At 46.8% G+C, this 136,939-nt stretch overlaps 3 protein-coding genes across 5 annotated transcripts; all 3 read right to left on the bottom strand.

Annotated features, from left to right (window-relative positions):
* Positions 1-3,600: 3,600 nt before the first annotated feature.
* Positions 3,601-14,536, bottom strand: IP6K2 (inositol hexakisphosphate kinase 2; the record flags this gene model as incomplete). Its single annotated transcript, XM_080695857.1, is given in 7 exon segments — positions 3,601-4,101; positions 5,488-5,663; positions 10,993-11,168; positions 12,289-12,511; positions 12,603-12,612; positions 12,614-12,672; positions 14,335-14,536. Coding segments are annotated over 7 exon segments (1,347 nt in total).
* Positions 14,537-40,400: 25,864 nt separating this feature from the next.
* Positions 40,401-80,567, bottom strand: PRKAR2A (protein kinase cAMP-dependent type II regulatory subunit alpha; the record flags this gene model as incomplete). 3 transcript variants are annotated; one of them, XM_080696419.1, is made up of 11 exons in its annotated part: positions 40,401-40,534; positions 41,419-41,560; positions 44,492-44,557; positions 50,052-50,126; positions 51,177-51,278; positions 52,673-52,826; positions 55,083-55,189; positions 58,074-58,157; positions 61,610-61,662; positions 67,064-67,099; positions 80,312-80,567. In XM_080696419.1, 11 exons carry the CDS (start codon positions 80,565-80,567, stop codon positions 40,401-40,403), a joined length of 1,209 nt encoding a protein of 402 aa, XP_080552545.1. The 3 variants fall into 3 exon arrangements, with proteins under 3 accessions (XP_080552545.1, XP_080552546.1, XP_080552547.1); XM_080696420.1 differs by lacking the exon at positions 44,492-44,557; XM_080696421.1 differs by lacking the exon at positions 58,074-58,157.
* Positions 80,568-96,964: 16,397 nt separating this feature from the next.
* Positions 96,965-123,809, bottom strand: SLC25A20 (solute carrier family 25 member 20; the record flags this gene model as incomplete). Its single annotated transcript, XM_080695559.1, has 9 exons — positions 96,965-97,027; positions 97,431-97,555; positions 97,691-97,800; positions 98,131-98,203; positions 99,348-99,465; positions 105,439-105,529; positions 110,593-110,720; positions 115,296-115,388; positions 123,705-123,809. 9 exons carry the CDS (start codon positions 123,807-123,809, stop codon positions 96,965-96,967), a joined length of 906 nt encoding a protein of 301 aa, XP_080551685.1.
* Between the last annotated feature and the right edge of the window lie 13,130 nt (positions 123,810-136,939).

Here is a 136,939-nt window from a genome sequence, read left to right as displayed (position 1 = left end):
AAACCCTACGTTATCTTATTTCTGAAGATCCCTTCTGAGAACAGCCAGGAGCAGGAGGGCTCGCAGAGGGCAGAGCGCAAGGCCATGTAGTTATGACCATACCAGGGTGCTCGACCTCCGAGCAGTACCCCAGCCTTTTTTTTTTTTTTTTTTTTTGGGTGCTGTGGGCGGAACCCAGGGACTTTTCTACCTCCTCCAGGCTACACTCCCAGACCTATTTTATATTTTATTTGGAAACATGGTCTCGCTAAGTTGCTGAGAGGCTAAGTAGCTGAGGCTGGCTTCGAACCCGTGCGATCCTCCTGTCTCAGCCACCCAAGCACGGGGATTACAAGCCTGCACCACCACGCCCGGCTACTTTTGATTCTTTATTTTGAAGCAGCGTCTCACTGAGTTGCAGAGTGCCTAAGTAGCTGAGGCTGTGTCTCAGCCTCCCAAATGCTGGGATTACAAGTGTGCGCCACCACGCCTGGTTCCCCCAGCTCATTAAAAAAAATTTTTTCATTTATTTAGCAGTACCAGGGGTTGAACCCAGTGGCATTCTTCTACCTTCAATCTCCACCTCCAGCACAATTTTTCCCCCCCAGTACTGGGGATGCAACCCAGGAGCATTCTATCTCCGAGTAACACATACTGAAACAGGGTCTCACTGAGTTGGGAAGGTCCTCACTAAGTAGCTGAGGCTGGCCCCGAACCACAATCCTGTCTCAGCCTCCTGAATCTGATTTTTTATTTTGAAACAGGGTCTCAGTAAGATGTGGAGGGCCTACGTAGTTGAGGCTGTCCCAGAACCTGTGACCCTCCTGTCTCAGCCTCTCAGGTACTGGGATTACCAGCGTGCACCAGGTTGCCTGACTCCCAGCCCTATTTCTAGTTCTTCTTCTTCATTATCATTATTTTGGGTGGTACTGGGGGTGGAACCCAGGGGCCTTCTACTTCCAGGCTACACTCCCAGACCTATTTTATGTTTTATTTGGAAACAGGGTCTCTTAAACCAGCTGAGCAATCCTCCTGTCTCAGCCTCCCAAGCCGGGGATTACAAGCATGTGCCACCACGCCTGGCTTCTTCTCCTTCTCATCTTTATTATTATTTGCAGGTCTGGAGATGAAACCCAGGGGCATTTGACCTGAGCTCCACCCCCTGCCCAATTTTTATTCTTTATTTTTAAACAGGGTCTCACTGAGTTGCAGAGGGCCTAAGTAGCTGAGGCTGTCCGTGAACTATGATCATCCGGTCTCAGCTTCCCGAATGCTGGGATTACAAGTGTGCGCCACCACGCCCGGCTTATTTTTTATTATTTTGAAACAAGGTCTAAGTTGTGAAGGCCTCACTAAGTAGCTGAGGCTGCCCACAAAAGTGAGATCCTCCTGTCTCAGACTGCCAAGTACTAAGATTACAAGCACGCACCACCATAACTGGTCTACATCCCCCGACCGTTCCCCCCCCCTGCCCTTTTAATTTTTTTTTTTTTTGGCAGTACTGGAGATTGAGACCAGGGGCATTCTATCTCTGAGCTACACCTCCAGCCCTTTTTTTAAATTTTTATTTTGAAACAGGGTCTCACTAGGTTAATGAGAATGTCACTATTTGCTGAGGTTGTTCTCAAACTTTATGAGCACTTTTTTTCTTGCGGTACCGGGGATGGAACAACCTAGGGGCATTCAACCTGCAAGCTACACCCCAGCCCTATTTTTATTTTTATTTTTTGGTACTGGGGGTGGAACCCAGGGGCTTTTCTACCTCCGGGCTATACTCCCAGACCTATTTTATATTTTATTTGAAAACAGGATCTCACTAAGTTGCTGAGAGCCTAAGTAGCTGAGGCTGGCTTCGAACCTGTGCAATCCTCCTGTCTCAGCCTCCCAAGCGCTGGGAATACAAGCGTGCGCCACCACACCCAGTTTATTCTTTATTTTGAAACTGGGTCTCACTGAGTTGCAGAGGGCCTAAGTAGCTGAGGATGTTCAGTAACTGTGATCCTCCTCTCAGCCTCCCAGTAAAAGTGTGCGCCGCCACGCCTGGCTATGAGCATGTTTTGTTTTGGTTTTGTTTTTTGGTGGTACTGGGGGTGGAACCCAGGGGCCTCCTACCTCTGGGCTACACTCCCAGACCTATTTTTTATATTTTTATTTGGAAACAGGGTCTCTTAAACCAGAGCAGCTGGCTTCGAACCTGCGTGATCCTCCTGTCTCCGCTTTCCAAGTGCGGGGATTATAAATGTGCGCCACCGCGCCCAGTTTATGAGCATGTTTTGATGCTAGTTTGTTACAGGGGATTGAACACAGGGCATTCTACTTTCAAACTACACCTCCCAACCCTTTTTATTTTCATAGAACTGGGGGTCGAACCCAGGGGTGTTCTACTTCCCAGCTATACCCCCAACCTTATTTTATTTTGAAACATGATCTAAGCCAGGTGTGGTGGCGCACACTTGTAATCCCGTACTTGGGAAGCAGAGACAGGAGGATTGCGTAGGTTCGAAGCCAGCCCCGTTGGCTTAAGAGACCCTGTTTCAAAAAAACAAATTATATATATATGTATTAGTATATATTAGGTCTGGGAGTATAGCCCGGCAGTAGAAGGGTTTCCAGGAACCCCAGTACCACAAAAAAAAAAAAAAAAAAAAAAAAAAAAAAAAAAAAGATCTTCATGATCTAATTTGCTGAAGGCCCAAGTTGCTGGGCTCATGGCTGCCAGTGGACTAGAGTCTGGTGGCAGGCAACTACAGACCCCGTATTGGCTCTGGGATATCTGACATCACAATGTTCAGCCAATTAACTGCTGCCAGTGGTACAGGAGGGATCAAAAGAGCCTCAGCCAGACGTGGTGGCGCACGCTTGTAATCCCCACACTTGGGAGGCGGAGATAGGAGGATCAGGAAGCCAGCCATGCTGGCTTAAGAGACCCTGTTTCAAAATAAAATATAAAATAGGTCTGGGAGTGTAGCCCGGAGGTAGAAGGGTTCCATCCCCAGTACCACCAAAAAAAAAAAAAAGATAATCTCAAAGTCTAGAGCACCTGCCACATAACTATTTGGGGTAAGCTGCTGTGTAGAGCCATGAGAAGGCCTGTTTCAAAGTGCGGTTTGGGCTGGACTCCTGCTGAGCCAATACACACCACAGAGTGGCGTGGCTAAGGTGTGTGTATAGTTTTGTTGTTGTTGACTTCAGGGTAACAGAGGTTGGGGTAATGATGACCACACCAAAACACTGCGGTGATCCACAGGGTGGGGGCACTAGCCAACGTACGTGGGTCACAGCACATGGCAAGCTTCTGAGCGTCAGGAGGGAGCTGTCCACCCAGGGAAGAACAGCAGCAGCAAGGCATACAATAAACAAAAAGATCTGTATTAGACATTTACACTCAGGGAAGAAAGAGGTATCTGCATCATCAGATGTGGAATGTTGAAGAAACAGTTAATAATAAATAAAGACTCCGAGCTGGGCAGCAGCTGGGCCGACTCAGGCTGGGGCTCACTGAGGCCACTGCGCACCAGCTCCAGGCTGCAGGGCCACCACCTGGCCATACTGGCCTCTGCCCGACACAGCACAGCTGTGCCTGGGACACGAGTCTCTCCAGAACTCGAGCAACCAGCAAGTTCACTCCCCACTCTCCTCACTTATCTCTGTGACAATGTCTATGAGGCTCTGGAGCCCAAAGATATAGCCAGCATCCTGGCCCTCGTGCACCACACTGTCCTCGCCATACAGCCTGCAGGTGGTGTGGGCGAAGTCGATCATGCGCACGTCCACGCAACTGGCGCCCACGGGCTTGTAGGCATAGGCTCCGGCAGACTCATCGGCGGACTCCTCTGACAGGTCCTCCAAGTCCTCAGCGTCTGAGTCCAGAGCCACTTCGGGCCACTCTTTGCCATCGTAGATAAGCAGCAGAGAGCTGGAGTAGAAGCGGTAGGATTCCTGTCGTTCCAACACCGCCTTGAGCTCGGCCAGCTTCTTGAGCACAGGGCCTAGCAGTTCTCGGCGCAGGCAGCGCCCATTGTGGAAGAACTGGAAAAGTGCCTCCTTAAAGCCCTGCACCGACAGCTTCCGCCCGTGGTACTTGTTCATGAACATGAGCTGCCCGGTAGCTGCCTGGTACACCTGGGGGAAGAGACCAGCAGGTCAAGGGATAGATCTTGGGGCAAGGGGGTGGGAGTGTTGGCCATGTGAGCACACCTGATGCTAGCTCCTTCTGCAGTGCTGGACTGAACCTGGGGCCTCACACATGCCAGGAAAATGCCCGGCCCTTTGTAAAAGTTTTTATCTTGGCCCAGTGTGCTTGCACACGCCTGCAATCTCAGTAACTGGGAGGCTGAAGAAAGGAAGATCACATGTTGGAGCCCACTTCAGCAACTCAGTGAAGCTCGCATCACTTAGCAAGACCCTGTTTCTTTTTTTTTTGGTAGGTCTGGGGATGGAAGCCAGAGGTGTTTGACATCCAAGCTACACCCCCCGCCCAATTTTTTTTCTTTCTTTTTTTTTTTGGTGGTACTGGGGTTCCTGGAAACCCTTCTACCTCCAGGCTATACTCCCAGATCCATTTTATATTTTTTATTTGGAAACAGGGTCTCTTAAGCCAGCATGGCTGGCTTCGAACTTGCGCGATCCTCGTCTCCGCCTCTCAAGCGCGGGGATCACAAGTGTGCGCCGCCACGCCTGGCTATTCTTTATTTTGAAACAGGGTCTGAGTTGCAAAGAGCCTCACTAAGTAGCTGAGGCTGTCGGCGAACCAGGATACTCCTGACTCAGCTTCCCAAATGATGGGACTACAAACGTGCGCCACCACAGCCGGCTAAGACCCTGTTTCCAAATAAAAAATAAAATAGGACTGGGACTGTAGCATAGAGGTAGAACACCCCTGGGTTCAATCCCCAGCATGGCAAAAATAAATAAATAAATAAATAAATAAATAAATAAATAAATAAATAAATAAATAAATAAATATCAATCTTGAGATGGGCCTAGCTGAGGCCCATGGTGGGCTCCAACTTGCAATCCTCCTGCCTTGGCTTCCCGGGTGGTTGGGATTTCAGGTGTGCAGCACTGCGGGGGCTGGACTTGACTCTGTGAAAGGGCACATCAGTCACATGGAGCTGCTGTCTTCTCACCACTGCCTACCTGCGATGCAGCAAGCGGACCTGGTTCAGTCACTGTCACAGCCCCACCTTGCACCTGGACCACTGGAGATACAAACCCTCTTGGGTCCTCTCCACTCCTGCCACAGGCTCTGGACAGAGCTAGCAAAGCCAGTCTCTGCAGGAGCCATGCCTTCGTATTTCACCAGATAGCCATAGCACCACTGAGGGCCAAACGGGGCAACAACACGTGATCAGGTGGCAGCCAGTGGCTGACCTACACAGCCCTGCTCTTACAGCAACACACCCACCTGCATCTGCACGCGCACGCCAGCCCTAGTCTTGCACCAGCACACACCACTCGCACGCCACACGCACACGCCAGCCCTGGTCTTGCAACGGCACACCGCACCTGCATGCCGCACACGCGCACGCCAATGACGGCAGACGTGCTCTGCTGGCACTTGCGGATCTGGTTGGCCGCTTTCTCCTCTGAAGCATCATCGCCGTGCTGGCGCGTACCCATCTTGAGGTCCAAGACACAGGGGAACTCATATCGAGAAGTCAGGTTCTCCAGTAGGATAAATTCTGAGTGGTTAAGGACCAGACCGCTAAGAGGAAGTGCTGCTGCCCAGGCCCTGACCGCTAAGGGCACAGTCAGTGCACACCCACAGGTACTCCGCTGGCCAGGCGAGCCCCCCGAGGGAGCACCTTTACTCCTTGTCAGGGAAGGGCACGAGCCGCCAGGGTCTAGACAACCCAGGACTCTGTCGCCGCCATCCAGTCTGGGAGACACATACCACTTCCTGAATTTAGCTGTGTGGGACCAACCCCAACACCACACTGGCCTCGACGACAAATGGAATGGGGTTGTAAGCATAGTAACGCTTACCCTTGAGCGTGAACTAGAGATGCTAGCATCAATTCACAAAAATATTTTTCTTTTTAAGTAAGTCACAGCTGGGCGTGGTAATGCACACTTGTAATCCCAGTACTTGGGAGGCTGAGACAGGAGAATCTGGGTGCACAGACAGCCTTACTCAGATACTTAGTGAGGCCCTTTGCAACTCAGTGAGACCCTGTTTCAAAATAAATAAAAAATAGGGCTGGGGGTGTAGCTTGAAGGTAGAATGCTCCTGGGTTCCATCCTCAGTACCCCAAAAATAAATAAATAAATAAATAAATAAATAAATAAATAAGTCAGTCTAAGCCGGATGTGATGGTATACACGTGTAACCCCAGCACTTGGCTGAGACAGGAGGATTGCACAGTTTCAAAGCCAGCCTCAGCTACTTAGTGAGGTTCTCAGCAACTTAACGAGACCCTGTTTCCAAATAAAGTATAAAATAGGTCTGGGAGTGTAGACCAGAGGTATAGAGCCCCTGGGTTTGAAACAGGCCTTCCCATGTAACACAAAAAATAAATAAATGAATGAATGAATAAAGTGAGTCTAAGCTGACGTTGGTGGTGCACACTGCGATCCCAGTACGTGGATGCTGAGACAGGAGGCTCTCAAGTTTTTGGACAGCCTCAGCAACTTAGTGAGACCTTGTTTCAAAATAAAAAATTAATTCAGGCTGGTGGTATAGCTCAGAGGTAGAATGGCACTGGATTCAACACCCAGTACCACATAAAATAAACAAGTCTAACTAGGCATGGTGGTGCTCACCTATAATCCCTTTACTTGGGAGACCAAGACAGAGATTGCAGGTTCAAAACCAGCCTCAACTACTTAAGACTCTCAGCAACCTAGTGAGACCCTGTTTCTTTTTTTTTTTCCTTTTTCGTTTTTTTTTTTTTTTGGTGGTACTGGGGTGGAACCCAGAGGCTTTCTACCTCCAGGCTATACTCCCAGACCTATTTTATACTTTATTTGGAAACAGGGTCTCACTAAGTTGCTGAGAGCCTTACTGAGTAGCTGAGGCTGGCTTTGAACCTGTGTGATCCTCCTGTCTCAGCCTCCCAAGCGTGGGGATTACAAGCGTGCGCCACCACGCCCGGCTTTGAGACCCTGTTTCAAAACAAAAACTAAGCCAGTCTTGGTGGCGCACGCTTGTAATCCCAGCATTCAGGAGGCTGAGACCAGAGGATCATGGTTCGCGTATAGCCTCAGCTACTTAGTGAGGCCCTCCGCAACTTAGTGAGACCCTGTTTAAAAAATAAAGAATAAAAAACAGGGCAGGGGGTCTAGCTCAGAGGTCAAATGCCCCAGGGTTCTATCCTCAGGCCCTCAAACAAACAGACAGACAGACAGACAAACAAAACAAAAACTAAGCTGAACATGGTGGTGCATGCTTATAACTCCAGGACTTGGAAGACCGAGACAGGAAGATCACAGGTTTGTGGCCAGCTTCAGCTACTTAGGCCCTCTATAATGACAACCTGTTTCAAAATAAAAAATAGAACTAGGCATGTAGATTAGAGGAACACCCTTGGGCTCAATTCTCAGTACCACCACCACCAAAAAAGTGTCTCATTAAAGTACTAAGGGCCTCACTATATTACTGAAGTTGTCTTTAAACCTGCAATCCTCGGCCTTCCCAATACCAAGTTACAGGTGTGTACCACACCCAGCTCCCTCAGCCCTTATTTTAAAATAGGTTCTTACTAGGTTGCTCAGAACCTCTCTAAGCTGCTGAAGCTATCCTCGAACCTGTGATCTTTCTATCTCAGCCTCCCAGATACTAGGATTACAGGCATGTGCCATCACACATGGTTTACTATGCAATTTTTTCCCCTGGTACTGGAGATTGAATCCAATGGCATTCTGCTCTAAACTACACCACCAGCCCTATTTTATTTTTTGTGGTATGGTACTGGGATTAGACCCAAGAGTATTCTACCTCTGAGCTATACCCCTCATCTATTTTGTGTGTGTGTGTGTGTGTGTGGTACTTGGAATTCAACCCAGGATGAACATTCCTCCTCCAAGTTCACCCCCACACCCACCAGCCCTGAATTCTTTCTTCTGAAACAGGGTCTAAGTTGCAGAGGGCGTGACTATATAGCTGAGACTGGCCACACACTTCTGATTCTTCTCTCGGCCTCCCAAGTACTGCATTACAAGTGAGTGCCACCACACCTGGCTCCCAGTGCAATTCCCCCTCCCCCCAAGTACTGGGGATAGAACTCGGGCATCCTACCTCTGAGTGACACCCCCAGCCCTATTTTTTATTCTTTTTTTGCAGGTCTGGGGATGGAACCCAGGGGCATTTAACCTCCGAGCTACATCCCCTCCCCTATTTTTTATTCTTTATTTTGAAACGGGGTCTCAATAAGTTGTGGAGGGCCTCACTAACTAGCTGAGGCTGTTTGAGAACAGCGATCCTCTGGTTTCAGCCTTCCAAATGCTGAGATTACAAGCGTGCGCCACCACGCCGGCTCCTATTTTTTATTCTTGAAACAGGACTAAGTTTCAGAGGGCCTCACTAAGCAGGTGAGGCTGTCTGTGAACGCAGATCCTTTTGTCTCAGCTGCTTAAGTACTAGGATTATAAAATGCACCACCACAGCTGGCTTCTGAGTCCAATTTTTTATTTATTTTGAAACAGTCTATATTGCAGAAGGTCTCAATAAGTTGCCAAGGTTAGCTTTGAACCTGCGATGCTTCTGTCTTAGACTCCCAAGTACTGGGATTACAAGCTTGCTGTATCATTCCCAAATTATTTTTTATTTTGAAATAGGATCTGACTGAGTTGCTAAGGATGGTGGTCTCCAACCTGTAATTCTCCTGTCTCAAGCTTTCCAAGTACTGGGATCACAGACGTATGCCACCATGCTTGGCTCTATGCAATTTGGGGGGGAATGGGGTGCTGGGATTGAATTCAGAGGCTTTTTACCTCCAAGTTACACCCTCAACCTGATTTTACTTCTTTTTTTTGTGGTGCTGGGGATTGAACATAGGGGCATTCTACCACCGAGCTACACCTCCAGCTCTATTTTTTTATTCTTTATTTTGAAAAAGGGTCTCACTAAGGTGTGGAAGGCCTCACTAAGCAGCTGAGGTTGAACGCAAACCCAGATCCTCCTGTCTCAGCCTCCCAAGTACTGGGATTATAAGCATGCGCCACCATGCTCCGCTCTGATTTTACTTATTTAGAAACATGTCTCACTAGGTTGCCGAGAGCCTCTAAAACTGCCCAAAACAGCTTTGAACCTGAGATCTTCCTGTCTCAATCTCCCATTTACTAGGATTACAAGCGTGTGCCACCACACCTGGTTTTAAAAATGATGTTAATGTTTTATTCATTTATTCATGATTACATGATTACAAGCCTGCGCCACCACACCTGGCCCTATTTTTTTTTTTTCTGTTCTGGGGGTTGAACCCAGGAGCACTCTACTTCCGAGCAACGTTCCCAGCCCTATTTTTTCTTTATTTTGAAACAGGGTCTCACTGAGTTGTAAAGGGCTTCACTAAGTAGCTGAGGCTGTCCATGAACCGCGCTCCTCCTGTCTCAGCCTCCCAAATGCTGGAATTATAACATGTGCCACCACGCCCAGCTTGGCTATATTTTTATTCATTTTTGTGGTACTGGGGATGGAACCCAGAGGTCTTCTACCTCTGGGCTACACTCCCAGACCTATTTTATATTTTTATTGGAAACAGGGTCTCACTAAGTAGCTGAGGCCGGCTTCAAATCTGCATGATCCTCCTGCCTCAGCCTCCCAAGTACTAAAATTGCAAGCGTATGCCACCACGCCCAGCTTTATTCTTTCTTCTCTCTCTTTCTTTTTCGGTGGTACTGGGGTTCCTGGAAGCCCAGACCTATTTTTAAAATATTTTTATTTGGAAACAGGGTCTCTTAAGCCAGCGCAGCTGGCTTCGAACCTGCGCGATCCTCCTGTCTCCGCCTCCCAAGCGCGGGGATTACAAGTGTGTGTCACCACACCTGGCCAGCTTTATTTTTTATTTTAAAAGACAGTCTCATTAAGTAGCTGAGGCTGGCCACGAACCTGCAATCCTCCTGTCTCACCCTCCCCAGTACTAAAATTACAAGCATGCGCCACCATACCCAGCTGGTCTTGTTTTACCTTTTTACTAATTTATGGCACTAGAGATTGAACTCAGAGGCATTCTACCTCTGAGCTAGAAAACCTATTTTGAAACAAGTTCTTCCTAAATTGCTGAGGCTGGCCACAAGCCTGCGGTCCTCCTGACTCCGCCTCCCAAGTGCGGGGATTACAAGCGCGCGCCACCATGCCCGGCTCCGGCTTATTTTTAAAACATGTTTTCCCTAATAAGCCTTATAAATAAATGAAACAGCTTCGACTTTCAGAAATTTCAACCCATGAGATTAAAAAAATATAAACAACTGCTGGCGCACGTTTATAATCCCAATACTTGGGAGGCTGAGACAGGAGAATCGAGGGCTCACAGCCAGCCTCAGCTACTTATGAGGCCCTCCAAAACTTAATGAGACTGTTTCAAAATAAAGAATAAAAAATAGGGCTGGGGGTAGAGCTCGGAGGTGGAATGCTCTTCGGCTCAATCTCTAGTATTGCAGAAAACAAACAAACAAAAACTAGGGGCAAAAAGGGGGATTTTTTAAAAAACGAACAAACCCTGGTTCTTTCTTCATCACAGCTCAACGCCAGGCTGGTGAGCCAGGATTGAAAGGCCCACCCTCCACCAACTCGGCAACACTGCACCTATGCGGTCTGGGGACTTTCTGGAGAGTATAAAAACCAGGACCAGCCCTTTGCCGTCTCCCCTAGGATACCGAGGCTAAAGTCCACTGATGTAAGGTGGCCCCTTCACTCCCAGAGCCCCACAATCTCCCACCCCACCACCGCCGCTCGGGAGGCCAGCCCGTCCTGGGAGGTGGCATCTCAAGGAGGAAGCTCAAGGAGGACAAAGGCAGCCTCTCGCTGCGCCCGCCCCAGCCCCCACGCAGGGCACCGTGAACAAAGGATACTGTGCTGGTTCCGATGCTTCGCGTTCTCCTTCATTCTCTGTAACTGCTGCTGGTGGCACTTCATGCTCCAAGGGTTACAGTGTTTGAGCTGAGAACTGATATTCCCTTTCTTTTCTACGCTGTAGTACAAGACTTCAGATTTCTTTAGCCACTCAAATTCTTCTTCTAGTTTATGGCTATAAAGAGAAATGGTGCTAATAAATCCAACGTCATCAAAATTCAGTGTCAAGAAATATTCTGGGGTGATAAAAGGCTATTATTTTTTTTTGGGGGGGGGGGAGTACTGGTGATAGAACCCAAGGGCATTCATTCTACCTCCAAGCCATACCCCAACCTATTTTTTATTCTTTATCTGAAACAGGGTCTAAGTTGCAGAGGGCTTCACTAAGTAGCTGAGGCTGTCCTCGATCTCTGATCCCCCGTCTCAGCCTCCCGAATGCTGGGACTGCAAGCGAGGGGCACCACAACCGGCTAGGAACACTGAATAAAACAGTCTTCATTTCGCTGTCCCCCTCGGTGCACTGGGCACTAGTGATAAGCTGAGCTGCCTGGCTGAGGACCTCTCCCCGCCCCACCTGTCAAGGCACACCAAGGCACTGAGGGGCCGGGAGGAGGCAGGAGGCAGGGTGGACCAACTGCTGGACTCAGGCTCCCCAGTACTGGGGTTACAAGAGTACGTGCCCCATCCCACAGGCTAAAGCTACATATTCTGATGTGGTGGTTTCAATGTATGCATCTGCTCAAACTCATCTAATGCTCAAATTAGAGTGCTCTTCTCCTATGTATGTTACACCTCGTGACGGGCCAGCCCACCACTACTTTCTCCAGCAGGTAGAGCCTGTGTGCAAGAGGGGCCTCTGCTCCCAGCTGCCCAAGACCACCTCCTGGCTTCGGCACGCAGGTTCCGAAATCTGCGAGACGGGAAAACCCAAATTGATATTCCACAGGATTAAGGCCATCTCCAGATTGTACATCTTTACTTTTCACAAGGTCTGCTAAGGCTTTATGCTTGGCAGGCCCTACCCACCGGACCCTCAAGTTTCAAAGATGCCCATCTGACCATTTTGCCTCCCACTCTTGGTGAGCAGCTGAGGTAAATGGGTAGTTCCTGACATCCACAGGACATCTATAGCAGTCCCTTTTATTACAGCTGCCACTTCAGCTGTTTACCAAAAACGGCAAGACCTAACCCAGAGTCACCCAGACGCTGGAGTGCCACGCAGGAGCCACCTCGGCTCTGAGAACCGAGGACCCAGCTCCCCTCCTCCGGAAGCAGGGCTCCTCCTGGTCACTCACCTCTTCACTTTCTCCTCTTTCCGGTGCTGTCGCGCCCACTCCTTGGGGGTCTTTTCCGTTTCGAGCACATGGTGTTTTTTGTTTGTCCACCTTAGGAGTTTACTTTTTGGTTCACAGTCTGAATTGTCGACAATGTCCACAGTTCCATGGTCCCCCTTTAATGGATAAGCTATTAAACACAAGTTCCTGTCTTCATCTTCTTCAAAGCTTACAGATACCACACCTGGAAGGGGGGTGAGGAGCAAAAAGGACTTTTAATTCCAGAGGAGAAGCTTTCTAAATAACATGATTGTAACATTTGTGTTTTTTCTTACCCTGTTCCTTAAGTCTCTATGTTGCCAGAGGCCCCAAACTCATCTGCAAACCTAACAAATATCAAAACAGCTAGAAAAAATGACACCACACGAGACAAGCGATTAGGGAGCAAACATGGCGGAGAGTCTTTCTCTCTGATGCATTCAACAAGGCCAGAGCCAAAGAATTACAAGACACATTTTTCCATCATTGAAAATGTTTATTAATTTTAATGTAACTCTTCTAAACCTGAGAGACGCACACACATGGCTTTTTATATCTTGTGGGACTGTTTAATGCCCTGAGCAGAAGCTCCAGCGGCCTGGCAGCTCGCTTTAAAGCACAGCTGTACGCAGGGGAGACAGGCTCGCCTCGGGCAAGCGGCATCTGAGGTAAGGAGGGGTGAGCAAAGCGAAATAAAGGCGCAAACAAAACAAAGCACACAGCGCGACAGACCCCCGGCAGAGGCTCCCGCAGCCCACTCTGGGGGCGCCCGGGCCTTTGTCCTCGGGTTTGCTTTATTAGTCTTTGCAGTTTCATCTCACAAAAGAACAGAATGAGTACAAGGCAGACAGGGCGGGGGTGCGGACACATGGCGGCCTTGACAGCAGCTCCCCTGAGTCTCTAGAACCTGCCATGTGGACTTAGGAGTCTTTGAGGAGGGACTGTAGGTGGGAGCGTTTCAGCAGTGCCGACGAGCGCCTTCTAACCGACTGGCTGAACACCTCTCCTCCCAGGCCTCTCTGCACTCAATCTGCTCAGTCCTCGCTGCCCGCCCGCTTGCCGCGGGGAAATGCGGAAATGCGTGCTCAGAGAGATGAGACTTCTGAGGTGGCCCCGGCTCTGGGTGCAGAGGAGCCGGGGTGGGGAATTCAGGGGACCACACTTCCCTGTCGCCGTGGGGAAAAGAACCAGGGGGAAAAAAGGGCAGGGGTGGCCAGCTAACAAGGGAACTCGGGCTTTGTCCTGGAAAAAACAACAGAGAAGGACCAAGTGAGGGCCCCCAACTCCCCCATCCCACCATAAAACACAAGTATCTCCGAGTACAGAGTACATTCTGTCTGTAAAGAACGTCACTTTCACAGGCTCAGAAGAAACTAAATTGATCCAGTCTTTTGTACTGTATAAGGAGGAATGCACATTTAAAACTAATTTTTTAATGGGTTTTCCTTTTAAAAAGGACCCCCCCCCAAAGCCCACACCAGGCTGGTGGCTGCTGATGTTCCCCCCAAAATGCAATATAAAACAGGAGAAAAAGGGGATCAAAGGACTGCCTTCACAGGGCAATTCTGGGGACAGTCTGTAACAGCAAAGGGCTTCGGCTAATTAGCACAGTCCTCCCACTCCTGCATTCCATCTGACTCAGCCCTGCTCCCAGCCTACCTATCACCAGGGCTTCTGGTTTCCTGGAGGACAAAAAGCAGGCAGCTAGAGTTCTCGGTAAAATCCTCCCACAGTCTCCCCGCTGCCCCCACGGGACTATGGTTACAGTGATCAAGACACCCGAACACAAAACACAACTATACTTCTACCAAAAATAACTCAAAACAGATCCATGAAACAAACAATTGGGCAATCTTACCAGGGCTTGAAAACTGAGGGTGTGAGGTGCTGGGCTGAGGGCCAAGAGGAGGAGGAGGAAGAGGAGGAGGGGGAAATACAGAGTGAGTGGAGGGAGGGTGAGGGCTCCCGGGAGAGCTGCCTTCCATGGCCAAGACCCTCGCGTCCCCTCACCACATGGCGACCCCTCACCTTTGTACTGGGGAGTGAATCTGCGCATCTCAGCAGGGAGGGTCTCGTAGAACTGATGCTCCCTCGGGACCAAGGGCTTGCACAAGGTCGTCTCGTTGAAGCGAAGCACACACGAATGCCCCCCGACCTGGTGGACAAAGGGCTCCAACAGGATGCCCTTGGTGCGGGGCTCCACGTCCATGGCCCTGAAGGCTGGGCTCATCCTCTGGACCCAGGCGGCAGGGAGAAAGGGGAGGGGAGGCGGCGGGGCTCACGGCCGCAGTCCTCCGTTGGGCGCCTGTACGCAGTGCGTCTGCTTGGTCTCCACTCCTAGGACTCTGCAGGCCCGGACACTGCCGGAAGCAAACACAGCGATGACGTGAGGCTGGAAACCTGGGAGCCGCCTTCCACTGGCCCTCCTCCAGCACAAACAGCCTGAGCTCACGCAAGCCCTGCCCAGGCAGCCCTCCCTCTTCCCCCTCACAGCACAAAGACAAACACGGGCTGGGGTGAAGAGGAGGACAGACTGGGCTGGGGCCCTAACGAGCCAGGGACCCCACTACATCATTACAAAGCAAAACACAAAGCCACAATGGTAAAAATCAAACTTCAAACAACATTCAGATTAAATATTATCATTTTCAGCCAGGCGTGGTGCCGCTCGCTTGGAATCCCCGTACTTGGGAGGCTGAGACATGAGGACAGCACAGGTTCGAAGCCAGCCTCAGCTACTTAGTGAGGCTCTCAGCAACTTAGTGAGCCCCCAGAGGTAGAAAAGCCCCTGGGCTCTACCCCCAGTACCACACACACACACACACACAAAAATAATAATAAATAAAATATAATTTTCTAATACAATTATCTAACTTAGGGCGAATGGTGCTCAAGTCTCTCCACTTATACTTTTATAAAATGCATTTGAATACAGGGAAACTCAACACGTACATCATTTAACAGGACGAACCCGCCAAGGTGAACACAGGCGCTGCCCCGTCCAAGGCCAAAGACAAGCCCCATTAACCTTATTAGCAATGGAGCTCGGCCCAGCTCTAATGATTAACGTCTGTATCTAAAAACAACCGATCAAGGCTGGCTAACTCCATTTAAAAAGATACACCGTGTTCTAGGTCACCACCTATTTTTATCAGTTCTATCCTGACCAAAAGCTGGGGAACACCTTTAAACCAAAGCTGTGCTCCTGGAGCAATCGTTCCTCTCTCTGCCTAGGGTCCCCGGGCTTAAACCTCATGATGCATGCAGAGCCACACATCTGGACCTCAGGAAGGCACGCCTCTGGACACAAGTGCTAACTGTCTCAGGGCATGTCGAGCTAGTCCTGGTTCTGCCTACAGCTTACAGACTGACGCAGTTTCTACCAGGACTACTTACTTACTGGGCTTGAACTAGATTTCAGCACCTGTCTAGGCATCACACTAGGAACCCCTCCATGCCCCTTGACTCCATCTGAGATGTGGGTGGTGAGGAAGGGTCGGCTAGTGACGTGCCCTCTGTCCTCTAGTGGGAAAGCACATACGCTGTACCGGGCTCTTCACAGGAACGCAGCCCACAGTCCCCCCGATACTTCCTATCCTGCAAACAGCGCTGATCTGGGGAGAAGAGAAAACACACCCAGGGCCAGAGCCATCAAGTCACACCTCCAGGTGAACCCAAGGCTGCTGGATGCCCCATACAACTGTGTCCAGGGCCCCGGTCTCTGGTACTCTGCCACCATGTACACGGGGTGCTCAGCTACTTCCCTAAGAATGCTTCTACCGCAGTTTATACTTACTTATAGTAGCCTAGTGTGTGTGTGTGGCACTAGGGACTGAACTCACAGGCATTCTACCCACAGCCTTATTATTTTTTTATTTCAAAACAGGGTCTTCTAGGTTAATGCGTCTCACTATTTGCTGAGGCCGTCCTTGAATCTGCAATCCTCATGTCTCAGCCTCCCAAGTACTGGGATTAGCATGTCCCACCATGCCCAGCTTTTAAAGACATTAAATTAGTGCTAATCTGTTCCCTTCAGAGAATGTGACTGTGGACTCCAATTGGCTCAACAATTAGGAGCCAACAAACCTTCCTATATGCAACAGAGACCCAAAGACTGATTTTTACCTGACACTAGCTTCTCATCACAGATGCCCTCAGGAGGGCTCGTACGGAGTCCCCAAACCAGAGGCACAACTAGCTGTAAGGATGAACCAGCTGCAGCCGTTCCTCTCTCTCCAGAAGACAGGACACTGCGAAGGCTGGTCACGGCCCTAGGCTAAGCTCTAGGGTCTGTTCAGACTAGTTGACTGAAAAGAATTTTCTTTTTCTTTCTTTCTTTTTTTTTTTTTTTTTTTTTTGCGGTACTGGGGATTGAACCCAGAGGAATTCCACCTCCAAGCTACACCCCATCCCTATTTTATTCTTTATTTTGAAACAAAGTCTCACTAAGTTGTAGAGGGCCTCATTAAGTAGCTTGGGCTGGCTATAAACCTGTGACCCTCCAGTCTCAGCCTCCAAAGTAAGGGGGTTACAAGCCTGCACCACCACTCTGGCTTTGAAAAGATCTCTTAGGTAACTAATATCAAAGGAAACCTACCCACTCGTAATCAGATTACCAGCACCAAACATAGGTCAGTTGTCACAATTATTACACCCAGAAAGAACAAGATGCCCCTTTAGAAACATAACCCACAGGCTTCCTAATGGTGTAAAACTGCTTTGCTATAAGCAGTGCTAACAAAGATCCCTTTCTAATTCAGCTTAAGATCCCATAAATATGTTCCCAGAAAAATATTTTATTACAGGCATCTCTTTATGGCATCTCTCGAGTACGGTTCATGGGTACAGATGGAGGCCAGAAGGCCCAGCAGGAGGCCCTTCACCCCCTTCTCCCAGGCCCCTCAGGATGTTCATTAGCTGCTAGACATGATATGGCTGGCATCTTGCCACCCTCCAGCCAACTCTGGCAGTCCCAGAAAAATCATCATCACCTTAGGTAGAAGTAGGGGAAAAAAAGCTAACTCTTCTTTTTGAGCACCTGGGATTGATCCAGAAGGCATTCTACCTCTCCAAGCCACACCCCCAATACCCCCCCCCCCCATATTTTGAAGTACTGGGGATGGAACTCAGGAGCATTTTACCTCTGAGTTACATCCCCAACTTTTTGTGTGTGTGTGCTACTGAGGGTGGAACCCAGGGGGTTTTCTACCTCTGGGCTACACTCCCAGACCTATTTTATACTTTATTTGGAAACAGGGTCTCACTAAGTTGCCGAGAGCCTCACTCAGTAGCTGAGGCTGGCTTTGAACCTGTGCGATCCTCCTGTCTCAGCCTCCCAAGCGCGGGGATTATAATCGTGCACCACCATGCCCGACTCCCAGCAGAGGCTGTCCACGAACCACAATCACCCTGTCTCAGCCTCTCAAATGCTGGGATTACAAGTGTGTGCCACCATGCCCGGCTTCCTTTTTATTTTTGGTACCCAATGGTATTCTACCTCCAAACTACACTCCCAGCCCGCTTGCTTGCTTGCTTTTTTGTTTTTGGTGGTACTGGGGTTCCTGGAAACCCTTCTACCTCCGAGCTACACTCCCAGACCTATATTTTTATATTTTTATTGGGAAACAGGGTGTCTTAAGCCAGCGCGGCTGGCTTCTAACCTGTGCCGATCCTCCTGTCTCTGCCTCCCAAGCCCGGGGATTACAAGCATGTGCCACCACGTCAGGCTTCTTTCTTAATTTTTGAAATAGAGTTTCACTAGGTTGCTGCAGATCTCTCTTAACTTGTTGAGGCTGGCCTTGAACCTGCAATCCTCCTGTTTCCACCTCTCAAATACTGGGATTATAGGCATGTACCACTAGGCAGGTACTGATTCTTTAATCGTTTTTTGTTGCTTTTTTTGGTGTGTGTGGTGCTAGGGATTGAATCCAGGACATTCTACCTCCAAGCTACATCCTCTGATTTTATTCATTCATTCTTTATTTTATTTTATTTTGCGGGTCTGGGGATGGAACCTAGGGGGACACTACCTCCGAGCTACACTCCCTGCCCTATTTTTGATTCTTTAAAACCGGGTCTCACTGAGTTGCAGAGGGCCTCACTAAGTAGCTGAGGCTGTCTGCGAACCACGATCCTCCGGTCTCAGCCTCCCGAATGCTGGGATTACAAGCGTGCGCCACCACGCCCGGCTTATTCTTTATTTTGAAACAGGATCTCCCTAAGATGGAGGGAGGCCTCACTACCTTTAATAGTTTTTTTGTTTGTTTGTTTTGTGGGTCTGGGGATGGAACCCAGGGGCATTTGACCTCCGAGCTACACTCTCTGCCCTATTTTTTATTCTTTATTTTGAAACAGGGTCTCACTAAGTTGCAGAGGGCCTCACTAAGTAGCTGAGGCTGTATGCGAACTGCGATCCTCCAGTTTCAGCCTCCCGAATGCTGGGATTACAAGCATGCGCCACCATGCCAGGCTTCCCACCTTTAATAGTTTTTAAACATTTAAAGATAGCCAGGCATGGTGGCGCACACCTGTAATCACAGTACTTAGGAGGCTGAGACAGAAGGATCACAGGTTCATGGCCAGCCTCAGCTACTTAGTGAGGCCCTCTGCAACTTAGTGAGACCCTGTTTCAAATTAAATAATAAAAAATAGGGCAGGGGGTGTAGCTCGGAGGTTGAATGCCCTGGGTTCCATCCTCAGACCCACAAAAAAAAAAAAGGAAGAGCCGGGTGTGGTGGCACAAGCTTGTAATCCCAGCATTCGGGAGGCTGAGACTGTAGGATCATTGTTCACTGACTGTCTCAGTTACTTAGTGAGGCCCTTCGCAACTCAGTGAGACCCTGTTTCAACAATAAAAAGACTAAAAAGTAGGGCTGGGAGTGTACTTCGGAGGTAGACTGCCCCTGGGTTCCATTCCCAGTACTGTAATAAATAAATAAGTAAATAAATAGATAAATATGGTATAATTCAAAGGTAGAATGCCCCTGGGTTCAATTCCCAGAAACTCACATTATTCATTCTTCCTCTCTTACACACACACACACACACACACAGCAGGGGGCGGGGGTAGAGCTTGGAGGTAAAATGCCCATGTTCAATCTCTAGTACCAAAAAAAAAAAAAAAAAAAAAAGATACACTAGGTGTGCATACATATAATCCCAGCACTACTTGAGAAGAAAGAACAGGAGAGGAGGGTCACAGGTTGAAAGCCAGTCTCAGCAACATAGTGAGACCCTTAGCACCTTAGCAAATTAGTGAGACTGTTTCAAAATAAAAAATAAAATAGGAAGCCAGGTGTGGTGGCAACACCTATAATCCCAATACTTGAGAGGCTGAGACAGGAGGATCATAGGTTCCTGGCCAGCCTCAGCAACTTCCTGAGGCCCTTGTTTCAAAAATTTAAAAACAAGCAAAAATATAGCGCTGGGGGTATAACTCGGAGGTAGAATGTCCCTGAGTTCAATCTCCAGTACCATACATACACAAAGAATAAGGTCCAGCTTCCTACTTCTGGATTATTAATGGTTAAAGTCCATGCAGTATGTGGATGGACTATGTACTCGGGGAGACTGAGAATAATTACAAAATGCTGGCTTCAGATTTAGCATCTATTTTAGCTTTTCCCATTGCTTCACAGTTATCCATGAAACTGTCAACATGTAAGGAACAAAGCCAAACCACAGGACAGGAAACAGTTTTACCCAGGGTCCATGGCCAAGACTGCTTTAACTAAACATCTGCTAGAAACAATGCCTCAATATTAGCATTAATGCTAAGTACTGCAAACAATACAGCCACGACTCCCGAGAGTCCCTGCCTTAGCTTCATTCATCCAGAATCTAGCTAATGGGACTACAAATGGGTCTACTGGAGACACTTACTCTGCTTCAAAAAAACTCAGGGCCAGGCAGTCACAGGTGACGGCATAAGGAGTCCCTCGCGGCTGGCGCTCAAACCTCCTTCCCGATGAGTCTCAGAATCACTGCCCAACACACACGCGTGCATACCCCACCCAAGACTACCCACTAAGGTCAGTCACTGGATCATACGATACTGACAGAAATGCAAAAAGGCCGTCAGGCGTGATGGCACGTGCCTGTGATCCCAGTACATAGGAGGCTGAAACTGGAGGATCTCAGGCTCAAGGCCAGCCTCAGCAACTTAGTGAGACTCTCAGGAACCCAGTGAGACCCTGTTTCAAAGCAAATAGATATAAAAGGGGTAAGGATGTAGCTGGGGGTAAAATGCCCCTGGGTTCGATCTCTAGTACTACAAACACAAACAAACAAAAACCACAACTCTTCATCAACAGGCCTGCCACGCCAGCCTTAAACAATGTCTCGGCAAGATGATGCTAAAGGGAAACCTCCCCCTCACCAGACTTCCCAGAAAGCTAGGCAGCAAATAGGGCACAAGTCTTGGTGACAAAATGAGTACACAGGAGTTGGGTTTTTTTGGTGGTATTTGGGAATTGAACCCAGGGGCATTCTACCTCTACACCACACCCCACTCCTATTTTATTTTTATTTCGAAACAGGGTCTCTCTAGGTTGATAAAAGTCAAAGTAGCCATCTTTGAAACTGCAATCCTTCTCTCCCTGCCTCCCCCAAATTGGAATTACATATATGTGCCAGCACAACTGGTTTTTTTTGTTGTTTGTTTTTTGCGGGTCTGGGGATGGAACCCAGAGGTATTAGACCTCCAAGCTACACCCCTGCCCTATTTTTTGAAACAGGGTCTCACTGAGTTGCAGAGGGCCTCACTAAGTAGCTGAGGCTGTCTGCGAACCGCGATCCTCCTGTCTCAGCCTCCCGAATGCTGGGATGACAACTGTGCGAAACCGCGTCCAGCTTACAATGGGCTTACAATTATTTTTATTTTATTGGTTTTTAATTTTTTTTGCAGTACTGGTGATTGAACCCAGAGGTATTCTATCTCTGACCTATACCCCCAGCCCAATTATGTATTATTTATTTCAAAACATGGTCTCACTAAATTGCAGAGAGCTTTACTAAGTAGCTGAGGCTGGCTATGAACTTGAGATCCTCCTGTCTCAGCCTCCCATGTACTAAATTACAAGTGAATGCCACCGTGCCTGGCATTTATTTATTTATTTATTTATTTATCTATCTATCTACCGGTATTAAGGATGGAACCCAGGGGCAGTCTACCTCTGAGCTAGACTTCCAGCCCTGTTTGTTTGTTTGTTTGTTTGAGGTCTGCACAACCTGTGCTCTATTTTTTATTCTTTCTTTTTATATTTATTTATTTATTTATTTATTTATTTATTTATTTATTTTGGTGGTGCTGGGGGCGGAACCCAGGGGCTTTCTACCTCCAGGCTATACTCCCAGACCTATTTTTATATTTTATTTGGAAACAAGGTCTCACTAAGTTGCTGAGAGCCTCACTCAGTAGCTGAGGCTGGCTTTGAACCTGTGCGATCCTCCTGTCTCAGCCTCCCAAGCTGATTACAAGCGTGCGCCACTACGCCTGGCTTTTATTCTTTATTTTGAAATAGGGTCTAAGTTGCGGAGGGCCTAACAGACTAGCTGAGGCTGTACGCGAACCAGGATCCTCTAGTCTCAGCCTCCTGAATGCTGGGATTACAAGCATGCGCCACCACACCTGGCTTTATTCTTTATTTTGAAACAGGGTCTCACAAAGTTGCAAAGGGCCTCACTAAGTAGCTGAGGCTGTCCACAAATTGTGACCCTCGTGTCTCAGCCTCCCAAATGCTGGGATTACAAACGTGCGCCACCACGCCCGGCTCCCAGCCCTATTTTTTATTTTATTTTTTTGTGGTACTGGGGGTGAAATCCAACGGCTTCCTACCTCCCAGCTACACTCCCAGCCCTATTTTTATTCTTTATTTTGAAACAGGTCTCATCACTGAGTTGCAGAGGGCCTAAGTAGCTGAAGCTGGCTTCAAACCACAATACTCCCGTCTCTGCCTCCCAAATGCTAGAATCACAAGCGTGCCACCACACAGCTGGCTTTTTTTGCGGGTCTGGGGATGGAACCCAGGGGCACTGGACCTCCGAGCTACCCCCTCGCCCTATTTTTATTCTTTATTTTGAAAGAGGGTCGCACTAAGTAGCTGAGGCTATCTGCAAACCGCCATCCTCCGGTCTCAACCTCCCAAATGCTGGGATTATAAGCGTGCGCCACCACGCCCGGCTTATTTTAGTTTTTTTTTTTTGGTGCTACTAAAGGAGGAACCCAGGGGCTTTCCACCTCCGGGCTATACTTCCAGACCTATTGTATATGGAAACCGGGTCTCACTAAGTTGCTGATAGCCTAAGTAGCTGAGGCTGGCTTTGAACCTGTGAGATCCTCCTGTTTCAGCCTCCCAAGCGCAGGGATTACAAGTGTTCACCACCACTCCTGATAATTTTTGTTTTTGAAACAGGGTCTGACTAGGTTGATGAGTCTCACCACTTGATGAGGCTGTCTTCAAACCAGTTACCCTCCTGGGAAAAAAAAAAAAAAACTTTATAAATTAATTAATTAAAAATGCTTTCCTCACCCCTGAGGCCCCCCAGGATGGAAATTTAAGACAAAATGGGTCTCCTCTACCTTTCTTGAAGCTGGTTTTTACTTTTTTTTTTTTTTTAGTCCTGGGGGTGGAACCCAGAGGCTTTCTACCTCTGGGCTATACTCCCAGACCTAGTTTATATTTTATTTGGAAACAGGGTCTCACTAAGTTTCTGAGAGCCTCACTAAGTAGCTGCGGCTGGCTTCGAACCTGCACAATCCTCCTGTCTCAGCCTCCCAAACGTGGGAATTTGAAGCTGGTTTTTTTGTTTGTTTGTTTGTTTGTTTGGCGGGTCTGGGGATGGAACTCAGGGGCATTCTACCTCCGAGCTACACCCCCTGCCCTATTTTTTATTCTTTATTTTGAAACCGGGTCTCACTGAGTTGCAGAGGGCCTCACTACGTAGCTGAGGCTGTCTGCGAACCGCGATCCTCCAGTCTCAGCCTCCCGAATGCTGGGATTACAAGCGTGCACCACCACGCCCGGCTCTGAAGCTGGTTTTAAATAAACCAATTTTCCTTGTCAACCCAACTCCTGAATTTTTGTTTTTGTTTTGTGGTACAAGGGACAGAACCCAGGGGCATTCTACTTCTGAGCTATACCCCAGCCCTATTTTCTTTTGCATTTTTTTTTTGTTGTTGTTGTTGCTGAAGATTTAAAGAAGTTTATTAGAAAGATAGAAATACAGAAAATAGAAATACAGCTCCATACCACACTGGCATGGAGGGGTGACTCTAAATGAATACACCCTTTTGCATTATATTTATTTGGGGAATGATTATATAATTTTCAGTACCACACATACATACACACATAAAAAAGCTAAAATTCATCAAATTATACTTAAAATTTTGAATCTCACTGTATATTCTACTTCTAGAAAGGATTTTTTTTTTTTGGCAGTACTAGGTAGGGGTGGAACCCAGAGGCTTTCTACCTCTGGGCTACACTCCCAGACCTATTTTATACTTTATTTGGAAACAGGGTCCCACTAAGTTGCTGAGAGCCTCACTAAGTAGCTGAGGCTGGCTTTGAACCTGTGCGATCCTCCTGTCTCAGCCTCCCAAGCTAATTTTTTTTTGGCAGTACTAGAGATAGAACTCAGGGGCATTCTACCTCTGAGCTACACTCCCAGCCGTGTGTGTGTGTGTGTGTGTGTGTGTGTGTGTGTGTGTTTTGCAAGTCTGGGGATGGAACCCAGGGACTTTTGACCTCTACCCCCCTGCCCTATTCTTTATTCTTTATTTTGAAACAGGGTCCACTAAGTTGCGGAGGACCTCACTATGTAGCTGAGGTTGTCTGCGAACCGCGATCCTCCAGTCTCAACCTCCCAAATGCCGGGATTACAAGTATGTGCCACCACACCCAACTGTAACACATTATTAAAGTCATGAAATTTTCAGTATGTATTAATAGTTAGATCATATATATTCACTCATGAATGGGTTCTACATGCAAACTCACTGGCTAAATCCCCTTCCCACCCCTGCTACCTGGGCTTGCTTGAGCATCTTCGGCCACTCAGCCAAAACTCAGCCTCAGCGCTGTCTTGGTCAAAATAAGGGCTTCAGCTGGGCATGGTGGCGCACGCTTGTAATCCCAGCACTTGGGAGGCTGGGACAGAAGTATGGCACAGGTTTGGCCAACCTCAGCTACTGAGTGAGGCTCTCAGCAACATAGTGAGACTGCTTCCAAATAAAATATAAAGTATGTCTAGGAGTGTAGCCCAGAGGTAAAGGCCTCTTGGTTCCATCCTCAGCACCACATACAAAAGAAAAGAGCTTCCTCTGACTTCGCTCAAAGTGCTTCCTGATGGTAGAGGCTTTTAAGGAGATCTACAGTTTCCCTCAGAAACTTGCGAAACCAACTGCTTTAGGACAGCAACACATCCTAAAGCAAACTGCTCACTTTGAAAGCTTCGTTGTTAGTCAGCGTGTGCCACCATACCTGCTCCCAGGCCTAGTTTATCTCTATTTAAAAACAGGGTGTCAGGCGGACGTGGTGGCGCACGCTTGTAATCCCAGCATTCGGGAGCCTGAGACCAGAGGATCACAGTTCGCGGACTGCATAAGTTGCTTCGATCTTCCTATTCCTCTCTCTCCCAAATGCTGGGATTACAAGTGTGCGCCACCATGCTCAGGTCCAAGTACTTTTGATTATAGGCATGTGTCATTATGCCCAGTTGTAGGGAACTGATTAATAAATAAAGATGTGACGGGTTCCATTGGCGCACAGATACACGCGGAAATTCATTATAGGCAGTATGGATGCCTTTATTCGTGGGGAGCCGGCCGCCAGCCCCGTGGGCCGTGGGGTCTAGTGGGGAGAGCGGCCTCTCTGTCTCTTTCTGTGTGTGTCTATCGGGCTTCTCTCCTTGAGGTAGCACAGGCTCCCTTAAATCGAGGGGCGTGGTCTCCTCTGGGAATCACAGGGCCCCGCCCCCTGCGGGGCAGGGGCTCAAACCTTTCAGGAACCTTTTTTGTATGTGTGTGGTATTGGGGATGGAACCCGGGGGCATTCTACCTCTGAGCTATATCCCCAGCCCTATTCTTTATTTTGAAACAGAGTCTCACTAAGTAGCTGAGGTTATCTGGGAACCTCAATCCTCCTGTCTCAGCCTCCCAAATGCTAGGATTACAAACTTGTGTCCCCACACCCGGATTTAGGGACCTTTTAATGATTAAAGTTTTATCTGTCCTTTACAAAGGTGAGGTGACAGATACCCTGTTTCAAACTAAAAAATAATATAGGGCTGGTGGTGTGGCTTGCAGGTAAAATGCCCCTGGATTAAATCTCCAGTTCTTCCCACCTCCAAAAAGAAAAAGAAAAAACAGAAATGTTGTCGCAGATTGGGTGGGATGGCATACACCTGTAATTCCAGTATTTGGGAGGCTGAAACAGGATCACAGGTTTGAAGTCAGTCTCAGCAACTTAGCAAGACCCTGTTTTAAAAAAAGAAAAAATTAGCCAGGTGTGGTGGCGCAGGCTTGTAATCCCTGCGCTTGGGAGGCAGAGACAGGAGGACCGCGCAGGTTCGAAGCCAGCCACGTGCGCTGGCTTAGGAGACCCTGTTTCCAAATGTAAAAATAGGTAAAAAAAAAAAAAATAGGTTAAAAAAAAATGTAAAAATAGGTCTGGGAGTGTAGCCCGGAGGTAGAAGGGCTTCCAGGAACCCCAGTACCACCAAAATAATAATAATAATAATAATAATAATAATAATAATAATAATATAAAATATAATATATATAATAATATATAATATATAAAATATAATATATAATAATAATATAAAATACAATTCGGGGTGTAGCTTGGAGGTAGAATGCCCCTGAGTTCAAACCCCACTACTGTAAACAAAAAAAAAAAAAAAAAAAAAACAGGATGGAGGACAGAGATAAATATAAACCAACTACACATCATCTTGGCAGACTATCTTTATCTTCAAACTCTGACCTGAACTCTAAATTCAATTTTTCAGGGAAAGGGATGTTTCTTTATCATCAGTTTTTTGTTTTTGCGGGTTTGGGGATGGAACCCAGGGACATTCAACCTCCAAGCTACATCCCCTGCCTTATTTATTCTTTATTTTGAAACAGGATCTAAGTTGCAGAGGGCCTCACTAAGTAGCTGAGGCTGTCCGTGAACCATGATCTTCCAGTCTCAGCTTCCCAAATTACAAGCGTGCACCACCATGCCCGGCTTAGTTTTTAATTGTTGTTGTTGCTGTTGTTTGGGGTTTTTTTTTTTTTTTTTTTTTTTTTTTGGTGGGCATTCTACCTCCGACTATACCCTCAGCCCGATTTTTCAATTTTTTATTCTTTACTCCAAAACAAGGTCTCACTAAGTTTCAGAAAGCCTCAGTAAGTAGCTGAGGTCGGCAGAGAACCTGGAGCCTCCTGTCTCAGCCTCTCAAGTATTGGGATTACAATCTTGCACCAACACGCCCGGCTTTTATCATCAGAATAGACTGCAAAACACTACTTTGATTGCACAGCATGCAGAGGCAAAAACATAATCTAATGATGTGAGAATAATCATCTGCTTATGTTGTTTGTTCCAAAAACTTAATTCAATTGGTTTAAGTCATTTCACTTTTTTTTGGGGGGGTGGGTGGAACTAAGGGCATTCTACCTCCAAGCTACACCCCCAGCCCTCTTTTTTATTCTTTATATTTGAAACAGGGTCTTGCTAAGTTGTGGACGGCCTTGCTAAGTAGCTGAGACTGGCCTCAAACTCAGGATCCTCCCATCTCAATCGCCCAAGTACTGGATTACAAACTTGTGCCTCCACACTTGGGAAAATTCTTTTCGGACAAGGTGGCACAGGGCACAGCCTGTCATCTTAGTACTTGGGTGTCTGAGACAGGAGGATTGCCAGCCTCAGAAACTTAGTGAGGCCCTCCACACTTTAGTGAGACCCTATTTCAAAATAAAAATAAAATAGGGCTGGGGAGGTGTAGTTTAGAGGTAAAACGCCCCCTGGGTTCCATCTCCCTCCCTCCCCCCTCCCTCCCTCCCTCCCTCCCTCTCTTCCCCAAGGCCCAAGGTATCCTGCTTATGAGCTAAACAATGGAAAATTTCCACTACAGCAAGCTGGCCTCCAGGAGGCTCATGCTCATCCCTGTTGCTTAGATACAAGTGACATCCCAGGAGCTTACAGAAGGCTCCCGCATCCCTCTGCAAGGGAGGCTGGCTAAGGTTCATCAGTCATTCTTTTGGCACATCACATTGCTCAGCCAGATACAAGGCTGGTATACAATGTTCTGATCCCTCATCTAGGAAGCCTCAAAGCACAAAAGAAGACTGTTACATCTGCTAACCTGGTTTCTACAATTTCAATTCCAGTCCTAGCTCTTAGCACTTCATTTTTTTTTTTTAATTTTTTTGGTGAAAGCTGGGCGTGGTGGCACACGCTTGTAATCCCTGTGCTTGGGAGGCTGAGACAGGAGGATCACACAGGTTTGAAGCCAGCCTCAGCTACTTAGTGAGGCTCTCAGCAACTTAGTGAGACCCTGTTTCCAAATAAAAATATAAAAAATAGGTCTGGGAGTATAGCCCAGAGGTAGAAGGCCTCTGGGTTCCACCCCCAGTACCACCACCAAAAAAAAAAAAAAGTCATAATGCAGGTAAACCAAGCTGAATGACAGTTAACAGATGAACTGGCAATCAACTGGTCAATTAATATCAGTCATAATGAACTATTCATTTTGCCATTTCAAATTCTGGTAGTGAAGCTGGGCGTGGTGGCACATGATTGTAAGCCCAGCATTTGGGAGGCTGAGACAAGAGGATCCCACAGGTTCAAAGTCAGCCTCAGCTACTTCGTGAGGCCCTTTGTAACTCTGTGAGACCCTGTTTCAAAATAAAGAAAAAATAGGGCAAGGGGTGTGGCTCAGAGGTAGAATGGTCCTAGACTCCAACAAAAAAATTCTGATGGTGGAGCCGGGGATGGTGGTGCACACTTGTACTCCCAGTGCTTGGGAGGCTGAGACAGGAGGGCTGCAGGTTTTTGCCCAGCCTCAACTACTAAGGGAGGGTCTTGGAAAATTAGTGCAACCGTGTTTCCAAATAAAAAATAAAAACAGAGCCAGGATGGTGGCACATGCTTGTAATCCCAGCATTCCAAAGGCTTAGACTGGAGGATCAAGGTTCGTGGACAGCCTCAGCTACTTAGTGAGGCCCTCTGCAACTTAGACTCTGTTTCAAAAAAAAAAAAGAAAAGAAAAGAAAGAATAAAAAACAGGACAGGGGGTGTATCTTGGAGGTTGAACACCCTGGGTTCCACCCCCAGGCCTGCAAAAACAAACAAACAAACAAACAAACAAACAGGGCTAGTAGTGTAGCTTGGAGGTAAAATGCTCCTGGGTTCAATCTCCAGCACCATCATAAATTCTGATGGTGTCTAAAATTAAAATGCCCTGAAGTTTCTCTTTAAATACTTAACATCAAGTTACAGGATGCAATTATATAAACCCCACAGAAACAACCTATGCAAATAAGCACCTTAGTTCACTTAAAATGTTTTTTCACTAAAAATGCAAGTTCAGCAAACGTCAGAAATACTAGAATGCAACAAAATTACTCTAATCATACTCCTTTATTTAGAAAAAAATCCCAAATCTGGTAACTGAAATATTTAACTCTGCTAAAGTTTTGCAATTTTTTATTATAACTAATCTTCCAGATGATTTCTTTCTTGTCCTATGTACATTTTGCTAACAAAATATTTAATTCTAAGAAGTGACTAACTCTATTTACCTTAGTATTCACTAGATTTTACTGGTTTCTACACTTTTTGTGTGGTGTGTGTGTGTGTATGTGTGTTACTGGGGATTGAACGCAGAGGATTTCTAACTCTTTAGTTACCCCCAGCCTTATTATTTATTTTTTATATTTTTGGAAACAAGGTCTCCTAGGCTGCTGAGCCTGGCTACATTGCTGAGGCTGTCCTTGAACCTACAATCCTCCTGTCTCAGCTTCCCAAGTACTGGGATTACAGGTGTGTGCCACCAACACCTCCCAGTTTCTACATTTTATTTCCACTCATTTTTCTGCTAGTACACCTTTCTTGATATTTGAGAGCTAATAGAATCCGAAAATGAAACAAGTCATTAGGATGCAAAAGGCAACAGCAGTCTGTAACCAAAGAAACGAAAGCTCCACGCGCGGCGGAAACGTCAGCACGAAGGTCTCCTGATCCATTTGAAGACGTCTTTCAAAATACTCTGCGTGCGCAGATTCCCCCATCACACACGACGACGGCCCCGCGGGCGTTCGGCCCCCGCCAGAGACGAGGAGTACCCTACCTCCAGGCCGGGTGGGCCCCACTCCCAAAGCTGGGGCTGCTGGAGAGCCTGGAGAGCACCCCGCCTCCAGAAGGGCGCCCTCCAGTCCTGAGGCGGGGCCGGCCGCGCCCCACGGCGGGCGGCTCTCCCCAGTAACCTGGAGGCGCCAGGCTCCTCGCAAATCGCCATCGCGCCACGAAGACCCGAACCTACCCCACAGTGACAGCGACGGCTCCGTCCCCATCAGCGCGAGGACCCCGTCCCCGCAGCCTGGCCAGACGCTTCTCTCTCGCTCCGCCACGGGCGCCGGCGCCGAGGGGCTCTACCCGCCGCCCCGGCCCGACCCGCGGCGCTTCCGTCCTATTGTTTCTCTTTCGCCAAGATGGCGGCGGCCGGCGGGGCCCCGCCCCCACGCCTCGCTCCCGAGGCCGCTCGCTATTGGTTGGTGCCGAACCCCGGGCAGGCGTACTGGAAGGCGCTGTTGCTAGGGTGCCAGGATTCGCGGCGGCGGCTTCCGGAGTGGGCGGGGCCTGGGGCGGGGCCAATGAGGAGGCCCAGTAGGATGGGAGAGGGAGGGAGTGGTCAGGAGTAGCTTGGGCAGAATGGAACCGTGCTCGGGCCGAAGAGTGACTTAGACAGTGGACCAAGGAATGGTCGTCTGGACAGACGGACAAAGGAGAGGGTAGAGTCCTCTGTGCACTGATGGATGGCCCGGTGCCTGACCCGACCAAGCTTCACAGGGCCTGTCTAAGGCCCCTTTGTTCAGGGCAATCGTTGCCAGAAAGGAATCCGCCGAGTGAGCAGGAGAGCCTCCAATATGAGCTCTGGCCTTTAGGCCAGAAGGGCCTGGTGGGGAACGCTTGTAATCCAGTACTTGGGAGGCTAAGAAGGAAGGATTCTGGTTCGTGGACAGCCTCAGGGACTTAGTGAGGCCCTCTGAAACTTAGTGAGACCCTGTCTCCAAATAAAGAATAAAAAATAGGGCTGGGGGTGTAGCTCGGAGGTAGAATGCCCCTGGGTTCCATCCACAGTACCGCAAAAAAAAAAAAAAAAAAAAAAAAATTTAGGGTCAGGGGCCATAGCTCAAAGTAGAGCACTTGTTTAGAATGCACAAGGCCCTAGGTTCCATCCCCAACACACAAACAAAAATTAATAAATAAATATAAGCCAGGTGTGGTGGCACATCCTTGTAATCCCAGTACGTGGGAGGCTGAGAAAGAGGATTGCAAATTTGAGTACAACCTTGACAACATAGTGAGACTCAGCAACCTAGTGGGACCCTCTTTCAAACTAAAATATAAAATAGGGCTGGGGTTGTAGAACTCCCATTGATTCCATCCCCACTACCACAAAAAATAAAAATAAGAATAAAGGACTGGGATTGTCCCAATCAATATTCTTTTTGTGTGTGTGGGGGGGGGTCTGGGGATGGAACCCAGGGTATCCTACATCCGAGCTACACCCCCTGCCCTGCTTTTTATTCGTTATTTTGAAACCGGGTCTCACTGAGTTGGAGAGGGCCTCACTAAGTATCTGAGGCTGTCCGCAAACCGCAATCCTCCTGTCTCAGCCTCCCCAATGCTGGGATTACAAGCGTGCGTCAACATGCTCAGCTCAGTCAATATTCTAATTGATAGAAACCAAAATATCTGACCATATAACTTAGGATGGAGGGTTTGCTTTTGTGTGTGTGTGGTACTAGGGATGGAACCCAGGCGCATTCTACCTCCAAGCTACATCTACAGCCTGATTTTTTAGTTTTTATTTATTTTTAATTTTTGCCATATTGGGGATGGAACCCAGGGGCATTCTACCTCTGAGCTATACCCCACCCCAAGTTTTTTTTTTTTTTTTTTTTTTAGTCTTTTTTTTTTTTGGAAACAGTGTCTTACTGAGTTGCAAAGGGCCTAAGTAACTGAGATTGGCCACGAACTACGAACTGTGATCCTCCTGTCTCAGCCTCTCACATGCTGGGATTACAAGTGTGCACCGCCACACCGGGCTTATTCTGTTTTTCTTTTTTGTTTTTGCTTATTTATTATTTATTATTTATTTATTTATTGGTGGTACTGGCGGTGAAACCCAGGGGTTTTTCTATCTCCGGGCTATACTCCCAGACCTATTTTATATTTTATTTGGAAACAGGGTCTCACTAAGTTGCTGAGAGCCTCACTAAGTAGCTGAGGCTGGCTTCGAACATGTGTGATCCTCCTGTCTCAGCCTCCCAAACACGGGGATTACAAATGTGCACCACCATGCCCGGACTTTTTATTTATTTATTTTCATTTTATCTTTTTATTTATTTATTTATTTATTTATTTATTTATTTGTGGTGCTGGGGGTGGAACCCAGGGGCTTTTCTACCTCCAGGCTATACTCCCAGACCTATTTTATACTTTATTTGGAAACAGGGGCTCACTAAGTTGCTGAGAGCCTCCCAGACGCTGGGATTACAAGCATGAGCCACTGTGCCCGGCTTATTTACTTATTATTTGGGGAGATTTCAGAATTCAGTCCAGGAGGCCAGGTCTGCAGAGATGGTAGGGCAGGAAGCAGAGAGGGGGCAAGGGCTCTGCTGTCCGAATCTTACACTGATACAATTGATCCATGTCTATAGCAACGCAGTTCACAGTTGCCAAATTATGGGACCAGCCTAGGTGTCCATCAACAGATGAATGGATTGCAAAAGTATGGGGCAAAGCCGGGCGTGGTGGCGCACGTTTGTGATCCCAGCATGCCTGGGGCAGGTCTGTTTTCATGATTATACATGCAAGGAGAAAAATAGAGAACTTGTATCTTGTAAACATGGGTTGCAGTGACTGATGGAGAACAAGGGAGAGGACTAAAGAAAAAAGAAAAAGGAAAATTAGCTAAAAACAGCAGTTAGTATGGGTTCTTCCTCATTTGCTTAGTTATAGGAGCATATTTATGATTTACTTATTTTGTGGAGGGGGCACTGGGGATTGAATCCAGGGGCATTCTACCTCTGAACTACACCTCCAGCCCTATTTTATTTCTAATTCAAAACAGGGTCTTGCTAGATTGATGAGTGCCTCACTCCCTGCTGAGGCTGTCCTTGAATCTGCGATCCTCCTGTTTCAGCCTCCCAAGTACAGGGTTTGCCACCATGCCTGCCACGTGTGTGTGTGTGTGTGTGTGTGTGTGTGTGTGTGTGTGTGTGTTACTGCAGACTGAACCCAGAGGCATTCTATTTCTGAGCTACTCCCCCAGTCCTATTTTTTATTATTTTTTTTTGTGTGTGGTTTTGTTTTGTTTTGTTTTTATGGGTCTGGGGCTGGAACCCAGGGGCATTCAACCTCCGAGCTACACCCCCTACCCTATTTTTTATTCTTTATTTTGAAACCAGGTCTCACTGAGTTGCAGAGGGCCTAAGTACCTGAGGCTGTCCACGAACCGCAATCCTCCGGTCTCAGCCTCCCGAATATTGGGATAACAAGCATGTGCCACCATGCCTGGCTTATTTATTTATTTATTTATTTATTTATTTATTTATTTATTTATTTATTTGTACTGGGGATAAAACCCAGGGGCCTTCTACCTCTGGGCTACACTCCCAGACTTATTTTTTTATTTGGAAACAAGATCTCACTAAGTAGCTGAGGCTGGCTTTGAACCTGGGCAATCCTCCTGTCTCAGCCTCCCAAGTACTGGGATTACAACCGTGTGCCACCATATCTGGCTATTCTTTATTTTAAAACAGGCTCTCAGCCAGGCGTGGTGGGGCACACTTGTAATCCCAGCATTCGGGAGGCTGAGACAGGAGGATTGTGCGAGTTTGAAGCCAGCGTCAAAGGACTTAGGGAAGTCCTTTGCAACTCAGTGAGACCCTGTTTCAAAATAAAGAATAAAAAATAGGGCTGGGAGTGTCACTTGGAGGTAGAATTAGTACTGCAGTAAATAAATAAATTAATTAAAATAATGGAGGGGTATTCTACCTCTGAACTACACTCCCAGCCTTATTTTATTTTTTAATTTTGAGAAGCCAGGTGTAGTAGAGCACACTTCTAATTCTAGTACTTCGGAGACTAAGACCAGAAGATCCCATGTTCAAGCATAGCCTCAACAAGTGGTGAGATTTCATCAATCTAGCAAGACCCTCTTTCAAAATAAAAATAAAGTGGTGGCCCACACTTGTAATCCCAGCATTCAGGAGGCTCAGACAGGAGGATCGCGGTTCACGGAGAGCCTTGGCTACTTAGGCCCTTTGCAACTCAGTGAGACCCTGTTTCAAAATAAAGAAAAAAAATAGGACTGGGGATGTAGCTTGGAGGTAGAATGCCCTGGGTTCTACCCTTAGTACAGAAAAAAAAAAAAAAAAAGTAAGGCTGGGAGAGTAGTTTGGAGGAAGAATGGCCCTGGATTCAGTCTCCAGCACCACACACACACACACACACACACACACACACACACACACACACACAAAGCACAATTCTGAAACTGTCCCAGTAGGTTGCTGAGAGTCGCACTACATGCTGAGACTTGATAAGTCGGGTCCCTCCTCCACACGATCTCAGAGCAGAACAGGAAGCAGAAGCCAGAAGCAGAGATATCTAGAGACTCCAGGTGCCTGGAGACTCCAAACATCCCGATGCTACACATGTTGTGCCTCTGATCTGCCACGTGACTCCGCCAGCCCATCAGGACTATGTGCAACTCTCCAGACAGCGGAGCCCGTCGGTCCCTTTCCCCGGCTGGCTGACTCTCCGGAGGGCACTAGGGTTGGGGCCCAATAAAACAACGGTCTCTGATAACCTGGTTGGTGTTTTTACCTCCCTCCTAAACCCCGAACTCCATTTTCAACTATTCAAGACTGACCTCAAACCCAGCCCTCCACAACTTAGTGAGACCTTGTTTCAAAATAAAACAATAGGACTGGGGGTGTAGCTCAGAGATCGAATGCCCTGGGATCTATCCCCAGCACTATACACACACACACACACACACACACACACACACACACACACCCGCACACGAGCAGAACCACGGGGCAGGAGCTGGAGGAGGGGGGCTGGGATCTATCCCCAGCACTATACACACACACACACACACACACACACACACACACACACACACACACACACACCCGCACACGAGCAGAACCACGGGGCAGGAGCTGGAGGAGGGGGGCGGGCACTCAGGGAGAGCTGGCTCCTGCCTTCCTGCTTCTGTCTTTTCCCTAGAAAGAAGATGAGATCATTCAGTGCTGGGGCCAGGGCGTGCGTGCGTGCGTGCGTGCGTGCGTGCGTGCGTGCGTGCGTGCGTGCGTGCGTGAGGCCGGGCGGCCTGGGAATCCAGGCCAGGCAGGAGCACTGCAGCGCCTGGAGTGCAGTGTCTGGAGAGAAGAGGAGAGCTGGAGAGAAGGCCCGGGCCGCGCCTGGCTGCTGCTCCCCGCCTTCTCCAGTCCTGGCCGTGGACTGGGGGTGCATTCCTCTTTTATCCCGGCCTGCCTGGGAGCAGACCTCTGTCTGAACCCCCTTGCCTGGCGCTCTTTAACTGGCTGGTTCTTCTCCATCCCCCTAAGTCCGCTGGCCCTAAATCCTCCCAAGGCCCCGGGGCCTGAGGATTAGACAGTGGAACCAAGCTTGGAACACACTGTCCCTTCAGGCAAGGGGTGGGACTCAGGTCTCCCTGTCTGCACCCACAGCCCCAGGACCCAGGCCATGGGGGAGGGCTGGCAGAAAATCATCCTAAGATGATTTCCCAGAGCGGAAGGCAGGAAAGTTGGCAAGAAAAGGATCCCACAGAGCCAGGGTGGAGGCGGTTCCCAGCATGTCCTGAACACGTACACCCTGTCCCAGTGGTCTCACCCGCAGAGCCGAGGGGGGCCAGCTGGGAAATTCCCAATGTTCTGCAAGACTACCCGGTCTCAGGGGCCCCATGCTTGCACTTTTTTTGATACTGGGGATTGAGCCCTACCACACCCCCAGCTGATTTTTTGAGACAGGATCTCATTGAATTGCAAAGGGCCTAAGTAGTTGAGGATGTTCCCAAACCTGTATTCTACTGTCTCAGCCTCCTAATTGCTGGGATTATTAGCATGCACCACCACGCTTGGTAAGATCTTGATTTTGGGTATTTTTAAAAATGCAACTGGGGGTTGTACCTCTGAACCCCTCCCTTTTTTGTGGTACTGGGAATGAGCCTGGGTGCATTCTACCTCTTACACCCCCCACCCCTATTTTTTATTCTTTTTTTGGTGTGTGTATGTGGTACTAGGGATTGAACCCAGAGGTATTCTATCTCAGAATTCCAACCCCAGCCAGCCGTACTTCATTCTTTTTTCTTTTTTTTCTTTTTCTTTTTTCGGTTCTGAAAATGGAACCCAGGGGCATTGTACTTCTGAGCTATACCTCCAGTCCTATTTTTTAGTATTTTTAATCTTTGTTTATTTTGTGGCACTGGGTATGGAACCCAGGGGCATTATGCCTCTGAGCTACACCCCCATCCCTATTTCTTTCTTTTTTGTGTGTGTGTGGGTCTGGGGATGGAACCCAGGGGCATTCAACCTCCGAGCTACACCCCCGAACACCCCCGTCACATTTTTTATCCTTTATTTTGAAACCGGGTCTCACTGAGTTGCAAGGGGCCTCACTAAGTAGCTGAGGCTGTCTGCAAACCACAATCCTGGTCTCAGCCTCCCGAATGCTGGAATTACAAGTGTGAGCCACTACACTTGCTGAGACCCTGTTTAAAAAAATAAAGAATACAAAAATAGGATTTGGGGTATAGCTTAGAGGTAGAATACCCCTGGGTTCAATCCTCTGTATTGCAATACATAAATAAATAATAGGGCTGGAAATGTAGCTTGGTGGGAGAATGCCCCATGGTTTGAGTCCCTGTACTGAAGAGAGGAAGAGAGCCGCACGCTTGTCATCCCCGCACTTGGGAGGCAGAGACACGAGGATCACGCAGGTTCGAAGCCAGCCGTGCTAGTTTAAGAGACCCTGTTTCTAAATTAATAAAATATATATAAAAGAGGTCTAGGAGTGTAGCCCAGAGGTAGAAGAACTTCCAGGAACCCCAGTACCACCAAAAAAAAGATAAATAAATAGAAAAGAGGAAGAGGGCCCCGCGTGGAGGCGCACGCTTGTAATCCCAGCATTTGGGAGCTGAGACAGGAGGATCACAGTTCACGGACAGCCTCAGCTACTTAGTGAGGCCCTTTGCAACTCAGTGAGACCCTGTTTCAAAATAAAGAATAAAAAACAGGGCAGGGGGTGTAGCTCAGAGGTCGAATGTCCCTGGGTTCCATCCCCAGACCCGCAAAAAAAAAAAAAAAAAAAGAGGGAGAGGGTATAACACTGCACCAGACATGATTTGTCAGCCTTTATTAACCAAGAGTAAAGCCAAGCCCTAGAGTTTCCTTTTAAAAAACTCAACTTGTTTATGGCAAACAATGATTTAATTTTTAATGACTTTCAATTATATGTCCAATACTACAGAGCAAGAACTGATTGCTTTCTAATCACTTATTCTTCTGAGATTAAAATTCAGTGTAAAAGAGGTTAAAATAAGATTCACCCCAATGACTTACACATAAATTCCAACTGAAAGACATTTCAAACACCATGTATAGAACTCAGGATCAAAAGATGACTTTAAACCATTTTTACCTTTGAGGTAGCACTATAATGCTGAATTAGATTTATTATAATGAGCTTAAAAAAAAAAGAGGAATCTATCCTTTGCTCAAGGTGGGCTAAATGGTTTTCTGCAAGTCCCCCCTAAGTTTAGTGACAGTTTTTGTCTCCTTTTAAGTATAAAGATAGCCCTGCAGTGTGTGAAAGGAAACCCACGGGAAGGCTGCTTCCCATGAAACAGACATCAAGACCACTGAGGAACGTCAGCAGGTGAGACAGGAGGAACGAGAGGTAACTAGTGCAGAATCCAACAACGCGTATCTCGGCAAGACTGTTTACAAGTGCACATCGCAGACAGAATTCCAGCACGAGCCAGCTGGAAATGCAAGATGACAGTCACGGTCCTTTCCTTTTCATCTGCGAAGCGTTCCCACTTTCCTGAGAGAGAAGGCTGTCTGCACAGGGTGGCGTGACGGGGGCTGGGTCCGGGCTGCTGCTGGCGCGGCACCTCTCACTGGCTGCTCCGCCATGGTGAGCAGAAAGGCTGGGCAGCCGGAGGATGGACACAACCTCTTCTGCTTGGAAAACTACTTCTTGCCACTTTGCTGCTGAATTCGCTCATTAAACTGCCCAAAGAAAAGCTCTGATTTCCCAGAGAACCTATAGCAATTATATGTAACACAACTGTATATGAAAACTGAACTGGAGGACAAGAGTGCGTGAACCCTCCCTTCAGAGAATTTGACCGAGAGAAGAGAGAGTGGGGTAAAAGTTTGGGGGTGAAAAGGAAGGCCAATACTGAACGTTGAATCTCCAGCTCTCACAAGTATTTTCTGCCATCCATAATCAACAGGGAAAAAAAAAAAAGAGGGTTTGCTGCTCTGACCCTCAGAAGAGGACACAACTTACCCAAGGGACCTCTTCCCAGAACATGATGTCCCATGAGGGCTGGCCTGACACAGCAGAGACACCTCGGCCCCGAGTCACAGCTGGCCTGGCGCACTCGGCTCCCCAGGCTGCGGGGATCTGAACACTGAGAGTCCTGGCTCTGTGGTAAACGGCTCTGTCCTTTTGCGCTCAGCCTCGTCCCTCAGTTTCCCCAGGGCCCATGTGCAGTGAGGTCTGGACTCAGATCTCTATGTCAATCAGTGGTTGGAACAAGAGGAGGACTGGAACCTGACGAATTCTACTCTGTAAGACAAGAACCACCAGTGAGCCAGGTGGTCAAAGAAAGCTCTGAAGAGAGACTAGACTGGGACGTGCGAGAGGGCAGGAGAAGCCCTGTCCCCAGCAGCCCGTGGGCAGAGCAGCTCTGGCCAGAGCCAGTGTGGAGGTGGGGGGTGCATCTAACCAGCGTTCAGAGCCCTGTCCAGGGCTAGGGCCGGGCCGGCTTCAGTGCCACCCTGCAGGCAACGTACCTGTATCTTTGGAAGTGCAAGAACCACTTTACCCATTTGTTTAACAGAGTAACACTACATAAAAGAGCATCAGAAGCGAAGGGACTACCACACAGCTTCCCAGTGCTGGCTGCCCGGAGCACTGGAGGCCACCTCTCAGCATCCTGAGCTGCAAGGTCAGCTACCTAAGGCAGTCTGCAAAGAACCCATCTGCTTTCACCTCATGGGCACAAGAAGAAAAGGAGAAATACCCAGAAGGAAAAATAATCATATTGGAAAGAGCCTCTCCAGTTAACAAAAATTTGGCTATAATACTTAAACTTGTCTTTATGCAAATTATACACTGCTCCTAGGATCCCTGGTCAGGTCTGATATGTTTTAAGTATAAGCTAAATTATTTTCTTTGGGGATTTAACAATTAGAACCTCAACTATCCCAACATTTTAATTAGAAAGGCCTTCACAGTTATTCTATGAAATTGTAAAAGATGTAATTTTTGTATGTGTGCATGGTGTTTGAGAGTAAACTCAGGGCCTTGCACACGCTAGGCAAGCACTCTACCCTGAGCTATCCTTAACCCTTACTACTTCTGGGGATGTCAATTTTTGGAAACAGAGAGTTGATCTTTACAATGAATGCCTGAGGCAGCTGACAAACTCCAGAAAATATATCTGTATCACCAAAGGGAATTCCCTAAATAGAGAAATACTTTTCTCTAGTTAAAAAATAGCTGCTTCTTCTTTAAAGAGTTTAAAAACTGCTGTGGCTCTGGAGCAGAAGGAAAGGGTTCCCTGTGCGGCACAACCTCTTGTCAGCACACTGCCATCAGCTGGTGGCAGCAGCTGAGAAAGAGAAATGGCAGGAGCTGCCCAGGGAAGTGTCTGGGTGAGATAAAGCAAGGGCACCTCCAGACGCTGGCTCCCGATATTAGTACCAGCTCTGACCAGTGGGGCTAAGCTGGCCACCCAGGCTCCTTAGAAATGGATGGCAAACTGCATGGGGGTTAAGAACAAACCTACTAAAAAGTAATAAAATAAAACCCTAGCCCAGAAATCCTTTCCTTGGCTCTCTACTACTGGTAAATGTGGAGAACACAAGTTTTCTACTCTACATGAATCCCACCGGCCTATCAGTCACTCTGGAGCGCGGACCGGCTGGCCCTTGCAGGGCCTTTCCCAGCATCACCGTGGGCTTGGCGACAGCCGCCAGAGACAATGCAACGCCACTGGACCACAGACCTCCATTACATCTGCTGTCGTTTTCCACGGTAAAACCCAAAACAGCAACTGTGAGTACACTGTGAACTTCTAAAAAGACAAAGGAGACTGAAGGCTGCAACATTTCCTCCCCTGAAGAAGACTGAGGAGGGTGTCTACAGTCACACCACAGGTTTCTGCAGACCTTAAGGTAACTCCCCAAAGCAGGAATAGCAGCAAGAGAGGAAAGGAGGGTGTTTACACTTTGGGCTTCGTATCAGGCACTTAAATTGTTGGAGAGACATGCCATTTGAACCAAAGACGTGAAGACTGGGCTGGAGTAATCATGACAAGTGTTATAATAATGGGCTTTCAGAAGCAAAGTGGAGACGAGGGTCAAATCTCTGCCCATACTTTAGTGCTGGCTTTCGAGTTGTTTAAATGCCCATGACCACCACAGAGATGGCAGCGGCGGTGGCAACAGCAGGAGTGGTTCCGTCGTGTCTGTTTTCTGTGTGTTCTGTGGCTGACCGGAAGGTTTTGGTGTCACACTGAGAAGGCTCTGGGATGTGGCACGTCTATTGCCCGGGGTCGATCAGATCCAGGCTGGAGCCAAACATCTTCACCAGCTGCTCCTCATAGTGAGAGATATTCCTCTTCATGATATCCATGCAGGGCCCCAGAAGCCTCTCAAAGGCTTGAACATCCATAACTGCATTGTCAAAGAGGGAAGGGACAGGATGAATTCTCCAGAGTACAATTTAAGTCATCTCCCTTGTGTAAACCTTTGCCTAATTATACCCACTCATGTGATAGGAGATTAAGCTCTGGAATTCTGGGTACTTGGAAAATGGGCTATTTCTATGAGCTAGTAGCAGGACTGGGCAGGCTAGGGTTAAGACGTTCAAGGCCCAGCAGCACCTGCCTGCCCTGCTCCCCACAGCCTTGTCTACCTGCCCCAAAGGCTGTAATCTATAATCAGAAATGTTTGGTAGGGTGCTAGGTGTGGAGCTCAGTGGTAGTGCATGTGGTTAATTAGCATGTGCAAGGCCCTGGCTACAACACCAGCACTGCCTACAAAAACAGCTTGTGGAAAGAATATATTCAGCTGTCTCCAGCTGGTCACACAACTGCAGGCCCAGATGTTAGTGACAGCACTGGACTAAGTCAAGGCTTGCTGATGGGGAAAGTACTGCATATCAGAAATAGTTTTAAGCTGGGCGTGGCCGCCCATGCTACTTAGTGAGACATCTGCAATGTGGTGAGGCCCTGTTTCAATAAACAAACAAAAAAATAGGGCTTGGGGTATAGCTTGTAGGTAAAATGCCTCTGGGTTCAATCCCCAGTACTAAGAAGAAAAAAAAGTATTAATGCTGAAAGAACTTTTTTTGTTTTTTTGGTGGTGCTGGGGTTCGGAAGCCCTTCTACCTCCGGGCTATACTCCCAGACCTATTTTTACATTTTTATTTGGAAACGGTCTCCTAAGCCAGCGCGCGCGGCTGGCTTCGAACCTGCGCGATCCTCCTGTCTCTGCCTCCCAAGCGCGGGGATGACAAGCGTGCGCCACCACGCCCGGCCTGAAAGAACTTTTCATACCTAAGCATTTGACATCTCCAACTGCGTAGGCTGATGCAGCTCTGGGCTTGTTGGTAACCAGCGCGAGCTCTCCGAAGTACTGTCCCTTACGGCAGCGAGCAATCTCCACCTCCTGGTTCGCCCCTTCCTTGTTGGTTTTCGTCTACGGCAGGCAGAGAAAATGACCTGGGCTGACTACATTACGGCTGGGCACACGTTCACGTCACACACATATTCCCTTCTTGGCACACTCAACACAATTACTGAGGAAGTCACTTTGCAGAAAGTCTAACTGTAACTGTAAGCCCCATGGACCAGTCTCAGTGTCTGGTTTAATCAGAGGAGCTGGTTTTGCCTTGAGGTGCCATCTAAATCCTAACATCTTTCTTTTTTTGCAGGTCTGGGGATGAAACCCAGAGTTATTTAACCTCTGAGCTACACCCTCTGCCCTATTTTTTAATTCTTTTTTTATTTTGAAACAAGGTCTCACTAAGTTGCGGAGGGCCTCACTAAGTAGCTGAGGCTGGCTTCGAACCTGCGCAATCCTCTTGTCTCAGCCTCCCAAGCGCGGGGATTACAAGAGTGTGCCACCATGCCTGGCTATTCCTGTTTTATTCTGATACAGGGTCTCGCTAAGTTGCTGAGGGCCTCACTAAATTGCTGAGGCTAACTTCAAACCTGTGATATTCCTGTATTACCCTCCTAATTACTGGGATTACAGATGTGTGCCACTAAGCTTGGATACCTCTACCCTTCCCATTTTTAAGAAGAGTTAAGCCAAGTGTGGTAGTACATACTCGTGCTTGTGAAGCTGAGACAGGAGGATCACAGGTTCAAAGCCAGCCTCAGCAACTTAGCAGGCTCACGGCAACCTAGTAAGACCGTTTCCAAATAAGAAATAAAAAGCCAGATGTGGTGGCGCATGCTTGTAATCCCAGCATTTGGGAGGTTGAGATAGGAGGATCGTGATTCGTAGACAGCCTCAGCTACTTAGTGAGGCCCAAGTACTGGAATTACAGGTGTGTGCCCCTAGCCAGGCTTAGATCTATTTTATCTTTACCTTTTGTGGTACTGGGATTGAATCCAGGTGTACTCTACCTCCAAACTACACTCCCGGGCCGTTTTTTTTAAAATCGTGGCACTGTGGATTGAACCCAGGGCCAGTCTACCTCTGAGCTACACCCACAGCCGTATTTTATTTTTATTTGGAAACAGGGTCTCCCTGTGTTGATGAGAGTCTCACTACTTGCTGAGGTTGTGGACCTTCAATCCTCCTGTCTCAGCCTCCCAGATACTGGATTACAAACATGTGCCACCACGCCCAGCTACATTTCTGTTTTGAAACAAGGTCTTGGAGTTTGCTGAGAGTCTATCTTCCTGAAGCTGGTCTCCAACCTACGATCCTCCTGTCTCAGCCCTCCAAGTACTGGGATTACAGGCTTGCACCATCGCACCTGGCTTCTCCATACTTATTAACCTTTACTAAATGTATTCTTTTATTTCTTTATTATTATTATTTTTTGAGGGTCTGGAAATGGAACCCAGGGGTATTTGACCTCTGAGCTACACACCCTGCCCTATTCTTTGTTTTGTGTGTGTGTGGTACTGGGGATGGAACCCAGGGACCTTCTTTTTTTTTTTTTTTTTTTTTTTTGGTGGTGGTACTGGGGGTGGAACCCAGAGGCCTTCTACCTCTGGGCTATACTCCCAGACCTATTTTATATTTTTATTTGGAAACAGGGTCTCACTAGGTTGCTGAGAGCCTCACTAAGTAGCTGAGGCTGGCTTCGAACCTGTGTGATCCTCCTGTTTCAGCCTCCCGAGCGCGAGGATTACAAGCATGCACCACCACGCCCGGCTGAACCCAGAGACCTTCTACCTCCAGGCTACACTCCCAGACCTATTTTATATTTTATTTGGAAACAGGAGCTCACTAAGTTGCTGAGAGCCTCACTAAGTAGCTGAGGCTGGCTTTGAACCTGTGAGATCCTCCTGTCTCAGACTCCCAAGTACTGGGATTACAAGTGTGAGCCACCATACCTGGCTTCCTTCTTTTCTTCTCCCTCTCCCTCTCCCTCTCCCTCTCCCTCTCCCTCTCCCTCCCTCTCTCTCTCTCTTTCAGGTCTGGGGATGGAACTCAGGGGCATTCGACCACCAAGCTATACCCCCTGCCCTATTTTTATTCTTTGTTTTGAAACAGCATCTCACTAAGTTGCAGAGGGCCACACTAAGTAGCTGAGGCTGTCTACAAACTGTGATCCTCCAGTCTCAATCTCCTGAATGCTGAGATTACAAACATGTGCCACCATGCTAAGGGTAGAGAGTGTGTAATTATAAATCATATATATATATAATTTTTTTTTTTGTGGTACTGGGGGTAGAATCCAGGAACTTTTCTACCTCTGGGCTATCCTCCTAGACCTATTTTTATACTTTATTTGGAAACAGGGTGTCACTAAGTTGCTGAGAACCTCACTAAGTAGCTAAGACTGGCTTCAAACCTATGCAATCCTCCTGTCTCAGTCTCCTAAGCGCTGGGATTACAAGTGTGCACCACCATGACCGGCTTTATTCTTTACTTTGAAACAGAGTCTCACTAAGTTTCGAAGGGCCTCACTAAATAGCTGAGGCTGTCCGTGAACCACGATCCTTCGGTCTCAGCTTCCCAAATGCTGGGATTAAGCGTGCACCTCCACGCCCGGGTACTAAATTTATTTCTTTTGCAGTAGGCTTTATACTAGGTGAGTAATATGCACAGCTCACTATTTTAACAAACCCTGTTTCCAAAAAATAAAAACAAATAGAAAGGAAAAAAGAGAAGGCAATCAGGCGGTAGTGACTGGAGCAGTCAGTCGCTCTTCCTTCAGGGCCATGGCCCAGGCCTCCCACCCATCAGGTGGCCAGCATGGCCACACCCTGGGGCCTCCCCCGGCAGGGGAGGCTTCTTCAAAGTCACCCCATATGTGCTACATTTCTAATACCTATTTCTTATTTATTTTCTTCACATTTGTTTCTTTTCCTTAGTCCTATCATTGTCCCTTCCAGTAGCCCGTGTCCAGGGGCGCCGCGTCTTCCCACCCCACTGCAAGCTCACCTTGCTCTTGATCAGGATGCGCACTTCTCCGGATTCTACGATGTAAAAGCTGTCAGCCTTTTCACCCTGAAAGAGAGGGGCTGGGTCTGAGCCACACACAGCATGAGAGGAACAGGTGGTTTCTTGCTGTGTGAGCTCTCATCCGTATTTATGCTAAACTCTACAAAGGTATCAATGCTAACAAATTCAAAATAAGTCCCCAAGTCTGGGGACGGGGACATTAAGCAAAGATGGCTGATACTTCTTTGATAAACGGTCATTTATCAACACAAACATGGCCAGGTGCCACTGCAGTGTGCAGCTGCTAAGTGCTCAGGTCAATCAGCTACTGAAGCCCACGACAGGGCCAGGAAGCAAGACAGCTGTGAACCCAGGACTTTCGACCTCTGAACTACGCCCCCAGTCCTATTTTATTCTTTCATTTTGAAACCAGGTCTCACTGAATTGCAAAGGGCCTCACTAAATTGCTGAGGCTGGCCTTGAGCCTGAGATCTTCCTGTCTCAGGCTCCCAAGTATCCAAGCCTCCAGAAATAATCTTTTATTTATTTATTTTTTGGTATTTGGGATTAGATCCTGAACTCTCTACCTCTGAGCTTTTTTTTTTAATTTTTTTTTTATTTTTTGGTGGTACTGGGGTTCCTGGAAGCCCTTCTACCTCTGGGCTACACTCCCAGACCTATTTTTACATTTTCATTTTGGAAACAGGGTCTCCTATGCCAGCGCGCGCGGCTGGCTTCGAACCTGCGCGATCCTCCTGTCTCTGCCTCCCAAACGCGGGGATTACAAGCGTGTGCCACCACGCCCGGCTCTACCTCTGAGCTTTAACCCAGCCCTATTTTTTATTTTGAAACACAGTCTTACTAAGTTGGTGAGACTGGTCTCAAACCTGAGACCTTCTTGTCTCAGCCTCCCAAGTACTAGGATTATAGGCAAGTGCCTGGCCCAGGGATAATCCTGATCATAAGCAGGCCTGAAGAAGACAGTAAATCTGGAAGGTGCTGTCTTGGTGAAAGAGATGCTCCGATGCCACCCTTAGAAGCCTCAGGCTTGAGGTGGTACATGCTTGGAATCCGAGACAGGAGGATCGCAGGTTCATGGCCAGCCTCAGCAACTTAGTGAGACCTTGTTTCCAATAACACACCAAAATAAATAAATAAATAAATAAATAGCCTCAGTCTTTTATTTGGCTTGTGTTTTTTTTGTGTGTGTGGTACTGGGAATTGTACTCAAGAGCATTCCACCTCCAAGCTAAACCCTTAGCCCTTTTTATCTTTTGTTTAGAAACAGGGTCTTAGGCCGGGCGCGGTGGCGCACGCTTGTAATCCCCGCACTTGGGAGGCAGAGACAGGAGGATCGCGCAGGTTCGAAGCCAGCCGTGCGCGCTGGCTTAGGAGACCCTGTTTCCAAATTTAAAAAAATGTAAAAATAGGTCTGGGAGTGTAGCCCGGAGGTAGAAGGGCTTCCAGGAACCCCAGTACCACCAAAAAAAAAGAAAAAAAGAAAAGAAACAGGGTCTTGCTAGGTTGCTGAGAGTCATGCTATTTTCTGTGGCTGGCCTTGAACTTGTGATCCTTCGTCTCAGCCTCCTCAGTATTGGGATTAGCAGCATGCACCACCACACTCAGCTTCAAGTGTGTGTGTGTGTGTGTGTGTGTGTGTGTGTGTGTGTGTGTGTGACTAATGATTGAACCTAGAAACATTCTGCCTCTAGGCTATATCCCCAGCCTTTTTAATTTTTTAATTAAATTTAATTAATTTATTTTTTTCAGTACTGGGGATGGAACCCAGGGGCATTCTACCTGGGAGCTGCATCCCCAGCCCTATTTTTTATTCTTTCTTTCTTTCTTTTTTTATGGTACTAGTAATGGAACCCAGGGGCATTCTACTTCCAAGCTACACCCTCAGCAATAATTCTTTTATTTTTTAAATTTTTGAATTTTTATTTTTTGGTGGTACTGGGGGTGGAACCCAGGGGCATTCTAACTCCGGGCTATACTCCCAAATCTATTTTATATTTTATTTGGAAACAGGGTCTCACTAAGTAGCTGAGGCTGGCTTCAAACTTGTGCGATCCTCCTGTCTCAGCCTTCCAAGCACTGGGATTGCAAGCGTGCGCCACCACGCCCAGCTTATTTTTTTCTTTTGAAACAGTCTCCCTAGGATGTCCTTGAAACTGAGATCCTCCTGTCTCTGCCTCTGTTTGTTTTGAAACAGGGTCTCACTGAGTTGCAGAGGGCCTCACTAAGTAGCTGAGGCTGTCCACAAATCATGATCCTCTGGTCTCAGCCTCCCAAATGCTGGAATTATAAGTGTTTGCCACCATGCTCAGCATTTCAGTCTTTTAAAAATTTCTTTCTTTCTTTCTTTCTTTCTTTCTTTCTTTCTTTCTTTCTTTCTTTCTTTCTTTTTTGGTGGTACTGGGGATGGAACCCTTCTACCTCTGGGCTACACTCCCAGACCTATTTTATATATTTTTTTATTTGGAAACAGGGTCTCTTAAACCAGCGAGGCTGGGTTCGAACCTGCGCAACCCTCCTGTCTCCACCTCTCAAGCTCGGGGATTTCAAGCATGTGCCACCACGCCTGGCTTATTTTTTTTCTTTTGAAACAGTCTCCCTAGGATGTCCTTGAAACTGAGATCCTCCTGTCTCTGCCTCCCAAGTACTGGGGTTACAGACATGCACCATCATGCCTGGTTTGAAAAAAATTTTTTTTTCCCCGATACTGGGGAGGGAACCCAGGGACATTCTACCTCCGAGCTACACTGCCATCCCTATATTTTAGTGTTTTTATTTTGAAACAGGGTCTCACTGAGTTTCAAAGGGCACTAAGTAGCTGAGGCTGTCTGCAAACCGCGATCTTCCCGTCTCAGCTTCCCAAATGCTAGGATTACAAGCGTGCACCACCACACCTGGCTAAAAATTTTTTTTGTTATTTATTTATTTGCTGTGAGTGGTGGTGTGTGCTTGTAATCTCAGTACTTGGGAAGGCTGAGACAGGAGGATCACAGTTTCAAGGCTAGCCTCAGCTACTTAGTGAGGCTCTCTGCAATTTATTGAGACTCTGTTTTAAAAATAAATAATAGCCGGCGTGGTGGCACACGCTTGTAATCTCTGCTCTTGGGAGGCTGAGACAGCAGGATCACACAGGTTCAAAGCCAACTGAGGCTCTCAGCAACTTAGTGAGACCCTGTTTCCAAATAAAATAGAAAAATAGGTCCGGGAGTATAGCCTGGAGGTAGAAAGCTCCTGGGTTCCACCCCAGTACCACAAAAAAAAAAAAAAAAAAAAAAAAAAAAAAAAAAAAAAAAAAAAAAAAACAAAGCTGGGCATGTTGCACACAGTTGTCACCCCAGCATTTGGGAGGCTGAGACTGGAGGATCGTGTTTCGTGGACAGCCTTTTTCTTTGCAACTTGGTGAGACCCTGTTTATTTATTTCCAAATAAAATAGAAAATGGGTCTGGGAGTGTGGTCCAATGGTAGAAAGCCTCTGAGTTCTATCCCAAGCAAAAAGAGAGATAGATAGATATATAGATAGATAGATAAAGATTTGGGCATGGTGGTGCATGCTTGTAATCCCAGCATTTGGGAGGCAGAGACAGGAGGATCCGAACAGTCTTAGCTACTTAGTGAGGCCCTTTGCAATTCAGTGAGACCCTGTTTCAAAATAAATAAAAAAATAGGGCTGGGGGTGCAGCTCAGAGGTGAATGCCCCTGGGTTCCATCCCCAGTACTGCTAAAAAAAGGGCCGGGGAGAGGGGCACGGTAGCACACGCTTGTAATCCCCGCGCTTGGGAGGCAGAGACAGGAGGATCACACAGGTTCGAAGCCAGCCACCTGTGCTGGCTTAGAGACCCCGTTTCCAAATAAAAAAAGTATAAAGATAGGTCTGGGAGTGTAGCCTGGAGGTAGAAGGGTTTCCAGGAACCCCAGTACCACCAAAAAAAAAAAAAAGATAGGGCTGGGAGTATAGCTCAGAGGTACAATGCCACTGGGTTCCATCCGCAGTACCACAAAAATAAATAAATAGGTAAATAAATAAATAAATAAATAAAATTGAAAGTACATATTTCTGAGCCAGGCGTGGTGGCGCATGCTTATAATCCCAACACAGGAGGATCACGGTCTGCGGACATACTCAGCTACTTAGTGAGGCCCTTTAAAACTCAAAAAAAAAAAAAAAAAATAGGGCTGGAGGTATAGCTGGGAGGCAGAATACCCCTGGGTTCCATCTCCAATACCAAAAAAAAAAAAAAAAAAGTATATACTCTGAGCCAGGTATGGTGGTGCATGTCTATAATACCAGTACTTGGGAGGCTGAGACCCTGTTTCAAAATAAAAGCAGGATCACAGGTTCAAGGACAGCCTCAACAACTAGTGAGACTCATCAACCTTGTAAGACTCTGTTTCAAAATAAAATAAAATAGGGCTGGGGGGTGTGACTCAGAGGTAGGATGCCCCTGGATTTAATTCCCAGTGCCACATAAAAAAAGAGGGGTTAGGGGTGTAGCTCAGAGAAAAACTGCTCCCATGTGTAATCCATAGTACAAAAAACAAAACAAAACAAAAAAAAACGGAATGAAAAAAGTTAAAAGAAAAAAGAAAAGGGCTGGGAGCAGGACAAGGTAACACATGCCTATAATCTCAGTGCTTGGGAGGCTAGACCAGAGGATCACAGGTTTGAGGCCAGCCTCAGCAACCTACCAGCCTAGTAAGATCCCCTTTCAAAAAAGAAAGGAGCTGGGTGTGGTGGCACACACCTGTAATTGCCAGTACTTGGGAGGCTGAGACAGGAGGATTGCAGATTCAAGACCAATTTGAGCAAGAGATTCTCATCTACCTAGTGAGACCCTGTTTGAAAATAAAAATAAATAAATATATAAAAACAGGGCTGGGGTGTTTGCTTGGAGGTAAAATGCTCTTGGGTTCAATTCGCAACACACACATACTCACACACACAAAGTCAGGTGTGATGGTGCATGCCTGTAAATCTAGTACTTGGGATGCTGAGATAGGAATATTACAGGTTTAAAGACAGCTTGTAACCTAGTGAGACGTTTTTGTGTGTGTGTGGTATTGGGGATGGAACACAGGGGCATTCTACCTCTGAGTTATATCTCCAAACCAGTCCAATTTTACTCTTTTATTTTGACATTGGGTCTCACTAACTTGTGAAGGGCCTCATTAAGTTACTGAGTTTGTCCTCAAATCTGTGATCCTCCTGTCTCAGCCTCCCCAGTACTGCAATTACAAGTGTGTGCCACCACACTTAGATTGCACCTTGGTTCAGTTCCCAGTACCATAAAAAATTAAGTAACTTAAGTCAATAATAATACTAATAAAAAAACTGGGGATGTAGCTCAATGATAGAATTCCCCCAGATTCAAACCCCAGTACCAAAAAAAAAAAGATTAAATGGAAGCCACAGCTCTGCGTCCCTTAGTGTTGGCCATGGGCAGACTGTGGACCAGCCTTTGAAGGAGGTGAGACCTAGGGACAGTGACAGAGCAGTCTTTCGCTGGCAACTACCAGGAAAGGAACCACGCGGCTCCCACTCACCTGAGTGATAATACGCTCTCCATCCTTGTAGATCTTCTCTCCTATCACATCTACAATCTTCATTCGCTCAGACACCTGAAACAGAGGACATACTCGTGAATCAAAAGGAAACACCTCAATTCAATTCAACGTGGTAAGATCTGAGTGGGTGGCACACACCTGTAATCCCAGCTGAGACAGGATGACCGCGGTTCATGGACAGACAGCCTCAGCTACTTAGTGAAGCCCTTTGCAACTCAGTGAGACCCTGTTTCTAAATAAAGAATCAAAAATAGGGCTGGGTGTGTAGCTCAGAGGTAGAATGCCCCTGGGTTTTATCCCTAGTACAGCAAACAAAAGAAAACAAAAACAACAACAAGAAGAAAAGAAAACAAAACAAAACAAAGTGGTACTATCTCCCTAACAAAGAACTGGATTAGAACAGTTCTGCTCTAAACCCTAGTGAAAAGCCGGGCGTGGTGGCGCACGCCTGTAATCCCAGTACTGGGGCAGCTGAGACAGAAGGATCACAGGTTCGAAGCCAGCCTCAGGAACTTAGTGAGGCTCTTAGCAATGTAGCAAGACCATTTCCAAATAAAAAATAAAATAGGTCTAGGGGTGCAGCCCAGAGGCAGAAGGTATCTGGGTTCTATCCCCAGTACCACACACACACACACACACACACACAAAATACATAAATAAATTAATAATAGCTGGGTATAGTGGCCCATGCTTGTAATCCCAGTGCTTGGGAGGCTGAAGACAGAAGATCACAGGTTCAAAGCCAGCCTTGGCAATATAGCAAGGCTCTTAGCAACCTAATGAGATCCTGTTTCCAAAATAAGAAATAAAATAAGGTTAAGGGTATAGCTTAGAGGTAGAAAGTCTCTGGGTTCAATCCCCAGAACCAAAAAAAAAAAAGAATAAAAAAAATAGGGCTGGGAGTATCGCTTAGAGATAGAATGCCCCTGGGTTCAATCCCCAGTAGTTAAAAAAAAAAAAAGGACTAGGACTAGGACTAGGGTGGCAGATGTAGTTGAGGTAGAACACATCTGATTTAAGTCACCAGTGCAAAAGAGAACTCTAATAATTGCAGTTTTAGCAACTCATCCTAATCTCTACGAGCAGACCTTATTCAGACTTTACCTCAAGCGACTTCAGGAGAGGCACAGACTCAATGAACGATTCAAACATCTTTCTCTTTTTTGCATTGTTTTTCACTATGATTCTTCTGAAAGTTACCCGATCCTACAAGAAAGAAATCAAAGTTCTGGTAAATGCCTGTGAGACCGACTGAGGTTGAACAAAGTGGGCCACAGAAAATAGAAGACTACAAAATTACTATGCTAGCTGCATGCTTAATGACTCCGGTCTCCGAATCCTCCCTGAAAGAAACAGACCTTTGTGTGAGCCAGAGAGAAACCCCACCTCCCTCTACACAACAGGCGGCACTGTGGGTCACAGGTAGAACACAAAACAAAACTTCAACCATTGTGACAGCCTTCAAAAGAGGAAGAAATAAAATAATCAGATGGTTCTTGCCCTCAAGGAGTTTACAGTATTAACGAGGAAATGACACAAAATGCACAGGAATTAAAAACTCTACAGCTAGCTGGGTATGTTGGCACACGCTTGTAATCCCAGTACTCGGGAGGCTGAGACAAGAGAATTTCAAGTTTGCAGCCAGCCTCAGCAACTTGTGAGACCCTCCATGACTTAGTGAGACCTGTTTCAAAATAAAGAAAAATCTGGCCATGGTGGCGCATGCTTGTATTCTTAACATTTGGGGGGCTGAGACAGGAGGATCTCCGTTAGAGGACAGCCTCAGCTAATACTTACTGAGGCCCTTTGCAACTCAGTGAGACCGTTTCAAAATAAAGAATAAAAAATAGGGCTGGGGGTGTAGCTTGGAGGTAGAAGGCCCCTGGTTTCCATCCCCAGTACCACAATACATACATACATACAAACATACATACATACCAAGATTTTGAATCTATCACTTGATTCAAGGTGAGTCATATATAAGGAAACACAGGGCTCACCACAACAGAATTACGCTCAAGATATCCTGGACAAGCTCTGTCTCCCAGAACATGGCAGCAGCCTTGAGAGCAGTCTAGGTCTTGTGAATATTGGCATGGATCACTGAACAGGTAAATGGGCAAACATGCTTATATGGAGAGCTATTTCCTCTATGTCCCTACTTGTCTGATAAAAACAAACTAAAAAGATAGTAAGAAGCCCGGGATGGCGGTGCATGCCTGTAACCCAGTGCTTGGGAGGCTAAGACAGGAAGATCACAGGTTTAAGGAAAATTCAGGGAAATCTAAGGAGATCCTGTTTCAAAAGAAATAGGCAGGGGGTATTGCTCAGAGGTAGAATGCCCTAGGGTTCAATCCCCAGAACCACTCAGAAATAAAAAAGGATAAGAGCTGTTTACTACTAGACAGTCAAAAGACCCAAGCATGTCTTGTTTGTTGGTAAATCATTTTAGAAAATGGAAAAACACGTTTGCATGAGACCTTTCACAAAGTCTTTCAGGTAACTGGCTATAAAAAAGAATGTGAACTGCTGGCCCAAAGTCAGAGGCCAGAAGTAAGGAGAAGGGCAACTGTGCCATGCAAGGGGGCTGGTTCCCTCACCAGTCCCCACAGGGAGCCTTCTGAGGTGGCGACGATGGTAGCAGCTCTCGGGGTGTTGTACATCAGAGCCAGCTCTCCAAAGCTGCCACGGTTGTTGTACTGGCCAACGGAGCGTGTCTGATTATCTTTTGTTACTAAGATGTCATAGGTTCCCCTGGAAGAATAACAAGAAACAATTTAATTAATTATACACCTGGGTTCCATCCTGTTCCTATTTATTTTCAAAAGCTGCCCATAAGGCCAGGCAGTCAGGAGGCTGAGACAGGAGGATTGCAATTCAAGGCCAGCTACAGCTATTTAGTGAGACCCTGCTTCAAAATAGGGTACTAGAATGCCCCTGGGTTCCATCCCCAGTACCACAAAAAACAAATAAATAAACAAATAAATATTTAAGCAATCCATTCCGTTTGTAGATCAGCCTTCCTTCCTTTTTCTTTCTTTATTTTTGCGGGTCTGGGGATGGAACCCAGGGGCATTCTATCTCCAAGCTACACCCCCAGCCCTATTTTTTATTCTTTATTTTGAAACAGGGTCTCACTGGATTGTGAAGGGCCTTACTAAGTAGCTGAGGCTGTCCATGAACCACCATCCTCCTGTCTCAGGGGATTAAACCATTTTCAGCATTTCAGTCTTTAAGCTGCATGTGAGTATTTATTTCCTGCTAGATGTGGTGATGTAACTTAAAATTTATCCTAGATGGAGCCTGAGGTGGTACCTACACTTGTAATCCCAGCATCTGGGAGGCTGAGATGGGAGGATCAGGGTTTGTGGAAAGCTTCAGCTACTTAGTGAGGCCCTTTGATTTTCCCCACTTTTTGTGGGACTAGGGATTGAACCCAGTAGTTTCTACCTCTGAGCTGTACCCCCAGCCCTTTTAATTTTTGAAACAGAGTCTTTCTAGGTTGCTTAGAGTCTCACCATGCTGCTGAGGCTGTCCTTGAACTTGCGATCCTCCTGTGTCAGCCTCCTAAATACTGGGATTACAGGCATGTGTCACTGTGCCTAATTTCTGATTTTTATAATTATTGTGTATGTAATGAGAAAATGTCCTTATTTTTAGGAAATGTACACTAAGGTGTTCAGAGATAAAGGGGCATTATATGTCCAACTTATTCTCAATAACTTGGTAAATCAAATATAGTACAACATTAATCTGGGGAATCTGTGTTTATAAAAAAAATTTTTGTAGCCAGGTGTGGTGGCACGCGCTTGTAATTCCAGCATTTGGGAGGCTAAGATAGGAGGATAGTGGTTTGCAGCCAGCCTCAGCTACTTAGTGAGGACCTTCGAAATTAGTGAGACCCTGTTTTAAAATAAAGAATATGTAGCTAAGAGGTAAAATGCCCATCCCCAGTACTGAAAATAAATATAAAAATTAGTGCTGGGGTTGTGGCCCGGAAGTAGAATGCTTCTGGGTTTCCAATCCCAATACCAAAAAAAAAAAAAAAAAAAAAAAAAAAAAGTATTATTTGTGCAAACTTTCTTTAACTCTGAAATTTCTTCAAAAGGGCAAATTTAGCTGGGCAAGGTGGCACATGCCTATAATCCCACTACTTGGGAGGCTAAGACAAGAGGATCACAGCTTCAAGGCCAGCCTCAATAATTTAGCAAAACCCACAGCAACTTATTTTAGACTCTTTCTCAAAATAAACAGTAAGAAGGTCTGGGGATATAGCTCAGAGGTAGGATGCTCCTGAGTTCAATCACCAGTACCAAGAAAACAGCAAAAAAATTAGGTATCCAGTGAAGCAGCATCTCGTTTCTGCAAACTTCTATGAGGTGTTCTTTCAGGACCGAGAGCCCTAGCCCCAGGGGATACTGTCCGGGGGGCGGGGTGTCATGGAAGTCGGGGTATCATATTCATGATGTTTTGTTTTTTGCAGGTCTGGGGATGGAACCCAGGGGCATTTGACCTCCGAGCTATACTCCCTGACCTATTTTGTATTCTTTATTTTGAAACCAGGTCTCACTGATTTGCAGAAGGCCTCACTAAGCAGCTGACTGAGGCTGTCCGCGAACCGCGGTCCTCCGGTCTTAGCCTCCCAAATGCTGGGATTACAAGCGTGCCCACCACACCCGGCCCTCATATTCATGTTTAAATTTAGTAGCATTTAAAGATCTGCAGCTATTCTCCAGCAAATCAATTCATTCAAGCACTGGAGAGTATGTTTACGAAGCACATCCTGTATGATAGGGAGGCTCCCTACTATACACAGGAGCTGCCCAAGTGGGAATGTCCTGAGGACTCAGGACGGCAGTGGGTGGGGAGGCAGGTGGCCTCTCACAGGCTCCGGGAAGCTTGTCCACCAGTGCTCAGTCCCTCTGGGTTGAACACAGGAGGGTAAAGTATCAGCCCTGAATCACGAACCCAACTAAAGGTGGCCACACATTTCAGAACTCCGTCTCCTACCGTTCTATGACATAAAAGTTGTCTCCATCATCTCCTTGGTCAATAACATGCTCCTCAACTTTGACTATCCTTTCAAACATGGCATCGAGGACCTCAGAAAGCTGTTCCTACAGGAAACACAAGGAAAAAAGATGGCTTTACATCCACTAAGAAACACAAGGGCCATCTCAGTCTGTGACCACGACAGAAGTCCCCATAGCACACTGTTCCCCATGGATGAGCAGAAACCGAAGGGGTCACCGGAAACAATCACCACTCTGCACTCAGCTTGTCACTCCAGGGACCTTAGCAGACAGCACAACTGCCAACTCTTTTGAGGTAGTATTGTTTTGAAAAAACATCCACAGCCGGGCGTGGTGGCACATGCTTGTCATCCCAGTACTTAGGAAGCTGCGACAGGAGGATCACAGTTCAGAGCCAGTCTCAGCAGCTTATTGAGACACTCAGCACCACCTTGCTAGAGGCTGACATGAGCAGGGTCATCAAAGCTAAGGGGCTGTGATGTCTCTAAGGTTATCTTCTGGAATATAATTACCTAGGAGTAGCCTGGTAAACTAATCTGTCTGAACCTTTGATTCTTCACATGTCAAAAAGGTTTGTAGTCAGGCGTGGTGGCGCACACTTGCAATCCCGGCACTTGGGAGGCTGAGACAGGACGATCGCAGGTTTGCCGCCAGCCTCAGCTACTTAGTGAGACCCTGTTTTGAAATAAAAAGAATAAAGAATAGGGCTGGGGGTGTAACTAAGAGGTAGAATGCTCCTGGGTTCAAGCCCCAAGCCCCAGTACTGCAAAAAAAAGTTTATAAGCCGGGCGTGGTGGCGCACACTTGTAATCTCTGCGCTTGGGAGGCTGAGACAGGAGGATCGCATGGGTTCGAAGCCAGCCTCAGCTACTTAGTGAGGCTCTCAGCAACCTAGTGAGACCCTGTTTCCAAAAAAAAAAAAAAAGGTCTGGGAGTATACCCCAGAGGTAGAAAGCTTCTGGGTTCCACCCCCAATACCACCAAAAAAAAAAAAGTTTCTAGTTCATCAATTTTATGACGGAAGGAGAAATATCTAAAGAAAGTATTTGCCACCAGGCGTGGTTGGGCGTGCTTGTAATCCCTGTGCTTGGGAGGCGGAGACAGGAGGATCAAAAAGGTTCGAAGCCAGCCTCGCTGGCCTAAGAGACCCTGTTTCCAAATTAAAAAAGTATAAAATAGATCTGGGAGTGTAGCCCGGATGTAGAAGGGCTTCCAGGAACCCCAGTAGCACCAAAAAAAAAAAAAAAAAAAAAGCAAAACAAAACAAAATATATATATATATATATATATATATATATATATATATTAGGTAGGGGCCTAGCTCGGAGGTAGAAAAGCCCCTGGGTTCCACTCCCAGGACCACACCCCAAAAATAGTATTTCCCATATAAATACTTAATAAATGGGATTAATACTTGCTTCATCCATATATTACACATGCAATTACTTACCAATATCACCTCTGATACGGCCGGGAGTGGTGGCACCCACTTGTAATCCCAGCATTCAGGAGCTGGAGACTGGAGGATCGCAGTTCGTGAACATCCTCAGCTACCTACTTAGTGAGGCCCTTCACAACTCAGTAAGACCCTCTATTCTAGACAGCGGGTCTCCGCCAGACACCGAATCTGCCGGTACATTTATTTACACTTCTCAGCCTCTAGAACTGTGAGAAATACATTTCTGGTTTTTTTTTTGTTTGTTTTTTTGGGTTTTTTTGCAGTCTGTGAATGGATCTCCAGGGGCACTCTACCTCTGAGCTACACCCACTGCCTATTTTTTTATACTTTATTATTTTTTAATTTTTTTGTGGTACTGGGAATGGAACTCAAGGACTTTCTACCTCCAGGCTATATTCACAGACCTATTTTATATTTTATTTGGGAACAGGGTCTCATTAAGTTACTGGTAGCCTCACTAAGCTGCTGAGGCTGGCTCTGAACCTCCGTGATCCTCCTGTCTCAGCCTCCCAAGTACTGGGATTACAAATGTGTACCACCACACCCAGCTTATTTTTTATTTTAAAAGAGGGTCTCACTAAGTTATGGAGGGCCTCACTAAGTAGCTGAGGCTGTCCGCTAACCGTGATCCTGTCTCAGCCTCCTGAATGCTGGGATTACAAGTGTGCGCCACCATGCCTGGCTAAATTTCTGTTGTTTACAGGCTGTAAGTTTATGGTATTTTGTTCCTGCAGCCTGAATGCATTAGGATACCTACTCTTGGGAGGCAGCCCTTGCTCTCAATATTGACCACTAAAAGAAGGAGAGAAGGATATACCACAGATCCTGTGTCAAGCCATACATGCATGGTTTGCAAGAAGTACCTCTCATCACTGGGTGCGGTGGGTGGCACATGCCAGTAATTCCAGCTACTTGGAAAGCTAAGGCAGGAGGATCGCATATTCAAAGCTAGCTTCAGCAACTTGTCAAGACCCTGCCTCAAAAAAAAAAAAAAAAAAAAAAAGAGCTGGGAATATAACTCAGCGGTAGAGTGCTGGGGTTCAATCCCCAGTACCTTGTACCCCCAAAGGGGCCCATATCTGAGGTCTTGTGGAGAACCAGTTACGAGAGGTGCCGTACACCTGAAGTATGAGAAGCAGCCACACGATAGTGGGTTAACTGCTTCTGGAGAAAAGCACGACGCAGGAGCACTTTCAGAAAAAAGTCGGACCCTAAAACTAAACCACGTCATGCAGACCTGAGCACTTACTGGCAACAGAATTAAACCACACGGTCTACCAGTCATAGTTTTAGCTTGGAGGAAGTGTCAAAGCAGATATAAAGTACTAAGAGGCACTCAGAGAGTCGCGCCCACATCATAGTGGTCAACGCAATGAAAACACCTGTGAGTAAAAGAACCTGTTGCTTCATGCTTCATACAGATGTGGCTAAAATGCTGCAGACTCTAGGTGACAAGAAGAAATCCTGAAAGAGCTTCTACGGCATGAACGTTTTTAAAATCAATCTTACCTGATCAAGATTTTTGAAAAGGAGAATATCTTTGCAAGCTTCCTGGAGTCTGCACCTCTGTTCATCAGATTTAGGATGAATTACCTGTCAATCCAAAAAAAGTAAGGGAAATCTGTTAATTCCACTTAAAACTTACCCCTTAAAAACTGATATATTGCTGGGCATGGTGGCACATGCTTGTGATCCCAGTACTTGGGAGGCTGAGACAGGAGGATACGAGGTTTGAGGCCAGTCTCAGCAATGTAGCAAGACTCTCAGCAACTGAGTGAGACCTTGTTTAAAAAAAAAATTGAACCCAGGCATAGTGGCACACGCTTACAATCTCAGCACTTGGGAGGCTGAGACTGGAGGATCACACAGGTTCTAAGCCAGCCTCAGCTACTTAGTGAGGCCCTTTGCAACTCAGTGAGATCCTGTTTCAAAATAAAGAATAAAAAATAGGGCTGGAGGTGTTGCTGGGAGGTAGAATGACCCTGGGTTTCATCTTCAGTACCAAAAAAAAAAAAAAAATTTGAACCAGGTGTGGTGGTGCACACTTGTAATCCCAGCATTTGGGAGGGTGAGACAGGAGGACTGCAGTTCTCAGACAACCTTAGCTACTTAGTGAGACCCTTTTTCAAATAAAGTATAAACCAGGCATGGTGGCGCACACTTGGCCACCACGCCCGGCTAGTACAAAAGTTTTAAAAAACTGAATTTCAGCCGGGTGTGGTGGCGCACGCTTGTAATCCCTACACTTGGGAGGCTCAGACAGGAGGATCGCACAGGTTTGAAGCCAGTCTTAGCTACTTAGTGAGGGTCCTAGCAACTTAGTGAGACCCTGTTTCCAAATAAAATATAAAATAGGTCTGGGAGTATAGCCCGGAGGTAGAAAGTCCCTGTGTTCCATCCCCAGTACCACAAACAAAACAAAACAAAACTGAATTTTAACAAAGTACTCAGTTGGGCATATCTCTAATTTCAGTACTTAGGAGGCTGAGACAAAAGGATTACAGGTTTTAGTGCAATGCACAGTAACTTTGCAGGATTCTGTTAAATAAAATAATAATAACAATAAAGCCGGGTGTGGTGGCACATACTTGTAATCCCAGCATTTGGAAGGTGAGACTGGAGGATCATGGTTCATGGACAGCCTCAGCTGCTTAGTGAGGCCCTTCACAAGTCAGTGAGACCCTGTTTCAAATAATAAAAAGACTAAAAAATAGGGCTGGGGGTGTAGCTCAGAGGCACGATGCCCCTGGGCTCCATCCCCAGTACAGCAACAACAAAAAGAAGCCAGGGATGGTGGCCCATGGCATCCCGGTATTTGGGAGGCTATGACTAAGACAGGACAGTTGTTTCAGGTTTGAGGACAGCCTCAGGTAGTGACTCTGACTTAATGAGACCGTGTTTTAAAAATAGAACTAAGCCGGGCGTGGTGGGCACGCTTGTAATCCCTGCGCTTGGGAGGCTGAGACGGGAGGATCGCACAGGTTCGAAGCCAGCCTCGGCTACTTAATGAGACCCTGTTTCTAAATAAAATATAAAATAGGTCTGGGAGTATAGCCCAGAGGTAGAAAGCCTCTGGGTTCCACCCCCAGTACCAAAAAACAAAACAAACAAACAAAAAAAAACATCTAAAACAGGGATGGGTTAAATCCCAAGTACCAAAAAACAAAAAATCAACAAAACTACAGAAAAAACGAGCAATTGAGCAAATACCGAAAGTCAACCATGGTCCTATCACAACTGCTATTCAAATCTAGAGTATATCAAATCTAGAGTAAATTAAATTTCTGTGTATACATGTAAAAATATATACATTAAAACTATTTGTTTTAGCTGGGCGTGGTGGCGCACGCTTGTAATCCCTGCGCTTGGGAGGTGGAGACAGGAGGATCGCGCAGGTTCGAAGCTAGACTCGCTGGCTTAAGAGACCCTGTTTCCAAATAAAAATATAAAACATGTCTGGAAGTGTAGCCCTGAGGTAGAAGGGTTTCCAGGAACCCCAGTAGCACCAAAAAAAATAAAAATAAAAAAATAATAATAATTTATTTTAAGCCGGGAGTGGTGGTGCATACTTGTAATCACGGCATTCGGGAGACTGAGACTGAAGGACTGCAGTTCGCAGACAGCCTCGGCTACTTAGCCAGGCACTTCGCAACTCAGTGAGACCCTGCTTCAAAATTAAAAGGACCAAAAAAATAGGGCTGGGAGCCGGGTGTGGTGGCGCAGGCTTGTAATCCCAGCATTTGGGAGGCTGAGACCGGAGGATCACAGTTCATGGACAGCCTCAGCTACTGAGTGAGGCCCTCTGCAACTCAGGGGAAACCCGGTTTCAAAATAAAAGAATAAAAAATAGGGCAGGTGCTGTAGCTCGGAGGTAGAATGCCCCTGGTTCCATCCCGAGACCCGAAAAATAAATAAATAAATAAATAAATAGGGCTGGGTGTGTAGCTTGGAGATACAATGCCCCAGATTCCATTCCCAGTACCGCCCCCCACAAAAAATTTTATTTTACAAAATCCTATGTAAAAAGAACTTTATAAACTGGGTGTGGTGGCACACACTTGTAATCCCAGCATTCGGGAGGCTGAGACCGGAGGACTGTTGTTCGCAGACAGCCTCAGCTACTTAGCCAGGCAATTCACAACTCAGTGAAATCCTGTTTCAAAATTAGAAGGACTAGTCAGGCGTGGTGGCCCATACTGTAATCCCCGCGCTTGGGAGGCGGAGACAGGAGGATCTCGCAGGTTCAAAGCCAGCCGTGCTGTCTTAAGAGACCCTGTTTCCAAGTAAAAAAGTATAAAATAGGTCTGGGAGTGTAGCCCGGAGGTAAAAGGGCTTCCAGGAACCCCAGTACCACCAAAAATAAATAAGTAAATAAATAAATAAATAAATGATAAAAAATAGGACAGGGGGTATAGCTCGGAGGTACAGTGCCCCTGGGTTCCATCCCCAGTACTGAGAAGAAAAAAAATTTTATAAAAATCACCTCATAAACCAGGCATGGTGGTGCATGCTTGTAATCCTAGCATTTGGGAGGCTGAGACAAGAGGATGTTCATGGCCAAGCTACTTAGTGAGGCTCTTTGCAACTTAGTGAAACTCTGTTTCAAAATAAAGAATAAAAAATAGGGCTGGGGGTGTTGCTTGGAGGTAGAATACCCCTGGGTTCCATCCCCAGTACCACAAAAAAGCAAACAAACAAACAAACAAAAAGCACCTCATAGCTGGATGTGGTGGTACATGCCTGGAATCCCAATACTTGGGAGGCCGAGACAAGAGGACCACAGGTTTCAGGCCAGCCTCAGCAATTTAGCAAGGCCTCTGCAATTTAGTGAGACCCTGTTTCAAAATAAAAAATAAAATAGGGCACAGCTGTGTAGCTAAGAGGTGGAATGCTCCAGAGGGGGTCAAACTCTACTACCAAAAAGAGTGCATCTTGTTGAAGTAACAAATTGTACTTATTTTGTCACTATTTGGGTATATACATAAGAAAGGAGTCAGAGGGAAAATAATACTTTTAGGTTACACTGCTGTTTCTTTAGTCCTTACCCTTGGATCAGTATCTTCCTCTTCCTCATCAGGGTTATAGGCCTCTGCACAGACTAATTAGGGAGAAAAAAAATAAATTTAACATGTGTGGTTTCAGGAAAAACAGAAAATGAATACAATTTCCCTATTTACTATTTCAAAGTTGTAACAATTTTTTATTTATTTATATTCTGCGGTACTGGGGATTGAACCCAGGGGCATTCTACCTCTGAGCTACCCTCAGCCCTATTTTTTTATTTATTTTGAAACAAGGTCTCACTGAATTGCAAAGGGCCTAAGTAGCTGAGGCTGTCCACAAATTTCAATCCTTCTGTCTCAGCCTCCCAAATGCTGGGATTACAAGCATGGGCCACCACTTCTGTCTTTGTTTATTTTGAAACAGTGTCTCACTAAATTGCAGAGGGCCTCACAAATTACTGAAGCTGGCCTAAGATCCTCTTGTCTCAGCATCTCAAGTACTGGGATTACAAGCGTGTGCCACCATGCACCCAGCTTGTAATGATCTTTTTATAATCATATTTTATTTTTATTTTGAAACAGGGTCTCACTAAATTGCAGAGGACTCAAGTTGCTGAGGCTGGCCATGAACCTGCAATCCCTGTCAAATCCATCCAAGATTGGGATTACAAGTGTGTGTCTCCAGGCCTGGTTGTTTCATTCAATTAACAACTATATTGAGGAAGCCAGGAGTGGTGGTGCACACTTGTAATCCCAGCATTCCCGAAGTTGAAACAGGAGGACTGCAGTTGGCAGCCAGCCTCAGCTACTTAGTGAGACCTTTTGCAACTCAGTGAAACCCTGTTTCAACAGAAAGAATAAAAAATAGGGCTGGGGGTGTAGTTTGGAGGTAGAATTCCCATGCTTTCCAACCCCAGTCCGGGACCAAAAATAAATAAATAAAATACATACATATATATATATATATATATATATATATATATATAGAGAGAGAGAGAGAGAGAGAGAGAGAGAGAGAGAGAGGAGAGAGAGAGCGCGCGAGAGAGAGCGCGCGCGCGTGCGCTGGGCATGGCGGCTCATGCCTGTAATCCCAGTACTTGGATGGCTGAGACAGGAGGATTACAGGTTTAAGGATAGTCTCAGCAAGTAGCAACACTCTCATCAACCTATCACTACCTTGTTTTAAAATAAAGCTAAAATAGAACAGGGGGTATAGTCTGGAAGTAGACTGCCTGTGGTATAATCTTCAGTACCAAAAAAACAAAAACTGTTCTTGCCCTTTGTGTGTGTGTGTGTGTGTGTGGTATGGGATTAATCCCAGGGGCATTCTACCTCTGGCAATCTAGCATTTTTATATTTTTAGATAGGGCCAGGCGTGGTGGCGCACACTTGTAATCCCAGCATTCGGGAGGCTGAGATCAGAAGATCAGGGTTTGCGGATGGCCTCGGCTACTTAGTGAGGCCCTTTGCAACTTAGTGAGACCCTGTTTCAAAATAAAGAATAAAAAACAGGGCTGGGGGTGTAGCTTGGGTTCAATCCCCAGTATTGCAAAACACATACACAGAAAACCAGTCTCAAGCTGGGTGTGGAGGCACATACCTGTAATAAGACTCTCAACCTAGTGGGACTCTGTTTCAAAATAAAAATAATACTGGCCAGGCATGGTGGCACACGCTTGTAATCCCAGCATTCGGGAGGCTGAGACAATAGGATCACAGTTCGCAGACAGCTTCAGCTACTTAGTGAGGCCCTCTGCAACTCAGTGAAACCCTGTTTCCAAATAAAGAATAAAAATAGGGCTGGGGGTATAGCCCGGAGGTAGAATGCTCATATACTTTAGTGTTACTTGCAAATATATAATGAGTTATCTGGTGGATTTTAAGAGGTTTTGAGTTGGTGGTAGTGGTGCACGCCTGTAATCCCAGTACTTGGGAAGCTGTTGTCTGATCGTCCTGTCAGAGGATCGCAGGTTCATGGACAACCTCAGCTACTTAATGAGGCTTTCTGTAATTTAGTGAGACCCTGTTTCAATAATAATAATAATAATAATAATAATAATAATAATAATAATAATAATAATGCCAGGCATGGTGGGGCATGCTTGTAATCCCAGCAGTTGGGAGACTGAAACTGTGGCCAGCCTCAGCTAGCTAGTGAGGCCCTTTGCTATTCAGTGAGACTTGGTTTCAAAATAAAGAATAGCTGGGCGTGGTGGTGCACGCTTGTAATCCCAGCATTCGGGAGGCTGAGACCAGGGGATCACAGTTCACGGACAGCCTCAGCTACTTAGTGAAGTCCTCTGCAACTCAGTGAGACCTGGTTTCAAACTAAAGAATAAAAAATAGGGCAGGGGGTGTAGCTCAGAGGTCGAATGCCCCTGGGTTCCATCCCTGCAAGGAAAAAAAAAAAAGTCTGGGAGTGTAGCCCGAAGGTAGAAGGGTTCCATCCTCTACCACCAAAATAAGAAAGAAAGAGAGAGAAAGATAGATAGATAGATAGGGCTGGGGGTGTAGCTCAGAGGTAGAATGCCTCTGAATTCCGTCCCCAGTAAAAAATAAAAAAATAATAATAATAAAGAAATAGGGCTGAGGGTGTTGGTTGATTCTATCCCCAATACTGGGGGGGGGGGGAGGAATGATCCAGATGCGATCACTGATATTACTCAGAATGCAGCAATAATATAGTTCATTACAGCTGGGGAAAGTTCTAACAAATCCAAATTAAGTCAGGCGTGTGGTGCACACCTGTGAGACACAAGGATCCTAGGTCCGAGCTCCCCACGACCCGCGGCAGCTGTGAGCAGGGCGCTGCGCTGCGCGTCTCCCGGCCGTCTGCGCAGCGCAGCTCTCAGCAGCAGCTCTCCTCCGCACACCGCCTCCTGCTTCAGACCGGTGGCCGGTGCGTGGCGCCTGCAGCTGAGCTGCGGCGTGCCTTCCTTTCCTGCGTTCTGCTTTCCTTTCGCTGGCTCTTCCCACTGCCATCCTTGGCTCTATGAGGCCTTTCACCATACGTTTTTGCTCTTCATTCTCTCGTTCCATCTCTATGTGTTTAATTCTTGCTTACCGTTTTTAGTTTCCTCAGCCTATCCTTTCCTTGGCTACCTATTCAGGAGTCACAAAGGAGACGTTTCTGTGGACGCTCCTGAGCCTTTCAGAGCGACCTTTCTAGTCTTCACTCTTATCCTCTTCATTTGTGGAGTTCATTCATAGGCCTGTATCGGTTTGTTGGGATTTACTTATTATTTGTAAGCAGGGAAGGAACATAAATAGTTCTCTCAATTCATATGTATGATGGTTCGGACTCAGATTCCATCAACTAGGGACAAGGTGATACATCCCCCCTTTATTTCTTTTTGGTGGTGGTACTGTGGATTGAGCTCTGGCGCATTCCACCTTAGAGCGGTATCCCCAGGATCATAGAGGCTGTCCTGAAACCTACGCTCCTCGTGTCTCAACCTCCCAAGTGCTGGGATTACAGTCACGAGACACGATGCCTGGCTTGATACAGGCCCGATTTAATTGCCACAGAAGAGTACCTACCTACCGCAGACGTGGTCTACCTGTATCACAGCTCTCTTCCTTACTGGTTCTCTGAATTAATGCAGTTGCTGAGAAGTGGTCGCTTCCAGCGTGCCTCATACACAGGACTCTCCCTCCCCTCTCTTAACAGTGACCCCTGCAGACCACCCCGCGCTATCGTGCTCTCAATACTTTTCCTGCCAGTAAATCTGGTATCCTTAGACAGAGGACAGTTAGGGAGGACACAGTGAGGAGACAGACACCCTGCACAGTCTAAAGAGTCAAAAAGCGGTTCCCTGCAGACAGAATGCCCAGTAGCTGGCCACTGCGGGTCTTAGGTCACTCAGCCAGGGCAATGATAATGGGATACAGGTAATGACTCACTATCTGTATCCAAGCACTCCTGTTTCCAGAGATAAGGCCAGGTGGCTTGATATTAGTTCTGTCCTCCAGATGAAGGTAGACAGCTATTAAAACATTTCAGGTAACCTGGCCTGGTGGCACATGCCTACATGTAATCCCAGTACATGGGAGGCTGAGACAGGAGAATTTCAGGTTTGAGGTCAGCCCTGGCAACTTGGTGAGGCCCTCCGTAACTAGTGAGAATTGGTTGCAAAAGTAAAAAATATAACAGGGCTGGGGTGTAGCTTGGCAGTAGAATGCCCTTGAGTTCAATCTGTTAGTACAAAACCCAAAAATATCGGGACAAGTCTATTTCTAAGCTTCTTTTTGAAGGACAGTATTTTGTCAACTTGGCTCATTTATATATTTTTAGATATTAATGTAACTAAGGCAGCAAATGTTCATTGTAGTCTTCAAACCTTTAGATATTCCACTATAATTTATTTATTTACTAGGGTGGTACTGGGGCTTGAAGCCAGGGGCATTTATCTCTGAGCTCCCCTAGCTCTACTTTATTCTTTCTTTTTGCAATACTGGGGATGGAACCTAGGGCATTTGACCTCCGAGCTATGCCCCAGCCCTATTTTTTATTCTTTATTTTGAAACAGGGTCTCACTGAGTTGCAGAGGGCCTCGCTAAGTAGTTGATGCTGTCTGCGGACTGTGATCCTCCTGTTTCAGCCTCCCGAATGCTGGGATTACAAGTGTGCGCCACTACGCCCTGCTTTATTCTTTATTTTGAAACAGGGTCTCACAAACTTGCTGAGGCTGACCTGCGATACTCCTGTCTCGGCCTCCCAGATGCTGGGATTACAAGCATGCGCCAGGCATCTTGTCTCAGTGCACAGGCTGCCCAGAAAGGCCCAGGGTTTGTGTGAGCCCATTCCAGCCTTGAGAACCCCACCGTGTGTAAGATGTGAAGGACCTACTGAAAATGACTGTAGCGGCATGACCCCTCTTAAGGAAATTCTGCTGCAGTTCTCCAGCAGATGTCACTAGTCAGTAAGGTGACAAAGTATAAAAGAACATCAGACTGCTTGGCACAATTTTTCCAAATTGTCGCTGGAGCTTCCTTTAACCAGGAATGTTAATCATTAAAATTAACTTGTGAGAGAAAATGCTATCATTTCCACAAAGAATGATCAGATACTGGTCAGAGATCCTGTGCAACCCTGCCAGCTCCCATGAACACTGGACACAGCCTGGTGTATTAGTCAGCTTGGACTGCCAAAGAGAAACGCTGAGATAGGAGGATCACAGGTTCAAGGCTGCCTTAGCAACTTAGTGACACCCTGTTTCAAAATAAAAATTAAAAGGACCGGGGATAGACTGCAGGTAGAATAGTCCTGAATTCAATTCCCAGTAATAAAACACACACACACACACACACACACACACACACACACACACACACACCAAATAGATGCATATATTCAGTACTTAAAATGAAAGCAATGAAAGCATAACAGTATAATGTTGCTAGTTTATCTTTTCAAGAGATGACTTTATTTTTAACTAAGACATTTCCTATCCTAAAATAGCACTTTAGAATTATGTGACAAAAGAGAATACATACCTGACACTCGTCTGTTATATCTGCTCGGAATCGGAACTGCAAAACAAAGAAACTACATTTAGTCATCATTACATCACACGTCCCTGTTCTTACCCTCCCTCTGCAAAGACATTGGGCAACAAAACTAGACATCTTAAAGCCAAGTGGTGGATCAAATCAACCACACTCAACAACAAACAGATGTTCAATAAACATAAAAAGACAATAAGCCGGGCGTGGTGGCACACGCTTGTAATCTCAGCACTCGGGAGGCTGAGACCGGAGGATCACAGTCCGCGGACAGCCTCAGCTACTTAGGGAGGCCCTTTGCAACTCAGTGAGACCCGGTTTCAAAATAAAGAATAAAAAATAGGGCAGGGGTGTAGCTCAGAGGTAGACTGCCCCTGGGTTCCATCCCCAGACCCGAAAATAAATAAATAAATAAAAAGACAATACTGAAAATAAAGCATTTTGAAAAAAGGCTCCTTAGCAAGGCTTGGCGGCGCACGCTTGTAATCCCAGTAGTTGGGAGGCCGAGACAAGATGATCGAAGGTTCAAAGCCAGCCCTGGCTGTTTAGTGAGGCCGTCAGCAACTCAGTGAGACCCTGTTTCCAAATAATAAAATAAAAAGGGCTGGGGAATGTACCTCGGAGGTAGACTACCCCTGGGTTCCATACCCAGTAATACAAAAAAGCGAAAGAAAAGAGGCACCTGATAACTTCAGTGTGCTTGAGGTGATTACACTGGCTCATACCCACGTTCCATCTCATTGAATCACTCCAATGTCTTCCAAATTTACGCATGATATAGGGGTACCAAGCAAAAATTTCTTCTGTAATATATTTAAAGATAATCTGAGCTGGGCGTGGTGGTGCACGCTTGTAATCCCAGGACTTGGGAGGCCGAGACAAGAAGATTGTGCAGGTTCGAAGCCAGCCTCAGCTACTTAGTGAGGCTCTCAGCAACTTAGTGAGACCCTGCTTCCAAGTAAAATATAAAATAGGTCTGGGAGTGTAGCCCGGAGGTAAAAAGATTCTAGGTTCCATCCTAGTAATACACACACACACACACACACACACACACACACACACACACACCATAAATGGATTTGCTGGACAATAGCATCAGGATTCCATTTTTTTTTTTCCAGTACTGGGGATAGAACCCAGGAGCATTCTACCTCCAAGCTACATGCCCAGCCCTATTTTTTACTCTTTATTTTGAAACAGGGTCTCACTGAGCTCCAAAGGTCCTCATTAAGTAGCTGAGGCTGTGATTGAACTGCTATCCTCTTGTCTCAGTCTCCCAAATGCTGAGATTACAAGTGTGCACCACCATGCCTGGCTTACTTTTTATTTTATTTTGAAACAGGGTCTGAGTAGGTTGACGAAAGTCTCAGTACTTGCTGAGGCTATCCTCAAACCAGCAATCCTCCTGTCTCAGCTTACCAAATACTTGGAATACTTCCCAGCATTTGGGAGGCTGAGACAGGAGGACTGCGGTATGCGGACAGCCTCAGCTACTACTTAGTGAGGTCATTTGCAACTCAGTGAGACCCTGTTTCAAAATAAAGAATAAAAATAGGGCTGGAGGCATAGCTCGGAGGTAGAATGCCCCTGGGTTCCATCCTCAGTATTGAAAAAAAAAAAAAAAAGAATAAAGCTGAGCAGAGGTTCAAGTCCAGGCTCAGCAATTTAGCAAGACCTTATATTAAAATAAAATTGGATTGGGGGTATAGCTCAGAGGTAGAATACCATAGGGTTCAAACCTCAGTATCTCAAGAAAGAAAAATAATAACTAAAACATTAGACTTTCTTTTAATCTGCCAATAAAGAGGTTTACATGGATGTATCTCTAAGTATCATTGCTTAAATAAAGCCTTATCTAGGATGCATCCATTTGCCTTGAAAAACCTATTAGACGTGCCACAGGACAACTGATGACAAAGGCCACCACCTCGCCAGCAAGCACGGGAGCACAGCAGAGGCAGGCTGGTTCAGGCTGAGTGCAGCTGGCTTCTGCCACCACTTCTTCCTGGAGCCAGTGTGCAGATGCTATTCAAAACTCTGGAGCAAGCCACAAACACAGCTGGGCTTTGGTTCTGGTGTGTGTTGTGTTTGGTCTGGGTCAAACCCAAGGCTCACACATGCTAGGCAAGTCTTCTCCCACTGACCTCAGCCCAACGGGAGCACACAGCCCAGGCACAACCCACCCACTGGAAACTGACCCAGGAGGATTCTACCTGAGATATACCACTCACCAGGACTTAGTTTTCTTGTTTTTCCTACTGGGGAATGAACCCAGGGGCATTCTACCTCTGTACTACCACCAGCCCTATTCTTTTTGTTTTGAAGCAAATTTTTACTAAACTGCGGAGGCTGGCCTCCAACCTGCAAAACTCCTATCTCAGCTTTCCAAGCACTGGAATTATAAGTGTGTCATCATGCCCAACAGTTACCTTTAGTTACCTTTATTATTAAAAATCCTGCCACCTATACCTTCTCCAAACCTGCCACCTATACCTCTCCCATTACCAAAACAGGATAAACAATCTTCCCTGCGCCCAAAATAGGGATATTGTCACGACTTCTCCATGTGTACCTAATAATCCCTTCCTTTTTTTTTTTTTTTTTTTTTGCAGTACTGGGGATGGCATTCCACATCTGAGCTACATCTCCAGCCCTCTTTTTTATTCTTTATTTGAAACAGGGTCTCACTGAGTTGCAAAGGGCCTCACAAAATAGCTGAGGCTGGCCTTGAACCCGTATCCTCCTGTCTCTGCCTCCCACCTTCCTTACCTTTTTGCCAGGCCATTCCTGTATCTGCTCCCTGGGATCCTACACTTTGGTGAATGGAAACCCTCTGTTCACATTGTAACTGGTTCTTTGTCTAGAGAACAGATAGTGAACTCCTGGAGGACAGGCATTTCATCAGACTAAACTAATCTCTAAAGCTCAGCACCTAGTGTGTGGCTGACTTCAAGTTTACTGAGTGCAATATAAAATGTCCTTTCGAGCCTTCAGCCTGGAGGTAGCATCTCAACAGCAGCATAATATAGAGTCAAAGCCATGGTCAACTGGGTGCAGTGGCATACACCTGGAATTCCAGCTCCTAAGGAGACTAAGGCAGGCAGGTAACAAGTTAGAGACCAGACTCAAAAAATAAAAATGGTTGAAAATGTAATTCAGTGGTAAAGCATCTCTGGTACAACAAGGCTGAGGGTGTAGCTTGGCGGCAGAATATCTGTGGGCTCAATCTCCAGCACCTTCCCACACTAAATAATAACAATAATGATGATGATGATGGAGCTGGGCATGGTCGCACACATATGATTCTGGTACTTGAGAAGCTGAGATGAGGACTGCAGTAAGGTCCTCAGCAACTGAGCAAGACCCTCACTCAAAGAAAAAAAATAAGCCAGGCGTGGTGCCACACACTAGTAATCGCAGCATTTGAGAGGCTGAGACAGAAGGATCACAGGTCAGAAGTTAGCCTCAGCAACTTAGTGAGGCTCTCAGCAACTTAGCAAGACCTTCTCTCAAAAATAAAAAATGAGCTGGGTGTGGGGTGTAGCTTGGAGGCACAATGTCCCTGGGTTCCATCCCCAATACCACTAAACAAACAAACAAACAAACAAAGCATCGTGGTACATGCCTATAATCCTAGTACTTGGGAAACTGAGACGCTGAGATTGCAGGTTCAAGGACAGCCTCAGCAATTAGTGAAACTAATCAAACTAATGAGACCATTTCAAAATGAAATAGTGTTGTGGGTTTGGCTTGGAGGTAGGATGTCCCTGAGTTCAATCCCCAGCACTACTAAATTAATTAATTAATTAATTAATAAGGCCAGGCATGGTGGTGCACACTTGTAATCCCAGTATTTGGGAGGCTGAGACAGGAGGATAACAGGTTCACGGCCAGCCTCAGCAATTTAGTGAGACCCCGTTTCAAAATTTAAAAATTAAGCCAGGAGCGGTGGTGCACACTTGTAATCTCAATATTTGGGACACGGAAACAGGAGAATCACAGGTTCTCGGCCAGTTTCAGCAACTTGTTAGGTCCTCCGCAACTGAGACTTTTTTTTTTGCGGTACTGGGGATTGAACTCAGGGGTATTCTACCTCTGAACTAAACCCTCAGTCTTAATTTTTGTTCTTTATTTTGAAACAAGGCCTCACTACATATCTGAAGCTGTCCGCGAACCCGCGATCCTCCTGTTTCAGTCTCCCAAGTACTGGGATTACAAGAGTGTGCCACCACACCCAGCTAGGGAGACTTTCAAAATAAAGAATAAAATTGGGCTAACAGTGTGGCAGTGAGGTAGACTATCCTACATTCAATTCCTAGCACCGTAAAATTAATTTTTAAATTTTTTTTATTTTTTGTAGTACTAGGTGTGGAACCCAGGGGCTTTTCTATCTCTGGGCTATACGCCCAAGCCTATGTTATACTTTATTTGGAAACAGGGTCCCCACTAAGTTGCTGAGAGCCTCAGTAAGTAGCTGAGCCTAGTTTTGAACCTGTGCGATCCTCCTGTCTCAGCCTCCAAAGCGCGGGGATTATACGCATGCCACCACGCCCGGCTCAAAATAGAAACTCCTAAGTATTATGACAGTTAGCATTTAACCAATCATGATGAGAGAGAAAAGATAGAGAGAAAAAAATACTTCCTATTTTATTTGGTACTGGAGGTTGAACCCAGAGGAACTCTACCTTGGAACTACATCCCCAGCTCTATTATTTTTTAATTTTGGAACAGGGTCTAAGTTGCTGAGAAACCTCACTAAGTTGCTCAGGTTGTTCTTGAATCTGCAATCCTCCTGTCTCAGCCTCCTAAGTCCTGGGATTCTAGCATATGTCATCTCGCCTAGCAACACTCATTTTAAAAAGCATATGAAAACGAGCCGGGCGTGGTGGGCACGCTTATAATCCCCGCGCTTGGGAGGCTGAGACAGGAGGATCGCACGGGTTCAAAGCCAGCCTCAGCTACTTAGTGAGGCCCTGTTTCCAAATAAAATTAAAAAAAAAAAAAATGTCTGGGAGTATAGCCTGGAGGCAGAAAGCCTCTGGATTCCACCCCCAGTACCACCAAAAAAAAAAAAAGAAAAGCATATGAAAACGACGCCGGCATAATAACCAGGCAAAATCCGCATGCTCTTTGCAGCACAAGAGCTGACGTCCCAATTGAGAAGTGACAGACTCAGTCAAAAAGGAAAAGTCAAGCCAGGTGTGGTGGCGAATACTTGTAAGAGTGGCTAAAACAGGAGGTCGCAGGTTCAAAGCCAGCCTCAGCAATTTAGTGAGGCTCTCAGCAACTAGTGAGACCCTGTCCAAATAAGAAATAAAATCAGCCTGGGGATATAGTCTGGAGATAGAGTACCAAAAAAAAAAAAAAAAAAGCCTCCTACATGAGAAATCACCGGACTGTTCAGAAGTATCAGCTTAGAGTAGGTATGTTACTAAGAAGCGGGAAGATTCTTACTCCTCCAAGCAGTTCAGTGCTGCAATTTTGGAGAGGGAAGAAGTGGTCTTCCATTCCCAGATATACTAATTAATGAGCCACAAAAACTGACACGCACCAGGCAGCACCCACACACACGGCTCTCAGCTACCCTGGCCCTGAGGAAGGTGTGCAGGGCAGTCAGGTGCCTCCACTCCTCCACACAGCCACACGGGCAGGACTTCCACCCATAGCCAGAGCATCCTCGCTAGCAAAATTCAGCCTACTGAGAAAATCGAGCCGGGCATAGTGGCACAACCTGGAATCCAGTATCTGGGGAGGCTGAGAGAGGAGGACTACAGGTTCAAGGACAGACTTGGCAATTTAGCTAGACCTTGGCAACACAGTGAGAACATGTTTCAAAAACAAAAAAAAAATAGCTGGGCATGGTGGTACACTCTTGTAATCCAAGTACTTGAGAGGCTAAGACAGGAGGATCACGGATTCATGGCCAGCCTCAGCTACTTAGTGAGGCCCTCCACAACTTAGCAAGATCCTGTTTCAAAACAAAGAATAAAAAATAGAAGCCAGGCGTGGTGGCACACACTTGTAATCCCAGCATTTAGGAGGCTGAGACAGGAGGATCATACTTTGCAGACAGCCTCAGCTACTTACTGAGGACTTCGGCAACTTAGTGAGACCTGTTTCAAAATAAAAGAATAACAAATAGGGCTGGGGGTGGAGATCAGAGGTAGAATGCCCCTGGGTTTAATATGCAGTACCACACACACAAAATTACACACACACACACACACACACAGAGAAAGGGGGGAACGAGAAAGCATGTGCGTGCGTGGGCGGGGGTAATGGATCAGAAGTAGAATGCCCCTGGGCTCAATACCAGTATTGCCAAAAAAAGTGGGGGACAATTGGGGTATAGCTTGGAGGTTTCACCCTCAATACTACAATAAAACAAAACAAGAGCAGGGTAGAAAAGTCCCTGGGTTCCACTCCCAGCACCACAGGAGAAAAAAAAAAGGAAACAAACATTATGGCAGCTTCCTAGTATAAATCATAGTATATTATTATATGATTCCACTTCTATTTCACGGAGAACAGGCAAACTCATAAATACAGAAAGAAGCTGGGCACAATGGTGCATACCGTACAGTAATCCCAGTACTTGGGAGGCTGAGAAAGGAGGAAGGCAGGTTTGTGTCTAGCCTCAGTGACTTAGTGAGAGCCTTTTTCAAAATAAAGAATAAAAAGGGTCGGGAGTGTTTCTCAGAGGTCGAATATATGAATCAATTTCCAGTATCATAAACAATAATAATAAGTAAATAAATAATAAAAATAAAATAGGGCTGGTGTTGTAGCCTGAATAGAACATGTCTGGCTTCAATTTCCAGTCCTGCAAAACACGTCTGAGAATGAGATGAACCGGAGTGAACACCAGCTAACATGTTGCTTCTTATGGGGTGGCGGCTGAGGATCAAACGGCCTCACACAGGCCACACCTGGCCTCAGGCTTCTTTTGGGGATGATGAAATGTTCTAAAACTGATTGTCAATGATTGTAGTGAGGGCTGCACATAGCATGTGAATATATTAGAAGCCAATGAATTATACTTTGGGGGTTTTTTTGGCAATAGGATTTAATCTAGGGGCACTCTACCTCTGAGCTACATCCCCAGCCCTTTTTTTTTTTTTTTTTTTTACTGGGGATGGAACCCAGAGGCATTCTACCTCGAGGCTAAACCCCCAGCCCTATTTTTAAAATTTATTTATTTATTTATTTATTTGAGGTATCAGGGATAGAACACAGGGGCATTCAACATCTGAGCTACACCCCTTGCCCTATTTTTTATTCTTTATTTTTGAAACAGGGTCTCAGTAAGTTGTGGAGGGCCTCACTAAGTAGCTGAGGCTGTCCACCAACCACAATCTTCCAGTCTCAGCCTCCCAAAAGCTGGGATTACAAGCATGCGCCACCACGCCTGGCCAGCCCTATTTTATTTTGCGGGTCTAGAGATGGAACCCAGGGGCATTCAACCTCTGAGCCAAACCCCCTGCCCTATTTTTTATTCTTTAGTTTTGAAACAGGGTCTCACTAAATTGTAGAGGGCTTCACTAAGTAGCTGAGGCTGTCCGTGAACCACAATCCTCCAGTCTCAGCCTCCCAAATGCTGGAATTACAAGCATGCACCACCGCGCCCAGCTCCTATTTTATATTTTATTTGGAAACAGGGTCTCCCTAAGTTGCTGAGAGCCTCACTAAGTAGCTGAGACTGAGCCGGGCGTGGTGGTGCAGGCTTGAAATCCCAGCATTTGAGAGGCTGAGACCAGAGGATCGCGGTTCACGGACAGCCTCAGCTATCTAGTGAGGCCCTCTGCAACTCAGTGAGACCCGGTTTCAAAATAAAGAATAAAATATAGGGCAGAGGGTGTAGCTCAGAGGTCGAATGCCCCAGGGTTCCACCCCCAGACCCGCAAAAAAAAAAAAAAAAAAAAAAAAAAAAAAAAAGTAGCTGAGACTGGCTTCGAACCTGTGCTATCCTCCTGTCTCAGCCTCCCAAGTGTGGGGATTACAAGTGTGTGCCACCAAGCCCGGCTCCTTTTTTTGACGGTCATAAGGATGGAACCCAGGGTTTTTTTCTACCTCTGGGCTACACTCCCAGACATATTTTATATTTTATTTGAAAACAGGGTCTCACTAAGTTGCTGAGAGCCTAAGTAGGTGAGACTGACTTTGAACCTGTGCAATCCTCCCAAGTACTGGGATTACAAACGTGTGCCACCAAGGCTGGCTCCCCAGCCCTCTTTTTTATTTATTTTTTATTTTTTGCTGGTACTGGGGATGGAACCCAGCGGCCTTCTACCTCCAGGCTACACTCCCAGACCTATTTTATATTTTTAATTTGAAAACAGGGTCTCTTAAACCAGAGGAGGCTGGCTTCGAACCTGCATGATCCTCCCAGCCCTCTTTTTAAAATTCTTTATTTTATTTCAATTTTGGACACTGAGATTTGAATTTAGGGGTATTCTACCTCCAGCCTGGTTTTATTTTTATTCTGAAAGAGTCTCACTAGATTGATGAGAGTCTCACTATTTGCTAAGTCTGCCTTTGAACCTGTGATCCTCCTGTCTCAGCATCCCAGGTACTGGGATTACCGGCCTGTGCCACAATGCCTGGCTCATTTTTTTATATTTGGACAGTCTTTTATTGGGGCAGGGGGGGTGTAGTTCAGTGGCAGAGCACTTCCTAACAAATAGAGACCTTGGTTTAATCTCCAGCATAAAAAATAAAAATAAAAAAGATGACAATGAACACAATACAAAATTTGTAAAGTATCTGGAACTAATTTTTAAAATACTAGTCTTGTGTAAATAAAAATTGGTACAAAGCCAGGAGGGGTGACACTCTGGTACCGAGAGAAAAAAAGAAAAAAAGATACAAGGTAGGTTATAGCTTTGTGATTTGTTCTTTGTTTTGTTTTGTTTTCAGTGGTACTGGGGATTGAACCCAGGTACATTCTACCTTAAAGTTACACTTCCAGCCCTATTTTATTGTTTATATTGAAGCAGAGTCTTGTTAGGTTGCTGAAAAGTCTAAGTTGCTGAGGTTAGTGTCAAACCTACAATCCTGTGTCTCAGCCTCCCAAGTACTGGTTCCTAGGCATTTGCCAACCCCTCACCAAGCTTGGTGGTTAAGAGATAATAATCAAATTTAAAGTCAGTCCAGAAATAAAGCTTTTTTTTTTGGTACTATGAACTGAACCTAGAGGCATTCTACTTCCAAGCTATGCCCCCAGTCCAATTTTTTGCTTATTTGGAAACAGGGTCTCACTAGGTTTCCGAGAGCCTCGCCTATGTTGTTGAGGCTGGCTTTGAACCTGAAATCCTCCTGTCTCAGCCTCCCAAGTACTGGGATTACAAGTGTACACCACTATGCCATTTCAGAAATAAAGCCTTTTTTTCTTGGCAGTACTGGGAATAAAACCCAAGGGAATTCTACTTTCGCACTACACCCCCAGCTCTATTTTTCATTCTTTATTCTAAAACAAGGTCTGAGTTGCAAATGGCCTCACTAAATAGTTGAGGATGGCTGTAAACTGTGATCCTACTGTCTCAGCCTCCTGAATGCTGGGATTACAAGCGTGTGTCACCACACCTGGCATGAAATAAAGCTTTTTTTCTTCTTTGGTACTGGAGATGGAACCCAGGGGCATTCTACCTCCGAGCTACACCCCCCAACCCTATTTTTTATTCTTTATTTTGAAAGAGGGTCTCCCAAGTTACAAAGGGCCTCACTAAGTAGCTGAGGTTGTCAGCAAACCGCAATCCTCCAGTCTCAGCCTCCCAAATGTGAATGCTGGGATTACAAGTGTGCGCCACCACACTCGGCTGAAATAAAGCTTTTTTTTTTTTTTTTGAAACAGGGTCTCCCAAGCCAGTGCGGCTGGTCTCGAACCTGCGAGATCCTCCTGTCTTTGCCTCCCAAGCGTGGGGATTACAAGCATGCGCCACCACGCCCCGCTGAAATAAAGCTTTTAAAAATACATTATGGCCGGGTGTGGTGGCGCACGCTTATAATCTCCGCGCTTGGGAGGATGAGACAGGAGGATCACACAGTTTTGAAGCCAGCATAAGCTACTTAGTGAGGCTCTCATCAATTTAGTGAGACCCTGTTTCCAAATAAAATATAAAATAGGTCTGGGAGTATAACCTGGAGGTAGAAAAGCCCCTGGGTTCCACCTCCAGTACCACCAAAAAAAAAAAAAAAAAATTATGGCCAGGTGTGGTGGCGATTGCTTGTAATCCTAGCCTTTGGGTGTAGACAGCCCTTCACAACTCAGTGAGATCCTGTTTCAAAAAATAAAAAGACTAGCCGGGTGTGATGGTGCATGCTTGTAATCCCTGAGCTTGGGAGGCTGAGACAGGATTGCGCAGGTTCGAAGCCAGCCTCAGCTGGCTTAAGAGACCTGTTTCCAAATAAAATAGGTCTGGGAGTGTAGCCCGGAGGTAGAAGGCCCCTGGGTTCCATTCCCAGCACCACACACACACACACACACACACACACACACACACACACACACACTTATCCCTGGGAGATTGTTGGCTCTAGCCTCAACTTTATGTGTATGTGTGTGTGGGGGGAGACACAGAGGATTGAAGCCAGGTCCATTCTACCTCTGAACTCCACCTCAGCCCAATATTATTCTTTATCTTGAAACAGGTCTAAGTTGTTGAGGGCCTCACAAGTTGCTGAGGCTGGCAGTGAACCTGCAATTCTCCTGTTTCAACCTCCCAAATACTAGGATTATCCTCATATTAATAAGAAAATTGAAATCAAACAGGCTTGAAAACTTGTCTGTGACCACAAAGCCAACCTGTGGCAGAGATTTGAAAAATAATTTTGTGTATTATCACATATTGAGCTCGGGGTGTTCTACCTCTAAGCTACATCCCAGCCCTATATTTATTTATTTACTTATTTATCATTGTGGTACTGGGGATTTAACCCAGGGACATTCCACCTTCAAGCCATACCCTCCCAGCTGTTTTATTTTTTGTTTTTGAAATAGGGTTTTGCAGCCAGGCATGGTGATACACAATTGTGATTCCAGTACTTGGGAGGCTGAGACAAGAGGATTACAGGGTCATGGCCAACCTTAGCAACTTAAGTGAGGTCCTTTGCAACTTAGTGAAACCCCATTTTAAAACAAAAGAATAAAATAGGGCTGGAGGTGTAGTTCAGGGGCAAAGTACCACACAAACACATACAAAAACAGGATCTTGCTAGTGTTGAGAGACTTGCTGCTGAAGCTGTCTTGGAACCTGAGAGCCTCCTGTCTCAGCCTCCCAAGTACTGGAATTACAGGTGTGCACCACCATGCTTGACTCTATTATTTTTTTTTTTTGGCAGTACTGGGGATGAAACCTAGGGACATCCTACCTCCAAGCTACACCCTCAGCCCTAATTTTTAGTCTTTATTTTGAAACAGGGTCTCACTGAGTTGCAAAGGGTCTCACTAAATAGCAAAGGCTGTCCGCGAACCCCAATCCTATTTTATTTTTTACTTTGAAGCAGAGTCTCAATAAATTACTGAGGCTGACCTAGAACCTGTGATCCTCCTTTCTGTCTCTCAAGTACTGAGATTACAGGCATGTGTCATCACACGCAAAGGGAAATTATTGTGATTTCCCTAAATCCCCAAATTTAACAGTCAAGAAAAACACAGAATAGCAATTTCTACTCCTTTAACATGTATGGACTTAGGGACACTATGCAGCACATTGAAATTTACAAAGTCCCACAGAGATGACCATTAACAGCTGGGTGTGGTGGCGCATACTTGTAATCCCAATACTTGGGAGGCCGAGACAGAGGGATCACAGGTTCAAAACCAGCCTCAGAAACTTAGGCCTTGAGGCCGGGCGTGGTGGCCCACGCGCTTGGCTTGTAATCTCCACGCTTGGGAGGCTGAGACAGGAGGATCGCACAGGTTCAAAGCCAGCCTCAGCTACTTAGTGAGGCTTTCAGCAACTTAGTGAGACCCTGTTCCCAAATAAAATATAAAAAAGGTCTGGGAGTATAGCCCGGAGGTAGAAAGCCTCTGGGTTCCACCCCCAGTACCACCAAAAACAACAACAACAAAACAACAAAAACAAAAAACCCCCACAAACTTTGGCCTTGATTCCAAATAAAAATAAAAAAGGTCTGGGGTGTATCTCAGAGGTAAAATGTCCCTGGGCTCAATTTCCAGAGGTAAGGGGGGTAAGAGGATGACATTAGTTCTTTCCTGCAACACACTAAACATTTTCTGTGTGTGTACGAGCGCGCATGTGTGCTCTGGGGATGGAACGCAGGGGCATTCGACCTCCTAGCTACACCCCCACCCTATTTTTCATTCTTTATTTTGAAACAGGGTCTCACTAAGTTACCGAGTACCTAAGTAGCTGAGGCTGTCAGTGAACCGCCATCCTCCGGTCTCAGCCTCCAAATGCTGGGATTACAAGGATGTGCCACCACGCCCGGGTGAACATGGTAGTTTTGCTCACTCACCAAATATCATTCAATTGTTTTAACCAAATTTAAAAACGTGTTTTAGTCAAGTGTGATAACGTACACTGTAATCCAGTACTTGGGTGTCTGAGGCAGTAGGATAATAGGTTCCAAACAGCCTAACAACTTAGTGACACTCAGCAACCTAGGGAGTCCCTTTTCAAGAAAAAAAAAAATAATAATAATAAGAGGGTCTGGGGGTATAGCTCAATGGTAGAATGTCCCTGGGTTCAATCCCCAGTAGTTACATACCTACACACGCATACTCTAAGGAAGGCATATTCTGCAGGTCGTGGCGATACACGCTTGTAATCCCGGCATTTGCGAGGCCGAGGCCTGGAGGATCGCGGTTCGTGGACAGCCTCAGCTACTCAGTGAGACCCTGTGTCTACAAAGTGGGGCTGGGGTGTAGCTCGGAGGTCGAATGCCCCTGGGTTCCATCCCCAGACCCGGAGGGGGGAGAGCATATTCAAGTAAGCAGGGGAGAAATGGGTGAAACCTTTGTGTCAAATAACTGACAACTGTTGAATGCGGACGACAGCACAAAAGGGCTCCTCTCTTTCCTCTTTCGTCTGTGCCTGAAGTTTTCCACAAGAACTTTTCCCCAAGCGCCATTACTTTCCAGGTGTCCGCCCGGCGGCGAGGCGGGGGTCGCTGCGCGCCAGCTCTCGCCCGGGGCCGCGGGCGGGTCCGCGGAGCGCCCACCTCGCCGGCCCGCCGCGCCCGCCCCTCCCCGCTCAGCCCGCCGCGCCCGCCGCCTACTTTCCAGCTCCGCCTCCTCCTCGGAGTCGCCGTCGCCGTCGCCGTCGGCGGCCGGGGCCGGGCCCGGCTCGTGCAAGCCCGCGGCGGGCGCGGCGGGCGCGGCGGGCGGGCAGGCGGCCTCGGCGCGGGCCTCGCGCAGGCGGGTGAAGTAGTCCACCGCGAACTCCACCAGGTCGGGCGGCTGCTGCCGCAGCACCTCCACCGTGTAGCCCTGCAGCAGCTCCGTGAGCCCGGCCGGGATCTGGATGTGGCTCATGCCGGCGGCGGCCCGGGCCCCGCGCTCGCTCACGCCGGCCTCTCGCTCCGCGCCAGGCGTCCCCCCGGGCGGCGGCCTGCGGTTCCGGCCGCGCACACCTACGCCGCACGGCCCGCCGCCGCCGCCGCCGCTGTCACCCGCCGCCGCCGCGGGGACCCACGGGCAGGCGCGCCGGCCGGGCGGGGCTGCGCCGGGTTGTGACGCACGCGGCCGCGGCGTGCGCGCGCCCGCGCGCCCAGCGCCGGCTCCGTGCGCGCGCCCAGCGCCGGCCGCGCCCCCTCCGCCGCCCGGCGGAGTTCCGGTGGGCTCGCCTGCCGGCTCCCCGCGGGAACCCGGGGAACTGAGCCACGAGCGGGCCGCCCGCCAGGCAGGCCGCTTGGGGCCTCTCACCTGGTCAGGAAGAACTTCCACAAATTCATTTACTTGTTCCAGTGCTAGAGACTGAACCCGGGAGCATTCTGCCGGGGAGCTACACTGCAACCCTTATTTTAAAGGGGTTCTTTTTTTTGTCTTTTTTGGACTGGGGATCGAACCCAGGGCAGTGCACTTGCCAGGCAAGCGCTTTGCCACTGAGCTACACCCCAGCCCTGCAACCCTTATTTTATTTTTTGCTTTGTTTCCTTTTTGCGGTACTAGGTTTTTTTGTGTGTGTGTGGGACTGGGGGCGGAACCCAGAGGCTTTCTACCTCCGGGCTACACTCCCAGACCTATTTTCTATTTTATTTGGAAGCAGGGTCTCACTAAGTTGCTGAGAGCCTCACTAAGTAGCTGAGGCTGGCTTCGAACCTGTGTGATCCTCCTGTCTCAGTCTCCCAAGCGCGGGGATTACAAGCGTGCGCCACCACGCCCGGCTAGTAGTAGGGTTTGAACGCAGAGACATTCTACCTCTGAGCTACACCCCAGCCCTATTTTATTATATTATTATTATTTTATTTTGAAACAGGTCCTCACAAGTTGCTGAGTCTGGCTGCTGTGATCCTCCTATCTCAGCCGTCCAAGGTGTGCACTACCATGCCCCGCGTTTATTCTTTCAAAACATGCTGAGCCTTTTAATGGGAAAGAGACACAGCTGCAGAAACAAATGATCACCTCACTGTAGTTCCAGTTCTGGTGGAGGGCAAGATGGTGACTTTCACTCTGACCCTGGGGACTACCCCGCCCAGAGGAAGTCCTGAGGAGAGCCCCTTGGCACACGCTCCGCAAGAGCAGAGGCCTGGTGGAATCAGGATCACCCTGGCTGGCAGGTGAACCGGAATGGCCACAGGCCCCTCAGAAGTCTGGTATGAGGTCTGTGAAATGTCAAAATAGGAAGGCCTTGTAGGAAGTAGTCTCAGTGAGATAGAAACTTGAGTCATCAACAGAAAAGTAACCTTGAAGCCGTAGGAAAAGGGAGTGAGGCCCAGAGTGGGAACAACTTCTGCCTGTCCCTCCTTTTGAACACTCCCACCAGGTCGTGGTCTACATCTGCACACTGCCCTGGGCTCAGGGCCAGTACTGCCTGAGGGGGCTGCGCAGACCTCATGGCGCCATTATCCTCTGCCCCTGGGGGAAGGGCATAGGTGAACTGGAGAGGCCCCTATTACTCAACTGACTTCTCTCCTCCCATCAGGTTGGAACAGAAGGAAGAGACCTTCCTGGGACGTCCATGCCACAACCTACATGCTGACCAAAGGCCTAAGGGGCATAGAACAGAGTGCTCCCTTTCCCTGCCAGGCCAGCCAGAAAGTGATTGCATGAAGGGCATTTGGGATGGCTAAGCAGCACCTGGTAATTACCAAGTATTAATTAAAATCCTCACTAGCACCTCCCATGCGGTCCTGGCACACACCCAGGAGCCCAGTGCTGCTGAGAAGAGAGCTGCCAGGCACAGCATTCATTCCCTCCTGCAGAGGCCAGCCCAGGCTCTAAGCGAGGTAGGCCTGTAATTACAAACAGTGGGGTCTCCCTGCACAAATTCCTCGGGCCCAAAGAGGGTCTCGGACCATCAGCTATGGGCAGCAGAGGGTGGGCAGCGCTCCACGGTTGCTTGCTGGGTGCTTATTATCCTCTCACCTATCACCGGCTTTACTGCCTGAGTGAAAGATTTCAACACAGCAAACAGGGCCAATAAAACTGCTCTCCTGACCTCATGGGCTCACAGCTGGGTCCCTTCCTTCAGAGCCATGCTTCTGATAAAGTGCCAAGACCTCACCAAGGGCAGAGGGGCTACAGGGGGAGGATCCCTCAGCTCTTCTCTGCTCTCAGGTAGACAGATCCTTCTGCGTTTCCCAGGGGCCAGCCAATGACAGCAGTCCCCAGAAAACCTGGGTATGACTCCCCCTGCGCCACCACACCTGGGCCCCTGCCCCTCTTTAAGCAGTCCTATAGCCGATCTTTTGGAAAGGCACACTCACAATTCCAATCGCTCGTCAGGCATATATGTATAAAGTACAGCAGGCTCTTTACAGGTAGGACTCTGACCTCAATTACAAAACAGAGACAGGCTATCCCAGGGCTGTCCACAGCTGGGTGTGGCAAGTTCTCCCAGTTTAAGTGACTCCTGCCGGCCTCTGCCAGAATCAGCCTGTTCTACTTGACTTTTTTTTTTTTTTTTTTGATACTAGGAATTGAACCTAGGGGCGTTCTACCTCTGGTCTACACCCCCACACAACCCTTTTCATTTTTTATGTTGAAAAAGGGTATCACTAAGTTGCTGAGGCTGGTCTTGAGCCTGCAATCATCCTGTCTCAAACTCTCAAGTATTGGGATTACAGGCATGCACCACCACATTCAACTCTGACTTGTTCTTTTTTTTTTTGCGGTGCTGAGGATGGAACCCAGGAGCATTCTACTTCCAAGCTATACTCAAGCCTATTTTTTATTTTTTATTTTATTATTATTATTATTTTTTTTTTTGGTGGTACTGGGGATGGAACCCTTCTACCTCTGGGCTATACTCCCAGACCTAATATATATATATATATATATATATATATATATATATATATATATATATAATTTGTTTGTTTTTGTTGTTGTTGAAACAGGATCTCTTAAGCCAGCAAGGCTGGCTTCGAACCTGCGCAATCCTGTTTCTGCCTCCCAAGCTCGGGGCTTACAAGCATTATGCCACCACGCTTAGCTTTATTCTTTATTTGAAACAGGGTTTCACTGAGTTGCAAAGGGCCTCACTAAGATCCTCTTGTCTCAGCCAAATGCTGAGTTCCATTCATTTCCCTGAAAATTATATAATTGAGTTTTTTTTGATGGCTGAGTAAAATTCCATTATGTACATATCCCACAGTTTTGTAATCCATTCATCTGTTGATGGACATCTTGGCTGGTTCCATAGTTTGGCTATGGTGAATTGTGCAGCTATGAACATAGATACACATGCATTAGTTTGGTAGTTTGGTTTCTTTTCTTTTTGGGGGGTAGATACCCAGAAGTGGTATTGCTGGATCAAATGGTGGATTTGTTCCCATTCTTCTGAGGATTCTCCATACTGTTTTCCAAAGAGGTTGCACTAATTTGCAATCCCACCAACAATGTCTTAGAGTTCCCACTTCTCCACATCCTCGCCAGCATCTGTTGTTGTGTTTTGAATGATTGCCATTCTAGTTGGAGTTAGGTGAAATCTCAGGGTAGTTTTGATTTGTATCTCTCTGATTGCCAGTGATGTTGAGCATTTTTTCATGCATTTATTGGCCATTTGAATTTCTTTTGTGAAGTGTCTATTTAGTTCACTTGCCCATTTTGTTATTGGATGCTTTGTTTTCTTAGTGTTGAGTTTCTTGAGTTCTCTGTATATTCTAGATATTAGTCCTCTATCGGTGGTGTAGGTGGCAAAAATCTTCTCCCATTCTGTGGCTCTCGATTGAGGTTCTTGATAGTTAACTTGTTCTTTATTGTGGTAGTGGGGATGGAACCCAGGGGCGTTCTACATCCAAGCTATACCCCCAGTCCTATTTTTTTTTTCTTTATTTTGAAACAGGTTCCCCCTGAGTTGCAAAGGGCTAAGTAGCTGAGGTTGTCCACAAACCCAATCCTCCTGTCTCAGCCTCTCAAATGCTGGGATTACAAGCATGCACTACCATAACTGGCTTTTTTTTTTTTTTTTTTTTTTTTTTTTTTTGGTGGTATGAGGGATGGAACCCAGGGGTCTTCGACTTTGGAGCTACACTCCAAGACCTATTTTCTATTGTATTTGGAAACAGGGTCTCACTAAATTGTTGAGAGCCTCGCTAAGTAGCTGAGGCTGGCTTCGAACTGGCTTCGAACCTGTGCAATCCTCCTGTCTCAGCCTCCCAAGCACAGGGATTATAAACGTGAGCCACCATGCCCGGTTTCTGACTTGTTCTTGGTGCCAGCCAGCGAATAGCATTCAGAAGTACTTAGAAGTCTGAGACAGAAGGATCACAGGCTCAAGACCAATCTCAGTAATTAAGTAGGGTCTCACAGGTTCGAGGACAACATCAGCTACTTGAAACCCTGTTTCAAAATAAAATAAGCTGCGCATGGTGGCACACTTTTGTAATCTCAGCATTTTGGAGGCTGAGACAGGAGGATCATGCTTTGCAGACAGCCTCAGCTACTTAGTGAGGCTCTCCACAACTTAGACCCTATTTCAAGATAAAGAATAAAAAAATAGGGTAAGAGGTGTAGTTCAGAGGTTGAATGCCCATGGGTTTCATCCCCAGACCCTCAAAATAAATAAATAAATAAATAAATAAATAAATAAATAAATAAAGCCAGGCATGGTGGTGCACACATGCAATCTCATTACTTGGGACCCTGAAACAGGAGGATCCCAAGTGTGAGGACAGATCCAGCAGTTTACTGAAGCTCTCATCAACTTAGTGAGACTGTATGTGAAAAATAAAAATAAAATAGGACCCGGGCGTGGTGGCGCATGCTTATAATCCCAGTCTTGGGAGACTGAGACAGGAGGATCTCAGTTCGACAATAGCCTCAGTTAATTAGCGAGGCTCTTTGCAACTCAGACCCTGTTTCAAAATAATAAAAAATAGGGATGGGGAGCTGGGCGTGGTGGCGCACACTTGTAATCCCAGTACTTGGGAGGCTGAGACAGGAAGATTGCATGGGTTTGGAGCTAGCTTTAACTACTTAGTGAGGCTCTCAGCACCTTAGTGAGACCCTGTTTTCAAATAAAAATATAAAGTAAGTCTGAGAGTGTAGCTCAGAGGTAGAAGGCCCCTGGGTTCCATCCTTAGTAATAAATAAATAAATAAATAAATGTAGGGCTGGGGTGTAGTTCAGAGGTGGGATGTACCTGGGATGAATCCCCAACACCATGCCCACACACAAGATTTCTGGAAGAAGCAAGGGCCACAAGTAGGAAGCCTACAGCCGCTGCCCACCTGTCTCCATAGAGCAACCTCAGAGCAATGAATGACCACCCGAAGGTCCAACCTCTTTTCTCCCTCAACGTTTAGTTCCCAGAGCAGGGTCCATCTCTGCTCCTCTGGCCAGTCCTTCAGTAACAAGTGGAGCCCCAAGAGCCTTCATGAATGCCCATTTGAGCTGGCCAAAGAAAAGGGCCCTGAACAGGGGGAACACCAGAGGCTTGAGTGCTTGTGTGTATGTTGTGTGTTTTACTTGGGATTGAACCCAGAGGCATTCTACCTCTGAGCTATTTTATTTTACCAGACCTATTTTATTTTTATTTTGGAACAGGGTCGCTAGGTAGATGAGAATCTCACTACTTGCAGAGGCTGCCCTTGAACCTGTGACCCTCCTGTCTCAGCCTCCCAAGTACAGATGTGTACCACTGTGCCCGTCTCTCTTCCACCTTTATCCTGACTCCATCCTAACAGCATTCACGTCCAACCAGCCACACCACTGGAGGTCACCATGGCAACCAAAAACCAGGCAGTCAGTAAGTGGAAAACAACTGCGAATAGCAAGTGAAAGTGGGTAGAAGAGGCTAAGGGTGGGGACCCTCAGAAGCAAGAGAAACAAAGGAGAAGCCCCCCGCCCTGAGAGATGCGGCTCTGTTCACAACCAAGCGGCAGGCGACTCCTCGCACAGGCCACTCCCCCATCAGCCCAGGTGCAGACAGACAAATGAGGCAAGTTATCAGAGATGTTTATAGTCGGGAATGCAAACAGCACAGGTGGCTGTACAGTTGTTTAGTTTAATAACAGTGGGTCTTGGTTAAAGTGTCAACTGCTATTTCTGGAAAAAGAGTGAATTTCAGCCGAGTGTGGTGCTACCTACACGCCTGTAAAGGCAGAATTTGGGAGGCTGAGACAGGAAGCCTGCAGGTTCAAGGCCAGTGCAAGACCCTGTTTCAAAATTCAAATGAAATAGAGCTGGGGTGTTGCTCAGATGTAGAAGACTCCCAGGTTCAATCCCCAGTACAGAAAAAAGGAAGAAAGGAAGGAGGGAGGGAGGGCAGGAGCAGGGTGAGCTCATGCACTTTTGTGGGGTTTTGACACCGAGTACTGAATTTACTGCAAACGACATCCCCAGCCTGTTTTTTATTTTATTTTTGCAGATCTGGGAATGGAAACCAGAGGCATTCTACTTCTGAGTTATACCCCAACCCTGTGTGTGTGTGTGTGTGTGTGTGTGTGTGTGTGTGTGTGTCTGTGTCTGTGTCTGTGTGTCTGTGTGTGGTGCTAGGGATTTGACCCAGGGCCATTATACCGCCGAGCTACACCCCCTGCCCTATTTTTTATTTTTTACTTTGAAAGAGGGTTTCACTGAGTTGCAAAGGGCCGCACTAAGTAGCTGAGACTGTCCTCCTATTTTATTTTGAAGCAGGGCCTCACTAAGTTGTTAAGGCTGGCCTTGAACCTGCAATTCTCCTGTCTCAGCCTGCTAAGTACTGGGATTACAGGCATGTACCACCACATCTAATGAATTTCATATGTTCTCGGTATGTTTATTATTTAATGGTGGCACATGCCTATAATCCCAGTTCTTGAGAGGCTGAGACAGAAGGATCACAGGTTTGAGGAGAGCTTTAGGAATGTAACAAGACTCTCAGTAACACAATGAGATCAAAACAAACCAAAAAAAGCTGGTGTGGTGGCACACACTTGTAATCCCAGGATTCAGGAGGCTGAGACAGAAAGATCACTGTTCATGGATAGCCTGAGCTACTTAGTGAAGCCCTTCACAACTCAGTGAGACCCTGTTTCAAAATAAAGAAAAAAAAAAAGCCGGAGTCAGGCATGGTGGCGCACACTTGTAATCTTCGTGCTTGGGAGGCGGAGACAGGAGGATCGCACAGGTTCGAAGCCAGCCGTGCTGGTTTAAGAGACCCTGTTTCCAAAAAGAAAAAAGTATAAAATAGGTCTGGGAGTATAGCCTGGAGGTAGAAGGGCTTCCAGGAACCCCAGTACCACACACACACACACACACACACAATAAATAAAATAAAATATAAAATAGGTCTGGGAGTATAGCCCAGAGGTACAAAGGTACAATGCCCCTGGGTTCCACCTCCAGCACCCCCCCCACACACACACGCACACACCACACACACACACACACACACACACAAAAGGGCAGGAGGTGTAGCTTGGAGGTAGAATGCCCCTGGGCCCCTGGGTTCCATCCCTAGTACCACAAAACAAACAAACAAACAAAGGGCTGGGGTATAGCTTGGAGGTAGAAAACTCCAGTGTTCTATCCCCAGCATCACAAAAGGAAATAAACAGATAAATAAAATGAAGCCCACTCTTTCTCCAGGAAGAAGCCCAAACTCCTTCAAAGGCTTGCTCCTGGCTGACCCCCAGGCTTACGAACCTTATGCTCTCTGCCTCCCAGAGGAACTCAGCCCCAGCAGGAGCAGCCCCGCTTACCTCATGAAGGAGCACTTTCCTAAGCTGTACCCAGCCCAGCCCACCTCTGCACAGCAGCTCCTCACTAACCCAGTCTTCCAGGTCCCCAGTACCTACCACCAGCAGTGCCTGTTCAGCTCAAAGTGTTCATGAGCCTGTAGCTGGCAGAAGGGATGGGGGAATTGCCAAGCGTGGTAACACACTCCTATAATCCCAGTACTTTGGAGGCTGAGACAGGAGGATTGCAGGTTTGAGGCCAGCCTCAACAACTTAGTGAGGTTGCCAGCCATTTAGCAAGACCGTTTCCAAATAAAAAGTAAAGTAGGGCTGGGGATATAGCTCAGAGATAGAATGCCCCTGGGTTCAGTCCTGAGCATCACACATACCCAAAGAGATGGGAGAATTTCCTCTGCCCTCATCAAGCAATCCTTCCATTTTACAATGCCCTCATGAGGCTACTGCTTCTGGTGAAGGAGGTTTGACTGATTTTATTTATTTTTTTTGTGTGTGGTGCTGGGGATGGAACCCGGGGGCATTCTACCTCCAAGCTACACCCGCATCCTGATTTTTTATTCTTTATTTTATCTTATTTTTGTGGTACTGGGGATGGAAGCCAGAGACTTTCTACCTCCAGGCTATACTCCCAGACCTATTTAATATTTTATTTGGAAACAGGGTCTCACTAAGTTACTGAGAGCCTCACTAAGTAGCTGCGGCTGGCTTTGAACCTGCATGATCCTCCTGTCTTAACCTCCCAAGTACTGGGATTCTTTTTTTTTTTGGTACTGGGGGTGGAACCCAGGGGCTTTTCTACCTCTGGGCTACACTCCCAGATCTGTTTTCTATTTTATTTGGAAACAGGGTCTCACTAAGTTGCTGAGAGCCTCACTAAGTAGCTGAGGCTGGCTTCGAACCTGTGCGATCCTCCTGTCTCAGCCTCTCAAGTGCTGGGATTACAAGTGTGCGCCACCATGCCTGGCTCTGGGATTCTTTTTTTCTTTTTTTTTTTTTTTTGGTGGTACTGTGGTTCCTGGAAGCCCTTCTACCTCTGGGCTACTCTCCCAGACCTATTTTATACTTTTTTATTTTTTTGGAAACAGGGTCTCTTAAGCCAGCGCGGCTGGCTTCGAACCTGTGCGATCCTCCTGTGTCTGTCTCCCAAGCGCAGGGATTACAAGCATGCGCCACCACGCCCGGCCTGGGATTCTTTATTTTGAAACAGGGTCTCACTTAGTTGCGAGGGCCTCAGTAGCTGAGGCTGGCCGTGAACCTACAGTCCTCCTGTCTCAGCCTCGCAAAGGCTGGGATTACAAGCGTGCGCCACCACACCTGGCTAGGTTTGACCTATTTTAACAAACACTCATGCTCCAGGGAGCAGTTAATTCCCAGGCCACCTGTTTCTGTGCCTGTGAGCCAGCCCCTTCCCTGGGACACTGAGTCCTTAGACAGTGTCAGTCTCAGTAGTTCAGTCTACCTCTGAGATACCTCAGGGCGAAGAAGGGCCTGGGAAGCCAGGGGAAGCCCTGAGGAATCTCAGGCCTGAATGCTTACCCTAGGGCCATCCTAACCTGTCAAGCCTCTACTGCTCCTAGCCTGACTCATAGAAAGGTACTTGGGCTTTGGCCCAAAAATACAGACAGGCCTCCACAGCCAGGTCAAATAGCCCCAGGACAGCTGCTGATAACATCAGTCTTTCTTCAGAACACCCAGACACCTGGTCTCTATACCAACTTGCTTGCATTCATCTGACCCTGTCTGAGCTTTGGCTTCCACTTCTGAAATCCCCACTCACTCACTAGTGTACCACCAGCTGGGCGCAGTGGGGCACTCCTGTAATGCCAGTACTTGGGAGGCTAAGACAGGAGAATCACAGGTTTAAAGCTGGACGCAGCAACTTAGCAAGGCCTTCAGCATTTAGACGTTGTTTCAAAATAAGAAATAAAACAGGCAACCAGGTGTGATGGCACATGCCTGTAATCCAAGTACTTTGGAGGAAATCTGAGACAGGAAGATTGCAAATTTGAGGCCAGCCTCAGCAATTTAGTGATAACTTGTTTCAAAATAAAAACATAAAGCCAGGCGTGGTGGCATATGCTTGTAATCCCAGCATTTGGGAGGCTGAGACACGAGAATCAGAGGTTTGAAGCCTAAATAATTTCATGAGGCTCTCTCTGGAGGATCGCGGTTCTCAGACAGCCTCAGCTACTTACTGAGGCCCTCTGCAACTCAGTGAGACCTGTTTTAAATAAAGAATAAGCAGGGCGTGGTGGCGCATGCTTGTAATCCCCATGTTTGGGAGGCTGAGACAGGAGGATTGCACAGGTTCAAAGCTAGCCTCAGCTACTTAGTGAGGCTCTCAGCAACTTAGCGAGATCCTGTTTCCAAATTAAAAAAAAAAAATTATATATATATATATATGTATATATATATATATATATATATGTCTGGGAGTATAGCCCGGAGGTAGAAAGCCCCTGGGTTCCATCCCCAGTACCACAAAAATAAAAATAAATAAATAAATAAATAAATAAATAAATAGAATAAAAAATAGGGCTGGGGTGTAGCTCTGAGGTAGAATGCCCCTGGGTTCCATTCCTAGTGAGGAGATAGAAAGGAAATAGGCAGATAGGGAAAAGGCCTTGGTAGAAAAAAGTTAATTTCCTGAGTTTCCTGAGGGGCGACAAATGCCTGAAACTCCAAAGGCTCAGAGATAAGAAGGCCAGAGCTTCACAAAGCCAGCCATCTGTTTACTAATCAACAAACCCAGCAAGTCTGGCATTCCTGAAAGGAGACCCTTCAAAGGACTTGCAAATACCCTATGCAAATTCTCCTTGGAATCCCAAAGTCACCCTAACCAAAAGCGGACTTAGAAGCGGTAAAAGGGGGACTTTCCCTCTCGGGACCCCCTCCCCTTTTGGGGAGCTGTTCTCTCTCTCTCTCTCTCTCTCTCTCTCTCTCTCTCTCTCTCTCTCTCTCTCTCTCTCTCTCAGGTCGTGTTGGCCCTGAGAGAAGGCAGAGTGCATCTGAGGGCACGTGGCTCGGGTAGTGTCCTAAAGGACTCTTGAGTAGTGTCCTAAAGGCCTCTGCTGGACATTATGGCTGACCAGGCCCCTAGGGGTGACCTGTACCTCTTTTCTGGCAGATTGCGTGGACTCTGGGAGAAAGTAGTTTGCAACTGATGGGCACTTGGCTCGGGCGATACTCGGGTAGTGACCCTGAAGGCAGCTACTGGACCCCGGAGTTCCGAGCGCCCCTATGGGGTGTTCGGCCACTTTTCTCTATTTCCCTTCTGGCAGATTGCATGGACTCTGGAAGAATCTAGCAGCCTGCACCTGAAGGCAATTCGGCTTGGGCTACTCTCAAGTATTGTCCTGAAGGCAGCTGCTGGACCCAGAGTCCCAGCCCCTTTGGGGGTGTTCATCCACCCTCTCCCCATTCCCTGCTGCTTCCAATAAACCTTTTACTCCCCTTCCTGAGGTCGCTCGCTGTAGACAAGAACTCGCTGGGTTTCCTCTCAAGAAACCCCCGTTTCACTAGTACTGCAAAATAAATAAATACATAATAAAAAAACAAATAAATAAAATTGGTAGCCAGGTGTGATAGCACATACTTGTAATTCAAGTTCTTGAGAGGAAATCTGAGACAGAAGGATTGTAGATTCGAGGCCAGGCTCAGCAAATTAGTGAGACCCTATTTCAAAATTAAAGTAAGGCCAGGTATGGTGGTAAATGTCTCTAATTCTAGTACTCGGAGGCTGAGACAGGAGGATCAGGGGTTGAAGCCAGCCTGAGCAACTGCATGAGGGTCTCAGCAACGTGGTGAGACCCAAGGATATAGCTCAGAGGTAGAATGACCTTGGGTTCAATCCCAGTATCTCTCTCTCAAACACACAGAGTTAAAAGGGCTTGTGTGGGTTGGACGTGGTGGCACACACTTGCAATCCCACTGTTTGGGAGGCGGAGACAGGAGGATCGCGCAAGTGCTAAGGCAGCCTCGCTGGCTTAAGAGACCCTGTTTCCAGATAAAACTATAAAATAGGTCTGGGAGTGCCGCCTGGAGGTAAAAGGGTTTCCAAGAACCCCAGTACCACCAAAAAAAAAAAAAAAAGAAAAAGAAAAAGAAAAAGAAAAAACATAGAAAGAAAATAAGTAAAGAGTAAACCTAGGCGTGGGTGAGAAAGACGTAGAGGGTTCTAGCCCGTAGGAAGGAGCACGCCGTGGAGCACACGACGCCTCCCTAGCGCCAGCAGGGCACAGCTGCCGCCACCCGTGCCCTGTCCCCCCCCGGCACAGCCTACTGAGCCTGAGAAGACGGGCTGTCGCCTACTGGTTGTTTTAAGGACACTGGCTCCCACTTGACTGACAGAATCACAGGGGAGCTCCAGCTCCCCAGCCTGCCCCTCCCCTCCCGCCCGGCAGGGAGAGAAGAGCTCTGTCAGGGCAGGTGGCATTTCAAGTGCATCATGAAGGAAGCACCAGCCAGGAGGGAGGCCTCGCATCCGCCCTGCTCCCTTCACAGGCCTCTGCGGGCTTTCCCCGTGACCCAACATCCACTAAACACCCAAAGGAATAAAGGAATAAAATCGTCTGCCATCACTAACACCAAGGAACCCAAGCACCCCATTGTGTGTGTGTGAGCTACTAAGGATCGAATCTCAGGGCACGCTGCCTCTGAGCTACACCGCAGCTCTATTTTATTGTATTTTTGTATTCTGTAGGAGGGTTTAGCCAAGTTACCACTTGCTGGCCTCAAACCTGCAGTCCTCCTGTGTCAGCCTCTCAAGTACAGGAATTACAGCATGCGCCACCACATTCAACCCAAGCACTCTATTTTATTTGAGTGGTATTGGGTTAAATAGCTCCAATCCATCTCCGAGGGTACTCCACCTCTGAGCTACACTCCAGTCCTATTTTATTTTATTTTTATTTACAAGCAGGGTCTCACTAAGTTGCGGAAGGACTCACTAAATTGATGAGGCTGCCTGCAAGCATGCAATCCTTCTGTCTCAGTCTCTAAGTACTGAGATTACAAGCATGACCACCATTCCAGCTTCAAGCACTTTTTTTTTTTTTTTTGTGGTTCTGGGGATTGAACCTAGGGACATTTTACCTCTGAGCTACACCCCCAGCCCTATTTTTAGTTTGAAACAGGATCATGCTAGGTTGGTGAGAATATCATTACTAGCTGAGGCTGTCCTCAAACCTGTGATCCTCCAATCTCAGCCTCCCAAGTACTCCATTTTAAGGGGATGTCAGGTGTGGTGACACACACCTATAATCCTAGCAGTTGGGAGACTGAGACAATAATTTAGAGAGGCCCTTTGCAACTTAGTGAAACCCTATCTCAAAATAAAGAATAAAATAGGGAGGAGATGTAGCTCAGGGGTAGGAAGCCATTTTGTCTCCACACCGCGGCCCAGCAAGCCACGCTGCCTGCGCGCCCCCACTGATCCCGCCTGTGCCAGCGCCGCCCACACCAGCCACCGGCATTCGCGCGCCCCAGCTCCACCGCGCCCCCAGCAGCTTCTCAGCATTTCTGTCACAGCCAGCGCTGGCCGGCAACGCTTCACTCCGATAAACTGCCTCCTTCCCTTGGTTAGCGGGTTCCGGACTTGGGTCTTCCGGTCCACTGGGACCCCAAAATCCAAGCGCTTGGTGACCCATTGTCCCCTGGTCCACTGGGACCACCCTCCAGATGACCAGGTCATCCTCCGGTGTAGAGAAGGGATGAAGACGTTCTTCTCTATCTCTTAACCTCCGTTTCCGAATGATTGAGCAGGGAAATCGGCGACGCCCATTTCCTGTTCTTCGTTTTCCGCCCGCAAACCAATTATGGGAAGTCGAACCTTTAAACTAGCAGATGCCCTGAGCGCCTGTCTGCCTTGATATGAGTTGGGAAATGGGTTGTGGTGGCCCAGGAATAGTTAGGAACTTTTCAGCTGCTATTTATTTTCCCGCCGGCCACAGCCGCCATCTTGGACACCACGTGGCAACTCACAGGTGCCACCTGGTGGTCCTTCTGGGTCACAGGCTTATAATTCTGCGGGCTCATGGCCGCCATTTTGTGATGAAACGTGGGTGCCGGGGTCACAGGCCCCATCTCCCTCTCTCCTGGCCCCACTTTGTGAGGTGGCTGGTGCAGAAGGTGTGGTTCGGGTCCATGTTCCTTTTCCCTTCATTCTCATTCCTCCATCTTCCTTGCTGGCCCAGGGTAACTCTACTGGTACAGGGTAAGCCAGTTTCCTCTTTGGCCTGCTCAATCTTTCAGGCCTTAGTCTTCCTCCCCAATTTCGGTCCAGGGTGATGACGGCAAGCCCTCCGGCCTCTGCCCACGGCTTAGGCCATATCTAAAAGGGCTCTGTTACAACAGCTCCAGGACAAATTGTCTTGCACGGTGTTGGGACCCACTAAACTTTGTTTCTCTCGACATAACTCTCTTTGATGTTTATGTTTCAGCAGGTCCACTTGTTTACATACTACGGTGCTCTCCCTCTTCGGATACCAAACTGCCATAAGTATTAAACCTCTGAAATTGGTAACTGATGCTCCTGACGCAGTATCAGGTGTTTGTTTGACCAGACAAATCCATACCCACTCAGTGCTGAAAAGAGTGGTGTGGGGTCCTCTCCGGGAGGTGCTGCTATTAACGACTCTGGTCTAATGAAAAACTGCTAAAGGGGCGGCACACGTCTTCCTCAGGGAAATGTTGCTATTTGTATTAATAGATCTAGTGACAATCTGCCTCATATCTAAAAGGGCTCCTGCCCAGCCTGGGTTCCACTCTCACGATTTTCTTTCTTTAATAGCACCTTGCCTGTTAGTCTCCTCAAAGCAAACCAGGTCACCGAGCTCTCCAGGGTAACCTCCAACTCTCGCTGCGACCACACCCACCTGCCCCCTTCCGGCTCAGACTCCGATTTCTCCCGGCCTGGGGCCCCTGATGATACCCCTTCACAGCAGGAAGTAACTAGAGGGGGTAATCATCGTCCTGTATCCCCCCTTAGTCAAAGAGGGCGGGATGAAAGGTTTGAGCCCTGCCCTGCAGGGGGCGGGGCTGGAAGCTAGGAGGAGACCACGCCCCTCGATTTGAGAGAAGCCCGAGAGAGACAGAGAGGCGCGCTCTCCCCCACTAGTCCCCGTGGGTCTGCGGGGGCTGGCGGCCGACTCCCCACGAATAAAGACATGCATGTCATCTTATATCGGTGTCCTGCGTACCTGCGCGCCAATGGGACCCGCCGCATCTTTGTTTATTAATCAATCAATCAATAAACAGCAGACATGATGGCACATTCTTGTAATCCCAGTACTTGGGAGGCTGAGACAGGAGGACTGCAGGTTTGAGGACAGCCTCAGCAAGTGGCGAGACTCTCATTACCTAATGAGACCCCGTTTCAAAATAAAAATAAAGTAGGGCTGGGGATGTAGCTTGGAGGGAGAATTCCCCTGGGTTCAATCCCTAGTACCAAAAACCAAAAATACAGAAACAAGCAAACCTGGGATTGCTTTTGCCCTTTCAAAACAATTGCCTTCCGTGTGTCAGTTCCCATTCCCGCTGTGGCTCAAGGGAGAGAGTGCATGAATGAAGGGTGGCTTGCTGGCCAGGCCTTGGGGCCTCATGCCAGGTGCCCTGAGGTCTGTGTGAAGAGTTAACAATCAGCTTGCCCTATCACACCTACCTCCCCTGGTCATCTAAGACCAAAGAAGTCTGGACCAGCCCAAACTCCTCCTCCTCCTGCTCCAGTCCCTGCAAGGAAACTGGATCCCTGACAGCATTCACCAAGGCCTCATGCTCACAGCTGAAACGTCCCAGAATCACAAGAAAAAAAAAATCACACAATGCAAAAATTAGAAACAATATTTATTGTTTCCTATTAAAATTGGGTACCCGCTTGAGAAGTGTGTGAAAAGAGCCTCCTACACTTTGGGCTTTCGCACTATCCCAGCAGACCAGGAATATCCTGTGTAGGAGGAAAAGTTCTCCACCTACTCCTGGGAAATTAGGCTACTCTCGTTTTATTTTTGACTATTTTGTTGTGTAAAAAAATAAATGAAAATCCAACGGTTAGTAGGCCATCTGTTCGTAGGCATATCACCTAGTTCACTTCGACAAACAGACTTACGTGGACTTAAACTCCACCTCCCTGTACGTAGCCCAGGATTAGACAGTGTCCTAGAAATCAGGTTTCCTAGCTAGGGATTAAGGAAGATCGCCGCTGCTGATCGGCTAGTCGAAAATATGTCTGGTGCCTCCAGTGAAAGGCTGTGACTGCCTCTTCAGCGAGGAGTATTTTGGGTATTTTAGGGCCAGTGGTCAACCACGAGGCAGAACTCTGGCCACGGCTGCTATCTGGTTTAAAAGCTACATATTTCATCCCAAGTCCTTTTGAGAGCCCCTAAACTGACCAGAGTGAATTCAAGTTTTCCAATGGCACACCCAGTTACACAAGGTAGAGGCATCATTAAGGCAATGGTTTCACCAAGTCTATGCACAGAGCTCTGATCCCACCATCCCTTCCCCGCCCCCTCTGGACTGCCCAGTCCTGCCTGCCCACTGCTTCTCCTCATTCGGTTTCCAGCATCCAGAAGCCTTGAGCAGCCTTCAGCCTCACAAGTTGGGGGCAATCCAATTAAGGAACTTCATGGCAACTTCAAAGCCAAGGAAACAGGCCTAAGAAGGGGTGGTGAGGAAGAGAAAGCCAGGAGAGATGTGACTATTCATGGACACCACTGTCAGCAACATGCTAGGCTGGCCCCATCAGGACCAGAACCCTCCCTAGCCCACTCCCATCCCAGAGCCAGCTAGCAAGCTATACTGCTCACTCCTGAGAGCAGAAGAAAAGGCATGTCCTACAATGCCCACTTCTGATGGCCAGGTCAGGAAATCCAAGCCCTGGACCTTGGAGAGCAAATCTTTCTGACAGCTTCGGGAAAATGGGCTAGGAAGAAGGTTGTGGCTAAGGGAAGGGGTTAGAAGAACCAAGTCCTCAATCAATCCCGGGGCGAGCCAAGCTAGCCGCCTGCACCCCGCTCTGAGTCCTGAAGGAAAATCACGGCCCTTGGCAAGTACTCACTGCGTTGGCTGGGAAGGCGCGGATCATCACCGCATTGAACCCTTTGTACAAGGATGTGACTCCTTCGTCCCGGATCAGCTCCCTCAGCACATCTCTGAAACCATTAGGATATTTTCCAGGAGGTGCTGTGGGGCAGAACCCAATTTTAAGGCTTCAGGAAGCTTCCTGATCTAACCACGGCAATGTACATGGGGACAATCTAGGTCTTCCTGTAGTGTCAGAGCCAGCACCAGGAAGAGGACCACATTCAACCCACTCACCAGTCTGGAAGCGGGACTTGAGCACATCTGGGGGGATCGCCACGGCCCAGTTGAAGATCCCTGCAATGCCCCCGGCCACCAGAATCCGAGGTGCACTGAGCTCGCTGACACTGGAGAACAGCAACCATAGCCCCATCAGATGCAGACTGACCTCCCTCCCTCCTGGGGCAGACAGGGAGTTAATAGAAGTGAGAAACTGGCTGGAGGGAGGAGACTGGGCAGGCTCCCGTGGCATGGCAGCGGCCACGCCTGACGGGCTTCTTTCACACACACTCGTACAAAGGCTCCTCTGGGTACGGCACAGAGGATGACGTACGGCTGGACTGCAGCAGGCACGGGAGGAAAGTGCATATGGACCAAGAGCCTCGCCCAATCACAGGCGAGGACAAGCCTGCACCGAGTGGTGAAAAGTAGACTGTACATCCTAATGTTCTTCCTACCTCTTTCCCTCTGGAGTGAAGATGTTTTTTAGCCACTCATATGTCATAAAATACATCCCACTGGCTGGAACATCTGTTAGTAGCAAGAAGGAGATAAATTAAATACTATAAAATTCTTTCTTTGGGGGAGACCCAGGAGCATTTACCTCCAAGCCACACCCCACACCCCTAGGTCTCACTAGGTTGCTAAGAGGCTCACTGTCGCTGAGTCTGGCCTTCGACCTGCAAGTTTCCTGCCTCGGCCTCCCAAATACTGGAGGATTCCAGGCATGCACCACCACGCCTGGCTACACACAGACTTTTTGTACTTAGAAGAGCCAAGCTTGGCATTGGACCAGTCAACATTTCCTGAGTTTTTCAACAGCTATATACTATTTGCAGTAATCACCATGCAGCTGTCAGATGCTACTCTGGGCTACCACTGGTGTGACTGAGCACGACCACACTCAACAGCAACTCCCTTCCTTCCTTCTTTCCTTCCTTCCTTCCTTCCCTTTCTCCTTCCTTTCTTCCTTCCCTTTCTCCTTCCTTCCTATACTAGGGATTGAACCCAGGCATGTTCTATTTCCAAACTATACCCCCAGGTCTCTTTGTTTTTTAATTTAAAACAGGCTTACTAAGTGCTAGGGTCTCACTAAGTTGCTGAGGCTGGCCTTGGAGCTGTGATCCTCCTGTCTCAGCTCCCAAGTACTGGGATTACGGGTGCGAGCCACCATGGCCAAATCTTTTTTTTTTTTTTTTTCCAGTACTGGGGATGGAACCCAGGGGCATTCTACCTCCAAGCTACACCTCCAGCCCTATTTTTTATTCTTTATTTTGAAACCGGGTCTCACTGAGTTGCAGAGGGCCTCACTAAGTAGCTGAGGCTGGCCCTGAACCGCGACCCTCCAGTCTCAGCCTCCCAAGTGCTGGGATTACAAGCATGCGCCACCATGCCTGGCTCAACTCATTCATCTTTAAAGTCCCCTCTAGCTGGGCATGTTGACACACACACTTGTCACACTGAACACACTGAGGAAGGATGGAAGGTCCCTCTATCCTAATCTGTGTCCATACCAGCTAGGGCAAGACTGCCGCAAACCAGGGTACACTGTCAGTCTCGTCAGATCTGTGCCGTGTGCCAACACTAATCTGGGCATCCAGGCAGGAACCTCCACAGCAGCCCCTCCTCAGGGGGTACCCCTACATGGCCTCAGGTGAAGGGCCTCAGAGGTTACCTCGCATCAGAGTCAGCACAGTCCCCTTGTAGATGCCTCGGATCCCAGACTCCTGGTACACCTTCTTCGCACAGTCCAAGGTACCAGAATACTTGATTTCCCCTGAAGAAGCCTGAATCTGGGATGGAGGAAAGGTCATCAGGTCAGAAAGAACAAAATTTAAGTCAGCAGACCCCACTGGGCTTGGCGGGACAGGCCTGTAGCCCCAGCCACTCAGAGAGGGTAGGCATGAGCCCAAGTTCAAGGCCAGCCTAGGCAACAGCAAGCTCCTGTCTCAAAATTTGAAAAAAAAAAAAAATAAAGAAAATTACAAAGGGCTACTGATATACCTTAATGGCAGAGAGCCCCAGGTTCAATTTCTGGTATCATTAAAAAAAAAAGCTGGGAGTGGTGGCGCATGCTTGTAATCCCCGTGCTTGGGAGGTAAAGACAGGAAGATTGTGCAGGTTCGAAGCCAGCCACGCTGGCTTAAGAGACCCTATTTCCAAATAATAAAAAAAGTTTCCAGAAACCCCAATACCACCAAAAAACAAAATAAAAAACAAAACAAACAAAACAAAAACGCCTGGCATGGTAGTGCATGCTTGAAACCCCAGTATTTGGGAGGCTGAGACAGGAGGATTGAAGGTTTCAGTCAGCCTCAGCAACTTAGTGAGACCTTGTTTCAAAATAAAAGGATAGCCAGGCATGGTGGCACACGCTTGGGAGGCTGAGAGGAGGATCGAGGTTCGTAGACAGCCTCAGTTACTTAACTTAGTGAGGCTCTTTGTAACTCAGTGAGACCCTGTTTCAAAATAAAGAATTAAAAATAGGGCTGAGGGTGTAGCTTGGAGATAGAATTCTCCTGTATTTTATTCCCAGTACCATAAAATAATAAACTAATTAATTAAAAGATAAAGAATAAAAATAGGGCTGGGGGTATAGCTTGAAGGGAGAATTCTCCTGGAGCCAATTCCCAGTTCTGAGGGGAAAAAAATCAAAAGACCCTACAGAAGCCGGGTATGGTGGCACACACTTGTAATCCCAGTACTGAGGAGCCTGAAACAGGAGGATCGCGGTTTGCAGACAGCCTCAGCTACTTAGTGAGGCCCTCCACAACTCAGTGAGACCCTGTTTCAAAATAAAGAATTATAAAAAAAAAATAAGGCAGGGGGTGTAGCTCGGAGATCAAATGCCCTTGGGTTCTATCCCCAGACACCCCCACCCTGATAAAAAAAAAAAAAGACCCTACAAGTTGTAAGAGACTACAGTGTGCTTGTGGAAGTGGTCATCATGCATTAGACCAATGGAAGGCTTTACTGTCAAACTGCTAAGTGTTCTGAATATGAGATATTTGAAGAGTCCTGATGAAGCCAGGCATGGTGTAGACTTGTGTAATTCCAGTACTTGGGAAGATGAGATAAGGAAAATCACAGGCTTTTTTTTTTTTTTTTTGCGGGTCTGGGAATGGAACCCAGGGGCGTTCTATCTCCAAGCTATAGCGCCTGCCCTATTTTTTATTCTTTACTTTGAAACAGAGTCTCACTGAGTTGCAAAGGGCCTCACTAAGTAGCTGAGGCTGTCCGCAAACCCCGATCCTCCGGCCTCAGCCTCCTGAATGCTGGGATTACAAGCATGCGCCACCACGCCTGGCTCAAGATCACAGGTTAGAAGCCAGCCTCAGCAATTTAGCGAGGCTCTCAATAACTTAGTGAGACCCTATTTCCAAATATAAAAAGGGCTGTGGGTCTAGCTCAGGATTAAAACCCCATAGATTTAGTTAAAAATAAAAAGAAAACTTTTAAACACTGAGCACTCCATTTCAGCCAAACACCACAGAAGAGCCTGGCCTCCCTTGCCCACATCACCAAACACAAGTGGGGAGCCCACACTTCGTCTTCATGGGACTGTACAAAGTACACACCATCAGCTGCTTTGATGGAGTCAGTGGGCCAGTAGAGAAGGTAACTAGCACTCTCACACAGTTTCGTTTCAGTGGTGATAAAGAAACTCTCACAATCCCCCAGCAATAAAAAGTGCTCCACCCTCAGGTGTCAACAGAGGCAAATGGGGAACCTGGATCATTATTTCCACTAACATAATGAGGCCACAGCCTTCCCTTCCCTGCTGTGGTTGGATCAGAGAAAGTCAGCTAAAACAAGTTTCAGTAAGATTCCAGAGCCAGATAATGGCACGCACCTGTTACTCCAGCAGCTCGGAAAGCTGAGGCAGAAGGAATGCAAGTTTGAGGCCAACCTCAGCAATTTAACAAGACCCTATCTCAACATAAAGCATTTAAAATCAGGGCGGGGAACCAGGTGTCCTGGTGCATGCCTGTAAACCTAGTACTGGGGAGGCTGAGACAGGAGGATCATAGGTTCAAGGCCAGTCGTAGCAACTTAGCAAGGAGCTCACAACTTAGCGAGAGCCTATTTCAAAATTAAAAAAAAAATACTGATATCAACCATACCCAGGATCATAAAATAAAATTGTAAGCCGAGTGTGGTGGCGCACGCTTATAATTCCAGCATTCGTGAGGCTGAGACTGGAGGATCACGGTTCGTGGACAGCCTCAGCTACTTAGTGAGGCCCTCTGCAAGTGAGACCCTGTTTCAAAATAAAGAATAAAAATAGGGCAGGGTATGTAGCTCGGAGGCTGAATACCCCTGGGTTCCATCCCCAGACCCGCAAAAATAAACAAATAAATAAATAAAAATAAAATAAATTTGTAAACTAAACAATGCTCTTCAATATAATCTATACTTCAAAGAGAAAGTCTCAATGGAGATAAAAATCATACTGAACTAAATGAAAATTAAAAAATAGATTAAAATCTGTGGGAAAGTCAGGTGTGGTGATGCACACTTGTAATCCTAGCATTTGGGAGGCTGAGACAGAAGGATAACAGTTTGAGGACAGCCTCAGCTACTTAGTGAGGCCCTTTGCAACTCAGACCCTCTTTCAAAATAAAGAATAAGGACGGGTGTAGTGGCGCACGCTTGTAATCCCTGCGCTTGGGAGGCAGAAACAGGAGGATCGCACAGGTTCGAAGCCAGCCACATGCGCTGGCTTAGGAGACCCTGTTTCAAAAAAAAAAAAAAAAAAAAAAGTAAAAATAGGTCTGGGAGTGTAGCCCGGAGGTAGAAGGGCTTCCAGAACCCCAGTACCACCAAAAATAAATAAAGAAAGAAAGAAAGAAAGAAAGAATAAAAAATAGAGCTGAGGTATGTATAGGTTGGGGGTAGAATGCCCCTGGGTTCCATCCCCAGTAACAACACACACACACACACACACACACACACACACACACACACACACACACCTGTGGGACACAGCCAAACCAGTACTGAGAGGACAACATACAAAATGACTGCATACATCAGAAAAGAGAAGCCGGGCATGGTAGCACATGCTTGTAATCCCAGAATTAGGGAGGCTGAGACCAGAGGATCGTGGTTCACAGACAGCCCCAGCTAATTAGTGGGGCCCTTTTAAAAAGAGAAAGACATCAGGGCCCAGTAACACATACCTATAATCAGAAGGATCACAGGTTTGAGGACAGCTTCAGCAACTTAGTAAAGCCCTCCGCAACTTAGTGAGACCCTGTTTCCAAATAAAAAATAAATTAAAATAAAATAAAATAAAGTAGGGCTGGGAGTATAGCTCAGAGGTAGAATGCCCCTGGCTTCAATCTCCAGTACCATAAAAATTAGGATGTAGGATGTACCTACATCCTATAACCTAGGAATTTTACTCCTGGGCAGTTATTTCAAAGAAATTATAAACTGGGTATGGTGGCATGCACTTATAATCCCAGTACTTGGGAGGCTGAGACAGGAGGATTATAGCCAGCCTCAGCTACTTAGTGAGGCCTTCCCCGCAACTTAGTGAGATCTTGTTTCAAAATAAAAAATATAAAATAGGGCTGTGGTGTAGCTCAGAGGTAGAATGCCCCTGGGTTCCATCCCTAGTACTGCAAGAAAAAATAAAAAAATGAAATAATAATTACAGCGCACATCTAAAATCTCAGTACTTGGGAGGCTGAGACAGGAAGACCACAGGTTCCAGGACAGTCTCAGCAAGTAGTGAGACTCTCATCAACCTAGTAAGACCCTGTTTCCAAACAAAAATAACATAGAAGCTGGGTGTGGTGGCACACACTTGTAATCCCAGCATTTGGGAGGCTGAGACCAGAGGATCGTGGTTCATGGACAGCCTCAGCTACTTAGTGAGGCCCTCTGCAACTCAGTGAGACCCGGTTTCAAAATAAAGAATAAAAAGTAGGGCAGGGGGTGTAGCTCAGAAGTCGAATGCCCCTGGGTTCCATCCCCAGACCTTCCAAAAAAAAAAAAAAAAAGCCGGGCGTGGTGGCGCATGCATGCATGTAATCCCTGCGCTTGAGAGGCTGAGACAGGAGGATCGCACAGGTTCAAAGCCAGCCTCAGCTACTTAGTGAGGCCCTGTTTCCAAAATAAAATATAAATGGGTCTGGGAGTATATCCCGGAGGTAGAAAGCCTCTGGGTTCCACCCCCAGTACCACCAAAAAAAAAAAAAAAGAAAGAAAAACTAAAAAAAATAATAATAATTAAAAAAATAACATAGGGCTGGAGGTATAGCTCAGAAGTAGAAATAACATAGGGCTGGAGGTATAGCTCAGAAGTAGAACACCCCTGGGTTCAATCCCCAGTGGCACAAAAAATAAAAATAAAAATAATTATTTTATCATAAAAATCTCTTTATAGTAGTGTTTAATGTTTATTGAACCATTATTCTTTTTTTTTTAATGGTAGTGAGGAATGAATGCACCACTATTTGTAATAGCCCCAAATGAGAATACATACGTCCTTCAAGGACAAATTAAATTACTGTTTCTATTACTCAGCAATGCAAATGAATAAACTAGCCAGGTATGGTGGCACACACCTGTAATACCAGTACTTGAGAAGCTGAGATAGGAGGAGTGCAGGTTCCTTGCCAGCCTCAGCAACTCAGCAAGACTCAGCAATTTAGCAAATATGCAATGATCTCCTATATGCAACAATCTTAATGAATCTCCAGAAAGTCTGCTAAGTCGAAAAGGCCAATCTGGAAAGTTTTCATACAGTATATTTAAGCTTTTTTTTTTTTTTTTTTTGGTGGTATTGGGGTGGAATCCAGAGGCCTTCTACCTCCAGGTTATACTCCCAGATCTATTTTATATTTTATTTGGAAACGGGGTCTCGCTAAGTTGCTGAGAGCCTCACTAAGTAGCTGAGGCTGGCTTTGAACCTGCATGAACCTCCTGTCTCAGCCTCCCAAGCACAAGGATTACAAGCGTGCCCACCATGCCCGGCCTATTTAAGCATTCTTAAAATTACAAAATTGTAAGATGGAGCACACTCTAACAGTGCTAGGCTTTAGTTAATACATTTGACGTCTTGGGCAGAAGGGGCCTTCCTTCTACCTCTAGACTCACCTTTCAGAGTCCCTGAAGTGGCTACTAATAAGTGTGGGTAGCCAGGTGTGGTGGCGCACGTTTGTAATCCCCGAGCTTGGGAGGCTGAGACAGGAGGATCGCACAGGTTAGAAGCCAGCCTCAGCTACTTAGTGAGGCTCTTAGTAACTTAGTGAGACCCTGTTTCCAAATAAAAAAAATATAAAATAGGTCTGGGAGTATAGCCCAGAAGTAGAAAGCCCCAGGGTTCCACCCCCAGTACCATAAAAAAAAAAAGTGTGGGTCATGGTTGTCACATCTTATTGATTTGTTATACTGTCCTGGTTCTTGATTCTACTACGATTGTTTCCATGTTCCTGCAATCCTTGAAAACGCAGGGGCATTCTACCTCTGAGCTACATCCCCAGGCCTATTTTTTTATTCTTTATTTGGAAATAGGGTGTCAATGAATTGCAAAAGGTCTCACTAAGTAGCTGAGGCTGTCTGCGAACCACGATCCTCTTTTCTCAGCCTCCCGAATGCTGGGATCACAAGTGTGTGCCACCACGCCCGGCTCTTGAAACTGTTTTAAAAAACACCTGACCTGAAGCTTTTACAAAGGGCAAAAAGGACATACACACACAAAATGGTACCCTGAATGGGAAAAGCTAGCTGCCTTCTCGCAGATCACCCCTTACCTGTAACAAGCACTTGATCCGTTCTCCAGGGGTCATGATTCCTGTGGTGAATACACCAGATAACATGCCCGCTGCAAAGAGCTGGGGGTAGCTGCATTGTGAACAAAAGCCAGAAGCAAGTTGTTGTGGTTAACCTCTAGGAAAACGCAATTTCAGCAGAGGATGGCTTGCTGGTTCGTTGGTATTCAGGACTGAACCTAGGGACATTCCACATCTGAACTACATCCCAGCTCTTTTTATTTTTTATTTTGAAACAGGATCAAGTTGCTGAGCCTGTCTTTGAATCTGCACTCCTCCTGTCCCAGCCTCCCAAATACTAGGATTACAGGCATGCACCACCAGGCCTGACAAGAGAATGGTTCTGTAAGAAAAAATAAGCAGTTGGACTGAGGAAAAGCATAGCCACAAATAAATCAGATTTCACACAAAAGCCACGTTCTCATGTCAGCTTTCCCATCTCGAAGGTCTTGGTGCCAAGAGCAATAGGAGTCTGGTCACAAGGCCCACTCACAAGCCCTCACCCATGGAGAAGCCTCATACTGAGACAGGGCTGCTAAGCCCTGGGTATGCTGACCTCAGCAGTGACTATGCACAGTCCCCAGGCCTCTCGGAGCCTCGGTTCCCCATCTGTAAAATGTTAGGTTGTTGTTGGGCGTAGGTAGCCTCTAACCCAAGATCTGGACCTCAGTAGATCCCAGTTCCCCTCCAATCTCACTTCCACTGGACTAGCAAGGACCATGGACACTCTACATCAGGGCTCCGGTGGGACAGCTTCAAGGCTAGGGAGGATGGTCATGGCCACCTCCCTACTGAGGAGCAGTGAGGCCAGTGCAAGGGGTGTGCTGGGAGAGGCTCAGTAGGAATGGTGCTCAGCAGGCACACCGGTGCCTTCGGCCCCTGCGCAAGGACCGTCCTCCTGCAACCGGAGGTATGGGTTCCCACTGGGGCTCCCATAAAATCGATCATACTGAGCATGAGGAGGAGTCTGAGGCTCCTGGTGTCTATGCCCATAGCTATCTGTACCACCTCCTTTTCTTTATGGCATTACCAACGTGTTCCCGAATCACAGAGTTCATTCAGCATTTCAATAAAACAAATGTTGGTACAAAAAACTTTACACATCGGCCTGAACCCTGGGCTCCCACTGGTCTCAAGCCCTGACAACCGAGCTCTAGGCCACTCCCTCCCCAAAGGAGCCTCAGAGATGGGGAACAGATATGGGCTGACAGCGGTGAGCATTCATGGTAGTCTTCCTTCTAGGCAGTACGCCAGCTTCAAGAGCCCTGTTCTTCCAAATACTCGCCCGGGCAGAACTCATGTGTCGACAGCAGTCGTGACGCCTGCTTTCCTAATAGCAGACTCAAAGACCCAGCTCACGCTGTTACCCACAGCCCTCTCTCAGCACCACAAGACCAACATGCTCCGTTCTGCCCAGTGTCCCGCCAAGGCCAGGCACACTGCATGCCCTAGGACCGGGATCTTCTGATGGGAGGGTCACTGCGTGTGCAGGGGCTGCCACGTGGGCTCTGACCTCTGTGCCACTTCCCACCCCATCCGGGAAGCACCTGTGAGTGTGAGCCTTCCAGGACTTCCACCTTGCCACACCATCTGAGATTTCACAGAAAAGCCACGTTCTCATGTCAGCTTTCCCATCTCGAAGGTCTTGGTGCCAAGAGCAATGGGAGTCTGGTCACAAGGCCCACTCAGAAGATGCACACTCACAAGCCCTCACCCATGGAGAAGCCTCATACTGGAAGCCCTGTCTCAATGCGAAGACACCTCCAGGGAGGTGATTACATCAAGGCTGCTGGGCCACGGGTGGGGTCGTGTCTTCAAACATTGTTCAGGCAGATGCGAACACCCCGTAGGCATGGTCCTGGTGCAACTGTGAGCTAGGGCATATTTAAAAGCCCAGGTGCTCTGTGTAGATTTGTGTCCCTGTGAGTCTAGACCAAGAGTTGAGCAGCTTCATAACAACCCTTCATGTTTGGGGCCCTTGTGGCTGTTTATTGGAAACAGGCCCACTCAGAGCTGAAGACACTCCAGAAATAGTTCCTGCTACAAGCAGCTCCATCTACATCTGAGATCTGCACCCAACCTCCTGCAGTCTGAAGCCATAACAGCGTACACCGTGTTCTACCCAGGGCTCCCCCTGACTCCAGAGGCCGAGCAGGGCCAGCCTCAGTGGCTTGTGTGCTCCTGTATCCTCCCAGGGGTCGTCACCCTGTGGCTCGCGTTGGGGCATCTCACTCACTCAAGTCTCCACTAGAACCCTGTGTCTTTAGGAGCCCGTCTGTTTCTATTAACTACCTTTTTTGGGGGGGGAGTATTAGATTAAATCCAGGGGCATTTTACCTTTGAGCTATACCCCAGACCTATTTATTTTATTTTTGTGATACTGGGGATGGAGCTATACCCCCAGACCTATTTCTTTTATTTTTGCGATACTGGGGATGGAACCCAGGGGGCTTCTACCCTGGGCTATAACCCCAGACCTATTTTATTTCTTATTTGGAAACAGGGCCTTGCTAAATTGCTGAGAGCCTAAGTTGCTAAGGCTGGTTTTGAACCTGCAATTCTCCCAAGTACTGGGATTAAAAATGTGCACCACCATGCCTGGCTTTTATTTCTTATTTGTGGACAGGTCTCACAAAGTTGTTGAAAGGCTTGCTAAATTGCTGAGGCTGGCCTCAAACCAATACTCCTGTCTCAGCCTCCCAATTACTATGACTACAGGCATGCACCACCACATCCAGTTTATTTTTTGTTTAGAAACAGAGTCTTAATAAGTTGATGAGGGCCTTATTAAGTTGCTTACTTTTTTCCCCCCAGTACTTGGAATGGAATCCAGGGGCATTCTACCTCCGAGCTACACACCAGGCCTGTTTTTTATTTTTTATTTTGAAACAGGGTCTCACTGAGTTGCAAAGGACCTCACTAATTAGCTGAGGCTGGCCGCAAACCGTGATCCTCCTGTCTCAGCCTCCCAAAGGCTGGCATTACAAGCATGGGCCACCACTCCTGGCTCTATGTTGCCTACTTTTTAATTTTTGAGCTATATTTCTGTCTTGGCTGTCAAGGCCTATATCCAACTTCTTTTTTTGTTTGTTTTTTTTTCCCCCATACTGTGTGGGAAGCCATTAAGGTTTTCCTCTAAAATAATGTTTTTTTTGTTTGTTTGTTTTGTTTTGCGGGTCTGGGGATGGAACTCAGGGGCATTCAACCTCTGAGCTACACCCCCTGTCCTATTTTTTATTCTTTATTTTGAAACCGGGTCTCACCGAGTTGTGGAGGGCCTAAGTAGCTGAGGCTGTCCGCGAATCGAGATCCTCCAGTCTCGGCCTCTTTATTTTTATTTATTTTTAATTCTTTTCTTTTCTTTTCTTTTTTTTGCAGGTCTGGGGATGGAACCCAGGGGCATTCGACCTCCGAGCTACACCCCCTGCCCTATATTAGTGAGGCCCTCACTAAGTAGCTGAGGCTGTCCGCGAACTGCGATCCTTCGGTCTCAGCCTCCCCAATGCTGGGATTACAAGTGTGTGCCACCCCGCCCAGTTTCTCACAGCCCTTTTTAAATTTCATTTACAATACATGGTCTGCTAAATTGCTCAGGCTGGTCTAGAACTTGAGATCCTCCTGCCTTAGCCTCCCAAGTAGCTGGGACTATAGATGTGTGCCACTACACCTGGCCTTAAGTTTATTATTAAAGAAAACACACTCACTTATTTCACTTTAACAGAGAAACCAGCATTTGTAATGATTATAATCACAATCACCTTATAAAACAAAGTCAAACAACAGTTAGAAGCTTCTCTTTTTTTAACCAGGTGACAGAAAACAAGGCTAGCTGGTGCTGTTCCTGCAGCGCAAGGAGGCACTGCCCACACCGTACAGGGATGTTAGCATTAGCTGGTGTTGCTAATATCCCTAGTAACCATTATTACCCAGGAGGAGAAATGTTAACCTGGCAAGGATCGGGGTGCTCGTCTGCTCTTCTCTTTCCCTTCTGGATCCCTGGATAAACACACTCAGGAGCTTTCTTCATGTGGGACTCCTAGAAGTCAGCCCCAGGACTCATGACGCAGCAACTGCCCATTTGCCAAGGCTTCCCTTTGACCCAGGCCACATCATTTTAGGGTTTAGGGATGGAATGCCTGACCAAAAAGTTCCCATGTTAGCGGGGAGTGGTGGCGCATGCTTGTGATCCCAGCACTTGGGAGGCCGAGACAGGAGGACTTCAAGTTTGCATCCGGCCGCAGCTACTCAGTGAGGCCCTCAACAACTAGTGAGACCCTGTTTCCAAACAAAATATAAAATAGGTCCGGGAATATAGCCTAGAAGGCCCCTGGGCTCCATCCCCAGGACCCCCCCCCCAAAAAAAAAAAGCTCATATGTTGGGAATGTACCAAAGTTCAGATGTAAAAGAATTGATTCATGAGGGTCTAATTTCATCATCAGATTAATCCATTGGATAAACCAATAATTTAGAGTACAGGGAATGGTGGCCCACACTGTAATCTACAATTTAGTGAGATCCTGTTTCAAAATTAAAAACTAAAATAGGGCTGGAGGTGTAGTTCATAGGTAGAATTCCCCTGAGCTTAATCTCCAGTACCATAAAATAATTCTTTTTTTTTTTTTTGGTGGTACTGGGGGTGGAACCCAGAGGCTTTCTACCTCCAGGCTATACTTTCAGACCTATTTTATACTTTATTTGGAGACAGGGTCTCACTAAGTAGCTGAGGCTGGCTTCAAACCTGTGCGATCCTCCTGTCTCAGCCTCCCAAGCGCGGGGATTACAAGCGTGCGCCACCACGCCTGGCCTACCATAAAATAATTCTAATGAGGAGGAGGATAATCTGGTCTCCAGCTAGGTGGCTGGGGAAGCGGGCCCACATGGCTTTGGACTGTGTCTGCCCAGGGCCCTTCTCTGTTCCCTGCAGCCCTGAGCCAAGCAACCCTTCTCCACGTTGCTCTGTGGCCCTGGTGTCATGGTGTGGCCTTGGAGCCAGCTGCTACGAACTGAGCCTCTGAAACTGAGAGCCAAATACAGTTTCCCACCTCGAAGTTGTTCTTTTCAGGTATTTCAGTGACAGCCACAAAAAAAGCTAGCTAACACAAACACTGTCAAGTACCCTGGGCCCCGTTACTCACCTGAGCACATCATCTGGAGTTTTCTGTTGTAGTTTTTTCCCCAAACCGAACCCAAAAAAACACACAGCAAACATGGGGGTGACCCCGATGATAGGAGCAGCCATGCCACGGTATAACCCTGAGATGCCCTGCAAGAAACGACAGGAACAAAAGCGGATCACAGATGCTCTGCCCTTAACACCCCAACAGAGAGCTGGGGCCCTCCAGCCTGGTTCCCTCACCTCATCCCAGCAAAGAAGGCTGCGTGTGTGCTGGTACTAGGGATAGAAACCAGAGGCATTCAGACCCGGCCGTGGTGGGGCATGCTTGAAATCCCAGTACTTGGGAGGCTGAGACAGGAGGATCACAGGTTCACAGCCAGTCTCAGCACTTAGTGAGGCTCTCTGCAACTTAGTAAGACCTTGTTTCCAAATAAAATAAGGATGAGGGTGTAGCTCAGAGGTAGAACCCTGGGTTCAACCCCTAGTTTCACATACAGACACACACACACACATACAGAAAAAAAAAAAAAAAAAAAGGCATTCTACCTCTGAGCTACTATACCCCCAGCCCTTTTTTCTATTTAATTAATTATTTATTTATTTAGTACTGGAATGGAACCCAGGGGCATTCTACCTAAGAGCTACATCCCCAGCCCTATTTTTTTATTTTGAAACAGGGTCTCATTGAGTTGAAAAGGGCTTCACTAAGTAGCTGAGGCTGTCCACAAACCTGGATCCTCCTGTCTCAGTCTCCCGAAGACTGGGATTACAAGTGTGCGCCACCACGCCCAGCTTCTAGTTTTTATTCTTTATTTTGAAACAGGGTCTCTCTCTCTCTCTGAATTGCAAAGGGCCTCACTAAGTAGCTGAGGCTGTTCTTGAACTGAGATCCTCCTGTCTCAGCCTCCCAAATGCTGGGATTACAAATGTGTGCCACCACACCTGGCTCCCCAAGCCCTTTTAATTAATTAATTAAATTTATCATTTTTTTTGTGGTTTGAACCTAGAGGCATTCTATCTCTGAGCTATACCCCTAGCACGATTTTATTTCTTATTTTGAAACAGGGTCTCACTAGGTTGATGAGTCTCACTACTTGCTGAGGCTGCCCTCGAGCCTGTGATCCTCCTGTCTCAGCCTGCCAAATATAGGATTACAAGGGTGTGGCGCCATGCTAACTGTCTCACTGAATTGCTGACAGTTTTGCTAAGTTGCTGAGCCTGCTCTTGAACCTGCTATTCTCCTGTCTCAGCCTCCCAAATACAGGTGTTTGCCACCAAGCCCATCTTGGGAGAACTTTTTCTCAGTGGTACTGGGGATTCAACCTAGGAGAATTATACCTTTAAGCTACACCCCCATTCCTATTTATTTATTTATTTATTTATTTTGTGGTACTGGGAATTGAACCCAGGGGCATTTTACCTCTCAGCTATAGTCCCACCCTATCTTATTATTTTGAAACAGGGTCTCCCCTGCTGAAACTTTCCTTGAACCTGTGATCTTCCTGTTTCAGCATCTCCAAAACTAGGGTTACAGTCCTGGACTACCACATCTGGCCTTGGGAGAGCTTTTATTTTTTATTTTTATTTTTTATTTTTATTTTTTATTTTTTTGTGATCCTGGGGTTCCTGGAAGCCCTTCTACCTCTGGGATACATTCCCACGGGCTATACTCCCAGACCTATTTTTTAACTTTTTTATTTGGAAACAGGGTCTCTTAAGCCAGTGAGGCTGGCTCCGAACCAGCGCGATCCTCCTGTCTCCGCCTCCCAAGCGCGGGGATTACAAGCGTGCGCCACCACGCCCGGCCTTGGGAGAGCTTTTAAAAGGAAGAAAATTCACTCATTAGAAATAATTGTTCTCTTACACACTGCTAGAGAAACTGGAAACAGTTTCCATCCTGCAAGGCACTCTGCGCTATGTAGCACAGGGTATCCTTTTACAGGGAATTTGGACATGTAGAGTTTACTCAAGGGAAATACTCAGTGTAAAAAAGAGTATCTTTAGACATTCCCAAGGCACTAAAAGAGATGGGCATGGTGGCCCCTGCCTGTAATTCTAGTACTTGAGAGGCTAAGACGGGAGGATTCCAGTTCACAGCCAGTCTTAGCAAATTAGGTATGCCTTCTGCAATAAAAAATAAAATTATTTTATTGGGAGTATAGCTCAGAGGTAGAATGTGTCCAAGTTTAATCCCCAGGAAAAAAAAAAGCACCAAAAAAGATTCCTTCTTGTGTAAGTGTGTGTAGCACTGAGTTGCCGAGGCTGGCTGTGAGCCGCATTCCTCCAGTGGTAGCCTCCCAAGTACTGGACTACAGTAGCACACCACACACCCGCTCGTATTCTACTTTTCCTCTCTTTTCTCCTTTCAGTACTGGGGATGGAACCCAGGGGCATTCTACCTTTGAGTGATACCCCCAGCCCTCCTATTTTTTATTCTATAATTTGAAATAGGGTCCCACAGAGTTTCAAAGGGCGTCACGAAGTAGTAGCTGAGGCTATCCTTGAACTATGATCCTCCTGTCTCAGCCTCCTAAATGCTGGGATTACAAGTGTGCACCACCATGCCTAACTCCAGCCCTATTCTATTTTTCATTTGGAAACAGGGTCTCACAAACTTGCTGAAAGCCTCACTAAATTTCCAAGGCTGGTTTTGAATCTGTGATCTTCTTGTGTCAGCCTCCCAAGTACTGGGATTACAGGCCTTTATGCTACAATGCCTGTATAAGCCTTTCAGTAAGGAACTAAATGCCTGTATCACATCAATAAAAATCAGAGGCTGGGCATGGTGGCCCACACTTGAAATCCCAGTATTTGGGAAACTGATATAGGAGAACTGTAGGTTCATTAGTGAGACCTTGTTTCAAAATAAAGAATATATTAATTAGGGTTGGAGGTGTAGCTTAGAGGTAGAACACTCTGGGTTCAATCCCAAATACCACCAAAAAATAATAATAATAATTTGAAAGATAAATATGAAGAGTAGAAGGAGAGATAGGGCAGGCTCTGCAGACCTGGCTGGAGAACACGTCTTGCTGCAGAACCTGGCATGTGCATTTTTCCAGAACCAAAGGGCACCACTACTTTCAGTATGCCTCCTGGATCCTGCTAAGGCCCAGTGCTGTAGGCTATGGGTGGACTCACCAAGGAAAAGGTACAGAGGGAGTAACTGGAAAAGGACAGATCTGAGTAATGTGCACAAAAGCAGCCAGGGGCAGAGTGCTGTTGAAGCCCCTCCACAGCTCTGTGGGCCGAGGGAAGTCCTGAGTCTCCACTGGAAGGACTCGTAATAACCCGTCTAGTCTCCACCGATCCAGCGGCAATCCAGGTTCATGCAGCACAACTTAGATCCCTGCTGGTCAGCTCCAAAAAGCAGAGTGCTCAAATCAGGCACAGCAAAAACCAGGGACATATACAAATATCAACTAAGAGAGCCTATTCTGCAAGGAGTTGGGTTTTTTGTTTTTGACATGGAGTCTATGTTCCCAGGCTGGTCTTAAATCCCTGGGCTCCCCCAAAGCTGGAATTACAGGAATGTATCACCATGTCTGCCTTAAGAGTTGGGTTTACATAAATCTGGCTTTATTTAATACTCTTTTGTGTATGTGTGGCCTTGGAGATGGAACTCAGGGGCTTTCTACCGCCAGTCTATACTTTCAAGACCTATTTTATTTATTTATTAAAAAAAAATTTTTTTTGCAGGTCTGGGGATAGAACAAGAGACATTCAATCTCCGAGTCACAGCCCCTGCCCTTTATTATTATTTTTATTCTTTATTTTAAAACAGGGTCTCACTATGTTGTGGAGGACCTCACTAAGTAGCTGAGATTGTCCTTGAACTGCAACTCAGTGAGATCCTGTTTCAAAATAAAGAATAAAAAATGGGGCTGGGGGTGTAGCTCAGAGGTAGAATGTCCCTGGGTTCCATCCCCATTACACACACACACACACACACACACACACACACACACAGTCACATTTTCAGTCAGGCATGGTGGCGCACGCTTATAATCTCAGTATTTGGGAGGCTAAGACAGGAGGATAGCTGTTTCTGACAGCCTCAGCTTCTTTGGCCCTCTGCAACTCAGTAAGACCCTCTTTCAAATAAAGAATAGAAAATAAGGCTGGGGTATACCTCAGAGGTAGAATGCCCCTGGGTTCAATCCCTAGAACCATGCAAATAAATAAATTAATTAAAAATCAAAAGAGCTGGAGTGTAACTCAGTAGTAGAGTGCTGGCCTAGAATGGGCAAGGCTTTGGGTTCAATCTTCAGTAAAAACAAAATAAATGCATGAATAAACAACTAAGTATGCCCATAGCAATTAAATGTCTCTGCCCTGGGTATGGTGACTCTGCTGGGCTCTGTTTCCAGGACAGGCTGGCTGTCCCTCCAGACCTGACTGTGCTGCTGACGTGGGGCCGGGTGGGGCCGACCGACCTAGGTGCGCATTTTCATGCATCTCCCACTTCAATACTCCTCACTAATTCTCCATGGTCAGTTCTGCCTTCTAAAACAGAGCCAGTTTATTGGTTTTAGCCATCTATATAAATCAGTAGCTAGGATTATCAAAGACTCCAGAGCAGATGATGATAGGGTAGTAAGATGAGGAAACTGCTGCTGTGGGCCTGACCTCCAACAGAATCAGAATACCCTCCCCTGAAGAGGTGCACGAATGCACCAAGTGTGTGTCTGAGTGAAAGGAGTGTCCGGCACGATACCATACCTCTCTAACGAGAGTTTTCCGGAAACAGTCAATGGTCCCAGAGTACATGGGAGGCTGTCCAGGCCCACTTGGTGGCTGTGTCTGCAGTCGGACCTGAAACCATAAGTTAAAATAAATCACCTTTTAGAATTAGAACTGCATGTCAGCAGTAACAGCCTGTTTGTCAGACTGAATAGAGAGACTTGCACATGTGGGCGTACCTTCATTATTCCCTTATGCAACAGACTGAGACTTCACGCCCCCTCCCTTTTTGTGGCACTAGGGATGGAACCCAGGGGCATTCTACTCCAAGCTACACTCCCAGCCCCATTTTATTCTTAATTTTTTTTGTGTGTGTGGTACTGGGGATGGAACCCAGGGACATTCTACCTCCAAGCTACACCCCCAGCCCTATTTTTTATTCTTTATTTGGAAATAGGTTCTCATTGAGTTGCAAAGGGCCTCACTAAGTAGTAGCTGAGACTGTCCTCAAACCACAATCCCTGTCTCAGCCTCCCAAATGCTGGGATTATAAGTGTACACCACCACACCGAGCCTTATTCTTAATTTTGAAATAGGGTCTAAGCTGGGCGTGATGGCACACACTTGTAAACCCAGCATTCGGGAGGTTGAGAACAGAGGATCACGATTTGCGGACAGCTTCAGCTACTTAGTGAGGCCCTCTGCAACTTAGTGAGACCCTGTTTCAAAATAAAGAATAAAAAAATAGGGCAGGGGGTGTAGCTCAGAGGTCGAATGCCCCTGGGTTCCATCCCCAGACCCCCCCCCCCCAAAAAAAAAGGGTCTAAGTTGCAGAGGGCCTCACTAAGTAAGTGAGACTGGCCTGGAACCCACAATCCCCCTGTCTCAGCTTTCCAAGTACTGGGATTACAAGAGTGCCACCATAGCCGGCATGGTGGCTCATGCTTGTAATCCCAGCATTCAGGAGGCTGAGACCGGAGGATTGCGGTTCGCAGACAGCCTCAGCTACTTAGTGAGGCCCTCTGTAACTCTGTGACACCTGGTTTCAAAATAAAGAAAAAAAAATAGGGCAGGGGGTGTAGCTCGGAGGTTGAATGCCCCTGGGGTCCATCCCCAGACCCGCAAAAAAAAAAGGTGGGGGGCCACCATGCCAGGCTGAGACTTCTCTTTTATTTAATTAACACTTCATTTCTTCTATTTGCAAAAATATAGCCAGGCAAGGTGGAGTACTTGTAATCCCAGTACTTGGGAAGCTGAAATACTAAAATACTAGGTTCCAGGTTGAAGAGTACCCTCTGCAACTTAGTGAGAACCGTTCCTAAACTAAAAAGTAAAAATTAAAAGGGAGAATACCTCAGAGATAGAATATCCCTGAGTTAAATATCTAGTACCAAAAAAAAGGAGGGGGAGAGAAGGACCGGGAGGAATACAGCTCAGTGGTAGAATGCCCCGAGTTTAAAAAACGTGTGTGTGTGTGTGTACCTACATAGATATCTATGTAGATAAGTAGATCAAACAGATAAATATAACTTACATTTGTATATTCATTCATCAGTTGATGGATTCTTGGTTTTTATTTTTTTGAACCCAGGGGCATTCAACCTATAGACTACTCCTCTACTCCTTCAGCCTTTTTTTTTTTTTTTTTGGAAATGGTCCCATTATGTGGCCAAGGCTGTCCTAGAATCTGTGATACTCCTGTCTCAGCTTCCTAAGTACTGGTATTACAGGTGTGCACCACCATGACCAGCTAACTTTTGTGTACCAATTTTTTTTTTTTTTTGTTCTGGGGATTGAACCAAGGGGCATTCTATCTCCTAGCTTTTTTTTTTTTTTTTTTTTTTTTTTTAAGAATCTTATTAAGTTGAGGGTCTTGCTAAGTTACTGAAGCTGCTGTAAATCTTTGATTTTTGTATCTCAACCTCCTAAGTACTGGTATTACAGGATCGTATCATAACGCTCAGCTCAAAGCCGGGCGTGGTGGTGCACGCTTGTAATCCCCGCGCTTGGGAGGCTGAGACAGGAGGATCGCACAGGTTCAAAGCCAGCCTCAGCTACTTAGTGAGGCTCTCAGCAACTTAGTGAGACCCTGTTTCCATATAAAATATAAAATAGGTCTGGGAGTATAGCCTGGAGGTAGAAAGCCTCTGGGTTCCACCCCAGTACCACCAAAAAAATAAATAAATAAATAACGCTCAGCTCAAACTTGTGTGTTTGTATGTGGGGAAGAATACTGGGGATTGGGCCCAACATTCTACCTCTGAACTACACCCCCAGTCCTATTTCATTTTTTATTTTCAAATAGGGCCTCACTAAATTGCTGAGGCCCTCACTAATCGTTGAAGCTCAAGCCTGTGATCCCCCTGTCTCAGCCTCACAAGCCCTGGAGTTAGGTGTGTGCCGCTGTGCTCAGGTCTCCTTTTATATCATTCTGAAATAGGGTTAGCTGAATGTGGTGGTGCAAGCTTGAAAAAAAAAAAGCACACACAGAAACGTCAGCTGGGCATGGTGGTGCACGTTTGTAATCCCAGTATTGGGCGGCTGAGATAGTAAGAACACAGGTTCAAAGCCAGACTCGGCAACATAGCAAGGCTCTAAGAAAACTGGTAACACCCTGTTTCCAAATAAAGAAATAAAATTGGGCTGGGGGCATAGCTTGGAGGTAGAAGATCTCTGGTTCAACTTTCAGCACCAATAAAATAAAATAAAATTAAATTAAATAAAAAAGGGTCTCTCTAATGTAGCATGCACATTTGCCTTGTACTTGATATTCTAGTCTCCTGCCTCAGTTTCCCAAGTATGGGGATGTAAACCTGCACCACCACGCCTGGAACCAGCTCTATTTCTTTAGACTCTTTCATCAGTGTATGAGTTAGAGCCTCACAAGGTGTAGTAAGAAAGTCATTCTTTAGATGACAGAGATGACAGGTTTATGAGACACAACAGTAGAAATGTCCCGAAGCTGCCAGACATAGTGGTTCATGCCTGTAATCCCAGTACTTGGGAAGCTGAGACAGGGGGATTGTAGATTCAAAGCTAGCATTGGCAAATTTAGTGAGATTTGCAGGAAATTTGTGAGACCTGTTTCTAAATAAAAAAGGAAACAGGAGTTGGGTGTGGTGGCACACAAGTGTAATCCCAACATTCAGGAGGCTGAGACCAAAGGATCACGGTTCACGGACAGCTTCAGCTACTTAGTGAGACCCTGCAACTTAGTTCAGCCCTCTGCAACTCAGTGAGACCCTGTTTCAAAATAAAGAATAAAAAATAGGGCAGGGGGTGTAGCTCGGAGGTTGAATGTCTCTGGGTTCCATCCCTGGACCTGCAAACAACAACAACAACAACAACAACAACAACAACAACAACAACAACAACAAACAGGGCAGGGGTGTAATCGAAGGTAGAACGCCCTTGGGTTCTATACCCAGCATCACAAATAAGAAAGAAATGTTCAATAGCTACCACTGCTCTACATACTAAATCCTTGTATTGGTCTTTAAATCCTCCATGGTTCCTTTACTTAGTGGGAGAGCAGTGGATGGAAACTTGTGACTTAGAGCTGGGTGCTGTGATACATCCCCCAAACCCCACTACTTCTTTTATGGTATTAGGGTTGAACCTCAGAGTATTTTACCTCTGAGCTACATTCCCAGCCCTTTTTTTTCTTTTTCTTTTTCTTGTGATTCTAGGGATGGAGCCCAGGGGAATTGTCCCTACAAGCTACACCCCCCAGCCCTATTTTTTTTGTCCTTTTATTTATTTATTTATTTTTTGGTGGCACTGGGGTTCCTGGAAGCCCTTCTACCTCCGGGCTACACTCCCAGACCTATTTTTACATTTTTATTTGGAAACAGGGTCTCCTAAGCCAGCGCGCGCGGCTGGCTTCGAACCTGCGCGATCCTCCTGTCTCTGCCTCCCAAGCGCGGGGATGACAAGGTGCGCCACCGCGCCCGGCCTTGTCCTTTTATTTTTGAAACAGGGTCTCACTGAGTTGCGAAGTCCTAGCTAAGTAGCTGAGGCTGCCTGTGAGCCTCGGTCCTCCTGTCTCCACCTCCCAAATGCTGGGATGACAAACAAATGCCACCATGCTGGCCAGCTCTTTCTATCTTTATTTATTTATTTATTTTGTTTTTGGTACACCCTGCCCTTTTTTGCTTGTTTCTGGGAATTGAACCCAGAGGCATTCTACCTTCAAGCTCTACCTCAGCTCTTTTAATTTTTTATTTTTATTTTTATTTTATATTTTTATTTTATATATTTTTTTTATTTTTATATTTTATTTTATATTTTTATTTTATTTTATTTTATATTTTATTTTATATTTTTTTGTGGTACTGGGGGTGGAACCCAGGGGCTTTTCTACCTCTGGGCTATACTCTCAGGCTTATTTTATACTTTATTTGGAAGCAGGGTCTCACTAAGTTGCTGAGAGCCTCACTCAGTAGCTGAGGCTACCTTTAAACCTGTGCGATCCTGTCTCAGACTCCCAAACTCTGGGATTACAAGCGTGTGCCACCAGGCCCGGCTATTTTTTTTTTTTTTTTTTGGTACTGGTGATAGAACCTGGGGGCATTCTACCTCCCAGAGACACACACAGCCTCTATTTTTTAAAATTCTTTATTTTGAAACAGGATCTCACTGGTTGTAAAGGGACTCACTAAGTATCTGAGGCTGGCTTTGAACCTGCGCAATCCTCCTGTCTCAGCCTCCCAAATGCTGGGATTGCAAGTATGTACCACCATGCCCAGCTCCAGCTACTTTTTTTTTCATTCTTTATTTTGAAACAGGGTCTCACTAAGTTGCAGAAGGTCTCACTAAGTAGCTGAGGCTGTCCGCGAACTGAGATCCTCTAGTCTCAGCCTTCCAAACACTGGGATTACAAGCGTGCACCACCATGCCTGGCTATTTTTATTTTTATTTTTTTGGTGGTACTGGGGTTCCAGGAAACCCTTCTACCTCTGGGCTACACTCCCAGACACACACATACACACACACACATATATTTTTTGGAAACAGGGTCTCTTAAGCCAGTGAGACTGGCTTTGAACCTGCGTGATCCTCCTGACTCCGCCTCCCAAGCGCGAGGATTACAAGCGTGCGCCACCATGCCCAGCTGCTATTTTATTTTTAATTTAATTTTATTTTTGCAGTAATAGGGATGGAACCCTGGGGTATTCTATCTTTGAGCTACACCCCCAGTCCTATTTTTTTTATCCTTTATTTTGAAACAGAGTCTCACTGATTTGAAAGAGCCTAAGTAGCTGAGCTTCTCTGTGAACTGTGACCCTCCAGTCTCAGCCTCCCAAATGTTGGGATTACAAGCATGCGCTACAATGCCCGGTTGCCTATTAGTTTTAATTTCCTATTCAACAAATTGTAGTTGAATAGAGGAAGAAGAGCCCACAGCACCATTACAACCATAATACCTGCAACTTAGAGAGATCCAGTTTCAAAAAAAAGAATAAAGCCAGCGTGGGGGTGCGTGCTTGTAATCCCAGTACTTGAGGGCAGATTAGCAGCCGGCCTCAGCTACCGAGTGAGGCAGTCCACAGCTTAGTAAGACCTCGCTTCAAAATAAAAAATAAAAAATAGGGTTTGGGGTATAGCAAGGAGGTAGAATGCCCTTGGGTTCTATCCCCAATACTACAAAAACACTACATACATACATACATATGCAAGCTGGGCGTTGTGGCCCATGCTTGTAATCCCAGCATTTGGGAGGCTGAGACAGGAGGATTGGGCTTCATGGCCAGCCTCAGCTACTACTTAGTGAGGCCCTTTGCAACTCAGCGAGATTCTGTTTCAAAATAAAAAATAAGAGCCGGGTGTGGTGGCACACGCTTGTAATCCCAGCATTCGAGAGGCTGAGACCAGAGGATTGCAGTTTGCAGACAGCCTTAGCTACTTAGTGAGGCCCTCTGCAACTCAGTGAGACCCGGTTTCAAACTAAAGAATAAAAAATAGGGCAGAGGGTGTAGCTCGGAGGTCGAATGCCCCTGGGTTCCATCCCTAGACCCCCCCAAAAAAAAAGAATAAAAAAATAGGGCTGAGGGTGTAGCTCGAAGGTAAAATGCCCCTTGGTTCATCCCCGGTACTTCAATAAATAAATAAATAATAAAATACTGGGCTGAAGATGTAGCTTGGAAGTAAAATGCATCTGGGTTCAATACCCAGCACCACACACACACACACACACACACACACACACACAAAGAGCTGGGGGGAGCCAGGCTTGGTGGTGGTGGTGTATACCTATAATCCCAGTACCTTCAGAAGCCAAAACAGGAGGATCACAGGTTAGAGGCCAGCCTCAGCAATTTAGTGAGACCTTGTTTCAAAATAAAACAACAGCCAGAGCGCATAGTAGCCAAGCATAGTGGCCCACACTTGTAAACCCAGTATTTGGAAGGCTGAGACAGGAGGATTACAGGTTTGTGGCCAGCCTTAGGTACTTGGTAAAGGATCCTTCTGCAACTTAGTTTCAAAATAAAGAATGAAATAAAAATACTGCTGGGGATGTAGCTCAGAGGTAGAATGCCCCTGGGTTCAGTCCCCAGTACCATAAATAAATAAAAAGTAAGGCTGAGAGTATACCTCAGAGGAGGAATGCCCAAGGTTTCAACTCTCAGCACCAACCAAACCAAACCAACCCTAAGTCAAGTGCGGAGTGCCGCAGTTCAGTTGTCTTCAGAACCTCTAGAAACCTGTCAAGGTTCGGCTTTAATTGGGGTCCATCTGGCTAGGGAGGCCAAAGGACAACAGTCAGCAATCTGTGGGTGATGCACACTATACCGAGGCTCTCTGGTTGTCAAAGTGCCAGTGAGCATTTTCAGATGCTTACAATTCAGCACAGAGGTCACTGGGCCTTTCCTCAGAGCAATATCAAGGACAGAGGGTACAGAGGTAGAACCAACATTATATAAGGTAGCAAATAGAGCCCCCAAAAGCCTCAGATACCAAGAGCCAGTAAGATTTCTCTTTCTTTTCTTTTCTTTTCTTTTCTTTTCTTTCTTTTCTTTTCTTTTCTTTTTTTTTTTGTGGTACTGGGGATGGAACCCAGGGACATTCTTCCTCCGTGCTACACCCCAGCTTTATTTTTTATTCTTTATTTTGAAACAGGGTCTCATTAAATGTCAGAAGGCCTCACTAAGTAGCTGAGGCTGGTTGAGAACTTGTGATCCTCTTGTCTCAGCCTCCCAAGTACTGGATTACACGCGCGTGCCACTATGCCCGGCTTAGTCAGGAAGATTTTTGCCTATACAGACCAAGTGCAGGAAAGGATACCAGACCCCTCTCCCTTACTAGATAGTAGTAGTTGGAACAACTACTGTCTTAGAAGCACTAACACAGAGAACATTTACCATGTGTAGAATGAACTCATGTTGCACAATGCCCGAACCACCCCAGCTGCTTTAATCCCTGTCTTGCTATAGAATGACCCCAGGATACCTTAGGGCAGGTTCCATCTTGAATGAAAGGCATCAAAGAGCCTGTTGCCCAAGCCTGCCAAGAGGAAAAGCCCACGACACTATTTCCTGAGGAAGAAACTGGATCCCACATCCTAACAAGCCCCTCACATCCAGGCGTCCAACCCTGGAAGCCCTACGTGAATTGTACATAGGCCCAACCTGTCATTTTCCTTCAAGTCTGGGTCCAGCAATAAGGTTAAAAAAGTAGGATGAAGTTCAAATGCAAAGTCACAGGACCTGGACTTTGGCCTCCAGTAAGACCTTGCTTAAAATGTTGCCAGGAGAAGAGTGGAGGGCGATGTGGGAAACAGGAATAAGTCTCCATGACTTTCACTCTCCCAGAGCCTCTGAGAGTTTGAGGGTCAGCCTGGCCCTCAGCAAAGCTGGCTGCCTGCTTTCCTTGAAAGGGGCTTGGTCACTGCGGACACGAGTGCAGGTGCCTCTATCCAGTAGGCCACGCAGGCTGCCTTGGGGTGACAAGGTGGAAGAGCCAAGTTCCACTTTGGGCAAGGAAGGTGCACAAGAGATGACCAAGAGGCATTCTGGCCCCAGGGAGCGTGTCCAAGGACATCTCCAGAACAGCCATACCTCTTCCTTTAGTTGTCTTCCCAGGGCGACTTTACAGGGGAACTGTTTCAACTCTGATGATAAAATGTTAGGGTTGGCTGGAATCAGGGCTTTGGGGAGATGCCTTTCCCCCCATCCCCAAAGAAGTGGTGCAGGGTCAGATGAGGCCGTGGGACAGGGACCTTCCAACAGGAGGACGTGGCTCAAGTCTAGTCACTTGGCGCTGTCCTGCTCGGGGGTAGAGTGGGGACACGCGGTACAGCTTCCGTCCGTTCTGTAAGAGGGAGCCTACAGATCTCTCGGGAAGGTCATAAGCTCCCCATTTCTGTCCAGAGCCAAACCTCCGAAGGACCCCCCCCTTTCCGCGCCCGCTCTGGCCTCCTCCCCATCCTGCGCCCCAGCCTCCTCGCACCTTGACCGTGTCCAGAGGGTGTCCCACGAACACCAGGCACACGCCGCCAAAGCCGCCGGCCAGCAAGTTCTTCAGCGGGCTGATAGGCTTGGCGTTGTCTGCCATGATCAGTCAGTCGGTCTGCCGGCCTGTCAGTTCCCGGCGGTCTTGCTCCGCTGCCCCAGCCGCAGCGCCCGCGCCGTCGACCTTTCACCTACTTCCAGATGGGCGGGGCACGAGCCCAGGGCAGGTCGGGAGGAGGGCCCAGTCGGGCTTCCGCCCGCGGGCTGCTTCCGCCCGCGGCCCCGCCCAGTGGGCGTGGCCAGAGGCGTGGCTGACCTGTGGACGGAGATCTTGGAATACTCTCAGGTAGATTTCTCCAAGAAGTCTTCTAGGGTTTGTGGTGTGTCTGTGTGTGTGTGTTTTACTGGGGCTTGAACCCAGGAACGTTCTTTCTGTGTGTGTTACTGGTACTGAACCAAGGGGAGTTCTGCCTACCACACACACACAGACCTTTTACATTTTTGTTTTGAAACACGGTCTCGCTAAGTTGCAGAGCATCTTGCTATATTGCTGAGGCTGGTCTCGAACTTGTGATCTTCCTTTCTCAGACTCCCCAGTACTGGGATTACAGGAATGTATCACCATGCCTGCTCGACAAAAGCATTTGATACTTCTTTTTTTCTTTGTGTTACTAGGGATTGAACCGAGGGGCATTCTACCAGTGAGCTACACCTCCAGCCCTTTTTTTATTTTGAAACAGGGTCTTGCTAAATTACCATGCAGTGCCCCTTAAACCTGTGATCCTCCTGTCCCAAGTACTGGGATTATAGGTATGCACCACCGTGCCTGGCTGAGCATTTGCTATTTCTGATAGACATGGAGTTGGGTCACACCTCCTTTGATGCAGGTCTTACTGCTCAGCTGTGGGGAATACAGTAGCAGACAACCTTGAGCTACTGTATTCTGTCTGAAATACAGAACATTCACATTGTCTTTTGGAATCTGTCTCAAAGAGCCACTTTCCCTTGAGCCATAGCAGTCCCAAGAGAGCATACACCCAGTGGCTGAGAAAGGTAGAAAGAACCTGTCCAGGCTTGCCTGGTATGGGATACTCTGACAGGTCATTTGATCCAGGGCTTTCTGATGGGTTGGCAGACACTGCACTGAGCCCGCATCACTTCACTGTCACCGCATCGAGTCTCTCCTCGACCCCTATTCTGTTTCCTATCTCATCCCTTTACATACACTGGTCCAGAATAAATATCTCTAAATTCCATCTCCACATATTTCCAAAGAGCTCAATCACAATAGTGGTGGTATTCAACATTTCTTAGCAAAACACAAATAAAGCAAAAACGATACAAAATCCTATGAATTTAAGATCAGAGGCAAATTTGTAATAAACAGCTGCTTTTACTACAAGTAACTGCACTCTTTTTTTTTTTTTAAACCTGAGATTGAACCTACGGACGTTTTTACCTCTCAGCTATACCCTGCCCCTCACCCCCGGGCCCGTTTTACTTTTCATTTGGGGGCAGGTTCTTGTTATATCCCCAAGGCTGGCCTTGAACTTGTAATCCTCATATCTCAGCCTCCCAAGTACTGGATTACAAGTGAGCAACATCATGCCCGGTTACTATTAATTTTTATTCCAGAGTAATTTGGGGCTTTTAAATATCTAATTGCACCTGATTTACATACATGATGTGTGTGTGTGTGTGTGGATTGAATTAGGGACATTCATTCTACTGAGCTACATCTCTAAGCACCTTTTTTTAAATTTTGAAATAAGATCGCCCTATATTGACTGAGGCTGGTTTCGAAACCTGTGATCCTCCAGTCTGAACCTTCCAAATACTAGGATTACAGGCGTGTGCCACCTCACCTGGCTCACATGATCTGAGTTAGACTGGAAGCTGAAAATCATGTATTTCTTGGAAGAATTGCCACAAAGAGGCCATTACACGCAGGCACCTTGACTATTACTCTGCACCCGCCTTTGACGGCTTCGTTAGCTACGGACTTGCACTTTCGGGAGACCGACTTCACCGGCTTCACTCCGGCCTTTCTTCCGTGGTGCAGCAGTGAGCCGAGGAAGCCTCCGTCCTATCCATCCACAAAACATCAGGCCCCCGCTCCCAGCAGCCACTGGGAAGCCTTGATGACAACTGAGGACCGGGAGAGGGAACTATTTAGCACAGCGGTTAAGATGCCATCTCGCAGGGAACACGCAAGCAGGAGACCTGGACGGCAGGGTGGGCAACAGCCAGGCCAGCGAACGCGTGCGCGGGCTCGGCCGGGGCGGGCCTTCGCCCGGCTGCCCTCCCGCCTCCCGGCGGCCCCGGACCCCGGGCCCTCGGCGGCCGCGGCGGGGCCTGGCGGGGGGCGGCGTCCGACCCCGGCGGAGGAGGCGCGGGCGGGGGCCGGGCGGGGGCCGGGCGGCGACGCGGCTCCCCACGACCCGGACGCCCGGGCGGCGCCGCCGGAAGTGACGCGCGAGCACTTCCGGACGGCGACGGCTCCGCCGAGGAAGCAGCGCGGCCCGGCCGCCGTCGGCCCAGCGGCTCCGCACCCGGCTGCCCCGAGTGGCCCGGCCCGCCGAGCGGCCGGCCGCGGCTCCCGGTAAGTGCGCGCGGCCGCGGCCCGGGTCCCCGCGCCCCCGGGCCTGCCCCGGGCCCGCCCCGGGCCCGCGCGGCGCAACGCCCGCCCGGCCGAGAACTTCCTGCGCGATGGCCGCGTCCCGTCCGTGCGCCGCCCCGTGTGGCGGGCCGCGCGGAGCCCGTGAGTGTTTGACATTTGGTGAGTGTGCCTGAGGACCGTGCGTGCGTGTGCGTGCGTGTGCGTGTGTGTGTGGTACCGAAGACGGAGCCCAGGGGCGTCCCACCTCCGACCTAAACCTCCAGCTCGGTTTTTTATTTTTTGTTGTTTTTGTGGGACCGGGGATGGAACCCAGGGGCTTTCTACCTCCGAGCGACACCCCCAGCGCTATTTTTTCTTCAGTTTCAAACAGGGCCTCACCGAGCTGCTGAGGCTGGCTTCGAACCTGCGCAGTCCTCCTGCCTCAGCCTCCCGAGTGCTGGGATTCCAAGCGTGCGTTACCACGCCCGGGCTCTCACCAGCTTCCTCTCTCAATTGCTGAGGCTGGCCTCGAACCCAGGATTCTCCCGGTTTAGCCTCCTAAACTGAGATTACAGGCGGGCGCTAACGCACCCTGCTTGAGTGTTTTTGTTTTCTTTTTTCGTGTGTGTGTGTGTGTGTGTGTGTGTGTGTGTGTGTGTGACTGTCACTGGGATTTGAACCCGAGGCATTGTATCTTCGAGCCCAAGCCCGATTTTTCTTATTTGGAAACAGGCTCCTTAGGTTGATGAGAGTCTCAGTACTTGTTGAGACTGCTCTTGAACTTGGGATCCTCTTGTCTCAACCTACCAAGAACTGGGATTACAGGTTTTAAATTTTACTTAATTTTGAATTTTAGTTTAGATAACCAGATGTGCTTAGTGGCTACAGTGTTAAAATATATAAAGAACGGATGTTTTTTCTTTTTGCCATAATTGGGAATAAACTAAAACCCTCTGCCACTGAGGCACCCCCCCCCCATTCTTTTTTACTTTTTATTTTGAAACAGGGTCTGGCCAACTTGCTTAGGTTGGCCTTCCCCTGTCTCAGTCTTCTAGTACTGGGGTTACAGGTATGCCCCATCAAGAGGAAGAAGTTTTATTATTAATTAATTTATTTTTGTAGCACTGAGGATTGAACCCATGTGCCTTCTACCTCTGAGCTACATCCCATTTATTTATTTATTTATTTATTTATTTGCAGTACTGAGGGTGGAACCCAGGGTCTTTCTACCTCCGGGCTATACTCCCAGACCTATTTTATATTTTATTTGGAAACAGGGTCTCACTAAGTTGCTGAGAGCCTCACTAAGTAGCTGCGGCTGGCTTCGAACCTGTGCGATCCTCCTGTCTCAGCCTCCTAAGCGCTGGGATTACAAGCGTGCACCACCATGCCTGGCTACTAATTTTTTATTTTGAAACAGGGTCTAAGTTATGGAGGGCCTCACTAAGTAGCTGAGGTTGGCTTTGAACCTGCTATCCTTCTGTCTCAGCTTCCCAAGGAGGAAGGGGATTTAAAACTGGAGGAAGGGGTTTTAAAACTAAGTAAATTCCTTTGGAGCTTGGTGGCTGACTCTTGTAATCCCAATACTTGAGAGGGTGAAACAAGCAGTTCGCAAGGCTTTCGCCTGTCTCAGCTACTTAGTGGGGTCCTCCACAACTTAGTGAGATCCTGTTTCAAAATAAAGAATGAAAAATAGGGCTGCGGGTAGCTCGGAGATAGAGTGCCCCTGGGTTTAATCAACAGTGTGTGCGCGCGCGCTAGTACACACACACACACACACACACACACACACACACTCATATGGGTGTGGTGGTATGTGCTTTAATCCCAGTACTTGGGAGGCTGAGACCAGAGGATCGCAGGTTTATGGCCAGCCTCTGCTATTTGGCCCTCCACAACTTAGTGAGACCCTGTTTCAAAAAGAAAAATAAAGCCCGGTGTGGTGGCGCACCTGTAATTCTAGCATTTGAGAGGTTGAGACAGCAGACTCGCGATTTTTGGACAGCCTCAGCTACTGAATGGGACCATTTGCAACCCAGTGAGACCCTGTTTAAAAGAAAAGAAAAAAAAAGTCTGTGGGTGTAGTTCAGAGGTAGAATCCATAGTACCGTGAAGAGAAAAAAGAAAACCCTTAAGTTACTGATTCATGTTTTTGTGCCATGCAGTTTTATTTGGAGATGTATGTACTAAATTATCATTTGGTGCTAAATATTATTTCTGGAGTAAACATTAGTCAGACTCCTCAAACATCTGTGTTTTATTCCTGTCAACTTTGAGAAATCTTGAGTCTGTATACTTCCTGTGTGGCCAAGCCTGGTGAGCCCTAAGGGTGGTAGGCAATTTTTCTGAGTATGTGATTTGGACTCGAGGGAGGATAGTTTCAGTTACTCTATTTCTGGCATATTTAACATTGAAAGGAAATGAGAGCATTGCCATCAGTTCTGTTATTGAGAAAATAACATACTGACCCTTTTGGGCAAGGTAATTCCTGGAAGTAGAATATTGATGTGTGACTTTGAGATGATTGAAAATAAAGTTGGTTTTTTTTTTTTTGTGTGTGTGTGTGTGGTACAGGGAACTGAAACCAGAGGCATTCTACCTCTGAATTATACCCCAGCCCCCCTCCCCCCTTTTTTCTTTTTTTCTTTTGCAATGCTGGGTATGAAATCCAGGGGCATTCTACCTCCAAGCTATACTCTCAGCTCTATTTTTTATTCTATTTATTTTTGTGGTGGAGATGGAACCCAGGGCCATTCTACCTCTGAGCTACACCCCCAGCCCTATTATTTATTCATTATTTTGAAACACGTTCTCACTGAGTTGCCAAGGACCTCACTGAGTAGCTGAGCCTGTCCACTAACCCAGATTCTCCTGTCTCAGCTTCCCGAATGCTGGGATTACAAACACATGCCATCACGCCCGGCTTCACATTTATTTATTTATTTATTTATTTATTTATTTATTTATTTATTTATTTATTTATTTATTTATGTACTGGGAATTGAACCCAGGGAAATTCTACCTTTGAGCTACACTCCCAGCCCTATTATTTTGAAACAGGGTCTCACTAATTTGCAGAGGGCCTCACTAAGTAGTTAAGGCTGGTTGAAAACCTGTTATCCTCCTGTCTCCGTACTGGGATTACAAGTGTGGGCCACCTGGCTGTTTTTCATTTTGAAACAGGGTTTCACTAGATTGCTGAGGCTGTCCGGGAACCTGTGATCCTCCTTCTCAGCCTTCTAAGTAGTGCGATTACAGGTGTGCACCCCCACGTTTGGCTCCCACCCCTATTTTATTTTGAAATAGGGTCTTGCTAAGTTGCTGAGCCACTCAGCCACTAAGTTGCCAAAGCTGGCTTCAAAACTGAGTGGCACAAATGTGTGCTGTCACCATGTGTGGTCCCCACTTCTTAAATATTTGATTGGTCAGAAGCCTCTGTACAACCTTTAAGCCCAGACCCCGAGGAAATATCAGCCTGTGTGTGTGTGTGTGTGTGTGTGTGTGTGTGTGTGTGTGTTTTACAGATAACTGAACCCAGGATTCTACCTCTGAGGCTGGCTGTCAACGTGCAGTTCCCTGTCTTAGCCTCTCAAGTACTGAAATTACAAGCATGGGCCACCATGCCTGGCTATACAGGCTCTCTGGAAGGGTGATGGTTGTGAACCCTCATGGATCATGATCTGATCGCAGAGGACTGATGCCGGATTCTGGCCGTTGCCAGTTATGTAACCCTTGGCAAATTACTTAACTTTTTTTTTTTTTTTTTTTTTTTTTTGGTATTGGGGATTGAACCGAGGGGTTTTCTACCTCTGAGCTACACCCCCTCTCTGGTTTTATTTTATTTTGTTTGTTTTGTGGTACTGGGAATGGAACCCAGGGGGATTCTACCTCAGATCTACACCCACAGCCCTATTTTTTATTCTTTATTTTGAAACAGGGTCTCACTGAAACTAAGGGCCTCACTAAGTAGTAGCTGAGGCTGTCCTTGAACTGTGATCCTCCTTTCTCAGCCTCCCAAGTACTGGGATTACAAGCGTGTGCCATCACACCCAGCTTTATTTTATTTTTTTGTTTTGAAAGTCAGTGTTGCTGAGGGGCTTGCTGAATTGCTGCAGCTGGGTTTGAAGCCGGGATCCTCCTGTCTTAGCCTTCCAAGTCCACACCTGCATCTTTTTTTTTTTTTTTTTCCTATACTGTGGTTGGAGCCCAGGGACATTCTACCTCCCAGCTATATCCCCAGCCCTATTTTATATTCTCGATTTTGAAACAGTGTCTCACTGAGTTGCAAAGGGCCTCACCAAGCAGCTGAAGCTGTCAGTGAATCCAGATCCTCCTGTCTCAGCCTCCTAAAAATTCTGGGATCCCAAGCTTGTGCCACCGCACCTGGCCTCTTCTTTTTTTGAGATAGGGTCTTATAACCCAGGTTGGCCTCAAAAATCTTCTGGGCTCAAGTCATTCTTCTGCCTCGGACTCTTGAGTGTTACACACCATACTTGGCTTGAATGTTTATTCATTTCCTTCCTTTCTCCGTCTTCCTCTTTCTTCCTCGTGGAACTGGGGATTGAACCCACAGGCAGTCTACTTCTGCTACTCCTCTCTTCCCCCAGCCCTTTGTGTTTTTTGTTCTGAAATAGGATTTGCTAGGTTGCTAGAGTCTTGCTGTGTTGCTGAGGCTGGCCTCAGACCTACTATGCTCTGGTCTCAGCTTCCCCAGTGCTGAGATTACAAGCTACTTAACCAGTGTAAAGATGTATACTGTATAACACGTATGTAGTTTTCTCATTTACAGAACGAATACAGTAACCACCTTGTAGCCTTATGAAGATTAAATGAGAATGAATCTGACCTAAATTGGCTCTCCATAAATGAGAACTATTATTGGTGGTAATTTTTTTCTTTTAAATGGAAGTAGTATTCACAAATGGTATTTGCCCAATAAATAGAATCTTATGTAATAGTACAGATAGAAAAGCTTTAAAAATTATTCTGCCAGACATGGTGGCACATTTGTGTAGTTCTCCCTCACCCTTGTACTTGTGGGGCTGAGATAGGATTGCAGGTTCACGGCCATCCTCAAAAATGTAGTGAGACCCTGTTCTAAAGTAAAAAGAGCTAGCTAGCAGGGTGTGGTGGCACATCTGTAATCCCAATACTTGGGAGGCTGAAATAGGAGCCAGTCTCAGCAATTTATTTTTTTATTTTTTATTATTTTATTTTTTTGTGGTACTGGGGATGGAACCTAGAGGCATTATACCTCTGAGGTACACCTCCAGCCCTGTTTTTTAGTCTTTTTATTTTTATTTATTTATTTTTTAAATTTATTTTGCGGGTATGGGGATGGAACCCAGGGTCATTTGACCTCCAAGCTACATCTCCTGCCTTCTTTTTTTAATTGTTTATTTTGAAACAGGGTCTCACTAAGTTGCAAAGGGCCTCACTAAGTAGCTGAAGCTGGCCGCGAACCGTGATCCTCAGCCTCCCAAATGCTGGGATTACAAGCATGAACCACCACGCCTGGCAGTCTCAGCAATTTAGCAAGACCCTCTTTCCAAATAGAAAATAAAAGTAAATAATCTTTCATAGTTGTTGTTTGAACTTTTATTTTTGTATTTACCTTATATTTGTCTATATTTGAAATATATATATATATATTTTTTAATTTTTTTATTTTTTTGCGGATCTGGGGATGGAACCCAGGGGCATTCAACTTCCGAGCTACACCCCCTGCCTAATTATTTTTATTTTGAAACACGGTCTCACTGAGTTGCAGTGGCCCAAATAGTTGAGGCTGTCTGTGAACCGCGATCCTCTGGTCTCAGCCTCCCAAATGCTGGGATTACAAGCGTGTGCCACCATGCCCAGCTTGAACTATTTCTTTGGAAGTTATAAATTCTGGTTTTCTAAGAAATTCTAAAGGATAAAGCAGTAGGCATAAAATTTCTAATTGCTTAAGCGAGTAGTACTTCTTAGTCTTGGGTAGTGGTATCTTTGTCTCTGGGAAAGCCAGATGGCCCTGGAGTACGTCAAAAGGGAGGTGGGAGTAGATACTGATATTGCCTGTTGGATGCATTTTTTCTTTTTGGGCGGGTCTGGGGTTAGAACCCAGGGGCATTCAGCCTCCAAGCTACACCCCCTGCCCAATTTTTTTTTATTCTTTATTTTGAAACTGGGTCTTACTGAGTTGTAGAGGGCCTCACTAAGTAGCTGAAGCTGTCCGTGAACCGTGTTCCTCCTGTCTGAGCTTCCCAAATGCTGGGATTACAAGCGTGTGCCACCACTCAGGCTATTGGATGCATTTTTTTTTTTTTTTTTTTTTTTTTTTTTTTTTTTTGGTACTGGGGATGGAACCCAGGGGCCTTCTACCTCTGGGCTACACTCTCAGACCTATTTTATATATTATTTGGAAACAGGGTCTCTTAAGCCAGCTGAGGCTGGCTTCGAACCTGTGCGATCCTCCTGTCTTCGCCTCCCAGGCGTGGGGATGACAAGTGTGCGCCACCACGCCTGGCTGTTGGATGCATTTTTACATGAAAAGCACTGCATGAGTAGAGTGAGATTGGAAATACTATCAGTAGTATATGTTAAGTGACCATAAAGGAGGTAACTTTATATTTAAGAGCCAAGTCAAAGTGCTTCGGCAACATCTATACAGCATTCAGAATTGTCATTACAGTAGTTAAGGGTGCGAAGAACAGAAGGTAAGGAGGCATACCTCAAATTGCAGAAGGGCTTGGGAACCAGGCCCCAAGTTCAATTATGGTGAATTCTTTACCTCAAAAATTTTCTTCTTTGTGGTACTGGCACTAGAACCCAGGGGTATTTTACCTCCAAGTTGTACTTCCAGCCCTTCTGTTATTTTTTTGTTTCAAAAATAATGTCTAGCAGGACCCGGTGGCATATGCTTGTAATTCCAGTAATTGAAGGCTGAGACAGGAGGATGGCAGGTTTGAGGACAGCCTCAGCAAGTAGTGGAGACTCATCAACCCTAGTGAGACACATTTTAAAATAAAAATAAAAAATAAGGCTGGGGCATAGCTCGGAGGTAGACTGTCTCTAAGTTCAATCTTCAATACAAAAAAAAAATAGGGTCTCAATAAGTTGCTAAGGGTCTTGCTAATTTGCTGAAACTGACCTTGAATCTGTGGAGTTCCTGTCAGCCTCCCAGGTACTGGGATTACTGGTGTATACCATCATGCCGATTAGAGTAACAATTTTAGAAATTTTTGCTAGGTGTGGTGGCACACGCTTGTAATCCCAGCATTTGGGAAGCTGAGACAGGAGACTCGGAGTTCACTGACGGCCTCAGCTACTTAGTGAGGCCCTCTGCAACTCAGTGAGACCCTGTTTCAAAAAAAATAAGGAATAAAACATAGAGCTGGGGTGTTAATTGGAAGTAGAATACCTCTGAGTTCCATCCCCAGTATTGCAAGAAAAAAGAAAGAAAGAAAGAAAAAAAGAAAGAAAGAAAGAAAGAAAGAAACATAACTATTCTCTCCTTTTATTTCAGATGGAAATCATATGATAGTGTATTTGGGCGACATCTGCCTGAAAGATTTTAAAAAATTACAGGTATTTATTTATTTATTTATTATTGCATTTATTATTATTTATTATATATTATTGCAGTACTGGGGATTGAACCCAGGGCCATTCTACCTCTGAGCTACACCCCAGCCCTACTTATTTATTTATTTAGAAGCATCATCACCGCTTGGCGGTATTTTTAATTTAAAAGATTAAAGTTTTCTTCCAAAGGGGGGGGGAGGCACAATTAAGTTCACTTGTGATTAGGTGGTTTTACCGTACAAAATTTGCTAAAAGTTAAATTTCATCAAGGGTCGTAGTTCACAGCTGTAATCCCAGTACCTGAGAGTCCGAAACAGGAAGAGGATCACAGCTATTTTTCATTTTGAAACAGGGTCTCACTAAGTTTTTGAATCCGGCCTCAAACCTGTGATCCTCCTGTCTCAGCCTCCTAAGTATTGGGATTATAGGTGTATGCCACCACATCTGGCTCACTCTTTCTTTCTTTCTTTTTTCTTTCTTTCTTTCTTTTTTTCTTTCTTTCTTTTTTTTTTTTTTTGTACTGGAGATAGAACCCAGGGGCATTCAACCTCTGAACTTCACCCCCAGCCCTATTTTTTTATTCTTTATTTTGAAACAGGGTCTCATTAAATTTCAGGAGGCCTCACCAAATGGCTGAGGCTTGCTGAGAATCAAGGGCATTCTATCTCCAGGAGACACTCCCAGCCCTATTTTTTATTCTTTATTTGAAACAGGGTCTCTCTGAATTTCAAAGGGCCTCACTAAGTAGCCGAGGCTGTCCTCTAACTACAATCCTCCTTTTTCAGCCTCTCGAGTGCTGGGATTACAAGCCTGCACCACCATGCCTGGCTTATCTGGCTATATTTATTTGCTTGTTTTGTTTTGTACTAGGATGGAACCCAAGGGCACTCTTTTCGATTTACTCCCCCAGCCCTATTTAATTTTTAAATTTTATTTAATTTTTTACTTAATTTTATTTTGAACAGAGTCTCACTAAGTTGCAGAGGGCCTAACTAAATTTCTCAGGCTGGCCGTGAACCTGTCATCCTCCTGTTTCAGACATTCAAGTACTGGGATTACAAACATGTGCCACCTCACTGGCTTTTTTTGTTTTATTTATTTTTTTTTCAGTACTGGGGATGGAATCCAGGGCCATTCTATCTCCAAGCACCCCCTGCCCTATTTTTTATTCTCTATTTTGAAACAGGGTCTCACTGAGTTGTAAAGGGCCTCACTAAGTAGCTGAGGCTGTCTGTGAACCATGATCCTCCTGTCTGGTCTCAGCCTCTCACTTGCTGGGATTACAAACCTCTGTCACCACGCCCAGCTCTGTTTTTAGTTGGATTTTTTTTTTTTTTTGTATTAGAGAATGAACCCAAGGGTATTCTGCCACTGAGTTATGCCTCCCCTCCTGTCCCCCCCCCCCCCAGTCCTTTTTTCTCTTGAGAACAGGATCTAAGTTCTCCAGGCTCACCTGGAACCTGTAATCCTCATTCTTTAGCCTTCCAGGTACTGAGGTTATAATCAGGTAGCCTGATTTAGTGTTCTCCGATATATAATTGAGTAGAATGTGATCTGTGAAGAATTTTTTCAGTGGCTGGTTGGATTTGAACTCTTGTCTTTTCATCGAGAGTAGTTTTTGGTTTTTCCTAATCTTGATTCTTCCAATGCAGAATATTTGTAATTTTCTTTCACTTGAAAGAGGTTTTTTTTGCCTTTAAGTACACCTTTTTTTTTTTTTTTTTGTACAGGGAGTGGAATCCAGAGGCTTTCTACTTCTGGGCTACACTCCCAGACCTATTTTATATTTTATTTGGAAACAGGGTCTCACTAAGTTGCTGAGAGCCTCACTAAGTAGCTGAGGCTGGCTTCGAACCTGCGCGATCCTCCTGTCTCAGCCTCCCAAGCACAGGGATTACAAGTGTGCGCCACCACGCCCAGCTAAGTACACTTTTTTTTTTTTTTTTTTTTTTTTTTAAATTTGGAAACAGGGTCTCCTAAGCCAGCACGTGGCTGGCGCCGAACCTGTGTGATCCTCCTGTCTCCGCCTCCCAAGCGCGGGGATTACAAGCGTGCTCCACCATGCCCGGCTAAGTACACCTTTTTAAGCAAGTTGGGTGCAGTAACATGTTTATAAGCCAGTACTTAGGACCACTGAGACAGGAGGAATGAAGGCATATGGCTAGTCTCAGCAATTTAGCAAGACCCTGTTTCAAAATAAAATATAAGCAGGGCATTGTGGTATGGCCAGTAATCCCAGTACTTGGAACACAGACAGAAGGACACAGTTTTACATAGTGAGATTCTCTGCAACCTAGGGGAACCTTGGTTCAAAAGAAAAACAAAAAATAAAAGTAGGTCAAGCATGGTGGCCTAATAGGTAGAAAATAGGTACACAGATTACACACATCTGTCATTCCAGTACTTGAGATGTTGAGATAGGAGAACACAGGTTGGAGACCAGCCTTGGCAACTTAGCAAGGCCCTCAGCGATTTTGTGAGACCATGTCTGAAAATAAGACAGAACAGAACTGGGGCTGGGCATGATGGTGCACGCTTGTAATCCCAGTACTTGGGAGGCAAAGACAGGAGGATTGCAGGTTCAAGGACAGCCTTAGCAAGTAGAGAGATTCTCATCAACCTTGTGAGACCCTGTTTCAAAGTAAAAGTTAAAAAATAGGGCTGGGGGTGGAGCTCAGAAGTAAAATGTCCTGGGCTCAATCCCCAGTAATACACACATACACACAAATGACAGAGTGGAGCTCAGAGCTGGAGTGCCTCTTGGTTTGTGCCCAGTAAAACACACACAAACAAACAAATAAATGACTGGGTGTATAGTTCAGAGGTAGATTGCCTCTGAATTCAACCGCCAGTACTTTTCCCCAAAAATAAAGGTCAGCAAAACTCATAAAGACTGAAAAATCGTTTGGATTAAAGGATGATGTAGAAGACCAATGCATCTTTTATTATTTTTTCTGTGTACCTATTTTCCAGCTATCTGAAAGGGATGTTGGTGCAATAGTAGCTTTTTCTCTCTCTTAGGGTAAAGAACTATGCCCATACTTATGTGCTGTCTGTGTCACCACTCA

The sequence above is a fragment of the Muscardinus avellanarius genome (assembly GCF_963383645.1).
Source record: "Muscardinus avellanarius genome assembly, chromosome: 5".
In the NCBI taxonomy this organism is placed as follows: Eukaryota; Metazoa; Chordata; class Mammalia; order Rodentia; family Gliridae; genus Muscardinus; species Muscardinus avellanarius.
The sequence above is the reverse complement of the archived record's forward strand: the minus strand, read 5'-3'. Positions and strand labels throughout refer to the sequence as shown.